Below are 144,179 nucleotides of genomic sequence, written 5' to 3'. Positions count from 1 at the left end.
TTTTTCAGCTTGTCCTAGAGTGTCGGGAATCCAAGGTTTTTATAGGTTTTATTTTTATTTATTTACAATCCTATTCGTTATGATTTATTTTAAACTTTTCATAAGATGAATTACTTACTTGGGCATAGCATGCCTTATTAAAATTCCATTTATATACAAGTTAACATACCTCACGGGAGATCACTCAACACTCGGCCGAAGGTGTATATTTTAGTGAATCACTCGAGAGCGGCACGGAACTTACGTCTTCCATAGGCTTGCCAAGCAATCAATCCTCCTCCTTTTTAACTTTTTACCTTTGTAAATATCAAGAGAACTTTTTGGGTGAAGGCTTGGGTTTAAAGGTGGGTGGTTGGTTAGTGGTTAGTAAAAAGGGCGAAAATCGTAACAAGCGTCGGTTTTCGTGAAGTACCTTGTTTTTAGTGACTTTTTATTTTGAAGTATTTCTCCAAACAAGCTTTTATAGCTTTTGTTTGTTTTTGACTTCATCATCATCATTTTTTTTTTGATCGTCACATAAAAAGGTGAGTTTACGAAAAAGCGAACTTGTTACTAAAATAAAAAAAATAAAAAGGTTTTTGGTGGGTAAAAAGGGTTTTGGGGTAATGAAATGAAAGGTTTAGGCTCAAAGGGGCTATCTAGGGGGATTTTGGGTAGGTAAAAAAAATGAAAAATAATGGTTTTGAAAGAAAAAATGGTTAGTCCTAATGTCTCCATCATTTACTTACTTGGGTTTAAGTTGGTAAGGACCGGGAATGTATCGTCGTGGCAAGTTCTAGATTTGTAAGGACCGAACGGCTATTCACACAAGAAACGAAAAATGAGCATTTAATCTAAATATGTGTATTTTTATGCTCAATAAAGGCTCAAAACTCACTTTTGTGGGAATGGGTTTTTAATGTGACCAAGCATATATAATCGAATTTTTAACTCGACTTGTTATACCGTTTCATAATTTTCTTATGTTGGTTCTTTTTTTATCACGACGCTGTCGGTTGTAAACTTGTAAAAATATAACATTTTTAGAACTTGTTATTCCCAACTTAAACTAAGACAAGTAAATAAAAAAATGAAAAAGTTTTTGAAAAAATTTGGGGTGTTTAGCGGTTCCAATAGAGTTTTGTGTAAGGCTTGTGTTTAGGATTTTGCAAAATTTCAAGGGTTTTAGCATCCCCCACACTTAAATTACACATTGTCCTCAATGTGTCCAAAAATAATGTTTTTTGGTTGATTAGAATGTATAAAAGTGGGTTAAAAAGCAAAGATTTATGTTACTGGCATTCTGGACACGGCCCCGTGTTGACCGGGCACGGCCCCGTGGTCAAGTGCCAGTAACAAAAATTACAGAATTGAAACAGAAGCCTGGACACGGGGGCGTGTCCGCTGAACACGGCCCGTGTCCAGTTACCTGAACTGGGTGATTTTCTGCAGGGGCTCAGCACGGGGCCGTGTTGGTTGGGCACGGCCCGTGTTGAGCCTTCTGTGATGGAGATTTTTGTCGGGTTGCTCTGTTCTTCATGCATGGTTCCATTTTCCTCGTTCCCTTTTTCATCCATTACCACCATGAGTGTGTTTTATACTCATGACAACCATCAATCATAAAAACCATCATAACATTGCAAATCATAGAGAGACATTACATTAAGCTAAATAACTAGGGGATACATAAGGTTATCATAAGGGTTCTACTTATTTAAGAAAATTTCGGGAATAGCTTCCCGATGTAGTAACTCTCTCTAGCCGATGGCTCCTCGGTTGTCATTCAAAGCCATTCTTCTATCTCCCTTGGGAGGTAAAAGGTAGCTTCATTCTCTTCGGTGTCTCGAGGAGGAATGCTCACCGGGACTCCTTGCACCACCCTTGGTTGAGGTACTTGGTGCATGGCGTGCCATTCTGCTGGAATGATGACCTCGGGTACTACATTCCACGCCCTTTGGGTTATCACCGGAACCAAAGGCGGGGAAGCGAGAAGGTTTAATCTCTGGTGCAGGAGATTTACTTCTCGTAGGCAGCCCTCCAAACCTACCGTCAGATGATTAATACGATCCACCAAAGCTTCTTCTACTCCCGTCATCTCGTCTATGGCTTCCCTCAAAGCGTAAACGTAGTTTACTAGGGAATCCTCTGCCGTGGACGACCTCCTTCCATTTCGGTTATTTCTCGAAGATGTTCCGCTGTTTCTGCTGGCCATTTTCTGCGAAATAATCCGAAGATAACTAAACTTTTGCAAAACAGTACCTCGAACACGGCCCCGTGCTCAGTAAGCACGGCCCCGTGTTCAGCTATCTGCAGGATTTTTGTCTAACGACTCCAGGTTTTTAAATTATTTTAATACACTTTTATTGTCTTTTAAGCTTAGATAATTTAAAACAAAGTTATAGAACTAACTTTAGACAAGAATCCGTAGCAAAAATTCCTACAAACCTTTCATAGAAGGTTGGAATCATGGGTTTCCAAGCTTCCATGGAGGTAAGGTTTGAAAAATTTTTGGAAGAAGGAGAAATGAACAAAAGTGGAAAAGACAAGATGGTCCTTAGGAACCTTCTTTTAGCACTTACCTAGGATGGTATATGTGAAGATCCCAGGAATCTCTGCTTGGTGAAGTGGTCAAAAATGAGCAGGATTCAGGCTGCATTTAAAGAAAACGACAGCACACTGGACACGTCCCCGTGTCCGCTGGACATGGCCCCGTGTGCAGAGAAAATCCTGACACATTTTGTCCGTATTCTGACAGAATCAGCAGAGAATCTTCTGAGTGAACACGGGGGCGTGTTGACCGGGCACGGCCCCGTGTCGGCAGGCTGTTTTATGGAGTTTTATTTCTTACTAAGGAGCTAATCTATATCGGGTGGCTCTTGACTTGTAGGAACAACCCCAAAGTGCCTAAGATACCTTAATTGTCCTATACTAAGGCGAGAACGCAAGAGGTTGTCGGTGAGGGTAATTCCTATTTTCATTCTAGGTGGACAAGTCCAACCCTTTCCCGGGCTCTCGTTAAAGAAGGTGTATGCCGAATCGCTCAGGTCTATGTATGCATCGAACGAAGTCGATGGGAGTCCTTCACGGCACAATCGGCACAGGGACGACTATCGTCCGCGTCTTTTCTAGGTAAGAAGGTATTTTCGGGAGCAACGAGGTTGTCGGAATGCGGTTCCAACATTTCCTCATGGTCATCATCTTGGGATGGATCTAAAAAATCCTTCCTAAGTTCTTTTGACCAATTGAGAAGTAGTTCTTCTAGTTGAAATAACTCGTCAAGGAGCATTTCTCCTAGAATATCTGGCTGGGCGCATTCGAGGGAGAAATAGTGCTTATTTTTACTTTCGCCCCTCTTAAGGTTACAAGGAATCGGTGGGTCTATATAGTGGGGCCTATAAGTGAGGAAAAAACATTTTAATTCCTCATGTTCGCCTCCACATATTCGACACCACAAACCATAAGAGTGCCGAAAGTAAAAAGAATTACTATCACTCATGTTTGTGTCAGAGATTACCAACCGCCGGGATCTAATGGTTCTGTTTTCAGCAACTGAATCTTGGGCACGGGGGCGTGTTGAGTAGACACGGCACCGTGTTCAGCCTACTGTCTGACTTAAAATAGGATTGCCAGTTCCAATGATTGAGCACGGGGCGTGTTCAGCGGGCACGGCCCCGTGTTGAGCTCTGCAGAAGCTGAAAATCTAAAAAAAAAATCCTAAAAAATTAAAGAAAAATAAAAATATGATTAGGCCGTTGATTCCTAACTTTCTTAAAATCCTTGTGTCCCCGGCAGCGGCGCCAAAAACTTGATGCGTGTGTAGTGTAATATATTTTAGATGTATATTTAAGCCCTTTTTACACTTTTAGCCAAGTTTTAAATTTATAAAACACGATATTCACTAACACTAAACACACATATGGGCAAGTGCACCCATCGTGGACGTAGTATAGTGTTGGTAAGATACCGAGGTCGTCCAAGGACACAAGAGCTTTTAATACCGGTTTATCCTCAACGTCTAATCAAATCAAAAAGGTTAGAAAATGTTTTAAACTAAGAAAATAAAAACTAACTAAATGCTGAAAATAAAAATAAAATAAAAACAGATAGACAAGATGAATCACTTGGATCCGACACGTGTATTAGTATAACCTTTGATTATTTTCGCACTTTTGCACTTGTTTAAGAGATTATCTTAGTTATTGTAGTAGGCCCCTCTTTTGAAGGCGACGTTACCCTCAACCCAGTAGTTTGAGTCAGCAAGGATACAATCCTAAAGGGTCGGATTATTGAAAGATAATGAATTAAGTTATTAATGCAAATTGTGGTAGGCCCCGCTTTTGGCGGCGACGTTATCCTCGGCTAAGTAGTCTGAGTCAGCAGGGATACAGTCCTAAATAGCCGGGTTATAGTATTAATAGTAGTTAACTTATGAGGGGGTCAAAGAGTTTGGATCCCCGCCATCCAATATCTATGGGCATTGAAGGAGATCCTACTAAATTTGACCCAGGTCCCAAGCAGGACCTCTAAACGCTGAACAAGGGCAAGACCTTTACCAAACCGTTCCCTTAACCCCCGACCAGGTAGCCAACATACCTCCATATAGACCGTGGAGATATGAATGGTGAAAATCTTTTATTTTATATAGACAGTAAAATAATGCCAAGACACCACGGACAAACGATAAGGAAAGATCACCTTCAACATAAGTAACTAGTTATTAAAGTCATTAATACAAAACCAAATAAAAAGTGCAAAAGATTAAAAATAAAAAGTATTATACTAAACACTTCCTTCACCAAGTGATGTAAGAGACTTAGGCAAACATGGCCTTGATTGTCAAGAACTCTTACGATCAATCTTGGATCCCGAGACGACTCACACACTCTACGATGGACAATGGATGATGGTGGTGGATGATGGTGTTATGGTGGTGGTGGGTGGTGGATGAAGTGTGAGAGAGGTGGTGTGCCAAGGGATGAGAGAGAATGAAGCCAAGCTCCTCTATTTATAGGCTGAACAGAAGGCTGGACACGGCCCCGTGTCCGCTGGACACGGCCCCGTGCCCGTTTGACATTCTCTCACTTCATTAATTGTAATTGCGAATTACAATTAATGCGCCTGCTGTACTTTCACCACGCCCCCGTGCTCGCTGGACACGGCCCCGTGGTGGGCAATGGAAGCTTCTACTGGTTTGTCTTTTCTGCTGCTTCCTGGGCACGCCCCCGTGTTCGCTGGACACGGGGCGTGTTCAGACTCTGTTTCTTCTCCTTTGCCTTGGGAGGTGCCGTTGAGGGTCCGGGCAATCCACTTTTGTTCCTTTTTCTTGTATTTATGGTAGAATTAGTTGTCTTTTTGCTTCTTTTGTGATTTTGAGCTCATTTCATCCTGAAAATACAAAAGGAAGACAAAAACACTCTTTTTCCAACATTAGTACTAAAAAAGGGTTAGTTTTATGCCTTAATTGATGTGATTTATATGTTGCATTTTACACACATCACAAGATTTCAAACAATAAAAAGATGAGCATATATATAAAAAACATCAAACACAATTCAAGATTCAGATTTTCCACAGAATAACAGTTGTTTAAAAACCCTAAAATATGAACATATATGAATGATAACTAAATTAAAGATTGAGAAAAGAACATACATTTTGGTCAGTTGCTTTAGATTGAAATCTAGGGTTTGTGAATGGATCAGAGGTAGATGAGAATCATGTGGAAATAACAACAACAATCGCGATCAACCGGATTGAAACACAATCGGTGATATTTATACCTGATTCAGGCTATCTTCAGCATCTTTGCATTCACCATGATTGGGACTCTGTTACTCGCAGAACAACGACATTTGAAAGATCCATCATTCCATTAGAATGAATTAGTAGTCCTTGAAGAACTGGTGTGAATTCCTTTAGGGTTTACATAGGATGATGAAGGAGGAAGAAAAGAAACTCCGTTGATAATGATATTACGATGATGAAGAGGGAAGAAAAGGAAACCCTGATTTGATAGTAAGGAGAGAAGAACAATAACGCTTGAATGAATGAGAAGCTTGTGAAGAAAGGCATAACATATGTGGTTTTAGCGCTCATTCTTTTTCATCCGGGAGTATTAGAATGCCACATGGCAAGTAGTGGTTTAAGCAAATGCCAAGTGGCCTAAGATTGTTTTGTTTTATTATAAGGTATAGATTCTATAACTCTTTTGAACATCCTCATCAAAGAAATTTGTATTTCAAAAAATAAATAAAAATAATAGTAAATTATAAAATCATATTTCTGCTTGTTTGAAAATCAAAATTACGGTCAGTTCTGTTTGTTGATTTTTTTATCAGTCTCACACAGGTCACACTTTGTCGAATTTTGATCAGTTTATGCACTTTGTCACTGCTGATGTTATGGAGTTCAGATGCTTGTGTCTTGTACGACGTTTGGTTTCCACAAATCTATTGTCGCACCCCTGCCCCATATTTAAAGGGTTATTATTTGTTTTAGGCTAAAATATTAGTTGGGTTGGGACTTGAGCTTACATTCAAAGGTTTATTATTTTTTTGGGCTAAAGTATCATTATTTTCTCAGATGTATCCTCGTAGTTGTTTAGAGGTATTTTTTGTATAAAACCGACAAAAAAAATACACTACCGATACGAAGTTGAGCCATAGCCCGTGCTACGGCTCGTTGAATGCTAGTTCCGCCCCTGAATGTTGAGTACCATTTTAGTCATTTTAGTAAGACTTAACAAAAAAGTTAACAAGGTTTGACCTTAGTACTCTACATTGTGACAAACTAGAACGTTAATTCCTGATTTTGCAACAAAAAACTATAAGTACCCGACGTTAAAATTTAATAGAAACTACAAGGACTAACGGTGTAGTTTTTTCTTGATGAAATAATAAATTAGGTCGTGTTTTGAGATGAAAGACAGTTCTTTGAATGTTTGTTTCATTATTCAGTCGATGTTGTTGACATTGTTGTCCTCGATGCATTTTGTTGTTGTGGTCATGTTTTGCCTTTCTGTCACTGATCACTTACATGCTATTATGTGCACCGACTTGCTATTATGCGCCCATATAATCCCTTTGTATCTTGATGTTTACTATGTTATTAAAGCTACGGGTCTATGACTTGAAATAATTCTTACCATTTTAGTCATTTTAGTAAGACTTAACAAAAAAGTTAACAAGGTTTGACCTTAGTACTCTACATTGTGACAAACTATAACGTTAATTCCTGATTTTGCAACAAAAAACTATAAGTACCCGACGTTGAAATTTAACAGAAACTACAAGGACTAACGGTGTAGTTTTTTCTTGATGAAATAATAAATTAGGTCGTGTTTTGAGATGAAAGACAGTTCTTTGAATGTTTGTTTCATTATTCAGTCGATGTTGTTGACATTGTTGTCCTCGATGCATTTTGTTGTTGTGGTCATGTTTTGCCTTTCTGTCACTGATCACTTACATGCTATTATGTGCACCGACTTGCTATTATGCGCCCATATAATCCCTTTGTATCTTGATGTTTACTATGTTATTAAAGCTACGGGTCTATGACTTGAAATAATTCTTACTCGGTAACCTGACCAAGATTCGGTTACTAGCACAATGGTCTAACCGGCTTTTTATGGGTCAAACGACTTGACTTCGGCCTAGTTCACTAACGCTCAAATTCTTTTTCACTTATATGCATGGTTGTAGAAATCGCCAATCGCTAGTCGGCTGGTGAGGTGGGACTTGCGATTAATCGCGATTAATCGGGATTAGTTGTAATTAATCGGAAATTAATCAAAGACTAATCGGCGATTAATCGACGCTAGTGATTTTTACAACCATGCTTGTATCATGTCTCTTCGCATACAACTAGACAAAACCATCTATGAACTTGCCCCACGTGTATTATTTGGGTCTTCTAGTCTAGCCACTGGCGAAGCTTTATTGGGGTTGGGGTCCCCACTGTTTTTTCGCTCGTAGTGTTAGTTTTACCAAAAATTTTCGAATTTTTTTAGTGTAAAATATTGAATTTTAAGAGTTCGGCCTCCAACAATTTGGATTTTGAGAGTTCGCCCCATTGAGTTTTCTTTCAAGCTATGCCACTGAGTCTAGCTTGAGTGATCGAGGATCTCACGCATTACGCAAATGTTAGATAATACAAATTAAATTTATTAATTGTATAGACGTGCTTTAGGTCCAATTGTATATGTGTGTGTTTTTAGATCCTTCTATACACTATTATATGACTCTTAAGTCCAATTGTCTAGTCGAGCAACGCAAAATAAAAAAAAAAGTCTAAACACATCCCATTAGAGATGAACCTGACCCAAGACCGAAGTGGTATCGTACAAACTGGTCTAGTTTGTATTCTAAACCGTAAGTTTGGCACAAGTTTGGGGTCTAAAATTTTTAAAAATGTTTCGCACCCCCATAAAAAATTCCTGGGTCCGCCACTGTTCAACACATACAAGACCAGAAGATCTTCAAGTGAATATCTAGAGGTGACAACCTGAGTAGCTCCTGTAGCCGTAAATAACAGAAAAAAAATAAGAAAAAACAGTACGTTTTACATGCCGGTTGATGTAACTATAAATAATAGAGGTGGCAACTTCAAACAATTACATATGAATGGATTGATTGACATTGTGGTTTATCTTTACAATCGAACAAACAGATTCTTTTTTAAAAAAAAAATAGCTTAAAAAGAAACGGGTCAAAAGCAGTACAAAATTCCAACTTTGAAGAAACATGATATTAAAGTTGATTTGTGTTCCCACATCGACTGGTGCAAAATGATGAAGAGATATTGAGAAGAATAAAAGTCAACTGAAGGTGAAGTGAAATGTTTAACCCGTCCTGTCAGGGTGAGAGGCGACCAATCAATGATTGTATAGAGACGGTTGGTCGTGCCGACACCTAAGACAAACGAACACACATTTAAGGCGAATGAGCCTGCTCTACTTTTGGTGGGCTTGTCCGTCAATTTTTGGATGCCCATTGGGCTCCACAAACAATATAATTACATTGAGCTGGCCCGTTGTAGTTTAAATGGTAATAAATTATACTTGATTGATTCCGTGAGGCCAGAATTACTAATATAATTTGTATTTGTATGTGTTCGGCAATGTTGCAGAAATCGGCCGAGGCGGCCGATTAATCGGCGCCTAGGCGCTAGTCGGAGTAGGCGCTAGTCGGAGGCGCCGATCGGTGGGTTACTGTCTAAATTTAAGCTAGTCGGTCAAAAAATCGGTTATGGTCAAAATCGGTCAAAGTCGGTAAAAATCGGACAAAATCGGCAAAAGTCGGTCAAAATCAGACTAATCGGGCCCACGTTTTTTGACCCAATAAACCCAATTTTTGAAACCTGGCTCATGGTTTAAAACCCAAATTTTAGTTATAAACTTATAAACCTATTTTAACATTTAACCCCCTCTATCTTTCACTGGTTCACATATGGTTCCTAAACTTTTAAATTTATTAATAAAAAGTATAAAGTTATCTCCTAAACTTGTAAATTTATTAATAAAAAGTATAAAGTTATCTATATATATATATATAAATTTTGTAAAATTATACTAAAAAGTCCAATCCGATTAATCCCTAGGCGGTACCTCACCGCCCGACTAGCGTCTAGCGCCTTCTATAACATTGGTGTTCGGTTATGAGGTACCTCCTAAATCGATCGACTTTGACCCGCTCTAGGTTAAAAATTTGTATGCTTATTAACATATTGTTGTTTTTTAAGAACCCAAATCGGTTTCGACTTTGACCGGTTCCAGGTTAAAAATAATAGGGTTTTTTTTTTATTTCTAGGTTAAAAATTTGTATGTGTATTAACAGATCATTGTTTTTAAAGAACCCAAATCGGTTTTGACTTGACCGGCTCCAGGTTAAAAATAACAGGTTTTTTTAATAAATTTTGGACTTCAGTCCGAAAGGAACAAGTGGAGGCGTTTAACAAGTGTTTTTTTTTTTCTCTTAGTATTTTCGGGTTCGGTTTTGCATTTTTGAGTGTCATGATCATTATCAACCCAAACTATCAAATATCTTTTTATACTAACTTTGAGGGGTAAAATGATGAATATGGGTGAAGAAAACGGTAAAAAGAATTGCTTGAAACGGTAACATGGTACAAAGCGGTTCCAAACCGGTTCGGGTTAGTTTTTTTGTGTGGGCATGTGTGGAACCGGTGCCAAACTTAAGGTTTAGAATACAAACCAGATCAGTTTGTACGATACCGGTTTGGTCTCGCGTCAGGTTCACCAAACCGGTTCAGTTAACCGGTTTCTTGTTCATCTATAATGGGGTGTGTCAAAAGACTTTTTTTTTAATTTTCGTTGCTCGACTAGACAATTGGATTTAAGAGTCATATAATAGTGTATAGAAGGGACTAAAACACACACAATTGCACCTAAAGCACGTCTTTACAGTTATAAATCTAATTTGTATTATCTAACATTTGCGTAACGCGTTAGATCCTCGATCACTCAAGCTAGACTCAGTGGCATAGCTTGAAAGAAAACTCAACGAGGCCGAACTCTTAAAAATCCAATATTTTATACCACAAAAAAAAATCGAATTTTTTTTGTAAAACTAGCACTACGAGCGAAAAAACAATGAGGACTCTGGCCCCAATAAAGCTTTGCCAGTGGCTAGACTAGAAGACCCAAATAATACACGTGGGGCAAGTTCGTAGATGGTTGTGTCTGGCTGTATGCGAAGAGATGTCATACAAGCATGGTTGTAAAAATCCCGACTAGGCGTCGATTAATCCCCGATTAATCGTAAGTCCCCATCTCACCAGCCGACTAGCGATTGGCGATTTCTACAACCATGCATACAAGTGAAAAACAATTTGAGCGTTAGACTATCCACATTCACAACCCAACTCAACCCAACCTTTAATAAAAAACTAATTTCTCTCTCTTCCACATACACAACCCAACCTAACTCAATTTTTAACACACATTCACAACTCAACCCAACCTAAATTTTTATGAAATAAATGTAAATAATAATTGAAACAGATTTTTTTTAAAACATATAAAAGTTACTTATTTTTAATATAAAAATTAAGAAGTTAAACAATCAATATATATAATATACTGGAAAATATATTTTTTCAAACGAACTCCGTTTTTAATAAAATTTATATCGTAATGTTCAGAAATTTATTTTAGGAAATACGGTGTATTTAGTTTCGTTATTCAGTTTAAATATTAAAAAGTATTTGAATAATAAAATTATTGGGGAATTGGTAGTTAGAAAATAAAATACAAAAAAGAAAATTAAGTGATGGAACCAATCCAATTGTGACAAGTGGCAAAAGAGCATGTACAACCTCTTGCAACCTTGGGTTGCTTGGGCAACCAGGTTGTGGAGAAAAATAGAATTTTTTTTTTCTTTAATTTATTTGGACAATCTAGGTTGAAAGAAAGTCACCAATGGTGATAGTCTTAGTGAACTAGGCCAAAGTCAAGTTGTTAGACCATTCTGCTAGTAACCGGATCATGGTCCGGTTACCGAGTAAAAATTATTTCAAGTCATAGACCCATAGTAGCTTTAATAACATGGTAAACATCAAGATATAAAGGGATTATATGGGCACATAATAGCAAGTCGGTGCACGTAAGTGATCAGTGACAGAAAGGCAAAACATGACCACAACAACAAAATGCATCGAGGACAACAATGTCAACAACATCGACTGAATAATGCAACAAACATTCAAAGAAATGTCTTTCATCTCAAAACACGACCTAATTTATTATTTCACTAGATTATTAGACCTGTGTACTACAGGGATTTAAGGATATAAATTTATAAATTATTTAAATTTATATTCTCTTTAAAAAATTTATATTATGAATTTTTTTACCATAAATAACGCAATAACTGGTCATGTGTAAAAACCGATTCTTTGAGAAACACACCAACTTTACTTAGAAATTGTTCTATACTTTTATTTATCATCATGACAAAACATAAAGCAAGAGAAAACTGTCTTCTTTTCAATTTAAATGGAATCCTTCTATTTCACGGTAGTAAACGAAATCTAGGGATAAACGTTCAAGTGCAAGTATTAGTTCCGGATAATATGAGTGTCTCAATAACCTGGTCACCCAGTGATAGAACCTGTAGTCGAGTTCCATTACATAAACCATTCTTTCGATCAATATTTCTTGATAACGTCACTGGAACACTGAACTTTGGTAATTATCAATGGTTTGGCAAGCCTAAAAATATAACTCCATTTAAGACATCCGGTGAGTATAGACTTGCTTCAAAATTATTATGAAGACTAGTCTAAGTACCCGTGTGTTACACGGGTGGACCAACAATAATTAATATTATTCAACACCATCTAAGTAAACATCTTAATTAAATAAACGTTGAACTACAAATCGATTACGTTTAAGACTGTAACTTGGAGATACCTCATTGTCTTTATCTGTTTCCAACGTGCGACTCATGCCGACAGAAGAAATTGGCGTTACATTATCACCGACGCAAGAGATGGAAACCTTTGAGAGATAATAATGTTAACAATAAACAATTGTAATTTCGCGGGTGGACTAACACACAAATATATAACTTAAAAATGTTAAAATATTCCTTTAAATGAAATAATCGTTGAAGTAACGAAATCCATCCCTCTACCCGCGGGTACGTAATGTATCAAACGCAGTTAACAATGATTGAAATATACAACAGAAATCGAGATTGTTCACCTGAGATCAAATTGAAATTCAACAAACAATGTGCTAAATCAACAATGAATCATCAACGAATTTAAAGTGTCGAACTTGATAAAGCGACAAATAAGCCGAGAGACCTGCAAAATTGTGACCTGTAAGCACTTTGTTTGTCCTCGCACCCAAGTTAAAAAGGTCAAAATTTTAGAAAATTTAGATCTATAGTCTAAGCATTGTATGCACCCGTTTTATTCAATGTTGAGTCTTGATCAATTTGAAAAACATCATTACTTTTAGTGACTTGTTAACTCCTATCCAGCCTTAGTATACATATTGGAACCATTTTAAAGGTTGTAACTTAACTCAAAATGTAACAGGATAAAGTATGAAAAAGCCATCCAATACACACCAAAACGCATAAAACCTTCCAAACGGTTTTAACATGAAAAAAGTTCAAATTATTATAGTAATCATCTAGATTTCATAATAACAATGAATTGTAATCATTTATACATTTTATAATTTTTTTAACAATATAGTGTTTATGAGTTAATATGCTCGATTTGTTTTGACTTGTTACCCAACCAACCTGCAACACCTTGTAGGCTTGTACAGTCATTCACACTCAGAAGAAAGAGAAAATATTACCAGAACCTCACTTGTTGCAGCAGAATAGACGTCCTAATCAGCCCTGATTTACCCGAAAACTAATAAATATAAGAGCATTATTGCATGGTGAAGATGTAATATTATATAATATGGGAATGGTTGACTTGAATAAGTGTATCAAAATGTGAGTAGGCCTTTGAATCCGCAACAGCTTCAATTGCACTTCTCTGAAAAAAAGATCAAGCATGACATGTACTGTTAGTGAAGTGTGTTAAGATGTCATGGAAAACAATATAGTCAACCAAAGTATGGTGGTAAGGTTTCTATAACTGCTTTGGATGTTATCTTATGTGTAATCTTTCACAACTTTATATGTGTTACAAAAGAAAGATGGCAAAAGGGCATGCATGCAATAATTTTGAATGTGTCAAGTAAAGAAGGAAAACACTACCCCTTTAGATTACCAACTAAACCTTATTTGAAATCAATATTTGTTGGTCATATAGAGTATTGGTCACTCTAATGATATAAGGTGCTTGCACACAATAATGGTGGCAACACTTAGTTAAGTTTGAGCTTCATCCATACTTTTTTGATAGCTTAGTTATCAATCCTATTTAGAAGTTCTTAGAAAAAAAATCAAAGAATATTAAATTCAGAAAACACTTGCATCCATTTTAAGACAGCTTGTTTGTTTACCTTTAACTTCAAGCCAATTTCTTGCCATTTTGTCAAGTAAAAGCCACATCCATCTTTGGGTTAGGCATTTGGTTTAAGAGCTTCCGAAATATTCAAGACGATCTCTGTAAATGCTACGAAGCCACATCCACCAAAGAATATCAGTCACAAATCAATAACTAATTGAGTATTAGAAGTCGATATCCAGATTTCGCAAGTTTGATAATTAGATTACGCAAGTTCAGTCACAAATCAATAACACAAGCCAAAAATGACCCGTTTATAATTAAAATCTCTATCTACATAAAAATGAATAGAAATAATATAACCTTTATCGCAACCTCAAGGTGTGCAAACAGCTTTTGCATAGGCTAAACACATTATCAACAAACTTATAAAAAAATAGAAAAATATCAATTAAAAACCAATTTAAATTACTCAAACTTCCCACAAAATGATACGGGGAAGTGGGTACCTCGAAAGAGAAGTTACTGTAATATTATCATAATCAAAATGCAAGATGTTAATTCACTTATGTTCCGTCTCTAAAACATGGAAGTTTCTATGATCAATAACTCTTATTTCATTGCTCATAATAGCACCAGCATGATGAAATATAATGATCCATTTGAGATTGAGCAAAGTTACATTCCAATTGTTTTTTATTGATGATGATACTTTCCCCGAACGAAAAGTTTTCAAGACTATTCCGTTAATGGTCTAGAGAACTTTCTGTTGAGAGAACATACCATCATATGCAACTCAAACTTATTTTTACACAGAACAACTGAATTATTATACTTTAAAAGTAATGTTCCAGCTCTCTGTTGGAGGCATAGAACTTGATTCTAACGGTTTCTTTGTTAATCTCATCTGCCATTGCACTAAAGGAGCAAAACAATGTGCAAATTTTAGTTTCAATATTGATATCCAGCCTTTTTTTTCCTTATAGATGCTTATTATTAGTAAAATGAAACTTTATAACATACTTAATATTAGTGCTAAATTATAAGTTGAAAATTTTGATTTAATCCTATTTGAGAGATTAAACACAACACGAATTGACCCGTTCTTAATTAAATGAAATTAGATTAAAAATGAAACAAATAAAATTTAACAAATATCCGATCAAACCAAGAAAAAATTACCGTATTTACCTGGAACTGATAGAGCATCTGATTTGATTCAGTGCAAGGGGAACAAATCCTGATTTAAAAACAAACATTAGGGATTTGGATTCAATATATACGAAATAAGAGTTTGGATTCACCGGAAAGGGACCAAACCCTAGATTGACCAGCAAACAAAAACTAAAAGAATTAACTAATTAACCTGTTTTGAAGAATGAATAATCAATGTCAGATTTAGGGTTTCAATATGAAAAAAAAATAAAAAGAAACACTATTAGCATCTGTAAATGAAAAATTCATAAACGAAAAATAGAAACACCATACCTATTATATAAATCACAGAGTGCATCTGATCGTTGGAGTTGCTGTAAATAGCAAAACCTGCAATTTTTATCTTCGTGAATCACAACCTGCAATTTCTTTCAAATTATGCAACCAAAATTGCTCTTGGCTCCATTCATCTTCAGCTTCATCAATTGCCAACAACAATAGAAACAGTGATGTGATATATGAATTGTAATTAACAACTATATTGTTCTCTTCTTCTTCGATGTAACAATAAAAACACCTGCAATTCAACACTTTCTACAAACTTGATATTCAAGATGTCAAAAATAGATCTAAAATCGATTCATAATCAACACAAATTTCGATCTCATGTTTTATTTCTGTTTTTGTGTGAATTAACAACTGAAAAAGATGAAGAAGAAATCGATGAACTTGTGACGACGGATGAATGCGACAAACAAAAATTGTCAAAGTGGAACGATCGCCTTAGATTATGGTTTGTGATGAGGAGATTATTGAAAGGAATGATCTTCAAGAATAAGAATATGGAATGTATTTATTTTTGGAAGATGATTTGAGAGAAGATGAGAGGATGATTGAGAGAGATTTGGGAATTCTTCTAGTGTAAGATTATGAAACCTAGAATAGGAAGAGTCTATTAAATTTGCCGCTCAAAGGGAAAAAAGAGGAAACAATAAAATGCCACGTGGCATCTAATAGCTTAAGTTCATGCCAAGTGGCCTAAGATTGTTTTGTTTTATTATAAGGTATAGATATAGATATTCTATCCTTAAACCCGTTTATTACACGAGTCTAATAACATTAAAAGTGTTTTCAAAGCACGGAAGTAAACCGGTTTTAAAATATCGGATTAACCCATTCTTTACCATTTTATTATTATAATATAAAATTATAATTTATTTAATAGATGTTTTAAACATATAGTAAAAAAATCATTTTAAAGAATAAGAAGATGTTATCACATTGACATTATTTGAAATTGTTTATTATAAGTAGAGTTAGTAATAATTAACTATATATTTTAGATAAATCAAAAGTAAATAATCATTATCTAAGTATTTGTTAGTATTAAGTTGTTAAGGATTTTTTTATTGTTTTATATTAATTAATTAATTAATAATAATAGTAGTAGTAAATTGAATGAAAGAATGTCATGTGACATTAAGTTGCTCTTGTTTTAGTATAAGAATGCCATGTGGCATTAATCATACTTTTTTATTAGTATTAGATAAAGAAAAAATTACACAGTTGGTCCTTGTATTTTCTATCAAATTTCAATGTCGGGTACTTATATTTGTTGCAAAATCAGGTATTAACGTTCTAATTTGTCACAATGTAGAGTAGTACTAAGACCAAACATTGTTAACTTTTTTGTTAAGTCTTACTAAAATGACTAAAATGGTACTCAACATTGTGTTGACAAGGTTGGCCTTAATACTTAACATTGTGGTAAATTAGAACGTTAATACCTGATTTTGCAACAAAAAACTATTAATACCCGACATTAAAATTTGACAGAAACCACAAGGACCAACGACGTACTGTTTTTCTTTCACAAATGAGATATATGATTTATGATTTTAGAATTCATAAGGTACAAGAATTCGCTCAGGTAATTCTCCTATATATTAAAAATACATTGTTTTGAACAGTAAAGTTCTAATAATATATATGGATTTTTTTAATAGTTTTATTATCCTTTTTACCTTTTAAGTTAGATAAGCTTTTGTCAACCGGTACTGCTATCGAAAATATCAGTACGGTTATCGGTACATAAAGGTAAAAACCGACACCAGCCTGATACAGAAAACACCAAAAGTCGGTATCGAATTGATTTTGCAACAAAAAACTATTAATACCCGACATTAAAATTTGACAGAAACCACAAGGACCAACGACGTACTGTTTTTCTTTCACAAATGAGATATATGATTTATGATTTTAGAATTCATAAGGTACAAGAATTCGCTCAGGTAATTTATTTTGATTACTAAACTGAAAATAAATAAAAATCATATTTTAAATTCATTAAAATTCAGTTTCCTCTTTGCTTTTATAATTTATTATTATTATTTTATTTATTTTTTGAAATACAAATTTCTTTGATGAGGTTGTTCAAAAGAGTTATAGAATCACCCATATAAAAGCATAAGTTTATAAGCATCATATCATTTTCTATTTTCTTTTTTTTCGGTGATGATTATAAGAAAAATACAAATTTCTTTATATAGGAGGAATTTGACTTGTGAATACACATTTATCTAATTATTTGTCGTCAACTTCCAATTTCAACTTTGGTTGGGGACCTCGGTGCCTTAATGATTGGCAAGCAATGGGCACCTATCTACAGTCTTGAAAAAAAAAATTAGTGTATATTTTAAGCAAAAAACCTGACTGCACCATTTAAAAATATGATTGAACGCCTCATCTGCATCACCAGCAAATGATTTAAGACTCTGTCACTATTGGCAAAGATCTTCAAGTGCGACTAATAGCATTTTATCTAATGTTCCTCTCTAGTCATTTTTTAACGTGTTGTTTTTTTATTTTTTTAAACGATGTTATATAACTATAATAAGTATTGAGATGTAATAACTTATTGTAATAATTCTTATTTTCTGTATTAAAATGATAGCCTCTTCTAATAAGATGTCGAATGATAATTTAGGTCTTCTAAGCTGGCCATGAGTGTAAGTTAACTGGCCAAACAGAACACGTACAAACCCGAATCCTTCACATGATCTTGTAAATCATGTCAGACAAATGAATCTAAACACGATACAAGTTTTCATAAGTTAACAAAAACACGTCTCGTTTAACTCGAATATTTTATTTATTTATTTTAGTTGTTTAGATATTAATACTATAACATTACAAATTACAACCGCAAACATACATCTATCTATGTAACGTATTTACGTTTAAACTATATAAACTTGACACTTGTTTTTCTTCTCTTTCCAATATTGTTATAAATGGTATGACTGTACATACACACAATAATTATTTTCAAAAACACAAGTATAAAACTAAACGGGTCAACTCGTTAAGTCGACCTGAACACGGTCCATTTAACTAAATGTTTTCACGGGTTCGACCCATAACCACTCACTCGTGCAAACTAAACCAAACTCGTGAAATTAATAATGTTAGATTTATGAATGTTTTGTCCTATCAGAAGAAGATCGAGTTACATGTTTTGACTTTGATGGTTTTCATTTCCGAATAGATCAAACACAGCATATATATCATACTATCAAGTTTTATAAGATAGCCCAAAAGGGTTGATCAAAAAACTACTTTACTGGGAGCTATAAAATTGGTCATAAAAATGATGAGAGATCCAAACATATCGATAAAGCTCTCAACGTCTTTTTTAAATCTACCTCAAGAAGAAAAACTCTTTTTAAGGTAACATTTCTTTTACAACTGGGGGCTGTTTGGCAACATCTGAATGGTTAAGTGCTGAACCAGTAAGAGGTCTGAACCATTAAGTGCTGAACCTGTAAGAGGTCTGAACCATTAAGAGCTTGTATAATGTTTAACCCATCGTTCAGAGGCAAATGTCTGACCGATTCAGATTAGAGGTCTTAACCATTCAGACTCTGTATAAATCTTAACCGTTCAGAGGCAAATGTCTGAACCATTCAGAAATCTGCTCGTGAAACAAACAGTCTGAACCATTAAATGTTGAACCAGTAAGAGGTCCGAACCATTAAGAGGCTCATTAAGAGGTAAACAAACAGCCACTGGGTCAGGTTCATTTGTGAAACCGAAAAAGGTAAAAAAAACTAATTTACACACCCTTGGCTTACAAAAGTGACAATATATATGAACAATACACGCACTAGTACACAATTGATCAAAAGATGCTATGAGTGTTTTCAAAAGATGCGGTTTCCCTCTTTAACCGCATCTTATGGGTGTTTTGAAAAAGATTTACATTTGTTTTGAAAAAAGCATGGGTCAAAAGATGTGGTTCTTATGTAACCGCATCTTATGGGTGTTTTGAAAAAAAAAATCAAGAGCCAAAAGATGTGGTTCTGAAACCACATCTTTTGATATAACAATATTAAATATAAACTAATTACAAAAATTAGTATTAACTAAATACTAATACTGATTAATAAATAAAAACTCATAACAAAGATAAGTATATGCCAATATGATTTTTTTTGATGATACTGTATAAAAAATATAGAAAAGGTTTTCATATATAGGAATAACAATAATAAATAAATATTTTTCTTAAGATAACCAAACTACCTTTTTCATGATTACAAATATTTATTTATTTGTTGTGTATACAGTTACGTACTTATATATTTATATGTGTTATGCATGTATATATCTATGTGTTAGTGTATGTATATGTGTACATATCGTTGTATCGAATGAAATAGTGTTTAATTATATAGATGATCACGTACATGTTGCTTAAAATTATAGCGACAATGGTTAACTAAGGTTGTTCATACTACATTTTAGTCAATGAAGGCCAATTAGGATGATTGATATGTCCATTGAGGACAATGGTGTTCAACTAAGGTTGTTGACGCTCCATTTTTTTCAGTGAAGGGCTTTAAGGATAATCAATGGTCTATTCGGATGATTGATTGACCAATTAGGCCAGTAATGGTCAACTAGGGTTATTCATGCTACATGTCAATGAAGCTTATTTAGGATAATTAATGGTCCACTAGGATGATTGATATATCAATTAGAACAGTGGTGGTCAACTAGGGTTGTTCGTGCTACATTTTGTTAATGAAGGACATTTAGGATGATTGGTAGTTTATTAGGATGATTGCTAAATTAATTACGGGCAATGGTGGTCAATAAGGGTTGTTTATGTTCCCATATTGTCAACGAAGGTCGTTTATAATGATTAATGGTCTATTAGGATGATTGATGGGCCAACTAGGGCCAATAATGGTCAACTAGAGTTGTTCATGCTACATCAGTGTCAATGAAGGTTGTTTAGGGTGATTAATGGTCCATTATAACGTCTAATAAATCAATTAGGGCAAATGGTGGTCAACTGGGGTTGTTCATGCTACATTTTTTCTTAATGAATGAAGTATATGATGATTAATGGTTCATTAGGATGATTAATAGGTCAATTAGGGCCAATGGTGGTCAACTAGGGTTGTTCATGTTCCATTATTATCAACGAAGGGCGTTTAGGATGACCAATGGTCCATTAGGATGGTTAATGGTCAATTAGGGCTAGTGATGGTTAACTAGGGTTATTCATGTTCCATTATTGTCAATGATGGTCGTTTAAGATAATAATAATTTATTAGGATGATTGATGGGCCAATTAGGGCTAGTGATGGTCAAATAGGGTTATTCATACTAATGGCGTTAAGAATGATCAATGGTCCATTAGGATGATTAATGGACCAATTAGGGCCAATACTAATCAACTAGGTTGTTTATGCTACATTAGTGTAACTGAAGCTTGTTTAGGATGATTAATGGTTCACTAGGATGATTGATAGATCAACTAAGGACAATGGCGGTCAACTAGGGTTGCTCATGCTACATTTTTATTAATGAACGACGTTTAGGATGATTAGTGGTCAATTAGGATGATTGATAGATCAATTAAGGATGGTGGTGGTCAACTAGGATTGCTCATGCTACATTTTTGTTTATAAACAAACTTTAGGATGATTAGTGGTCCATTAGGATGATTAATAGGTCAATTAAGGTCATTGGTGGTCAACTAGGGTTGTTAATGTTCCATTATTGTTAATTAATGGCGTTTAGGATGATCGAGGTCCATTAGGATGATTGATGGGCAAATTAGGGCTAAGGATGGTCAACTAGGGTGCATCCAATTTCTAAAAAAATCCCAATTGTTTCCATTTTTGGAATGGGATATTTAGGGAACATGTTCCAATATCGTATAAGAACGATACCGAACTGGGACCATCCAAGTGGCGGAGGATACGGTGGTGAGCCTCCGAACACGCCACCGTATCATGATAGGTCACCCGTACTTGGAGTTTCCACCTGACTCGCCAGCCACCCACCATTGCGGGACACTTAGAAGGATACACATCAGACGACATGATGCGGTCGACACGATGTTTTGGTTACACTACTAACCAAAACATTAGCGGGGGCAGATGTACCCCTTGCCCCTCAAAAGCTCCGCCCCTGACGATACGTAAAGGGCTTAAAAACATGGTTGTAAAACAAGGTCTCCAAGGCCGACTACTCTCCGAGTTAGCGCTACAAGGTGACTTTCTTCAACTCCACCTAATTACTCGGAATTGATCAAACATGGTCAACCTCGATCATAATCAAATCTAGTACGTCAACTCAGACCGAGTTTGACTTAAAAAAAATAAAACATAATTTCTATGTCTATCATATTAAAAATAAATATCATTTTCACGTATTTTGTTATAAATATTAGTAAATTTATGTTATTTCAAATATATTTAATTTCCAAAAAACTAATTTCTATATAATTTAACATGTCCGAGTATTCCCCTGTTACTCTCTGCCTAGGCCGAGTACTCTCAACTCACCAGTGGATCGCATAGGGAGCGTCTAGTGACTTTTTCAACCATGCTTAAAAGTGTACAAATAGACGATGTGGGTGTGTGTGGATAGTTTTATCTAGGGGTGTAAACAAGCCCAGAGGCTCGAGAGCTACTCGTGATCAGCTCGGTTAAAAGCTCGAATGAGTCGAGCCTTAACGAGCCCGAGCCCGAGCTCGAGCCTCAAATAAAGCTCGTTTAGTTATCGAGCCCGAGATCGAGCCTGAAATACAAAGCTCGTTTAGGCTCGCGAGCCCAAACGAGCCTGAAAAAAAATTTAGTTTTTTTATATATAATATAATAATGATGATGATAACATTGGTGCGCCGAGCTCGAGCCGAGCTTTGGCTTGCTTAATCGCTGTTGAAACGAGCTCGAGCCGAGCTTTTAGCTCAATTTGAGGTTGTTCTCGAAATAGCTCGATCCGAGCTTTTAGCTCATTTGAGGTTGTTCTCGAAATAGCTCGAGCCGAGCTCGAGCTTGGGTTTTACTCGCGAGCCAAGCTCGAGCTTCATAAAAACATAACGAGCTGAGCTCGAGCCTAGTCGGGCTCGGGCTCGGCTCGTTTACACCCCTAGTTTTATCCTTAAGAAATTGAATACCTTGGAAATATTTAAATTTACTTTAACGAAAAGTCCCTCTCAAAACTTCCCGCCCCTCCCAATACTCTGATTCCCGCCCACAGTTCAACACACCAAATTAACTCCTCTTCTCTAACCCTAATTTACTCACTCCTCTCAAACCCAATATTTCGTTTGCTCTCACCGTTCCCTTCCTATCAATTGATAATCGCAAAATCTAGCTCTGGTGGACATCGATCTTCACAGTTTTTTTGGGAACTGAACCAACATTTGTAGTGGTTGCGACTGGAACAAGGAGGTTTACCGTCTTCACAGTGTAATCGTTTTCTCTTTCGCTCGATATCATTTGGGCGTTTTACGATTACAATCGGTATCATCCCTCACTCTTCTTTATCTCGTCTATTGGGTTAGAAAATTGGGGATTTTCTTTCTTTTGTATTTATTTAGGAAAAGTTGTTTATTTTTTTAGGTTAGTTTTAATCATTCTTAAAATCAAACTGATATATAAAGGTGGATCTACAAGATTTATAATAGAGATTATGGTTTTGTGGGCTTGTTGAGGATCACGTATAATGGTTTCTTAACTATCAGATTTGGGTATGAACTTAATTGTTGTTAACATGTTATTTTACTCTAACTTAGACTTGTGAGGTAAATAACTTTTTGGTAGATTTGTAATGTCTATTGACAAAGCCAAAAGTATATGCTCACAAGGTGTTCGATGAAATTCCTTAAAGAGATTGCATATCATGGTATTCCATTATATATAATTTAGCTAGAAATGGGCATTGCCTGGTATTATTAGATACATTTAAAGAATTGCCTAAATATGTGTTTGTACCAAGACCAGAGTTGCTTGCTAGTATTAAAGATGGTAAAATGAGTAGGACTGTAGGCTTAGGCACAAGTCAAAATTGGTTGACTGTATTTTTGTACTGGTAGTTTAGGCTGAGGCATGTGCATTGTTTTCATGTAGTTATTAAGTCACTTGCTGGGTTGTTTGGTGTATAATAATATGGCCCATTTGTTGTTAAAAATAGTTTTTTTTTTAACCTTGTTTTACTGTTTTGAGGTGCAGTGAAACTTGCTTATGGCGTTCGTGGTAATTCATCTTTTAAAGACTATTATAACCGTCATAGTAGTGGTCTTGGTGATCAGGGTGGTGGAGTTTCTGGACGTTCTGAATACAGAGGTTTGATATCAGGTTGTTTGTTCTTTGTTACAACATTTCGATAACCATGAAGAGTAAAATTCTTAAGTATACTTGCTTTTTGTGATTGACACGGTTTTGGTAACTGGGTTACCTTCTTTTGCATCATGGCAGTACCTTAAAGATCAGTATGATTTTGATGTTTGTATATTTGAGTTTTTTTGGAAAATAAATAAACAAGCTTTATGGGTCCTTTTTTGCTTTATGGGATATTTTAACATGTATTTTCATCACCACTGAACTCTTAAATTATCAGTTACTTTGTTCTTTTCTAGTTTGTTAATTTGTCTGCTACCTAGTGATACTAGATTTTACTTTGTGGACACTAGTTGTATTATAGAATGTCTGGTATTCTGGAGTCTGGTCTAAGAACTTTGATACTTTCTGATGGTGACATTGTTCATTTTATATTAAGTTACTAGAAATCTAGAATTATATATTTATACGGTAATAGAGAGTTGTTTCATGATTTGGTTTATCAGCTAACGTGACATCTCGTCTGTGCTGGAGCTGTTTGTTTATTTCAAGTTTTTAGCAAGTGAAGTAATAAGATTGTTATTAAAAAGAGTGTTTTTAGGTTATACTCTATTTCATAGAAACGGATGTAAATGTTTTTTCTTTGTTAAAGTGTTTGTGGTTATATGTTAATATTTTACAGGTACCACAGGGTCGTGAAAACCACAAAATATGATGACAGGAGGAAATTGAAATTATGGTTATAGACTTAGTTAAGCGTTGGATTAAGGAGGCGTTTGAGGGCTGGGCATTAACTCCATAAAGGCGTCTCAAGGTTAGCTCATACTCTATCAAGCATGAATTGAAGACATCAGTTTGGGTTAAATGTACGAAGACATCGGTTCGGGAAGTTATTGTGTATCAATTTTATCTTTAGAGATGTATTTATGTTATTTTGAAACTTTTTTAAGTTTGTGTTACTTTGACACCTTTATAATTTGTATTTTTGGGTTATTTTATATTTGTTTTAATTTAGTTTTGTTTTTTGTATATTTTATTTCCATTGTTAGATAAGTTATTTATATTGGGAATTTTTAATAAAATTTCTCAAAAAAAAAAAGTTTTTGGCTTAAATACTAAGAGATGCGGTTTCATAACCGCATCTTTTGAATATATTGAAAAAAAATAGTTTTTGCTTAATATATTAAAAGATGCGGTTATAGAACCACATCTTTTGGACCCGCATCTTTTGACTTATAGCCATAAGATGCTATGCCATAAGATGCGGGTCTAGAACCGCATTTCATAGGCAATTTAACCGCATCATTTGATCATTTCTCTACTAGTGACGTTACAGAAAAAGAGAAACTACAAGATCTATGAAAAATCCGACTAAAGTATACTAAAGATCATCTTGTTAAAATTTACAAAGGTAAATAATATTTGATGAATAGTGATATAAAGTCCCTAGAGGCTTTATCATGTCACGCAGTTGACACGTAATCCGTAATCAAGGGGCGTTATTGTTAACATGCACGGTGTGGAATAATCAAGGGGCGTTATTGTTAACATGCACGGTGTGGAATAAAACCCCTCATTTACTATATATAAAAAAGAAAAAAAGAAGAAGAAATCTGATTGGTTGTGATAGGGGAGGCATGTCATATCGCCCGCTAACCCACTTTGGCTATAGCGAAGGCATGCCATGGCGCCCCCTTTAGCTATGGCAGGATGGGAGCGCCATGGGCGCCAAAATTGGTGAGATGGTAGGGACGCGAAACCACACCATGTGGTGTAGGCGTGGAGCCATATACCGTCTGCTTTTATTTATATACTTTTATTAATTGTTATAGTAATGATAATGATGATGATGATAATAATAATAATAATCATAATAATAATAATAATAATAATCTATCTACTATAATAAAAGAAACCAAGTTTTGTACACGTGTCATTCATAGAATGTATCCTCAAATTTATATCTATCTTATATTAACTAAATAAATAAATAATCAATTAATATTAAATCTTATCATACTTTAATAAAATATTATCCTCAAATCTAAATTGTTAATTTAATACATTTTTAAAACAAATACCTCTCTTTCCTACTTATCTTATATTAAACATATAAATAATAAATTAATATTAAATATTATCCTAATTTATAAAAAATATAACTTTTTTTATTAATTGGTATACAAAATTATATTTATTCAACTCGTGTAAAACGCGGGGTTTTTAAAAAAATATATATTTTTTTTTATTATTTACTATACAAAGTTACATTTATATAACACGTGATATAACTTTTTATCATTTGCTATGTAAAATTAGATTTATTCAACACGTGTAATACACGGGGTTTTTACGGAGAATTTTTTTTATTATTTGGTAGATTTTTCAACCCGACTATACACAGGTTTTTTTAAGATACGACGTTTTTAGTATTAAAAATACAAAAATACATTTATTTAATATGTATAATACACATGGTTTTTAAAAATATAACTCTTTTTAGATCTATTCAACACGTGTAACATACGGGGTTTTTAAGGATGTAATATTTTTATTATTTGGTAGACTTATTCAACCCGATTATACACGGGTTTTTTAAAGATACGACGTTCTTAGTATTCAGTATACAAAATTACTTTTATTTAATCTGTGTAATACACATGGTTTTTAAACATATAACTATTTTTATCATTTGATATATAAAATTACATTTATTTAACCCATACAATATACGGGGCTCATAAAGATATAACTTTTTATTCTTTAATCTATAAAATTACATTTATTCAACCCGTGTAATACACGGGGTTCTAACCTAGTTGTATTATAAAGTAGGTTTGAATCTCGTGTATACACGGCTTGAAACAAAACTTGGTTTTATTTTTGTAAATTTAAATATGTGTGATTATAGAAAACAAAAGCGGTCAACTAAAATTTTATTATAAAAAAAAGGTAAAGTTTAAATAATGAATACGTGGGAGGTTGATGAAAACAAAATACGGAACGTATTACACGTAATATTGAAACTTAAATTGGGTAAATTTGAAACGGGTAAAGATGCGCGTGTAAATTAAATGGGTATACATTTCAGGCGGAAAAAACTAAATTAAGGTTGCCTACAATTGTGTCATGTGTCTCCTAAGATTTTATTTATTAGATATAGAGATAGAAATAAAGATAAAGAAGAGATAGGGATAGAGATAGATATTATATTCCTATATAAAGACTTAACATGTATATACTATATTAGAGGAATAAAAATTAGTCTTTAAATTAAAGTTTGCCTTTTCTGTTCCTCATTGTGATGGAGGCGTTGGCGAATATGGTTACCAAAGCTTGTACACTGGGAGAGTTTGAAGGTGTTTATTTGACTAATGAGGGTCCTATTGTTAGTCATATGTTATACGCGGATGACGCCTTGATTATGGGGGGTTGGAGTAAGGAAAATGTGGTTAAAATTAATCGGCCTGAGGGTGTTTCATATGTGTTCGGGGATGCGGATCAATATTCATAAGTCTCTTTTGTTCGGGTTGGGGGTTGATAAGGAAGCCGTGGGTGACATGGCCGATTTATTGGGATGCAAAGTCGGGAAGTTTCCGTTTGATTATCTTGGGATTAAGGTGGGAGCCAATATGAAGAGGATTACAAATTGGGAGCCGGTTTTGGATACAGTCAGGAACCGGTTGCAATCTTGGAAATCTAAGGTGTTGTCTATAGGTGGGAGGCTTACATTAATTAAATCAGTTTTATCGAGTCTCCCGGTATATTACTTGTCGTTATATAGGGCCCCGGTGGCAGTGCTTGAGAGTATCGAAAGTATGATGAGAAAATTTCTTTGGGCGGGGGGTAAAGACGGTAGAAGTATGAGTTGGGTTTCGTGGGAAGTAGTTACTAGACCACAAAAGTTAGGAGGCTTGGGTATTTCGAAGCTTTCGGATGTAAATACGGCTCTTTTGGTAAAGTGGGCGTGGAGATTTACTAATGAAAAAATGGATTATGGCGGCGTGTTATAGAAAGTTGTTGATGCACTTCATCTGTCGACTTCGTCTTGGATCAAGTCAAACATTGCATTGTATAGATTAGGGCTCAATATACGAGAAAATATGAGATTGTATAGGTTTTAGGTCAAGGTTTCGCTTATAGGGTCTTTAGATAGAGGTTTCGCTTGATTGGTCTTGAGGTTCCGCTTCAGTGAACATTGTCACTTGAAGCGAAACCTGAACTCCTATAAATACCCCTGAAGCGAATCCATTTGTAACTTTCGTGATTTCCATACCGAGGTGCTGCCGGTGTGACGTTTGAGCTGTAAACGTTGATAAATCAATACAACAGTTGATTAAAGTGAAGAATAAGCTATTTCTACCTACGTTTCTTGTTATTCCGCACCTGAAACATAGAAGATTGCCTCTGAACGACTCGTTCGGGTCAGTACACGATCCTACAAGTGGTATCAGAGCTTGGAAGGAGGTTTTCTACAGAAATTAGCTGGATTTTGTGATTAGTTTCTACTTCTACACCTTTTCTATTCTCATTTCAGAAAGTTGTGACGGTCATAATTGGTTCAAAATTTCTCAGATTGTGTGCAATAGATCAAAGACAAATCCTGGAAAGTTTCATGCAAAAATTCGAACTAAAAATGGGTCAAAACATCTTCGAACTAGGTTTCGCTTGTTTGGACTCTTGGTAGTTCCGCTTCTAGGTCCCGCTTCAACTGACATTTTGGAGTTTCGCTTGACAGTTCCGCTTCAAATTGCATTATAATTTCGCTTATTCGATCAATTATCAGTGGTTCCGCTTATAATCACTTGATAGTTTCGCTTCAAAGTCACTTGGTTCCGCTTCTGTGTCATCTTGCTTGAACACTTCCGCTTGAAAGGTTCTGTTTCAAAGATTATCAACTGGTTCCGCTTCAAAGGACAATCAGGGTTTCGCTTATTCGGACAAACTCTAGGTTTCGCTTGTGTGAACATCAGTAATTCCGCTTATTTGTCATTTGTATTGAAAAACGTGCCAAGTCATCATGGATTCAGAGTTTTACAACGCGTTCGCAACACCGACTACTCCAACTGCGATTGCTCAGGCCATGAACTTAGAAAACGAGACGGGAACCACCCAAAAGCCCCCGAAATTGATGAGTATCGAAGAATATTACAGGTGGAAATATCGATTCGAGAACTGGGTTCAGGCAAACCATCTTAGATCATGGGAGTGTATATTGAAGAAGTATGTGGTGCCTCAAACAGAATTGCAGGTTATCAAACAGTTATCTGAATTCACGGATCAGGAACGGGTGATATACAAAGCCGAGAAGATGATGATCAATTTATTGCAGCAAGCGATCAAAGAAGATATATTCATTCTGCTACAGCACGACAAAACTGCAAAGTCGATATGGGATGCTCTTAAAGTTAAATTCGAGGGAAGCGAGAACATGATAAAGAGCAAGAAGGCGCTGCTTAAGAAAGAGTTTGATTTGTTCAGCAGCTTACCGGGAGAGGATACAAAGAAGCTGATTGAGAGATACTGTCACTTAGTGCGATCGTTGTCGATGTTGGGCATTGAAAAAAATCGTGAAGAATGGGTAGACAAGCTAGCCGATGCACTACCGCAGAAAGAGTGGGGAACATATTTGATGATATTAAAGAATACGGGTGTGTATGATAATCTAACAATTTCTCAGTTCATAGAGAAGATCGAAAGTCAGGATCTGGAACAGCAGAAGATCGCTAGAATGAATAGTCTGAGTGGTCAACAGGACGTGAAGATGTACTACAAAGGTAGCATTCCAGTTCCAGAATCTGAGAGAAGTCCGAAAATCCAAACTGCTTTCAATGCTGGTGATTCAACGGAAAAAGCTGATCAGAGTTCAACAAAAAGCAGCAGCGGATTCACATCATTTTCGAGTGTCAATCCTAAAGAATCAAACTCAAGCTTTCAGTATCAGGGTACAAAGACAGGAAATGGATACGTGATTCAGTGCAACATAGCTCTAAATCTTCCGGAAGGACAAAGCTTTTCAGAAGACACTGCTAAAGATCACATGGCTCTTCTTGGTTCTGTGTTGTTATCATATGAGGGTCTAGTAGCTGGTCGGATTGGAAATCCTATGCTCACCAAAGAGGATTACGACCAAATAGACGCCGAAGAAATGGAATTAATGGACATAAAATGGTGTCTTGCAAGTGTTCTTCGACGTGCTGAGAAGTTCAAAACAATTACCGGGAGAAATGACTTTCTTGATGCTCATGTATCTACTTTAGGTTTTGATAAATCTAAAGTTACTTGTTTTCGATGCAGGGAGAAAGGCCATTTCAAACGGGAGTGCAAGGGTAGAGAAGCTAGTGGTGCTCAGAATCCATTCGGAAAAGACGACTACTACCGGAAAGCCATTTATCAGCAGGTTGGTCAATCTCAAGACTCACAGACGGCTCATGGTAGAAAGATTGAAGATTCAAAGAGAGCATGCTTAGTGAACTTCAGCTGGGACAAATACATATCTTCTGACAGCAAAACCTGTATAGTTGATCAAGATGATGAGAGACTACCTGATGGCTTTAGTTGAGATATGTTTGTTGATGAAAAAGGAGAGTTCAAGGCTTTCATTGCCAAGATTGTCAAAGAGCCAGACATGTTTGCTACATGGATGAAGTCTATCGGTGTGAATGTGACTAGTGAGGATGAAAAGTCTGTTACCTCTGATGAAAATTCAGAAAGTATTGACGAACTTTCAGAAAGATCTAGGGAAATTTCAGAGGGTTCAGATGAGAGTGTTGAAAATGTTGCTAGTTCTGAAAAAGAAGTTGTATTTGATCAAACACCATCTGATTCTGGTCCATCAGATGTTGATTCTGAAAAATCTGTACAGTTTGATCAGTCACCAGTTGATAGTAGCAGTGATGATGAGGAAGAGAAACATATTAATGTTGCTAAAACTCATCTTTCTCCTGAAAGTTTTCATTTTTATTTTGCAGAACGAATGGAGAAACTGAAGGAGAAACGAGCTGCTAAAGAACAACAACAAGTGAAGATTGGAGAAGTTGTTCAGAATCAAAATGTTGAAAGTATTATTGAGAAGATTACTGAAGTCGAGAAAGTAATTGAAGCTGAGAAGGTGAAAGAAGAAGAAAAGGTGATTGAAGTTGTGAAAACAATCGAAGTTGAGAAGATTGTTGAAGTTGTCAAGCCTTGCACAAAGTGTTTGGAAGCTTGCAAGGATTGTGCAGAAAAAGACGACATCATTGCTGAGTATGAGAAGAAGAAGAAGCAGTTACTGTTTAACCTCAACTATGTGAAAGAATTGTATGATGTCTTGAACAAAACAGTAACTGGCCTCCAAAAGACAAACTCAGAGAGAGAACAAGCACTGACAATGATGAATGCTGTCATAATGTCAAAGCAAAAAGCCATAAACTTTTACATCAAAGAGAGTGCTAAGTGGAAGCAAGAGTTGGAGACCGAGAAGATCGAAAATGAGAGGATTAGACGTTTACTGCTTAGCTATTCTAGTTCTGATTATCTCATTGATCGTATTTACCCAACTGTTGCAGGAATGGAAGCTTTTCAAGACGAGAAGCCAAAGAAGAAGAAAGACTGTGGTAAGAAACCGACTGTTAGCTATAACAAGTGTCCGCCTCCAATTTGGGAAGGATAATCTCCTAGAAAACCAAACGAGGAGCAACTTGAAAAGGCAGTCAATATAAAGCTTAAAACCGACACAACTGACGTTTTACCAGATAACATTGATGTCACGTTTACCTCGTCCGATACTGATCATGAGTCTGAGTTAATCAAAAAGGTGGTCGATCAGGTGTTGGATACTGATGAGGAGTCCGAGTCAAAGTCTGAGTCTGGAAAGTCGAATTCGTCAGTCAACAGGGACAATTCATCGGTCAAACGGTCTTATAGTAAAGAGTTTTTATTATCAAAGGCAAATTTGAATGATGAAACATTCGAAGTTGTTTATACTTTGAATGGTTCTGACAAATTATATTACAATAAAGAGTTCCCAATAATGAGTATTAAAACGGAATTGATTAATAAAACTTTCAAACTAATAGAGATTAATATTCCTGAATTGAAAGTTTTGAAAAATCTAAAAAATACACTTCAAGAGTTCAACAACGGTTAAACAAGAAAAAAGGTTACAATTCTGGTTCCGGTTTTCAAAAGAAACCTAACCAAAATGGTAGCTACAAAAGAAAGGTTTAGGATTTGTTCCACCAGAAAATCAGAAAAATGATAAAAATTCTAAAACTAAAACAGAATTTGTGTCAGGTGGAAGCTCAGATGAGGAACAGAGGAAACCATTCTGGAGACAGTCAAATCAAGAGTTTCTGGCTGAAAAGAGAAAGAATGGAGATGAAGTGGTGTATCAAAGAGAGACTAGAACCTGTTACAAGTGCAATGAAGCTGGTCACATTGCATGGAATTGTTCAAAGAATGCAAAAACAAAACAGGGAGTTTCTCAGAAACTAAAAGAAAAAGTTGTTGATGTTGAACCACCAACCGAAAAACTTAAAGTTTTTGAAAATTCAACTTATGAGGTTAGTGAGTGTTCAAAGAAATATAGGTATGAAAAGAAAGGAAAAGACAACCAAATGTGGGTTGCTAAGAAGGTTGATGTGAATGTCGGCGATGAATCTGGTTCCACAAAGCCAGAAGAGCCACAGATTGAGGAGAAAATTTCAGTGAATGATGATGATTTTCCATCACTGAAATTTGAGGAGATTAAAAAGAAAGTTAGTAAAACAGAGATTTCAAACCAGTTTTACAATGAGAAAAAAGCTTTTGATGTCGAGAAAACATTCAACGGGAATGTTAAAAGGATTTTTGGGAAAATGTTGAGTGGGAAGGCAAAGGGGGTTAAAGACTTTTATGCAACTAAAAAGGCAACATACAACCCCACTGTGCAAGAATTGAAAGCCATCAAGTCTGAGAAGACTTGGATGGAAGTCTGCTTTCCATGATAGTCTTAGGACTACGCCGGAGATCCCAAGTTTATATGTGGATCATGAATCGGCATCATTCTAGTGTTTGAAAAGTTTGTTTGAAAGATTTTGAATAGTTTTGAATTTTACAGGTGAAAGGACTACGCCGGAGCTTCCAGGTTGGTAAGTGCGAAGCAGGAATCGGCACTTTGATGGGTAAAATGTAGACGTAATATTCCTACAAGTGGTTATTTTTACAAGTAGTACAGAGGTTTGTGAACTGTGAATGGTAAATCAGGGACATTAAGTTGTACTTGATTTACTAAATTTAGTTAAAATAGACAAAATGATGAACCACATCCCCAAATATGATGCTAACTTACAAGTGGTAAAAGCAAACTCATTTTCCGGAAAAATCATTTTGATTAAAACAAACTTAAGTGTTTTGAGATCTAAATGAGAAAATGGTTTGTGATAGCGGGAGTTCAGATTGTTTATGCCGAGTGAATGGCGATTTGATGTGATTCGATGTCAGTTGTCAAGTTTCTGTACAGTTTGTGTTGTTTTCTATGTTTTCTAGTGAGCCAAGAGTCTAGTAGTTTTCAAATTTCCTTTGAAATGTGTTTGCATTTTAGGGGGAGTAAGAAAATTTCAGAAAATCCAAAAACATTAGAAAATTTAAAAAAAACCAAAAACATGATAAAATTCAAAAATGAGTTTCGTTGTGAAAAGAGGAAATGATAGTACATCAGTAGGCTGTCACAACATGCTAAAGAAATGTAAAGATAAAATGTGATAAACAATCTCACTGAGGATGTGCCAGTAGGTTTTCGCACACTTAGTAAATTTTGACGAGATATAAACTAAATTTCAAACTTGCTTGTTCTGTGGGTTAACACAAACTTGGATATATAGGTAACCCCTGAAATCTTGTTTGAAAGGTCCCTTATTCTGAGATACTAGGTCTTTATGCTCAGTGATATCTGGGGTATTATCCCGGGACTTTTGCTGTATGGAAGTACTGACCTAGTCCTCGGATAATGCTTTCCGCAAAAGCTTGAAACATAGCTTCGCCCTCAGCATGCCGATGAAACAATAAAATTGATAGTCGCTGCTGTTGAAATCAAAAGATCCTCTAAAGGGGACACACCAAAAGTCGAAGCCGTCATCTCTCTGCGTATACGGAAGTATCGACCTGAGCTCTCACGGCCCTCGCATCTAACCTCTATACAGATATCAGCTGTGGTATACTCACCTGTAAGACTGAATATTGGGATCTGGATACAGGAGTATATTCAAGTAGTGAGACACACGAATAAGTCAGTATATAAGACAATTAACATCGTATCTCGGATTAATTGAACTTTGTGTGAAAATTTCAGTGGACTGATATACTGACAATCTAGGTGAATTGTTTAGAACTGAAAATGTAATCAAGCTTAACGGTGTTAGTGACATGTCTCATAAACTGGTATGATCTTCTTACACGAACTCACAAAAATAGTGTCTGTAAATATTTCTTTACTGCATTACATGTTTCGTTATTACAAAATACAAAAAGATTTTCAGTGTGTTTTAGCATAAGTTTAAAAAATAATTCAAAAAGATTTTCGACAACTGATATTGGAAAGCTGATTTTCAAAATTCCGAGTGCTAGACATGATGAAGTTGTTGTGAGGGGGAGTGCTTCAAATTATCAAAAAAATATCTGTCAAATCTTCAAGTGGTTCATCATGATCTGAGGAAGAGTGATTGTTGGTGCATATGAGAGGGAGTCAGTGTTGGTGCACTTAAGAGGTTAAATCTAGAAATCTTATTGCTGGGTTAAGAATGTGCAGGTATAGCCAGGTGATCTTGGATCAGAAGATAGAGTGCCAGGTTTCAATTCCTGAAGATCTTTGTTTGAGCCAGGTAAATTGTTCCTAAAAATCTATGAAAGCCAGACAACGATCCTGAAGATGTTGCTGAAGATCAAGTGAATGCCAGCAAATCGAGAGGGGGAGTCTGAAGATACCTGAGTTGATCCAGATTTCAATTATGATACTGATAAACTTAAGGAATCAAGAGATCTGATCAAGAGAATTGAAGAGAGAGAAGGAAGAAAAGCCCAGAGACTGGTCAAGACTGAAGATGTGAAGACACAGCATAGTCGTGACTCGATGGACGACTCCGTCAACATCTGAGGGGGAGTCTGTTGATGCACTTCATCTGTCGACTTCGTCTTGGATCGAGTCAAACATTGCATTGTATAGATTAGGGCTCAATATACGAGAAAATATGAGATTGTATAGGTTTTAGGTCAAGGTTTCGCTTATAGGGTCTTTAGATAGAGGTTTCGCTTGATTGGTCTTGAGGTTCCGCTTCAGTCAACATTGTCACTTGAAGCGAAACCTGAACTCCTATAAATACCCCTGAAGCGAATCCATTTGTAACTTTTGTGATTTCCATACTGAGGTGCTGCCGGTGTGACGTTTGAGCTGTAAACGTTGATAAATCAATACAACAGTTGATTAAAGTGAAGAATAAGCTATTTCTACCTACGTTTCTTGTTATTCCGCACCTGAAACATAGAAGATTGCCTCTGAACGACTCGTTCGGGTCAGTACACGATCCTACAAAAGTATTCATGGGAGACGAAAAAGATGGCAGTTTCTTCCAATTAAAAGAGCGATTCCAGGGTGTTGGAAGGCGATTGCTTGTTACTTGGATAATCTTCGGATTGATGGTACGTGCCTAAAATACTTATTTACATGTAAACTTGGGAATGGAAAGGATATTAGATTTTGGAAGGATATTTGGTATGGGTCTGTCCCATTAATGGAGAGATGGCCGCGGCTTTTTGCTGGGGGAAAACATAAAAATTGTGCAGTCCGGGACAGAATTAAAGAGGAAAATGGGTCGACTATTTTGGCTGACATTGGGGCGTTTAGTGCTGATTCTGTGGAGTCAATTTCTGAATTGCAAGAACTGCAATACATGTTGTCTCAGGTTAGTGTCTCTGGTAACAAGGATCGATGGTTGTGGGACTCGGATGAGAGCAAAAGTTTTTCGGTGGCTGCTGTAAAAGAGCGCTTGAGGAGGAATAGGTACGGTCCGATGCAGCAATTCATGAAGTGGGAGTCTTGGGTTCCTATAAAAGTTAATATGTTGATGTGGAGGATTGAAAAAGATCGAATTCCGACCCGTAAGGCTTTGGTTAGGAGGCAAGTAAATATACCGGACCCTGTGTGTCCGATGTGTGAAGTTTATGATGAGTCTATAACGCATCTTATGATCGAGTGTGGCTTTGCGGATGGCATGTGGGTTGCGGTGTTAAACTGGTGCAAGATCCGGTATTCTGGTTTGATGACAGTGGAAGAATTGCTGCAAATTCAGGATCATATGCAGGTTTCTAAGTGGGGAAAGAAGATCATTCGGGGCATTGTTATGATAGCGTGCTGGGCTCTGTGGAAGGAACGCAATAAGAAGGTGTTTGACGGTTCCTCGCCTAGAGTCGTAGAGGTGGTTGCTAGTGTTAAATGTATGTCGTTTCTTTGGTTTAAACACCGCTCTAGATACAAGAATTGTGGAATAGTTGGGTAAATTATCCGTTGTATATATTGTAAGGTTTTGTGGCGGCCTCTGTTGAGGCTTTGCCGTTTTTTAATGAAGTTTACCGTTCAAAGAAAATTACTACGCTTAACTAGTTATACGAATTTTTTTATTACTTTTTAAAAAAATGTTCTTTATTGACGCCCTCTCTACATAAATATATAGAACCATGGGTGGTTGTGCAAACTAAAAAGGAGACGAAAGAGTGGGTCAAACTGCCGAACCACTCTAAACAAACCACAATGGATGGGTGACCCATTAGATTACCTAAACACATCACCATTTTTATAAGATTACCTAAACACATCATCGGTTTTTTTATAATTGCAAATGGAAATAAATAAAAATTAAACCAGATGCGGACAAATGTAGAAGCTCCAAATTCCTACTAATGAAGTTCAAAACAGAATATCGACATGCATATACTGATAATATTTATTACAATTTAGTTTTTTATAAAACTATTTGAAAGTCAATGTAATATTTTAGTTTTACAATTAATATTACAAGTATTTTTATATTAGACAATAAGTTACGTTACAACGAAGGCGCTCATGGTGTATAAAAAATTTGAGGTGCTCATGGAAAAAAGTATAAAAAATTTGTGTGGATTGAAAATCAACGAATACCTAAAATCAAATTTCCTTAGTTCGTTCATGTTATAAGTGTTACCCGTTGAGATTTTTTTTTTAACGGTAAATTTGGATCACTGACAGACCACTAGAGTATCATCATGTCACCAGTGGAACCACCCGATTATATCCATCTTCACAGGGCAATATTATTTATATATCAATTCAAGAGGAAACCCAATAAATATGAGGAAACCCCCTTATGAGAATCAAACTCAGAAATCTAATGGTCTCAAAACCTTATATCACCCCTAAAATTTCGCTTGATTATCACTTGAGATTCTATAGTTGGATCTTTTTACATTGATAGCTTTTGACAAGTGTGCTCTCTTTGTAGTCTATATTGGAGTGCCGCGAGGCATTGATGGGTGAATATAATCAAATAATTTATAGCTTAATGATACCGGGATGTTGAAAAGATATTCATCATATGAGATTAAGGGTTCTACTCTCGTTACAAATAAAATTTAAAAATAGAATTAATGGGTGTGTATTACAAAACTAAAATAGAAGTTAAAGAGAATAAATAATTAACATATTGAAAGTATAAATAAAATTAAATAATAAGCCAGCAAATCACTAATTTAGCATTTGTTTTTTATTATTACTAGCAGGATGCCCGCGCGATGCGGCGGTGGCGACACTTTGCATTGTGACACTCGTTTCTGGTAGTTTTCTTATTCGTATAATATTTATGATAACATTATTGTGGTGGATATATATGTCATAAGTTTACACATATGTAAAAGTTTTGTTTTTTTATAAAAATTAATAATCAAAAGACAAAAAAAATAATGTTTTTTTTTACAAAACATAATAATCAAAAGACAAAAAATAAAAGATAAGTTGTTATAATTGTAAAGTTTGTTTATTTTATTGGTTAAATTATAAAGTATAATTTTATTCTTTGAAGTTCATAACTTTTTCTAAATATCCACATAGTACCCATCCAATAAACTTTAAGTTTAAAATTTTCGTTTTTATAAAAATAAAAAATAGTATTTGACTCGTAAGTACGTTTTAGGGCTTTAACTTAAATTGTTAAATTTCGGTTTTTTACAAATATAAAAAATTTATATTTTTATAAAATTTCAATAACTGTTTTTATAAAAAAAAATAGGATGATAAGAGTTTATATCTTTATTAACTTTATATCATATTAAGTTCAAATTTTTAGTTCCTAACTAATCTTATCTATATGAGTCTACTTTTAACTAATAATCCCTAAAAATATGCAACACAATCTACTACTATGTATCTAGTCAAGTTGGTAAATAATTCTTTTAGAACTGACTAATATTATCTATAACAATATAGTTGAACTTATAATTCCTAAAAATTTCCAACCCAGTTTAGAATTTATCTAGTAAAAATTGTAAATTTCTGGAGTATTTTATTTATATTACTTGTTATAAAAATGTTTATAAAATAATTAATTTTTTATTAACTTTATATCATAGTAAGTTAAGTTTTTTAGTTTAGCTTTAAAGTTTATTACTTTATTACTTTTTAATTAAGAAATGCAAATTATTAGATTAATATCCAAGAATAACTGCAATATTTTATAATTTCAGCTTTACTATATCTAACTGCAATATCTATTTACTGCAACTTTAAGATATTAACTTATATAAGTTCAGTTGACTTGTAAATTTAGGATATATTAACTTTTTATTTTGAACTTTATTAGTATGGTTAATAACTGCATTATATTAACACCAAAGATAAAGTTCAAATATAAAATAAACTTTATTCATACGTCTAGGTCAAACATAACAACTGAAAATGAAAAAATAATATAAAAACACTTGATAGATTTCATATTAGACTGCATGAAATCTGTTCCGCTTCTGAATTGACACTCGACGTATTTTTAATCGGGTTTTCTGGTTTGTGCTTGAATCGACAGTATCTTTTAATTTCTCTTCTTTGTCATTGTCCTCAGAATCGTCTAAATTAATAATCTCACTCCATTTCCATTAAGAGAGTCTCTTGGATCTCTTCATTTGAGTCTCAAACTTTTGATCCCTATGAATGACAAAATCAAATACAAAAGTTAAAAAAAAGATTAAATAAACCTTAAAATTACATCTTCACTAAATTCATATTGAAGATTAAACTTGTATGGACTAAACATTGCATCATAAGAAATAATATCAATACTTTTATCACCATCATCCTGCAATAAAACACACATATAATAACATAAAGAACATGTTAATATGAAAGATATACGCAAAAATAATACTTAAAACCGGCAAAATCAATACCTTAGAAGCTTGTTCGACAAATGTGTTGTTTAAATTGGCATGTTCATCATGCAACTGAATCTGAAAAATCAAATAAGTTAACATTCACATAAAAGTAAATAAAAGAAAAAAAATATTCACTTCTGCGATATAACAAAACTGACCTTTCGCAACAATTGAATTCAGATCTAGATCCATTTTTTTAACTTTGTTTAGCAATAGATATAGGAGTGTCCTGCTATATTTATAGTAGTAACTATAGAAGTACATTAGGGTTTAATTTTAGATTTTCCACCCCTTTATTTAGGAAGTTTGTTGTGGTTAGTTTTAAGTTTTTATAAGATATATCTAAGTACAGATATTAGGCAGTTTTAATAAAATAAAATGTGACAGAAAATATCTTCATTTTATGTTACGGTACTTTTAATTCCTTTTGTTTTTGTTTGCATAGATGGAGCCCTCTTTATAGATTAGGCACATTAGATCATAAGTATTAATTACTTGTACATTAACGCATAATCAACTTGTACCTTTTAATTTGTGCGTCGATATTGAACAAGACAACTACCGAAACGTCGACAAAAATGTGTAGGTCGTCATGCTATCTTTGGATTTTTTTTAAACAATATAGTTTATAAGATATGTCAAGAATACGTAAAAAAATGATAAGTTTGTTATGCAGGAGTGAATTGTAACTAATTATCTATAATTTTGTTAAAACCTTAGGGATTTAAGTGTAATAATTTTAGGGGCTAAAAAATAAATAATGTTTAAAAGACCAAACTACCCTCATTTTAGGGGTCTTTCTATAAATAAAGAGGGGGAAAAGTTCTTATTTTTTGGGTATCTTAAAATGCCCCTCTTTCATGCATTATAATATAGTATAGATTAAGAAACCATAAATTAACAACATAATTGTGCATATTGCTGTTATACTCAAATAGTCAAATACTTTGACTTTTTACTTTTAATCCAAAAAATTTTATCTTTTCAAATTTAACCTCACAACTTTTTTACGTTCAACTTTGGTCTTCTGTACTTTTCATACTTCGCAAATTTTTGGTTTTACGTTCCGTCTTAAATCTTGCGAGTTAACACGGCGTAATGCGCGTGTGAGTTTCAACGTTTTTACGCATCGTTTTACGCTTCATACCATATTTTGTGAGTTAACACAGCTCAACGTGCGTATGTGATTCAACACATCGTCTATTTTTTTTTTCCCATTTGATAGGTTCGTTACAACGTACAGGTCCTAAATCAACTTAATTATCATTATCTAGGATTTACGTTGTAGTCTAATTTCTTCGTATTAACACACCGTAACTTCAGCATTAGTCGTCATTAACGGTCGTGTGGCACTGATACTATTCGACACGGTTTTACATCTCCACCGCATGGTGACACGGGTGATAAAACTAGTTATTATTAAATATTAAACTAGATGATACCGCACTTCTATCCTCCTCATAAAACGCGTTCCATAAGACTCGCCTCATTGTCCCTCCCAAACCCATCTCTCTCCCCAACGAACTGTACTTAAATTGACCACTCACACAAACTAACAAAAAGAAGAAGCAACTCATCCAAATTCTCCACATCTTCACCTTCACCACACACTCATCTCTGATTCTTCTTCATCTACAATTTTATCTCAATTCTTGTCTCCTTCCCTCTCTAATTCCTCTTATTATCATTCACTACATTCATCAATTCATTCAAACCCTCATTTCTTCTTGAAATCCAAAAAAAAAAGTCGTGAAATGGACGAAACGACGTCGTCATCGGTCGGTTTAACCCTAGGCGGAATCCTATCGATCAAACAAACGCCGCCGTACCGGATTCATGCTCGGACGCTTCTAGATCTTATCCGTGATGATCAGACTTGCGGAAAGGAGTCCAAGAACACGTGGAAGAAGATGTTCAGAGAGAAACTCCGGTTCAAACACTCCGGCTCCGCCGTTTCATCCGCCGTTGCTCCTCATGCGCACGTTAGCACCGACCGATCGGTTTCAGTTTCAGATTCACCGCCGGTGAATGATAACATAATTAGCGTACCGGACACGCAACCTGTGGTTCAGGTTCAGGTTCTGCAAACTGAACCGCCGGTGGAGGTAACGGAGGTAGGTAGAGTTGCCGCCGGTGACGGAGGAGGAACGGCGGCGGTGAGGATGTCGTTAATGTCGTTGTTGGAAGTGGAGGCGTCTGCGTATATGAATGATGGCGGTGGAGAAGAAGAGGAGGAGGCGGTTGCGGTGGAAGAATCCGGTGGTGGTGGTGGTGGTGGCAGTTATAATAACTGCTGCGTGTGCATGGTAAGGCATAAGGGTGCAGCGTTTATCCCCTGTGGACACACGTTCTGTAGACTGTGTTCAAGAGAGCTTTTTGTTAAAAGAGCTAGTTGTCCGTTGTGTAATAATCTCATTTTGGAAATTCTTGATATTTTTTAGTTTTGATATAAATAAATGAATATAAAATCAAGTTTAATTTTCAGTTTTGTGTGTAAAAAAGGATTTTATTTTTGTTTATAAAAATGCATTTATTTTTTATTTTATTTTATTTTTTGGAGAAAGAAAAATGCATTTATTTGATGCACACCAAAATCATTTTTGGCTTTTCAATTTGCATTTATTATTCCTATTCTTCCATATTTGGGAAAACAATTTGCAAACCCCACCCAATCTCCCTAATCATATCACCATGTGCAATGAATACCGTTTAACCCTACAAAATAATAAAAATCAAATATATGTTTTTCAAAAAAAATACTATTTTCACACCCTAAAATCTTATTTTCACACCCCTATATGTATACAGCCCGACCTGTATAAAGTTTATACGGGCCGTATAACTGATTGTTGCACAAAAAATGGCAGAAAATGTTATTTTGTCTGCATGTATACGGGTCGTATAACATTATGCGGCCCGTATAGAATGCTATTCGACCCATATAATGTTATACGACTTAAAACTAATATCATGGTATACGGCTCGTATAATGTTATATGACCCGGATAAAATGTTATACGACCTAATATTTTCTCTATCTATACGAGCTGTATAACATTATACGACTCAATATTTGTCATGTCAGATTATTCTATATAGGTCGTATAACATTATACGGTCCATATTCAGGGTGTGAAATTAAGATTTTAGGGTGTCTTTATTAGGTTGTTTTTTTAAGTTTAACCATACGATGACATCAATCTCTCTTGCTAATGTCTCGTATTCGAATTCAGTTTCACGGGAAATGTTTGTTTAACAAAATGTAGACCGTTATTAGATTGATCTTAAACAGTTATATGTGTAAAACTCAATTTATATGTCAAAGCTCGTCTAACTACCTAATTTTTTTTATACATCTGTCACAAATTGATTTCTAAGAAAGTTATGCTATTATTTTTAGTAGTTGCTGTTTTGTATTTCTATTTTTTTTAATTAAATGCAAGTGTAAGAAGTATAAGTAAAAAAGATGTACTGAAACCTATAGGCTGTGATCGACAGTGATAGGTTGGTATTTGCAATTAGTGAAGTGCATGCCTGTTTCATGAGTTAAAAGCGAAAGAGTGAGAGTGGGCCTATGAGGACACCAGTTTTGTTCATTACTACCTTTTAAGAACTAAAATTCTGTATCAAAAGAATCCAAGAACTAGAATTATTGTTTCATAAATATATATTGTTCCATTAATATAATCTAATCTTATACTTTTTAAGTGAAGTCAGTGATTAAATCAGTGTTTTGAAAACCATATCGGTAAATGAACCGAAGGCTTTAGGGCAGTGGCGAATCCAAAATTTTTTTTCAGTGGGTTCGTTTTGATATATTTCCCTAATTTTTTTCAAATCATACAAGGGTTTCACTATTTTTTCTCATTTTTTCCTAATCAAGTGGGTTCATATGAACCCACAAAACAGGGTTGGATCCGCCACTACTTTAGGGGATCACTGGTTCAACCGTCAATTAGTTTGATCTCTTGTGACAAAACTAAGACCTTTTAGTCAGGGTTCATCACAAGTTTTTTTCCTATCGACAGAACTAGAGAGTCTAGCTTATGTTTTTATTATTAGAAAAAAAAAAAAAAAAAAACACTACCCATATCTTATATATAAAGATCCAACGAATTTTGATGCCCAAGGGTTAGCGAACCCTCTAAACCCTCGTGCTTCCATCGTTGGGTCTATAATTGGTCTACCGACAAAGGGGGTAGGATCAACGGTTTAGTTTATGTGTGCCTCGGTGATAGTTAAAAACAGGTAGTATCAACGATATTTGTTTCCCGTTTAACTTTTCAAATCACTAAGGGGTTGTTTAGCAACTTCTAAATGGGTAAGTGTTAAACCAGTAAGAGATCTGAACTATTAAGATCCAGTATAATGCTTAACCATTTAGAGACAAATGTCTGACCAGTTCAGATGATAGGCCTTAACCATAAAACCTCAGTATAATAGTTAACCAAAGTCAAATGTCAGAACTATTGAGACATTTGCTCGCAAAACAAACAGTCTTGAACTATTAAGTACTGAAGTGCTGAAGAAACAGTGATCTAATTAGGGAGTTAATTAGATTGGTCTATGTTCCTTTCATGATGGTTAATCTTCTTAAGGATATTTGAGCTCCGACTTGGTAATCAATCCTGCAAAACAGAACACCGTTACTCGTTAAGAGGGGAATGTGGGGGTTTCCCTCTTAACCAGGCTCCGGCGTGAGAATAAGCGACTGCTTTGAGAGTAGTTAAGAGTGAGAGTAGAGGGAATAGAATGTTTAACCTGTGGAATGAGGTCTCTATTTATAGCCGGAGAGGTGTAAGGGGTTATGGGCTGATGGGCCTTGGGCCGGAAGCGGACAACAAAACGGATATGCTCTTTGTCTCACTGGCGTCGACCGCTTAGTGGCTTCTAGACGTTCATCGGTGCTGGCGCACCTTGATTGGAGCCACGTGTCATTGTTGTCGGCCTTGTTGTCCTTCTGTCATCAGCAGACAAGTGGAGATCGTGGGACAGTTGTCTCCGTCCTCTGATTGGTGCCACGTAGGCGTCCTTGTGTACTTCTCGTCAGGCGATCGTGGCGCACGATTGTGCAGAGCCTGCTAGACGCTCATTGGCTCCTTTTACTGCCACTTGTACCTTATGTACCACTGTGGGTAGCTGTGCGCTTCCCTACTGAGTGGCTCTTGTTGGACAGCAATTTAATCCGCGCGGGGTTAGTATGCTCATTTGTTCCATTTTTATGCTAAGTGCTGATATCTGAGCCTCTTGTGGGCCTTGCCTCGCGCGGGATAACCTACAGCGTGTGTAGGTCGCGCGTGGAAAGCCCATCAATAAGTTTTCTGAAATAAGGAGTATGGTTCCGCGCGCAACCTGGGCGGAGGTTTGCGCGACTTTTTGGGACCATACCCCTTCAAGTCCCCCCAGTCCAGTGCTGCACCATGCGCAACGCAAGTGGTTGGAGCTCTGGACTTAATAAAATAAGAGAAATAAGTGTAATAAGGGAAATGTTCTTTTGATCCTGATTGGTGTGGCGCATGTGAAAAATGTTGTTTTCAATTGCGCAGGTACCAATGCAGGTCTTTAGGGATTGTCGTTTGTCTGATCAGGCGTGCGGGTTTATTGGAGGTGACCTGTAGCTTGCGCGGCTCATGTAACTTTTGCATGAAGTTACTTGTAATTATGGCGGGAAACTTCGAAATTTGAACTTCTGACAAGTTGGTGGGATAAGTCGTTGAGTGCGACGTTTGAGTTGACCTCTGGCACGGGTGTCATCATGCCGTCTGCGGCGGTTGCACTTCGTGTCAGGAGAGTGAGGCCCACGCGCGCGTGGTAACCGTCACCCCTAGTTTCCCGCTTGACGTGGCAGCCTCTCGTTGGTTAGCCTAGCGGCGAAAGCGGCACGGTTACCCATCGCATTAAATGCGATGGGTATATATATCCGAAGAGAGGTGAGAGATTCTCACTTCTCTTCGTTGCCTTCTTATTCTCTCTCAACTTCTCTTTGAATCTTCAAAGTTTGTTCTTCACATCTTCAAGATTTCTGCAAATCTTCAAGTTTTTCTTCGAGCTTTTTCCAGATTTCTTTTCTGATACGATGAGTGAAGAACATCAGGAAGTAGTTGCTGCCGAGGAAGGACCAGTTCCTGTCCTCAAGTGGGATCTAGGGCTCTTTGAACAGATCGTTCGGAGCTTTCGATTCCCACCGGAGTGGGATGCCCGGTATCCGGCTCAGGGCCAGACCGCGGCTGATGCACCACCTGGGTACATAACCCTATATGAAGATTTCTTTCTTCAAGGTAATTTCAGATTACCGGCTACAAATTTCTTGGGATCTATTCTCCATTACTACAACTTCCATCTATCGCAGATGAGCCCACCCGGCATGGTTAGGGTACGACACTTCGAGTTTTTGTGCCATTCTCATGGCATTGAGCCATCTGTAGAGAAATTCCGGGCCTTCTATCAGTTGCAAAGGACGATGGGGTTCTTCTCCTTCGTAAGCCGTGGTGCGGCTAAGAAGATTCTGTTAAACCCACCGAAGAGTTTCCATGATTGGAAACCCAAGTTCTTCTTTATCCGGGAAGAGGTTTTGCCAATTGCCATGCCCTTTAGGGATTGGACTGAGGCTATACCGAAGGAAGACCTTCCGATTCCTAAGAAGGCCCAGTGGTATCAACAGCTGACCCCAACCCCGAATCGGGTGTTTGGGGAAAACGTTTTGGTTGCGGCTAAGATGAGTGACCAGTGGTCACCCAACAGCAGGGAAGTTCCGGTGTTGAAGATCGGTGATCAAGGTTTGTTATCTCTTTGTTCTTTTTTGAAGTAGCTTGATTTAATTGTTACTTACTTATCTTCATGTTTAGAGGCGCGACTCTATCAGGCTGCCTTCTCCACCTTTGGTGGTTCTATGGGCGTGCGCCCCTTGCGCGATGATGAAGAAAGCTAGTATGACCAGATTAAGGGCAACCTCATGTTTCCAGTTGAAGGTGCCTTTGCTTCGCTGCCAACCGCTACTGAAGGTGCGCAATATCCTAAACCTCGTCCTTTGCGCTCTGTGACTTCTGCTGGGAAAGAGATTCTCTATCTTTCCAGCGAGGAGTCAGTAGGGTCTTCCAACGGCGAGCTAAGTTCGTGGTCTAAAATCTTTGCAGGTGTGTTGCGCGACCTGGGGATTGACCCAGAGGAGAAGAAGAAGAAACCTCTGAAGAAGAAGAAGACCAAGGGCGATCCGGAAGTGACCAGCAAGGGTACTGGCCCGAGTCGCGCAACTACTGCTGCTGTCAAAGGTACTCTTCGCCTTCGTCAAAGTGACTTAGATGATTATGTGATAATCAGCGATTCATTTGAAGGCTTGTCGCGTACAGCTAAGGCAAAAACTGGTGCAGGTGGCTCAAAAAGCTCTGGGAGCGCGGGTTCTCGTAACCCTGATGCTGGCGCGACCCCTGAGGATGATGAAGCGGAAGAAGAAGATGTTGCTGCCCAACTGATTGGCAGGAAGAGAGGTAGGAGCGAAACCACAGCTGGTGTGGCTTCCGCGCCTACTGCTGTTGTGCTTCCTGTGGTCGGGAAAACGAGCAACTTGCGCTCCTTGTATAAATTTTCTCCGGGTATGTTCTTTGCTTCCCTTCCTAATACCTTTCTCTTTGATTAAATGTACTTGCATTATTTTTGCAGAGATCAAGAAGAAGACCCCTGAGAAGGGTGTCACGTTCAGTGAGGCTGCGTCAAAGAGGCCGAAGATTACCATCAAATCTTCTGATGCTGCTGCTCAGGACGCCGCGAAGGCTGCTGAGGCTCAGCGAAAGGCGCAGGAGAATCAGAAGAGAGAGGAAGAAAGGATGAAGAAGATTGAGGAGGAGAAGAGGAGGAAGGATGAGGAAGAGAGAAAGAGGAAGGAGGAGGAGAGGAAAAGGAAGGAGGAGGAGGAGAGGAAAAGGAAGGCGGTGGAGGAGAGGGTGGCCGAAGCGGCGAGGAAGAGGGCCCTGGAGGAGGCAGAAAAGAAGAAGGCTATGGAGCAACCTATTAATGTTCAAGGGCCTGAGGCTACAAACCCTACCCACTCCGCGCATGTCGTTACTTCTAAGGGTGCGGGTCGATATGCTTCAAGCAGCGCGAGCTCTGGTCGTGCAGGGGGTTTTAACCCGAACGTGATCGGGGCGAAGGATACCGTCGGCGATATCTACTATAAAACTTATAATGAAGAAGAACGCGGCGATGCCCCTCACCAAGCCCCTTGGAGCTTAAAGCAAAAAGATACATTTCATGAATTTGCCCCTTGCCGCGAGTGGTTTTTGAATTCGTTTACCCCTTCAGAAGTTAACCGGCAAAGGGCGAAACCCCATGAAATGTTATATCGCACCTTTATACTTGGAGAGGCCAACGCTCGTGCTGTCAATCACCAGATAGTCCGTGAATGGCGAACAATGGTTAGAGAGCGCGCCGACTGTGAGGCTTATCGTGAGCGCTCGTTAAAACGTATCGCTGAGTTTGAAAAGTCTAAGGCTGCTCTTGGTGAGGAGAGAGCCAAATTTGAAGCCGATAAGAAGGCCGAAGAATGGGGCCGCGAGGGCTTGCAAAAGAAACTCCACAATGTTGAGGAGCAACTGGCCAAAGAGAAGGCCGAGTTTAAACGTATTTGTGCCCAAGACAACGAGCGCGCCTACGCGGCTCGACAGAAGATTGTTGATCTTGAGGCTAAAGTTGCTGACTTGACATCGAAGGTAGAGGAGGCGCAGGGAGAGAAGGCTGCCAAGCAGCAGATGGAGGTTAGTTTATTCGTTTTCCTTTATTCTCGCTATGTTGTTAACAAACTAGCCTAAGTTGTTTTGTCGGTCTCCAGGTTGAGTTGTCTGAGGTCAAGGTGCAGCTGTCTAGCAAGGACAGAGATCTCCACGCCAAGGACGTTGAGATTGCGGAGCTCAAACGTCGCTTGAACGAGCAAATCGACAGATGTGAGTCGTTGGAGATCGACCTGGAGGCCGAGATGGTTAAGGCTGCCACGGCTGAGGAGGCGCGTGCTGTCAGCACTGCTGCGCTTAACGTGGCTCAAACCAACTACTCCGAGGCCCAAGGAATCGTTGACACGCTTGTCTCGGAGGCTGAATGGATGCGCACGCGTGGAGTAGCGCTTGTAAGTTTGTACTTCTGTTTTTTATGACTCCATCTGGTTAAGGGTTGTTCTTAACGCTTCCCTTTTGTTGAAGGTTGCCAACTCCATCTTAAATGCTGGCGAGCTCGATCGCGCCGTTGCTGCTCTCACGGATGCGGCGCGTGCGGTGGGTCATCGAGGAGGTTACTTGGAATGTGCCAGTCACGTTGAGCAGATACTAGGGCAAGAATTTGATGTAAGCCATTGCTCGGTAACTGATCGTGCTGATGCTGCGCTTGCACATGCTGAAAACTCGTATGACAACCTTAGCTTGCCTATCATGGACCTGGTTGTGGAATCTTTGAAAAAAGACGACTGGTGCCAGCGTCTTAAAGCAGTCCTCGACCCACCAGTTACCGTCGAACTATCCGATGAAGAGCCAGCTGGTGATGACGGTGGAGATGGAGATGATGATGGCGACGATGACGATGGTGAGGATGACGGAGATGATGATGGTGATCGACGCGATGAATAGAATAGGTTGTTAAATAGGTTGTTGATAGGCGTTTGTGCCTTATAATTGTCTTTTGCAACTTGATTGTAAACGCTGCGCTGTTGCGCAAGTTTATTATATGAATCGTTTTCGTTTTTTCCGTTGCAATTATTGCATTGCTGTCAAAACTTAGGTTAAATTAGCTCGAATAAATGGAAGTGTTTTAAAAGGTGACCGCCCGGTCTCGCGCTTTGTTCGCGGAGGACCTTGGAGGCGGTTCTTGTCAAAAATTCTTTAAAATGCTGGAGTGTTTTCGCGCTAATCAAAAGTTTAGCGTGCATTTGTAACGAAAAAATGTCGTAGAAGAACATGTCGTATGTTTTCATTAAGTCTGGAATGGGCGCATAGGCCTTCATACATTAATTGTAATGGCGTTTAGCCGACATAGGAAAGTAAAAACGGGCGCAAGGCCGAAGTAAGTTACATATAACATTTGCGCAGTTGTTGCGCGTTCCAAGTTCGTGGTAAGATGTGGCCATCTAGGGTGCGTAACTTGTAGGCCCCTTTGCCCAGGACCTCGTGGATCAGGTACGGGCCTTCCCATTTAGGTGCCAACTTTCCTGGACGTTCCGCATTTGACGCTTCATTGTCGCGGAAGACGTATTCCCCTGGGGTGAAGGTACAGATACGGACCCTTGTGTTGTAGTACCTTTCTAGCTGGGTCTTGTACTTGGCCTCTTTGATTCGCGCGATTTCGCGTCTTTCTTCTAACAAGTCCAAGTCAAGGCGTCTTTCCGCCTCATTGTCAACTGTGTTGACCGCTGTCATGCGTGGTGAGGGTAGGCCAATCTCCGCCGGGATAACCGCCTCCGAGCCATAAACCAAACTAAAAGGGGTGTCGCCGGTACTTGTTTTTGGCATGGTTCGATGAGCCCATAAGATGCTTGGGAGCTCATCAACCCATCCTCGTCGCCTTGTCCCCAATCTGGCCTTTATCCCCTCGACAATGCATTTGTTCACGCTTTCCACTTGTCCGTTGCCTTGGGGGTGCGTAACAGATGTGAAAGTGTGTTCAATTTTCATCTCCTTCATCCACTTCTTGAGATCTTCCGATGCAAAGTTGGTGCCATTGTCTGTCACAATCTTGAGCGGGAGGCCAAATCTGCATATGATGTGCTCCCAGATAAACTTGCGCACAATCATAGCTGTGGTGGATGCAAGGGCTTTGGCCTCCACCCACTTTGTGAAGTAATCAACAGCCACAATGATGAATTTTACGGCGCCGGGAGCATACGGGAAGGGTCCCACCATGTCAATTCCCCACTGCTGGAAGGGCCATGCAGTGGATACGGGGATAAGATCGTTCTTTGGGCGCAGTGTTTTTGGAGAATGCCTCTGGCAAGAGTCACATTTGCGAATCTCCTTTAGCGCGTCTACATGCATACCAGGCCAGTAGTAACCGGCGCTCATGATCTTTGCGACAACCATCCGTGGCCCGGAGTGAATGCCGCAGATCCCCTCGTGGATCTCCCTTATCAGGTAGTTCGCATCCTGGGGGTCCACACAGCGCAGTAGTGGCCCCAGGAAGGACTTTCGGTACAAAATACCGCCGTTCATTTCATATTGTAGGGCTTTGTTTTGGATCTTCCTCGCTTCCGCTCTGTTTTCAGGGAGTACCCCTTCTTGCAAGTATTGGATTATCGGAGTCATCCATGAAGGTTGGCCCGTTTCGATCACATTCACTTGTCGCAGCAGCACCGATGGATTCTTGAGTACCTCTATCCTTACATCCTTGGCAAGATGTTGAAAGGAAGTCGAGGCAAGCTTGCTCAAGGCATCAGCTGGCTTGTTTTCGGAGCGATTGATGTGTATAACTTTGTGAGATTTGAATTGTTGGAGCAATTCTTTCGCTTGTTCCAGATACAAAGCCATGACTTCTCCCTTTGCGTCGTATATGCCATTTACTTGACTGGCTATTAGGAGTGAGTCAACATGTGCGCGCAAGCTTTTAGCTCCCATCTTGATGGCGAGGCGTAAGCCTGCCAGAAATGCTTCGTCCTCAGCCTCGTTGTTGGTGTTTTTGAAGTCCAACTTAATGGCGTAAGTAAACTCGTGATTCTCTGGGCTCACCAGGCGCAATCCTGCTCCCGCGCCATCTTCGTTTGATGCCCCGTCGGTGTAAAGCATCCAAGTTTCATCTGTTGCATCTTTTTCGGGAGTCTCTATCAGCTCGCACTCCTTGATTTTATCGGCCGTCACTTCTGTGATAAAGTCGGCTAGGACCTGACCCTTAATGGCCGGGCGCGGCCTGTACAAGATGTTATGGCCTCCCAGTTCAATGGCCCATTTTGCCAACCTTCCTGATGTCTCAGGCTTCTGTAGTATAGTGCCAATGTGGAAGTTTGTAAGCACGGTTATCACATGGCCTGTGAAGTATCGGCGCAGCCTTCGGGAGGCGTGTAGTAGCGCAAGAACCAGCTTTTCCATTGTGGAATATCTTGTTTTTGGGTCAGTGAGTACCCTGCTGACATAGTAGATCGGGGTTTGTACCCCGTTTCTGTCGACCAATAATACTGACCCTACTGCCTTATCCGAGGAGGACAAGTACAGTACGAGGGGCTCCTTCTCAAATGGTGCAGTCAGGGTAGGGAGTTCGATCAGACACGCTTTCATTTGTTGAAAAGCTGTTTCGGCTTCCGGGGTCCATTTGAACTCTTGTTTCTTCACACAATTGCGCAACGTGCTAATGAAGGGATACGACTTTGCGGCGTGATTGGAGAGAAAACGATTAAGCGCGGCCAGCCGGCCGGCTAGTCGTTGCATTTCCTTGATGTTTCGCGGTGAGGGCATTCGTTCTATAGCTTGTACTTTCTCTGGATTCACCTTGAAACCGCCGTTTGTGACAATGAAGCCTAGAAACTTCCCTTCTTCCATGCCAAAGGAACACTTGGCTGGATTTAGCTTCATATTTACGCTGCGCAATGAGTTGAACGTTTTTTCGATGTCTTTCAACATTTGGTCCTCCTCAGGACTTTTAACCACTAGATCATCGATATAAACCTCAATATGCTTTCCGATGTCACCTGCAAAGGTCTTGTCCATCAAGCGTTGATATGTCGCGCCTGCATTCTTCAGGCCAAAAGGCATCTTTGTGTAGCAGAAGATTCCAAGATCCGTTCTGAACGCTGTCTTGTCTTCATCTTCTAGCTTCATCTGCACTTGATGGTATCCTTTGTAGCAATCCAAAAAGCACTTCCATCGGTATGGCGCGAGAGAATCTATTTTTTTATCGATCTCAGGCAAGGAATAGCAATCCTTTGGGCACGCCTTGTTGAGATCAGTGTAGTCTACGCACATGCGCCATCCGCCGTTTGATTTTTTGACCATCACGGGGTTCGCCACCCAACTCTGATATCTTACCTCTCGCAAGATCCCGGCTTTGAGCAGCTCACATACCTGCTCGTTCATTGCTTTTGTCTTGTCTGCCCCTAGGCTGCGCCTTCTTTGGACCTTTGGCTCGACAGATGGGTACGTGTTTAAGCAATGCTCGGTGATGTTGCGCGGGACACCGGTCATGTCTGCCGGTGTCCAGGCAAATATATCCATGTTTCGAAACAGCAGTTGCTTTAGACGTGTTCTGATTTCTGACGAAATGGCGTGGCCAATTGTCACAGTCTGCTCGGGGTATTTTCGGTTTAAAACCCATTTGTCTGGCTCGGTCGTGGAGACCTTCGCCGCCTTTGTTGGGCGCAGCTCTTCAGTTGACATTACTTCTTTTTTGGCATATATGATTGCTACTCCTGTCTTGGTTGGGAAACCTATCGCAGAATGAGGCGTTGAAGTCACCATGTTTAGCTCGCCTTGTGTTTCCCTCCCAATAAGCACATCATGCCTCGATTTCACTGGCATTACCATGAAGTTCACATTTGTTGTTCTTGAGTGTTTCCCGTCAGAGAGCGTGACGGGGAAACTGATCTGTCCGAGTGGAAAAACCATCTCGTTGCAAAATCCGGACAAAGGATAATCGACTGGCTCGAGTCGCGCTTTATCCTCCTCATCCAACTGATTGAAACACTGTTCGTAAATGATGTCGGCAGTACTTCCCGGGTCTATGAATATGTAGTCAGTTTCATAATGCCCGATTATACCGGTAATGACCACGGGACGTGTGGCGCGAGGTCCGCCGCGCACTACCGGAAATATAACTTGCTGCTCTTGCCAAGAAGGTTCATAAGGGCGTTTGCCTTTCTCTTTCGCGCTATACCTGGGTCCGTTGACCATGTGGGTCTCTAGTCGTCGGACCATTTTGTTGTTCCCTTCATCGTGGCGCTGGAGTTGACGGGTTTCCTTGCGTACATTCTTCACTAAATGGCTTAGCTTACCGCTTTTGAGCGCTCTCTCGATTTCTTGGCGCAAGCTATAACAGTCGTCGGTCAGGTGCCCTGAATCTTTGTGAAAATCGCAGTACAAGTTGGGGTCTTGCCCTTTCTTGTTTGTCATTGGCCTGGGAGCCTTGAAATCGACATTCTCCGTCATCAATACTTCCTTTGGCGTTTTTGTGAGCGAAGTCCAGTGTTTGTCACGATTGTCGTCTCTGACCGCCTTCTTGTAACCGATTCGGTCAATCGTTTCTCGCGCATCTTCTCTGTAGCGTGGCCTGTCGTCACGGCCTCTTGGTCTCTCAGACTTCCAGTCATGACTCTTGTATTTGTTACGCTTGTTGTTGTTGTCGCGCGTACTTCCTCTTGAAAATCGATCTTCTGGGTAGTAGCCCTTTCCACCAGCAAGGGACTCCTCAGTTTGCGCGACGATTTTTGCGGCTTCCATTAGTTTATCCCACTCCTTTGGCATTCCATCTTTGCCTGTGATGGTTCTAATGAGACTATCGCAGCGTATAGCCTTTTTGAAGTGACAGCGCATGAGTTGCTCACTGACGCCGCCTATTTCCAGACACTCTTTGTTAAAACGCGTGATGAAGTCTTCCAGACCTTCACCATCTCTTCGCCAAATATCTTCTACTTCGGCTGTGTCACGTTGATAGCGACGTTGTTGGCTAAAGTAGCTTAAGAATTGCGTCTTGAAATCTGTCCATGATTTAATCTTCCCAGGCGGAAGGCTGTCAAACCAGGCGCGAGCCGCTCCGGTAAGAGTTTGAATGAACAGGTGGCACCACATGGGCATGTTCCAACCTCCCATGTAGCCCACACTCGTGAATGTTCTGACGTGATCGTCTGGGTCAGTCAACCCATTGAATTTCCCAACAGTTGGGGGTAGCTTCTCTCGTGAAAGCGGCGCGAGTGCAATTTTCGGGATAAACTTGGAGTGTTCCGCGGCTTCCGCTGGTCTGTATGCCAGGCGGAAATCTCTTTCAGCTTCTTCTGTGTAGCCAATGTGTTGTCTTGGCTTGTAGTACTCATGGTTTTTGGGTAAACGATTAAAGACTGACGATTCCTCGTCACCTTCCCATGTGGGATCATACGGGTCCGTTTCTTCCCATTCGTTGTTCATGTTGCGCGGCGTGAGCCGGCTGTGAACAGGGCCTCGCTGAAGGTTTGACGGATAGTCGTAGTAACTATCCGTTTCCCCTCTTGTATCGCGCGTGTCTTGTACGCTTAAACGTCTTGTAGGGGGAGGCCTGTTGATTCTGCCTTGTAGATTGGCTGGCGGGGGCATTTGGCGCACCCCCTGACTCTGAGGGGTGACCAAGGACGGTTCTGCCGTCAAAACTGCTTGCTGCGCGATCAGCAATTGGTATGCTGCATTGATGGTGGCGATGTTCTTGGCATACCACGAGGCTGGGGTTTCGCCTTCTGGTAAGCCAAGTAATGCAGATACATTTTGAGGTGGCGCTGTGTTCGACGGTCCTTCACCGTTGTTCCCTGGGGTGACCACTTGGGTGATGCGGTTAATGCTTCCGCGCGGACCCCCAGTATTGGTAATTTCAACTTCGCCGATTTCTTCGATTTGTTGGGCTTGGAAGTTTTGGATTCCTTCACCCAACGCCATGTTAGAGTTGGTTCCGAAACCGAACTCTGGAATGGTTCCTTGACCAGTCATAGTCGAAGGAAGAAAAAGATGTCAAAGGCTCAAATAAAAGAAGATGAGGGTGGTTATAGAAAAAATCGGTGGGCGCCAATGAAGAAACAGTGATCTAATTAGGGAGTTAATTAGATTGGTCTATGTTCCTTTCATGATGGTTAATCTTCTTAAGGATATTTGAGCTCCGACTTGGTAATCAATCCTGCAAAACAGAACACCGTTACTCGTTAAGAGGGGAATGTGGGGGTTTCCCTCTTAACCAGGCTCCGGCGTGAGAATAAGCGACTGCTTTGAGAGTAATTAAGAGTGAGAGTAGAGGGAATAGAATGTTTAACCTGTGGAATGAGGTCTCTATTTATAGCCGGAGAGGTGTAAGGGGTTATGGGCTGATGGGCCTTGGGCCGGAAGCGGACAACAAAACGGATATGCTCTTTGTCTCACTGGCGTCGACCGCTTAGTGGCTTCTAGACGTTCATCGGTGCTGGCGCACCTTGATTGGAGCCACGTGTCATTGTTGTCGGCCTTGTTGTCCTTCTGTCATCAGCAGACAAGTGGAGATCGTGGGACAGTTGTCTCCGTCCTCTGATTGGTGCCACGTAGGCGTCCTTGTGTACTTCTCGTCAGGCGATCGTGGCGCACGATTGTGCAGAGCCTGCTAGACGCTCATTGGCTCCTTTTACTGCCACTTGTACCTTATGTACCACTGTGGGTAGCTGTGCGCTTCCCTACTGAGTGGCTCTTGTTGGACAGCAATTTAATCCGCGCGGGGTTAGTATGCTCATTTGTTCCATTTTTATGCTAAGTGCTGATATCTGAGCCTCTTGTGGGCCTTGCCTCGCGCGGGATAACCTACAGCGTGTGTAGGTCGCGCGTGGAAAGCCCATCAATAAGTTTTCTGAAATAAGGAGTATGGTTCCGCGCGCAACCTGGGCGGAGGTTTGCGCGACTTTTTGGGACCATACCCCTTCAAGTGCTGAGCTAGTTTCAATTCTACGAGAAAAAAGAAAAAGAAATAAACTCAACCGGCATGGCGGCATGACAATTGAAAACAATCCACGGTCCAAATATTCCTTTTACTAACTCCTCCCATAATTCAACGTTTAATATTCTGTTATTTAAAGGCGTACTCGTCGTTATGATTATTAATTATTATTATTGGTCTTTTTGAAAGGTGATCGGATGTGTTCGAAATGATTTAGAAACCAAAATCAAACAATCATTTTACTAACGAAAGTGACAATTTCAGTTGATTTATATGATGACTACTCACCGTATATTATTATATTACTAACAAGTTAAAAAAAAAAAAGTAAATAAGAAAAAATATATAATAACATAAGTGATACAATTCAAACTAGTTAAATGTCATCTAACATATTATAAAGTGCTTAGAATGTCATATATCAATTTTTATACAAAAAAAAATCATTTTCTCTAATTCTTTTTAAAACGTTAGTTGATTACCATTCAAAAAAATTAAGAAAAATAAATGGGTCTTGATTGCTTGAATTGGATTAACAAAAATGAAATTTGAACCTAAATTCAAACCGAATTCTGAATTCGCTTTTCGAACAGAACCAATTCAAATAACCTAAATGACCCAAAAAATCAGCCTTGACGAAAACCTCTAGTTTTAACTTTTTTTTGAACGACAAATTAGGATCACTGACAGACCACTGGAGTATCATCATGCCACCAGCAGAACCACCTGATCATATCCATCTCCACTAGGTTATAATGCCTATACACCAATTCAGAAGGAAACCTAATAAATCTAGGAAAACCCCCCCTTTGTGAGGACCGAACTCATCCCACCATTAAGATGCCACTATGCTATAATATCACGCGCTCTAGTTTTAACATTTAGCCCACACATAAAAGTCACCCGTTTCATCCAAGACTCGTTATCAAACACGTCCATTTTGCTATTAATGTCATAAAAGTTGGGGTTTCATCACACCAACTGTTTGTACATACAATGTGGGGACTTGCCACATTAAACACCCATATCCATGAATTGCCATTATGAGCTTTTATGACAGCTTTGATCCATCAACAGACAAGTGCAGTAGCATCAAAATTACCTTTGCAGTATCATGCAACACAGAATACTAAAATAAATGATTTCAAAAGGATGGTCCTAAACTCCTAATATAACCATTCCCAACAAGGCTCGAGACTACTTGTGGTCCGGTCTAGATCTAGACCAGGTCCTAAGTCCTAACCATGATTTAGCTGTAATAAAAAAGAGTCTAGTTAAACGTTTTCTTAACCGGTCCCAACTAAGTGCGACTTATCTGGTCCAGACTTGGGGTCCCAACCGGTACGTACATCTAAGGGTGTAAACAAGCCCAGAGGTTTAAGAGTGGCTCGATTAAAAGCCGAGCCTTAATGAGCCCGAGCCTTAAATAGAGCTCGTTTAAACGAGCCCAAACAAAGTTTTAGTTTTTCTTATATATAATATAATAATAATGATGATAACATTGGCGAGCCGAGCTCGAGCTAAGCTTTGTATCATTTAAGCGATACTAAAGCGAGCTCGAGCTTTGGGTTTACTCGCAAGCCGAGCTCTAGCTCAAATAAGCAGGCTCGAACCGAGCCAAGCTCGAGCCTAGTCGGGCTCGGCCCCGCTCGTTTACACCCTTACATCTAGGGTGCTCATGAAATTAGTGAGGTTTGACAAAACCAAACTGATCTGGTCTGGTTCGTTTAGGTTCTCGGCTCAAAGAGTTTTAAAAACCGGTTCTCAATTTGTTGCGGTACATACATCCAAACCAAACACCCCCTAAACTAATCTCCTATGGCTGTAAAGTAAACAGCCAGACCCACCCCACCTGACATGAATATATGACAAAAATTAACATACAAATTACATAATAATTTCACTTGTATTTTCTAAATACAAAAGGATAAGACAAGAATCTGCCAAGTAAAACCATTTCATGAACATACAAACACTTAGCATAATTCGATAACTTAATAATGGCCACCAAATTCTTCTCATTACCCTTCTCTCATTGTTTTTTTCTTCTCATTTTTCGGGGACAAACTACTCACAAAAAAGATTAAGAGTTAACTGTCATTTTAGTCCTTGTGGTTTGGGTCATTTTGCTAGTTTAGTCCAAAGGTTTATTTTTCGCCTGTGGGCTATGCAGTTAATATCGGTGAGATATCAGTGATATATCGGTCATATCGGTCCCTTAGTAAAATATCGGTGTCAAATATCGGTCAAAATATCGGTACCGATATTATCGGCGATATTGACCGATATAACCGATATATCACCGATATTTGACCAATATAACCGATATTTGACCGATATAACCGATATATCACTGATATATCAATGAATTATTGGTGTTAAATTGCTGTATATATAAATTCTGCATTATATTAAAATTACCGATATCCCACCGATATCTCACCGAGATAACCTATATTTCAAATATCGGTCCTTTACCGATATCCGATATTTTACCGCATTAACTGCATAGCCTGTGGGTCCAAAAATGTTTCACCGTTGCCATTTTAGTCCACTGGGTTAACTTCATCCAGTTTTCTGTTAATGAGAAGGGCAATTCGGTCATTTTATATGTAATTCTGTTAACTAGAAGGACAAAATTCGGTCATATAAAATGACCAAATTGCCTTTCTTGTTAACTGAAAAAATGGATGAAGTTAACTCAACCCACAGGCGAGAAATGAAACCTTTGGACTAAACTGGCAAAATGACCCAAAACACAGGGACTAAAATGGCATTTAACTCAAAGATTAATTTAACGACCAAAACGCACTTACACTTGATCATCCTTTGGTTCTCATAATCGTAATTGTGACAACCTGAACTTTCCAAGTTTGTAACGTTTAAACTTGTGATCCTAACTCGTCGTTATTCCTTTTCTATGTGTCACACGTTTCGTTCTAGTGTAGATTTGTATGAGTATTTAAAACTTTGTTAAGCACACACACTATTATAATTGGGCCGCACTACCCTTGAAGCCCAAACCCAACCAATTGAATTGAGAACCCAAACCACCGTTTGTATGCTTGTATGCGGCAGCTCAAATTAAATGGGCTCCGGCCTATTTCGATTAAGATGGTAATTACCCTAAACTTTGACTACTTAGAACACATGTTACGTATTATATGATGGCTTGGTGATAAACTCAACACAAAAACCCTACCCTCTTTCATCTCCTACGTACGGCAGCCCCCTCCCCCTCTCTTTTACCATCAATGGAAGTTATCAACTATAACTCCTTCAAGTCTTTGGTTATGATTTCAACCTTGCACTCTCCCAGTTCATCTAAATAACAAACCTTGCCATGAATATCCTTCCGTTATCGGAATATCCTCGGAACTAGTGATGTGTCGGGGTACGCGGAGGATCACGACAGGAACCATTCCTCGACGCTTAGATGATTGATAGCATCTCCGGTCACGTCTGCAATACAACACGACTCGCCGGAGACACGAAGACGTCGCCAGAAGTACCCGAAGCTCTCCTTCTCTCGACTCGGCTCTCTCTCTCACATGAACGCTCGGTTAGTATAATCATCGGTGATTTGATTTTCACTTTGTATGCATATTCTGGTTGGTGATCCGATGTTGTGTATATATGTATGTGTGCGTGAAGTTATAGAATAGCGTAGGGTTTTGCTACAAACTAAAACATATTCACGAATTATTAGAATGACGGTTAATTAATAGTTAGCACTGCTCGATTCAAGAATGTTTGACAAGTTGATTATGTTAAACGGTCATTAGGATTCATGTTAGGGTTGATCGAGCATGATGAAACAATAAGTAATAAGAACTGACTTTTGTTTTGTGACTTGATCCTGACATCGATGATATAGTATTGTTCATACATAAAATACTGATGATTACCGTGTGCTTATTGTATTGCATGGATAAGTGTTATACTTTAAATTCGAATGATGGGAGGGAACTGTTTGTATATTGGAGGTAGGAGATGATAGTCTTGGGAATGTAATCTTTGTTGGTATGATATGATGACTACGTAATGCACATGTTTTCTGAATTCATGAAGGAACTTTATGCTAGATAGTGGGCCGGCCATGAGGGAAAATAAATAGTGAAACAAAGTTGATTGATGCTCCACCTCTTAATCACACCAATATTGGGTAAACATGTGTGTGGGCCGGATTGGACCTTTTGAGGGTCAAATAGATAGTGGGCGGTGTATAATGGGTTTGACATACACACCCACCAATCGAGTTACACTTGGGCCACATCACATTTAAATGGGGCCAGCAATGGTTGGGCAAATATTATCATGTAAGCTCACATTAGTTAACAGGTGATTAGGGTGTATGATGAACTAGAACATGTATGATACGAAAATTGTTATGTGAGTAGGATACGAGTATTTGCAATATGTTTAGTGGTGCTCGTAATTTAATATATCTAATAGTTTAAGTGACATGAATTGGTAAGTGTTGTTGTGAGACATGGGCACAGTTGATTAATTGATACAACTTGCACAACCTGTTTAATGCTAGTGCACTGTCTGATAAGTACATGTGAAACAATACGCACTAAGCTTGTATGCGAACTGACTGTTATGTGCAACTATCGTAGGACTCGATTGATCATTTCTATTAAACAAGTAACTAAGTCTTACCGAGCAAACCAAAGGTGAGTTCATCTCTCTTGAGCATGCGTCCCGGTGGTTGGGACAGTCAGTGGGTATTCCTGGGAGGGATAAGTCTTTTGGGTAAAAACGGGAATGTTGGATAATATACTCTTCCTATCACCTTTAAAGTCCCTCCGTGTTGTTTGGTTACCGGGAAGGTAACATGGTATTAGTTAGTAGCGCTACTTAGGTTTGGCAACCTCACCCCGTATCTGGGAGAACGGGTGTTGAACTAATGACCTAGTCATGACCAATGCTTTGATAGGAGCATTGGAGAAAGGGCAAAATAATCAGAAGCCGTCTTGTATTCGGGGTATTATCAACATTGTTATCAATATTACTTTCGGAATTAACTTCAATGGGTTAACTAAACACTTGGTAACCAACGTTTTCGTAAAACCATGAACTCACCAGCGTTGTCTGATACACTTGTTGCATGCTCGCAGGTCGTTAGGTATCTTGGAATTGGGGACTTGCTGTTTGGAGTAGCTGGAGTGGTCATGGGTCGACTGGAAGGATTTATGCGATTGATTACATAAAACTATGCTTGGGTTTTGAAACAGTTTAACTTGGTTTATTATTTGCTTCCGCTGAACTTATTGATTTTCGTTTAAACTTGTTGAAGATGTTTTTATTAATGATGGGGATTTTATTTATAACTTGTATGGGTTCAATGTAATTGGTGGCTCGTTATCGGTATGTCACACGCCTAACAGGGACACCCCCTATGTGGTAATTTGAGGGTGTGACAGTAATGCTGCCTTTTCCTCCTTCGGTACGAATCTTGGTTTTACCAACAACGGGTTTGCCTGAAAAGGCCGAAGTGGGATACGATTTTGGGGCATTTTCGTTATTTTTCTTTGATTTTGATGGCGGTGGAGTGTGTATTTTCTGGTTGATGTCTTTTATCGTAACGGCTCCTTGCATACCACATGGTTTTACAAAGGCAAATGGGCGCACAACCGATGAAGTCATTTTCGTTGGTGTCTTGATACAAGACCTTTTCCCTGAACATTACAAAATCAACTAAATATGTAAATAAATAGAATAACCAAAACGTCAATAAGTAATTAATGAGCTTGAAAAATTACTCACGAGCTAAAGCTTAAGACAAAGCTCTAATTTAAATTATCATAAATGGTTTCTACTAGTGTTTTTACCCTCCACGCTTTGCGACAGCGCTGTACGCGACGTGATAAATTATAGACTACAATCAACCCGACTCGTTTCTGAACTAAATTCCTTGAAACGTAGAGTAATCCGAATTCATACCGTCGAATGAAAATGTATTATATTTGACCCGACTTGTTTCCAAACAAAATTTACGTCGAAACATAGACCAACTCAAAACCTACATAAAATAAATGCGTGTGGTGGCGTTGTATGCGGCGTGATAAAGTATAGACTACAATCGACCTGACTCATTTCCGAACTAAATTTACGTTGAAACGTATAGTAACTCAAATCTTTACCGTCGAATGAAAACGTATGATATTTGACCGATTTGTTTCCAAACAAAATTTATGTCAAAACATAGCCCAACTCAAAACGTACATAAATACAAAACATTTTATAATTGTCCAGACTCGTTTCCAAACAAAAAAATATGTTAAAGCCTAGACGAACTCGAATTTATACCGACATGTACACAAAAATAGAACCATAAGAAATTAGTTTTAGGGTAAACTCAAAACTTGAGGGGGTCGAAGTGACATTTACAAAGTTAGAGGGTTACTTTTGATAGTATAGCAAAGTTTATAGAATGGGTAGGAGGCTTTGCCACCGACCTTTGTTTTTAAGGCTATATATAATATAATTTGAAGAGTTAAATGCCATTTTAGTCCCTGTGGTTTGGGCCATTTTGCCAGTTTAGTCCAAAGGTTTCATTTTTAACCTGTGGGTCCAAAAAGGTTTCACAGTTGCCATTTTAGTCCACTGGGTTAACTTCATCCATTTTTTCTGTTAACGGGAAGGCCAATTTGGTCATTTTGTATGTAATTCTGTTAACTAAAAGGGCAATTCAGCCATATAAAATGACCGAATTGGCCTTCTCGTTAACAGAAAAAACGAATGAAGTTAACCCAGTGGACTAAAATGGCAACTGTGAAACCTTTTTGGACCCACAGGTTAAAAATGAAACCTTTGGACTAAACTGGTAAAATGGCCCAAACCACAGGGACTAAAATGACATTTAACTCTAATTTGAAACGAACCATACAAATGAAAATTAAAAAAAAATAAAGAAAAACAAACTTTAGGAATGAAACAAACCTTTAAAGACGATATTTTTACTGGTAGGAGTCAGGAGCTTTTGACCAGTACCACATCCGTTTTCGGGTTCAGAATTGTTCGACTCTATATTAACGTTATGATTTAGTATGAGATATTATAAACAAATGGAAATTAATCAAATTATGAACTATTAGATAGTTTGTGTACCGGTAAGATCAATCTGAACAGCAGTGGATCCAGATGGATTCCTGTTTTGGACATATTGGTAATTAAGTTGATATATTTGGGTAGTTAAGTTAACGAACTACCATGAAGTTGAAAGAAACGTACATATCATCGACGTGTAAATGCATTTCTGTATCATTTATTAGACAATCGGCTAGCCATTCCTCTGAAGACGGATCTAGACCCCCGTTACCCGATCCAGATGTATCATCTGAGAAACAATGAATTAATTGCTTATAGTTAATACGCGGATTTTATTAAATATTTTAAATATGTACAAATTTCAAAAGAAACAATCATGGAGGTGTTTTGTATGTGTGTAGTTTGAAAGTGATTATGTTATACTGAGTAATTTTGGAAAGAGTTAAATGCCATTTTAGTCCTTGTAGTTTGGGCTATTTTGCCAGTTTAGTCCAAAGGTTTCATTTTTAACCTGTGGGTCCAAAAAGGTTTCACAGTTGCCATTTTAGTCCACTGGGTTAACTTCATCTATTTTTTCTGTTAACGAGAAGGCCAATTCGGTCATTTTATATGGCTAAATTGCCCTTTTAGTTAACAGAATTACATACAAAATGACCAAATTGGCCTTCTCGTTAACAGAAAAAATGGATGAAGTTAACTAAGTGGACTAAAATGGCAACTGTGAAACCTTTTTGGACCCACAGGTTAAAAGTGAAACCTTTGGACTAAACTGGAAAAATAGCCCAAACCACAGGGACTAAAATGGCATTTAACTCTTTTGGAAATAAAATAATCAGTTGTAATACGAATGGGCATAACAAATTAGTGTTTGGGTGTGCCTACCTTGTTTTAAAATTGTAATAGAGTAAAATGTCAGTTTCGTCCCTGAAATTTGGCCAGTATTGCGACTTTCGTTCAAAGGTTTGTTTTTCCGCATCTGGATTCAAAATGTTTGAAATCTTGTCGTTTTCATCCAGCTCGTTAACTCCATCCATCTTTCTCTGTTCAGTTAGGGGCATTTCCTTCTTTTTTGTTAACTTACCGAATTGCCCTTAAGTTATCAAAAAAGACAAAAATACCCCTGACTTAACGGAGAAAAATGGATGGAGTTAACGAGCCAGATGAAAATGGCAAGATTTCAAACCTTTTGGCTCCAGATGCGGAAAAACTGATTGTTGTGACTTTATTGTTAATAACGAATTAAAACACCCGTTCTCCTGGTAAAATGCCGTTTGTTAGGTTATTGTAAAAATCAAACCTGCGAATCCGGCAACCCATTGAGTCATATCGGACAAAGCTTCATCCATTGAAGCCTCCCATTCCTGCTCATTTAACACATAAGCATCATCACACACAGAATGCTTTTTACAATCAACGGGTCCCACAAAAATAAAAGAGTAAATTACAAAAATCGTCCTTTATGTATGTCACTTATTGCAAACAGTGTCCTTTGTCTTCAATAATTACAGGAAACGTACTCGATGTTTGCAAACCCTTGCAAGTTATGTCCTTTAGCCCTAACTCGGTTAATTTTTGTGGTTAAATCTGACCAAATGGACCCCGCATGAGGGTATTTTTGTGGTTAAATCTGACCAAATGACCAAAATACCCTCACGTGGGGTCCATTTGGTTATATTTAACCACAAAAAATTAACTGAGTTAGGGCTAAAGGACATAACTTGCAAGGGTTTGCAAACATCGAGTACGTTTTCTGTAATTATTGAAGACAAAGAACACAGTTTGCAATAAGTGACATACATAAAAGGACGATTTTTGTAATTTACTCAAAATAAAAAAATGAATATAAAAGAATTTAACCAACCTTGGATTTTATATATACAGATGAGAAGTCCTCTTCACAAAGTGGCATAATATCCGCATCCGAAATCTCACTATCAAAATGCAGCATTCGACGTCTTTTTGCTTGTGAGTAGGTTTCTGCACACGGATCCGTTTCCTTGTTTATATTTTCTGCATTTTTCTTCCTTATATTAATGTCACGAATTCATACGTATGTTACACAAATATGTTAAAGTGCCTGATGTTTCGTTTGGAGATACAAATTACGGAATTACCATTGTAGTTAACTTGATAATCCAAATCCTCAAAGGACTTTGCGGGGGTCGTTTCATCGAACACGCACGAAAGATCATCCTGATTCTCATTTACATTGTTCCATAGGCTAGTAGTACTATCTGCTTCTGTTAAAAAAAATCATAATAAATAATAGGGGAATTGGCCTGTAATAATCCCACCTAGACCTTATTGGCCATTAAGAATCCCACCTCAGAATATTCCCCCCACCAGTCTCACCTTTCACCTATTTTTCGTACAATGGTCCTCCGTTAAAAAAACTTAACGGAGTTAAGCTTTTTTCCAAATTACAAACAGATTTTTAGGGCTTTTGATCAGAACGATGATACGAGTCCATTGATGTAAAACTTACTTCGAAATGGTGCTCCAAGTGACTTGATTTTGGTTAATTGGAAATTTAAACACCCGAATTGAAGCGCCGTTTTCATCGTTTTGAGCACCGTTTCGAGGCAAGTTTTACATCAATGGACTCGTATCGTCGTTCTAATCAAAAGCCCTAAAAAATCTGTTTGTAATTTGGAAAAAAGCTTAACTCCGTTAAGTTTTTTTAACGGGGGACCATTATAGGAAAAATAGGTGAAAGGTGGGACTGGTGGGGGGAATATTCTGAGGTGGGATTCTTAATGGCCAATAAGGTCAAGATGGAATTATTACAGGCCAATTTCCCTAAATAATATAATTAGAGCCATAATACTAATTTTTTATATCGTTATCATGTTAACAAAAGATAAAATTTGTTCGTTGAATCTTACCCGTTTGCAAACCGTAATCTTCACCTTGCCAGTCCCACATTTCGGTGCTGAAATTCAGCAAGAAAGAAAGAAAACCATGAACAAACGTAGCGTTTTAATTTTTTAGAGTAAATTACAAAAATCGTCCTTTATGTATGTCACTTATTGCAAATTGTGTCCTTTATCTTTAATAATTACAGAAAACGTACTCGATGTTTGCAAACCCTTGCAAGTTATGTCCTTTAGCTCTAACTCCGTTAATTTTTTGTGGTTAAATCTGACCAAATGGACCCCACATGAAGGTTTTTTGGTCATTTTACTCTCATGTGAGGTTCATTTGGTCAGATTTAACCACAAAAATACCCTCATGTGGGGTCCATTTGGTCAGATTTAACCATAAAAATTAACTGAGTTAGGGCTAAAGGACATAACTTGCAAGGGTTTGCAAATATCGAGTACATTTTCTGTAATTATTGAAGATAAAGGACACAGTTTGCAATAAGTGACATACACAAAGGACGATTTTTGTAATTTACTCAATTTTTTAACATTGTTCAAACTTCAAACACACTCTATAAGCAACCAAAACAACTGTTTATCTAAATATCACATCTTCAAACAGCAAAAGCACAAGCAATCGCTATCTCATGCTGTCTGTTTGGTTACAGGCTTACAGCTGGTTATCTAATAATTTTTCTTACACGTCGTAATCACTTTCGAAAGTGTTGACAAACACCCGTAACTAAAAATTAGACTTGTCGAATACACACATCCATGCAGCAGTGAAACTATGGATTATTCATACCGACAATCTGATAGTGTTTTTGCTGTTGCTACTATTTATACACGTTCTAGTCACTAGCTTGCATCGTTGTGATTATGTAGAAACTTAATAAATGGCAACTAACTTAAGATCTAACTTGAGTAAAATTAAAATCTGAGTAAACTACCAAAATGGTCCCTGAGGTTTGGTCGCTTTTGCTACTTTAGTCCAAAACTCAAACCTTTTGAATCTGGGTCCCTGTGGTTTCAATTTTGTTGCCATTTTCATCCAAAAGCAAAATTTGTTCAGATTTTTCAGTTAACATCCAGCTTTTTTGTCTTTTTCCTCCCTTTTAATAAAGGGCAAAATGGTCAGATTTTTTTAATTTGTTATAATACAACGTTAAAAGACCAATTTTCCCTTCATTACAAGGGAGAAAAAAGACAAAAAACTGGATGTTAACTGAAAAACCTGACTAGATTTTGATTTTGGATGAAAATAGCAAAAAAAAAATTGAAACCACAGGGACCCAGATTCAAAAGGTTTAAGTTTTGGACTAAAGTGGCAAAAGTGAACAAACCTCAGAGACCATTTTGGCAGTTTACTCTTAAAATCTTTTAGTTAGCAAATTAAATTCATAAAAACAAGCAAAATCCAACTCTAAAATACTTCATTCCGATGCCCTAAACAGTAAACAACACAAGATGTCAAGATTTAAGAGCACCTACGAGTCACAACTAAAATTAGGCGATCCCTTTTGGTTGATTAATCAAGCATAATCCAAGTTCTAATCCTTCATTTCAATGCCCTAAATGCCACAAAATTGGCATAATACCCTCAAAATTTATAAGCTAGCAAGCAAAAGTCTCATACTCCCATATACTTCGTTTCGGTGCCCTAAACACCAAAAAATCAGCATAATATCTGGCATTTCTCTACTGCATTCTTCTCAAAACACATAAGAAATTATATAAACACACAAATATATGCATTTGAGAACAGAAACAAGCAATAAAACCACTCGAGTTAAATCCATAAGCTTGCAACCAAAACTCACGAAATAACCAAAATCAAAGTCTCATATACTTCATTTCATACACTAAACACCACAAAATCAGCATAATACCTGCATTTCTCTACTGCATTCTTCTCAAAACACATAACAACCCATACAAACACACAAACAAATGCTTTTGACAACATAAACAAACAATAAAAAACCACTAGAGTAAAAACCCTAAGGGGCTGTTTGGCAACTTCTGAATGATTAAGTGCTGAACCAGTAAGAGGTCTAAACCATTAAGTGCTGAACCAGTAAGAGGTACTATTAAGAGCCAGTATAATGCTTAACCCTTCAGAGGCAAATGTCTGACCAATTCAGATCAGAGGTCTTAACCATTCAGAGGCAAATGTCTGAACCATTCAGACATCTGCTCACGAAACAAACAGTCTGAACCATTAAGTACTGAACCAGTAAACACACAGTCTGAACCATTTAGACATCTGCTCACGAAACAAACAGGTAAACAAATTAAACAGCCCTAAGCTATCAAACAAATTTCACAAAATCAAGCAACATCGAAGCCATAAATCCTCCCTTTCAGCACCATAAATACCTAAAACTACCATAATCTACCCACATTTCTTCTCAAACACACAAAATAAAGAAGTTATAAACTCACAAACAACTGCACCTGCAAACAAAAATTAAAAAAAAAACAAACAATAAAATGATAAAATAAACCACAACAAACAAACAAACAAACAAACGTACGTTCGGTAACACTTACTTTTGGTTATGATCGGTGTAGTTCATTAGAGTAACAAGTGAAGTAATGAAATCTGGAAGCAGCAGCAACTGAATGAAATGAGATAAAAGTAAGGAGATGAGTGTGATGACGTGGATATTATGGAGACGGTTGAACTGTTGAAGGTGTCGGAATATGTGTGTGGAAAACCGCAGGCAATCGCACCACGCCCCCTCCTTTTCGGAGTATGTGTTGTGTGTGTTTGTGTGTTTTTATATATATGTAGCTACACGACACTAGACTTTTCCCGATATTTGTGACTTAAAAAAGTTAAAATATTTGAATATTTGTTCCCCTTCCTACCGAACAAGTGGTGTGATGTTTTTATTAAATTTAAATAATCACTAGTAATTAGGCATGTACGCGTTGCGATATGGGTACATTGCAAACATAGAATGAATTAGTGCAAACGCTTTATGATGTGTTAACTTTATGATATTTTTAAAGTTGATGAGGTGTAAAAATAGAGTAACACAATGCAAGGAGTAAAAACGCAAAGTTTGAAACTTAAGGGGGTGGTGGCAGTAAAAATGGAGTAATAGTGTAAGGAGTAAAAAGGCAACGTTTAAAACTTGAGAGGGTGATGGTGTAAGGGGTAAAGGCACAAAGTTTAAAACTTGAGGGCGTGGTGGCGTAAAAAATGAAGTAATAGTGCAAGGGGTAAAATATAAAGCTTAAAACTTGAAAGGGTGGGGGTGAAATTCAAGCTTGAGGATTAAAAAGCAAACTTTCAAAGTTTAAGGATTAAAAAGCAAAATGTCAAAATTGAGGGTTAAGGAGTTACAAAAGCAAAAGTTAACTTGATAGTGTTTTGTATTCTTTCAAAGCCACGTGTATTATTTCAAAGGCTTGAGGAACAAGGAAATTGACCAAGCAAAGGTCAAATGGGAGCATCGGAAGGGATCAGACACCACTTGGGAGTCTGAAGAGAATATGAGACGACTCTACCCTTCACTTTTTGGTATGTATATAAATGTATTTAAATATATATAATTGTTTCGGGGACGAAACCCTCTTTAAACGGGGTGGACTTGTAACACCCAAAATATTCAATAATTAAATATTTACCTAGGTGGTAAATATTATATGCATATAGTTAAAAAAAGAAATGTGTGTGTTATTACCAAGATAAGTATTTGAAGTCTTACAATCATAAAACCAAAGTATAGAGACTAAATTTGATTAGTGACCAAAGTTGAAAACTTAAATAAGACAATTTTAAAAACACATAGACGTGTGTGTGTATCGAAATAGAGAAGGCAGAGGGGAGAGCTTCTCTTTGAAAACCCTAGAACTAAAAATCTGAGAAATCAAGGATCAAATTAAGTGTTTTGAATTGCATGATTGAAGATCTTAAACACCCAAGATCCCTACAACATAATGTATGTTAAAATTTCATGATTTGTATGATTTCTAGTATTGAGGAAAATCATGGAAATATGAACTTGTAGATGAAACGTGTGGATTGAGTTATTTTATGACAATATAAGTGTTAATGTTTAATAAAATCACCGATTATATGAAGTAATTGCTGAATATTATATATAAGTGCTTGATCATACAATGGATGAAATGGGTTTTTGATTTTTAAGATGGAAAACCCCAAATTCTTATGCGAACTAGCTTCATATACTAAAGTTGAAGAACATAATAGCATAATTTGTTGAATTCTAGTGATGATATGTATATAATGTTGTAATTTGGGCATAGAAAGCTTATAAACTTAGTTAAAAGGAAAAGTTAGAAAAATCATGCATACTAGATGTATGACGAAATGCCTAAGTAAAAATTTATATGCTGAAATTGTATAAGAAAATGATGATGAGAAACACATGATTTGATTCATTTCAAATATGATGGCTATGGTCATCATAATAGTAATCTAATGAGTATAAATCGGGTTGTACACTATAGGCGACTCGAGGGATAAACCGGGAGACCAAGTCGGAGGTGATACTCGACTCAAGGGAAAACTTTAAGGTACGCGGCTAAACGCTTCGTTGTTAGCATTATTTAACTTATTGTAGTTAAAAATCATTAATATGCAAGAATTTGAGATTTGGTATTGTTTGGTTTATCCGAAATAAAGGACTTATAAGGCAAACCAAACGGGTAGAATAAGGTTAAGTACAAACCGGGTAATGGGAGTACTTAATCCGTAAACATTAAGCATGTGGCTACGGGTAGTAATATATTAAACACGCAAACCGGTAATGGAAGCGTGAGTTTAGAGATTATAAACCCGGAATTTGGTAGAATGGATGTGTATAATCCCACGATATATATATACATCTACAAGTGATTGAGTCTATGTACTTGAATCACTAACGGGCCGATTAAAAATAAAAGCGCAAACCGGAAATGGGAGCGCGTATGTGTAAATTAAAGAATCTAGGAACGGGACATCCTATTATGATTTAAATCCTAGTCGAAGGGATAATGGGTCAAGTAGATTTCAAAAGAATAATTGGTAATTATCTTAACGAACAATACGCATAATCGGGTTTCCGACATTGCATATCGAATGTAAATGTTTGTATGAAAGCATTTCAAGATTTAAAATAAGAAGTATATAGTTTTGTAAGTGTTTTCTGGAATTCTGAGTTATGATTTTCATGTTCGGAAGTCAATTTGGATCAAACGGGACAAATTCTAAACACAACAGCAAATCGGGAGAACGGAAGAGCGTCGCCGACGCGGCTGAAAGCCGTCGCCGATGCCACACCAATTTCTTCAACACCACCGACGCCCAACCTCGCTGTCTATGGCGGATTGGTGTCGACGGTGTTTGCACCCAGCGTCAACGACGCAAAGGGAGGGCGTCGCCGACGCCGTATCTGTGTTACGAATTCCTGATTTGTTTATTTAAGCATACAAATCTTGTTATTCGTTTTTATTCGAGTTATAATACTAATGTTTTACATAAATTCTCCGTTCTAGGTTGTTCACAAGCATTTTGGATGATGATCAAGCTATCAATAAAGAACCGAACACAATGAAGATCTTAGTTCCGCGTCTTTTGTTAATTACATGTTTATTAGTAAATACATTTGTAATCGAAGGAATACTTATGTATCCTAAATTTGTCATGAATGTTAATCCAAATTAGTAACTTCTTTACTAATCTTTAAATGAAAATCTTGTTTAAATTACTAATGTATAAAACCTTCATATAATATTATGGTAGAATAGATGTTAGTTTATATTTATCAAAAGAATGATAAATAAATAAGGGTCCTACAACCAACCGGGTCATCAACTAAGTTGATTGTGCTTGGTGAATCATACAATGAGATTAATCCTACCTCCATTCTTGACTTACATGACAATACATGATGATACATGACATACTATGCTATATAATATATATTTAACCGAATTCTTGATACTAACCGGATTATGGTTAGATTTCATGAACTTAGGTTATATTATCTTCGTTCTAGACTCCTCGTTTGTGATTCTAATGGGAAAATTAGGACCCATGAAAACACATACAAACTTAGTGTCCAAACGAGTATTTAACAATATATATTTTCGTGTACATATACTTTTTATACTTAATCCCGAATCCAAACTCTCCACAAACTCCGAATACCCATACACCTTCGTTTCCCCAATGTAGGGTAACTTCGGTACTCCACTCTCATCAACTCGTCAACTCGCGTTTAATCGGAAAGCTTAGCAAAACCGTGAGTGTATTACTTTTCGACACTTTTGGGTGCAATACTCATTCTTTTTTAAAAATGCAAACATACACTTACAAAAATGCTTGACATAAAGAAACAATCCATATACATGCTTAATATGTGATGCTAGAACTCATACATGCTAAAATACTTATTTGCTTTATACTTGTCATTAACTTCGTACAAGCCTCCCTTAATATGTATAGCGCTATAGGATTAACACACCGCCCGTATTCTTGAGGTCATGTTAAGTTAAACAAAACGGTCTTGTCATTGCTATGACAAGATTACGCTTGCGGGAACCTTTGGGTTGACAATTGCTTTTGAGGAAGAAAAAGAGAAAGAGACAAAAAAAGTTTGTGTATCTACGGTAAATGAAATAAATGCCCGTTTTAAAGGGTTTTGACCAACACATGTAAGGTGTTGTAGCTGAAAAGACTAGGATATAATGTGATATGTCGATAGGCTTGACGCTCAAAGTGATAAAAAGAACCAAGTGATACAAGCATAAAGAACTATGTATCATGTGGGTAACATACCATTGGCGTATGATCTTATGGTCTAAAATCTGAGGTTTCGAGTCTTTATGATGATGCGTCATCCTGGGATATCATTGTTGTCCTTCTGTTGCATCCAGACTATATGTAGACCTAGGCATAGTCAGGATATCTTAAAAGAGCCAAAGAGGCCAAAATCCTTAAAGGAAGATAAACTCAATTTTAGGGAATTCCATTGAGCTAAATAGCTAAATTTGTACCAAAAAGGTATTTGCCTAACCCTCGCCATACACAAATATTGGTCACTATGTTGTACGAAAGTATTGAGCTATTCACCAATAGTCTGACGTTGTAAATCAAAAGGATGAACTCAGTATACTCACCTGCTACGATGAATCGTTGTGCTTACCTTGATCGTGAGGGTATGTCATGGTGTGGGATACACGGGTATTATAGTATAATATTACCTTAAGCATATCACGAGGTTGAAAAATTGAAAGTTGAGCGCTAGGTCTGAGTAAGTTCGTACCGAAAAGTGTTCCTTGGTCAGGCTGAGAATGATTTTGATCCCATTGCAATTGTAATTGTATATTGTAACTATTGAGTTAGTTTCTTTGATTATTTGCGTTTCTGTTTATGTTCTCATTTATTTAAAAAAGTTAATTAATTATAAAATTCAAAAATCCAAAACTAGTGTCTTGTTTTTCATAAAACCAAAAATACAAAAATAGAGTGTTCTATTTGTTTTATTAAAAAATTTATTAACCGTTCTTGAAGATTTGAATTGTGAGATCCTAGTACAAGTACTTGGATGTACTAAGTGTTCATGTGGTACATTCCTCTATTGCATATAAATGTTTGTTTATGAATTTTTTAGCATGTGCGGAACTTGATTTAAATCAAGAAACAGGACTTGATGAAGATTGAGATGTTGTTAGTTGCTGACAAAGCATAAAGCATCACAACAACAAGATGTGCCTGAGTCTAGAAAAACTAGATATGAGTCATCATCTGACAGTGATAGTACATTTGAAGAAGTACCTGTGAACCTGCTTGAAAGAAAAGATTGAAAAAGAAAAAAGCTACTGAGAATTCTCCTCTCGCATTACTTTTAAGCGAGATGTTCAAGCAAAAGCTGATAACATTCAAGAAAAATAAAAGACCCAAGTTTGAGGTTGAAGAAATGAAGTATCTTCCCACAGAGACATGATAAAGACAGCATAAACCTCGGGGGATATTGTAAGGCCATAAAATTGAGTAGGTTTACGCTTGTTTTTATCAAACACACTAATAGGTTATTGGACTTAGTTTTCTAGTGGGCTTGGGTTAGGCCATGTGGGCCGATTTATATGTGGACCCTATATAATGTTATGATTAGTTCATTATTAGGGTTAAGAAAGAAGCATTGAACCATTAGAGTTGTTGATTGTATTCACTTTGCTCTTGAACGACATTGTACCAGACAAGCAAATAGCTTGTGTGCAATCTTAATATACAATCAATTTCTCTTGTTCTTATCCCTTTCAATTGTTTTCCGTACTCTTGAATATGTTTGTGATATCCTACAAATATCTATGGACTTACAAGTTGCATGCTAATATTGTTATATTAAGTCTTCGATTACGATTATGTCATGTGGATTTGTTTAAAACATTTATACTTATGATAATACTCAAACTTGTATGTTCGCTAATACTATATGTGTTGACATGTACTTTAATACGTATTGTAGGAAATTGGAGATGATGATGATGATGAATGGAATCTAGTTGGATGACTAGAAACCCACTTTTAAATTTCATACTTGTTATTGTATTTTGTTCTTATTCAAGTTGTGGTATTTGTTTCCAAACGATTACCTTTGTATAAAATGAAATTTTGATTATTAAATACTTGTCGCAATAGTCGTTATGAAGCCTCTTGCAATCTCGTTTTCGTCTCACTCCGATGTTTCCGCCATTGGTTGGGGTGTGACAGTTTCATTAAAAAACGTCTGCGCGAGCTCTTCTTGGTGCAGACTTAGCCCGACCACTTCTAAGATCTTCTAAGGTCTGCAGAAGGTTAAACACCACCACCATCCACCACCCACCACCTTCCATCACCACCACCACCACCATCCACCACCCACTGTCCATTGTCCACCACCCACCACCGTTGTCCACCACCACCGCCCATTGTTCGTACACTGCCACCAATTTATTTTAGAAGTCTACATACGTTAAAAAACAAACAATCATGTTCTTCGAGACTGCAGAGGTTTGGTCCACCTCTTCTTCTACAGATGTCTGCAGACATTTTTCCTCTTAAAAACAAACAACACCTTCATGTTTTCTTGCTGAAACCAGCTTATGGCAACGACTCACAGGTGATTCCGTTACCTACTAAACCTCTAATTTATGATGCAGCCTAAAGCTATTATAGACTGGAAGTTGACTAAAAAGAACAATCAGATGGCCACAAGTATTTTGGTTCATTAGAAAGATCTACCAATCATGAAAGCCACATGGGAAGACTTAGAGGAATTCCAATTGAGATTTCCTCATTTTAATTCAATTCTTGAGACAAGAATTTTGTTAGGGGGATGTATTGTTAAATAACAAAAGTATAGGGACCATTGTAATAATAGATGAAAGATAGTCCAGGGACTATTGTTGTAATAAGAAGGGACATTATTGTTATAATGGGGGGAGGGGGTTAGTTGTTAACAAGTTAGTTAAGGTTGGTTAGTCGTTGTATAAGTAACAGATTACCATTAATGAGAAATTAGCTTGATTGATTGTTATTCCTTTCTCTTAGTTTTGTTTCGAATCTATCAGGTAACAAGGATAATGCTCGGTAGTCCAAGAAAAAGAAATGAGGGATTGTAATTTTTAGATGTTAATTGGAACATAATATATTCACATTAGTTTTTATGTAAGATATTTTATTGTTACAAGTGACTTACTAAATGGTCATGCTAATTTATTATTTATTAATTTAGGCTTAGTAGTTGAAAGACTTTTGAGTTAAAATTTGATTTCCGATTTTTAGTGATTTACTTGGTGGTTATGCTAATTTTATAATAAACTTATGTTTATTTGAGATTTGGTTTCTACTAGTAGCTGATTTTTTGCTTATGAAGATAGTTTAGCAGTCCATAGTGTAAAATATTCTAAATGAGATTTCGTCATTTTTAAAGAATATACATGATGCAGAGCGGAAGCAAAAATAAACACATGGAATGATTCTCAAATAACTTTGAAGAAAACTAAATTAATAAAACAATATAGTAGGTGTCATTTTATAAGGCTTTTCTAAATATGGCAAATTTTTTAAATTACAAAATCGGAAAGGAAATAATGAAATTACACACTTAATTAAATGGGTAAATTGTTTAATCATAGATTCAAGAATTTTAGACTATAAAAGGAAGGTGCGAAGTATTAATGAATTTGAGGGAAAATCTTTATTGACGAAATGGAGGTCTTAAATCACGAAAAGTGGGTCTGACAGCTGGGTTTTGTCACATGATCCGGTTCATTGAGACTTTTCATCCACTGGTCTTGATCCCATAACTCCAGACGTAGCCTAATGATGTATGTTTACACGTTGGGCCTTTTCTACTTCGTTTCCCGTAGTCTAGTTTTTCTGTATAGAAGTTCGTTAACTCTTGGGTCAACTCCTCTCAATACAGTAAATTTATAAACGAGCAATTGATCTCTTTTAAATTAAACAGGCTGATAGTTTTTTTACTACATTGTAATTTCTTAAATATTAACACTATGGGTTTTGGTATAGTCAATAAAAGAGTGAAGGTATTGTTTTACATGTATTTATTCTCAATATGTTGTTATTGCAAGTCTTATTATCTTTTCATTTCTAAATTTTCGTATTCTATGTACATTGGTTTGGTTTGGTTTTGTTTTGTAGGAGGTTATCATTGGACAATGTATGTCCTTTTTGTATGATTTAATTTTATTAATGCAACTTGTTAAATTAAAATGTGTGTAACTTTTTTATTAACAATGTAGTTTGTAACATAAACTCACCCATACCTTATCCTATAATTTTGTTTCTATTTTACTTGTATGTTTCATACACATGTTGTTTGTATGTTAGTTTTTAGGTAAACTTGTGATATTTATGTATATGTATTTCTTATCAATGGATGTGTGGTCTAAAATTATCAAGTTTATACCACATGTACATTTGCATATTGAGAAAGTATAATGTACTTTAAGGCTTAACCTACATTAACATACATGACAAAAAATATAACGTGCGTTATTATCATAGAACGTGCGTGATTATAGTCCCATGCGTGATTATGTGGTCCCATGCTTGATTATGTGGTCCCATGCGTGATTATGTGGTCCCATGCGTGATTATACCCCTGATCCAACGGTTATCATTGTCTCCTACATGATGTATGATAAGGCTTTTTGTATGTTAACCTTACTCTTTGCATATTAATTGTGTTGTTTTTTTCTTATATGTTACATTTATTCTTTTGTCTAATACACTATACATACACCACATCATATGCATATTATTGTGTTTTACCTGCATTTATTTTCGATATGTTGTTGATGAAAGTCGTATTGATCCTTTCGTTTTTAATTTTTCATATTCTACGTACTTCAGTTTGGTTTCGTAGGAGGTTATCATTGGACAACGCATGTCCTTTTTGTATGATGTATTTCTATTAATGGAACTTGTTAAATTTAAAATTTGCATGACTAGTATTTTAGTAATGTAGTTTGTATCATAAACTTACCCATACATGTATCATAAACTTACCCATACCTAGTCCTATGCACATGTATGTATAACATGTAATTTTGTTTTTGTTTTACTTGTATGTTTTATGCACATGTTGTTTGTATTTTAGTTTTTAGATTCACAAGTGATATTTGTGCTTATGTATTTCTTATAAACTGATGTGTGGCATAAAACTAGTAAGTTTACACCACATGTACATTTGCAGATTAATTGTTTGTGATTTTTTTTAAATGTTACGTTTATTATTTTGTCTAATACACTATACAAACACCACATTTATATATGTATATTATTGTGTTTTCTAATAAACTAGTAACTTATATGTCTCATGTTGTGGCGGTGTAATGAATTTTAAGTAGCTCAAAGAAAACTATAGCATATTATACATGTAAACTCATACGTAATTTGTAACAACCTTAAAATGAAGAAAATGTTTTGGCGAAGTAATGTTTTTTTAATTAATTCAAAGAGGTGGTTAGGTGAATAGCATTGAATTATAACGTATTATATACGTAAACCCTTAATTTATAATGTATGTTTTATATCATCAAGGTCTACATAAATTGAAAGACAATCAAAAGATAAAGATATTAAAACATATGACAATGTCTATATGCATGTAAATCCTAGACCCTAAACACATTATGCGATGCAAAAAGTTAAATACATTTAAGTGTTCTATTACATAAAGTATAAAGGTATTGCGTTGTATGCTAATTGCCTCTGTTAATCATCCATGCAAGCCAGGTGTCAAATCCATTTCTTGGAGTTCCATTTGAAGTTGGAAAATAGGAATCTTGTATTGGGGTACCTCTTTAGTCTCTATATATGACGGTAGTGTATTTTCACATGACTCTGCATTGTGCATCAATGATGCTATCACGTTTCCTCGCATCACCAATGAAAGATAATTACCAGATCATCAAATGTTCACATCCATATACCAACAATTACTTTTAAAGAATCAAATTATCTAAGTAAACATTTAGGGAATAGAAGTCCTAAGAAACAGCCAAACTCATTTAGGTCAAAACATCCAATTACTCTTGTTAACTCAATCGTAAGAACAAATACCAAATCCATGCAAACATATCTTAGTAGCAAACACCAAAATCTTGGTATCCTCAAAGGCAAACAAATAACATTTATAAGATAATAGTACAACATATTTCAACGTCTCAAATCCTTACGGCCAACACTTAAGTGCGATGCAAAAACAACAACATGAAAAAAAAGCTTATGCTTAATCATAGAAGGTTTAGTTGCAACCCGGATTCATTGTTTATCATCAGTATTAGTGGCATAAATCATATAATGAGTCCAATATACTCGATTTTTGACATGATTTAGAGTGTATATAAATAATGGTATATTTTAGCCAGTTTTTTACAACGGTTCAAATTTTAAATTTTAAAACATGGTAAGATACGCCCATTCTGTACTTCACGTTAGGGCAAGTGCACCAATCGTAGGCGTCATATAGTGATGATAAGATACTGAAGTCATCCAATGATACAAGAGCTTTTAGTACGAGATGTTATCAACGTATAGTCAAGCCAATAGAAGAGTAATTTTTGTAGTTTTATAAAATAATCATAAAAATAAATAAATAAATAAACGAAGTTGGTTTTGAAATCAATTATAAGAAAATAGATGTTTGGGCTTGTACTGCCCCTTGATGCTTTGTTAACTAAGTTTTGCCATGAATTACAAGAGCTCGCTTTAAAGGACCACCATACGTCTTTGGATGGTTATTCCGAAAAATCTATGCGTGATATCTCGCATTTTCAGGTTATTACTAAACACTTTTACAAACTGTTACAAACCTTATACTTATGAATTGTAAATATTCATAATTGTACTTATTTAAAACATATAACTACTAACATACGATATGGTTTCGTACAAACATTAAAGTTAACGCGGATAACTTGCTACGCAAACTGAATAGTTTGGACACACAAGGAACTGAACTTGTAACAACACGAAGTTATCTAGGATAACTTGTTACCCAAGATAGTTGTGTAAAACTTGAGGGACTGGAACTTGAAATTATAACTGAGTTATTATATATAAAAGTTATTATATAAAAATATAATAATACATAAACTTGAAAGGTGGGCACACTTTCGTGTGTGCCACCCAACCACATGAACCACTTTTAAACCCCACCCCATCTTCGCCCCTTAACACCCCACGTCCAACTCACTCGAAGGCCTTGCCTTCGTGTCCCCTGCCCACCTTCGCCTATGATTAGGCCCAGTTTGTTACGGGTTGTTATATGACCGACGTATGTGTTATATAAATACAGGCTTAGCGTATAACCTAAACCCTAATCATAATTTTATCACAACATTCTGTCGTATCTCTTTGTCGACACATACCTGGAGCACAACCCATCTCTTTCGGTTCTTGATTTCTATCGCACTCGGTAACATACTATGATCTCGCTCATAATCTTTGTGCACATCAACATGATAGTAATCTGCATTTATCTACGTGATTTACGTGGAATATGATTTTTATATGCTAGGGTTATAGCGGTTAATTTGTTAACGATTGTTCCCATCTCTTTCGGTTCTTGATCTCTATCGCACTTGGTAATATACCATGATTTCATTCATAATATTTGTGCATAATCTTTGTGCACATGTACATGATACTAATCTGCATTTTATCTATGTTGTGACAACCAAGTTATCCGAGGTAAAATTCGCTCATATTTACGTTTTATTTTATTGCACCGCTTATATTATTTTAGCACACCTAGTTGTATTTTGTACAATAACATAATATGGATTCTTAGTTGATTTTTATATGAATAATTATATCAAAACTGTAATACGTAACACGTAACTAGAACTCGTAACCCGAAGCCAGCCCCACACTGTTTACGGCCCAATCAAGCACGACCCAAACACCCTTGTCTTCTAAACTTGTTTACGGCACAAGGCCTCAAGCCCGAACCATCACTTATCTTGTCTCACTTGCGACCCAAATTAGTAAAAGTAAACCGCCACCCCATCCCTTATTACGGCCCAAATGAACCCAACCCAAACCCTTTTAATTACGGCTCAAACTCATTCCCTAAACCGACCCCTCTAAAGTTTACGTATATGTGCATGTTTATTATCACAACACCTCAAAACAAACCCTGACCTACTTGAATTGGGATCAAACTCCACTGCCACATCCTTCCACTCTTCTGCCGATGCAAAATCAAGACCCAAGAAGTCCTTCAAGTCCTTCGGTTCAAGCTCTAACAACCTGCATCGCTTGTATAACTAGGTAACCTTAATAGCTAGTTTTGATTCTTGATAATTGTAAGTATATTGGCTGTGTTTTTTTTTTTTTTTTTTTTTTTTTTGCTGATTCATGATGACTGGTGATGTTATGATGATTTACTTGTGGTATAGGGTTCAAAAAAATCAAGTGATATGCTTAGAAATAGTTTTATGCATGTATAGATAGATATATCATGACTAGGGTTTGAGATGCTTGATGGTTTTGATGAATTGGTACAATGAATATGATATAAATAACCAATAACCTGTTGAGAATGATCTATTAGGTTCATATAATCGCGAAAACATGTGTAGGAAGCTTGGAATCTCGTCTTAGTAACGTATATGTGAAAACAATTGTTGTTTAGAACATTATAGCCGACTTTAAGTGGCTGTAACCGGGTCATAACATAACAAAAACTAGATTTTCTTGAGTCCAAAACGTAGTATTGTGAAATATGCTTCTAATGGCAATGGAATCACATTTTTTAGAGGTCGTTTGATATTTAAGAAAAAAATATTTCGTTTAAGTGGTCAAAGCTGCATTTTTCTGCAGAATTTGTGTGTTGTGTTTTACGTCATATCTCGGTGAATACTTGGTGTTAGGTCATGAATTTATACAGTAGATGGCCTTAGGTGTCAGTACGAATATCCAAGTAAAATCAGGTCAATCGGGTAATCGAGGATTTTTAAATAAGTTTCTCTGTAAGGTGCTGTTAGAAAGTGAAGAATCTGGCCACTGCATAGTAAAGGATTTTTCTAAATTTTTCGATAAAAATTTAGGCCACAAAAATTTAACACAACGACAAACCCACCAATGGGTAGGTCCCATAAAAAAGCTCATGATTTTTGAAACATTGTAAGTATGGTAAACGAGCTTCCTAAGACAACCTAATTTCAATGAATTTGCTATGCATGATTTATAAGCTTATAAGAGTCGAACTTGCTATTTTTAGTATCCACACTTGTTTGGTGATTGTATAAATATCATATATCAGGTCGTAGGTTATATTGTGAACACATGCATGAAACCACATGATAAAATATTATGTGACAACTTGTTTCCGTGCTATGTGTGCTAGATGAGTGTAGAACTTATGAACTTTTCATAAACACACTAATAACCCTATGAGTATCATAAGAGGTCGTGGTTGACCACATCAACTTATAGAGTATTTAACTCTTACCGAGCAAAACTAAGGCGAGTTCACAGCTCTTTACTAAAAGCATGCGTCCCTGGTTTGGGACAACACACTTATTTCCCTGGTTTGGGAAATACATACGATACCCTGGTTTGGGGCTACACGCGCGCTCCTTGTTGGAACCGCTGAAACATACTATCCACTGGAGGTGGAGTAGTACCCTTGGACTAAACGAAAAACTCTATCCTGAAAGTCTCTACACAATATACTGATTAGCTTGTCGGGTTGGCAAACGAGGTATTAGTTGATAACGCTATTAGGTTTGACAAACCTCACACCATGCTAGGAGCCGGGCGTGAACTATTGACCTTTCCTATTGCATCAATGCGGATAGAAATTGATGGAGGGAACAAAAACTTACTACGTCTATTTTCGGTATCTACACAATTTAGTCATATGACGAGGGTTAGCTACCCGAGTCATACTTAATTTAAAAACGTTGTGAACTTTACTTTTGCTAAACTCAAATTTGTGAATTCGCCAACTTTATTGTTTAACACGTAGTTGCATGCTTTGCAGGTCAGTTGGTACAACTATGGATGGGCGTAGCAATCGGCTGGAGTGGGTGGTTCGTTAAACTTTATGTTTTGAACATTTATTAAACTTGTGGTTTTAAGTTTTGAAGGGGTTTACTTTATTTTTCCGCTGCAACATAAATTGTGTTTTGGACAATTAAACTTTATCGCTAATCATGTCATTATGAAGTTTTATCATTTTAAATAGTAGGTTCAACATGATTAGTGACTAGATCTTGGCCAGTCACACGCCTCGCGGTAAAACTCCGCATGTGGAAATTGAGGGTGTGATAGATGTGACACCCCATGAAAACGCTCAACCTCACTAGCTTCTTCAGCGACCGTTTACTAAATTTCGGGATAAAATTTCTTTCAACTTAGGGATGATGTGATAACCCGGTTATCCGAGGTAAAAGCCGATCACGTTTACGTTTTATTTTATTACACGGCTTAAATTATTTTAGCACCCTAGTTGTATTATTGTACGATTACATAATATCGATTCTTAGTTGATTTATTATGCATAATTATATCGAGACTATAATCGTGACACGTAACTAGAACTCGTAACCCGAAGCCAGCCCCACAGTATTATGGCCTAATCAAGTCCGACCCAAACAACCTTGTCTTCACCTTGTTTACGGCACAAGGCCTCAATCCCGAACCATCACTTATCTTGTCTCACTTGCGGCCCAAATTAAGTAAACCCAAACCGTCACCCCATCCCTTACTACAACCCAAATGAACCCAACCAAAACCCTTTTTATTTACGGCCCAAACACATTCCCTAAACCGCCCCTCCAAAGTTTACGTATATGTGCATGTTCATTATCATAACACCTCAAAACAAATCCTAACCTACTTAAATTGGGATCGAAGTCCACTGCCACCTCCTTCCATTCTTCTGCTGACGCAAAATCAAGACCCAAGAAGTCCTTCAAGTCCTTCAGTACAATCTCTAACAACCTGCATCACTTGTATAACTTGGTAACCTTAATAGCTAGTTTTGATTCTTGATAATTGTAAGTATATTGGCTATGTTTTTTTTTTTTTTTTTTTTTTTTTTTTGCTGATTCGTGATGAATCTCCGAGTGAAATTAGGTCAATCGGGTAATCGAGGATTTTTAAATAAATTTCTCTGTCAGTTGCAGTCAGAAAGTGAAGATTCTGGCCACTACATAGTAAAGGATTTTTCTAAATTTTTCGGTAAAAATTAGGCCTAAAAAATTTAACACAAGGACAACACCACCGAGGGATAGGTCCCCTAAAAAGATCATAGTTTTTTGCAGCATTGTAAGTATGGTAAACGAGCTTCCTAAAACAACCCAATTTTAGTGAATTTGCCATGCATGATTTATAAGCTTATAAAAGTCGAACTTGCAATTTTTAGTATCCGCACTTGTTCAGTGATTGTATAAATATTATATATCAAGTCGTAAGTTATATTGTGAACACGTGCATGAAACTACATGATAAAATATTATGTGACAACTTGGTTTACGTGCTATGTGTGCTAAACGAGTGTAGAACTTATGAACTTTGCATAAACACACTAATAACCATATGGGTATCATAATAGGTCCTGGTTAACCACATCAACTTATAAAGCATTTAAGTCTTACCGAAAACACTAATATGAGTTCACAACTCTTTACTAAAAGTATGCATCCCTGGTTTGGGACAACACACTTATTTCCCTGGTTTGGGAAACACATGCGGTACCCCCTGGTTTAGGGCTACATGTGCATTCCTTGTTGGAACCACTGAAACATACCATCCATTGGAGGTGGAGTAGTACACTTGGACAAAACGAAAAACTCTATACTGAAAGTCTCTACACATTATACCGATTAACTTGTCGGATTCGCAGATGGGGTATTAGTTGATAGTTTATTTCTCATTGTGCTGCTTTGACTTATTCTAATCAATTGTTGTTTTTATCAAACTTGAAAGTTCAACCCCATCAAAATCAAATAACCAAAACCTTTTTGTTTCAAAACAAGTTCTATTAATCAAAAGTAAATAAAAAGTTACATTTTATAAAATATTTATAGAAACAAAAAGATACATTAAAGAACCAAAGAGTTAAAAATAGCCAAAATGGTCCCTGAGGTTTGCTCACTTTTGCCACTTTAGTCCAAAATCCAAAATCTTTAAATCTGGGTCCTTGAGGTTTGCATTTTGTTGCCATTTTAGTCCAAATTTCAAAAACTCCCTTTTTTACTGTTGCAACCAGCCTATTTTGTCCTTTTGTGCAGGGGTATTTTGGTCATTTTTATGAGTTATTATAACAAACTTAGATCAAGAACCCAGAATACCCCTGCGCAAAAGGACAAAATAGGCTGGTTGCAACAGTCAAAAAAGGGGATTTTTGAAATTTGGACTAAAATGGCAACAAAATGCAAACCTCAAGGACCCAGATTTAAAAATTTTGGATTTTGGACTAAAGTGAGCAAACCTCAAGGACCATTTTGGCTTTAAGAATTGGTGAACTGTTTTGGGCTACAAAAGAAAAATGAAGGGCTATGACTTATGATTATATATTTAAGGAATTAGGGTACCTTAATAAGACTAATGTAAGTTGGATAGGTTTATTGGGCTAGCTATTGGGGTTGAAATTCGGGATGGGCATTTGATACCGGGTATCGGTACGAAACCGGTACCAAATCGTACAGGGTATATTCGGTACCGGTACTGTACCAGGTATATTCGGTACCGGTACCACTTTTATCTGTTTTTCGGTACTGAACGGGTACCGTTCTCATCCCTAGTTAAAAGACAGATGAATAAAACAGTTTTTTAGAACCCAAACAAGTTGCAAAGCATTTTTGACTTTAAGCGGTTTTTAGTCAAACTCATTTTGGTATTAAACTGGTTCGGTTCCTCCCTAGTTTGGTTGGTTTAAAAGGCCGGTTTCGGTTCGTAAACCAGTTCTTTCGCACACATTTAAAAAAAATTAAGCCAAAAAGAAAAAATAAGAATTTTATTATTTTTATAGCTTTCAAACGTAAACACTTTAAAAATAATTGTTTTTTATAAATTTAAAAAAAATCAACAAAATAACATTTCTATAAATAAAACGTTTCTAACATTTAACTTAAATAAATATTACAATATTAATAAAAATTGATGTCGACTATAGGCTTTCAAATTTCTAACTTAACAAACGGTCTTCCATTAACTTGTGTATATTCGACACAAAATTCCTAAACAACAGTCTCATCGTTTTGAGCGTCTCCTAAATAGTTCATCCGTATATGTGAAATCTTTCAAGCACTGACGCCTTACTCGTCCACTTCGACAATATTTGATCACGTGTACACTCAGTTGTAAAACCCATTTCCGGCCTTGTCAAATTTATCCTTAACGCGATCCAAAAATTTAGAACCAAAACTATCCCTTGTACCGTTCTCGTGTAAGTCTAAGGTCCTAACGTGTACAAAAGTAAGGCGCACGACGTACTTTTCATATCCGGTCCCAACGGGACCACGTGGAGGCATTTTAGAAGTATGGTGAAGTGAACCATTTGCGGGACAGGTGCGTTTTCGTAAGCGCTTTTATGCGTTTTCAGGTTCCTTTTGCATTTTCGAGTGGTATGATCGACCCAAAACATCATATACATATTTATGCTAACTTAGGGGTAAAATGGTGAATTGGTGGTGAAGTAAACGGTAAAAAAAACAACCCTAAACCATCATACGGTCGTTTTTAATGGTAAAACGCCAAATTCGCATGCAACGGTCAGTGCCGGTCCGGTCCTGGAGCCTTTTTTGGGACCGGTTTCATTCTATTTGGCTCGACCAGTTTTGGTTCAAGTCGCGTTGGGTTGGGTTGGGGAATCAGTTCGTTTCTTCATCTATTGATTGAACTATTGAACACTTGAACCTAGGTTAGTTATTAGATGCAACTTGTTCAATTTTAAGCCCAATTTCAAGATTTTAACTTCTAATATATTGCCGAATGTTGCATAAGGGCATCCATAACAGGATTGGTATATGTACCATATTCTGAAATTAAAAAGTAAAAAATAAGGTTTGAATTAAAAGAATAATACACCATATTCCATAAACCTTATACTTAAAGTTATATGAAAGTGAAAATCAGAATCTTAAATATACCAATTCCAATAAAATTATAAGAGAAAAATGCTCGGATAATCCCTGTGGTTTGTCCATTTTCACCTTTAGTCTCTAACTTTCTAAAATTACACCTATAGTCCCCAACTTTTTGAATTTCGTTCCCGGATAGTCCTTGGCGTGGATGTGGGTTAGTTTTTGGTGTTAGGTGCGTGTGAAATGACAAAAATACCCTTATTGTGAAATTAATAACTAAAAAATTAAAGAAATAACAACTCATGTGGGACCCACCACCGACCATACCTACTTCATCTTCCCCACTCCACACCACAACCACCACCACCATCTACCCCCATCCCCGCCACGACTGCCGCCACAGCCATCATCACCTCTGCCTCAACCACACTCACCGTCGCACCTCTTCTGGGTTTTTTTATCTGTGCGGTTAGAATTGGAGGGGTAAAGTGTTGCGTTTGGGGTTTGCACGATCGTAAAATGTTTTGTGGTCAGATATGGGATTAGGGGTAGTTGTTTGTAGGAATTCGTTATTTTTATGCAAAAGTCCGGAAGCTCAACTGTTTCAAGTCGAAACCCTAGAAGAATTCCTGTTAGATTGTCAGGTGATGGTTCTAGAACTGTAATGGGTAGAACAGAAAAACTTCAGGCTAATCGATTAGGAACTCAATTTAAAGAAGATGTTATTTGGCCGGTGGAATCCAAATATGTTAGCTTGAGACAGTGGTTAGATAACTCCCACCTAGTTGTTGATGCCCTTGTTTGCTTCCATATTTTTATGCAAATAATAGAAATTGTGAATCTAGCTCATTCACAATGGTTAATTGTGCAGTGGAGATGGTGGTTACGGTGAAGTGTGTGTGGGGTAGATGGTGGAGGTGGTGGTGGGATGGAGTGAGGAAGATGAAGTGGGTATGATGGGTGGTGGGTCCCACATAAATTGTAAATATTAATTATATTTCTTTAATTTTTTAGTTATTAATTTGAAAGTAAGGGTATTTTTGTCATTTCACACGCACCTAACACCAAAAGCTAACCTACATCCACGCCAAGGACTATCCGAGAACGAAATTCAAAAGCTGGGGACTATAGGTGTAATTTTAGAAAGTTAGGGACTAAAGGTGAAAAATGGGCAAACCAGAGGGACTATCCGAGCATTTTTCTCAAATTATAAGGTTAAGGAATGAAATGTGGAAGCCTTTAGAAATTGAACATTTTTTTATGGAATGATGATACTTAGTTTAATTATACGGGCAATGAAAAGGAACCAACTATGAATGCTATAAATAACATGTATATTTATAACATGGGCAAGATGGATAGGTTCAAGTGAGAGGTACTTATTTGTTATGTGGATATTTATAAATAATATAGATAATTAGTTTTAATATAATACTAAAACAGAAATCATAGGTGTCTTGTTACGCAATTAACAAAATAAATCATTGTGGAAGAAACAACCTACCTTCAACCATCTTTATCAAACATGGCTTCAAAGAAACCATATCCAATTTATCATTCAATTTTGCTCCTTAAACCTGTTCAATGCTTCACCAATAATTTCAACCAATCTTAATAATAGCAGAACAATCCTTTTGCAGAACCAAAATTTTAAACTTTTGAGACAATAATCTTTCATTATTTCTTAAAACTTGAATTTATAAAAGCTCATCCCTAAGGATTGTATGGGGGAAGATAATGGATGGAAGGAGATGGACCAAACTTTGATACCGGAAAAGAAATGGTGGTTAGTGGTGTTCATAGTTTGGTTTAAAACCATGAAACCCACCAAACCGAACATCGGTCCAGTTTCACGGTCGGTTTTTTTCTTTAACTCCCGGTCGGTCGGTTTATGAAATTTCAAACCGTAGTGAACGGTTTGGTTTACTGTTTATACCAAAAACCGGTCGTATAAAACCGGACCGGACCATAAAAGTTTGAGTATATTTTTATAAAAAGTTACGTATTGTATTATGTTAAAAAGTAAAACAAAACTTGTTCAAGTAGCTTAATTTCAAGTAGCATAAACTATGAGTTTTAACTTTTAGTTATTTGATTTGTGTTGTGTTGATTTAATTTTCTTTCACTTCTGTCTAAAATACTTTGAAGTATAAGTTTTTTTCTCGTAAACTATATATGCAATTCAATATAAAATTTGTGGTGAACCAACTTTGTAAATGCTTGTTTGTTTCATGAGTCTTTATAATATAAGTGATTCAGCCTTAACTTCAACATAGTTTATTTTGTTTTGAAGTTTATGCTTTAAATTTAGTTTAGTTTAGTTTAGTTTGAACCACCTATGCTTGTTTGAACCATATCTATACAATTTTTGGACAATTAAACATAGTTACCTAGAAAAGAAATCGAATGATATAACCGTGTATGAAACATAACCCAACGTCTAAACCGTGAAACCAAACTGTTAGTTGTGGTTCGGTTCAGTTTAGTTTTAAATTTCAAAAGATTGGTTTCTGTTTTTAGAACTCAAAAATCGTTACTAAGGGTTTGATTCAGGTTTTGAACTAAAAACCGTCCAATCCGGGCCTTGAACACCCTTAATGGTGGTAACCATAATCAAACTCTAGTCACATCACTCTACATCTTGAACATGCCATGTGGTGTATTGAATTCCTTACTGTGGAAGGCGTTCCAATTTTGTGGGGTGGTGAAATATGAATACGCGATGAGGACACACGATGCTACGACTTCTTTGGGTTCATTCATTATGAAGGAGTGACAAATGTAGAGAAGGTGTTGTAATGGATGAACACTGTGACGATATTTAGCTAAATATGACAAGGATCATAAGAAATTCATGAATCACCAGCTACAAACTAAACTTATTCCTCAAAAGCCTAAACCTAGCTATCGGTCGGCTATTGAGCATGTCCCTATAAATATAACAAAGGGGGTTCATATAAGAATGCGGTTTCATGAACTCGGGCTCAGTCTTCATTATCGAAGAACTCTATTGTAGTCGTTGAGAATGTCGCATTATATCTGGAAAACTGCATGGTAAAGGCAATTATCGTGAAGGTTAAAGATGTTCAAATGTTGGGGAATACAAGGACAACGTTGAATGATGTTGGTACGTGGATATTTGGATATGTTATAAGGGAGGTCTAAAATGTATGATGGTGTTCAAGAATAAAAGATCAGCTACCGAGTTCATTGATAGAAATGAGGATATGTGGAAGGATGTTTGCTCGTCGGGTGTGCTCTAGAAAGGTCAGGACTTGGTGCCTAGTCGGTTGACTTGGATCAAAATCATGGGTGTCCAATCTACCTAAGAGATGATGAGTTGTATGACAAAAGGGAAGCTGTTCTAGAAAGTCATTTGGAAATCATAATTCTCATGGGCGTTATTAGACAATTTGTATGGCAAGTGTTGTGTTCTTACCACTTCAGGTAGAAGGATTGACGAAGAAGTTGAGGTGATACGTCAAGACAAACGTTTTGGGATATGGGTTTCCAAGGAGCATAACACACAATTTGATTCGATTATGGAGAAATTGTCGTCTTCAAACCCTGGTTCATCGTCAAACTCAATGGAATCGTCGACTGGGGCAGGGGATTATTTGGACTAAGGTAAATTCCGGTGCTAGGAACAGAAGTCTCAAATGAACAACAGTTGGAAGGGGCGGTGATGGTTGGTTTGTATAAGGAACACGAAAGGTCGAGGGGGTAATTAATAAGACACAATCCCTGAGCAATATCCATCGCACACCATTTTGTAATAAATAACATATTTTTTTGAACGACTAAAATCACACCACACCTGACCTTTGCAGGAGTTGAACCCACAACCAATTGGTTAAGGAGTTCACCACATTACCACCACAATATCCCTTTGTAACTGTGTTTACTAAAATTGGCCCATGTTTAAAGTTGGTGTTTACTCGGAGGTGGGATCGAGCCTAGCTAGGAGATCTTGTAAAAGACCATGGTGTGGGCAAAGCCCCAAAAAATGAGGCCCAATGGAGCTTTAGTTGGGAACTTTGTTGTTAACGAAGATCCATATGGTGACCTACTAGCGGGAAATAAGTAACTCGGTTACTTGTTACCAGCTTTCTCCTAGGGAAAATACGCACCATTCTGAACTAGAAGGCAAATCCGGGTTGGAGGAGACTCATCGTGAGGAGAGGATTTGGAGTATGAAGTAAATCATCAAATAGGGGTTGGGAAGGTTGACAGGGCAGATGGTATTGCACAGGAAGGGTTCAATGTTTCTTTGATAGGAACGACATGGGCCAGGAGGAAACGGGCCAAACAATTAAAATTGGAACTAGCCTCAGGTTTCAGCTTAATGGGATTAGAAATTAGACGAATGATTTTATTTTTGGTGAAGGTGTACATAATACTCATTGATGTGTGCTAAACAGACTATAAAAATTAACTAAATTAGACTCTCTAAGCTAGACACTAAAAAGCTTTAATTCTAGACTCGACCTAAACCACACAATCGGCAAGTGTACCGATCAATGTAGTATAACCCTAGGAAGTCCGGATATCGAACCACGGGACTCTATGTATCACGTAAATTAGACTCTAATAGACACTGACAGACACGACTTAACTTGTTTAATTGTTTTGGGGGGGGGGGTTACGGAAAATCTAGGAAATCTAAATTAAACTACTAAATTAACTAGAACTAGACTAAACACGAATTAAGACTGAGGACTTTTCTTATATGAGAACGAGACCACCTAGACAAGAATCCTGGATCAATTTTAAGAGATTACCGATTAAGTTAAATGCACGAATTATGGAACCGGGATCTTTAAGTACTAAACCAATTAAGAACCAACTAAGCCCCTTGACCCTTCTCAAGGAGAAACCTGTGGAACTACCTAGGCCGTTAATCCTACCGGTTATTAGACGCCTTTCCAGTTGTCTAATTATTGTGTAAGTACCCTAATGTTGTCCTACTCTTTCCCAATCATAGATCTAGGGTAGTTTGGAATAATTAATTTGACTTGATAGACTAATAAAACCGACAGGTAAACCAAGACATGACCTTTCCCAAGGACTATCTAAAGCAATTCGCCGGGTAAGACCTACCAATAGCCCCTCACTTCCCAGATATTAGGACTAGTAGAACACTAAGACTTAGTAAATTATTACCAATTTCTTCTAGGGGTTATTGCGCAATTCTCCCTAAAGAGTGAAGGTTTTCTAACGTGATATAGACACTCACCGAAACCCTAAACCCTAATATGACTCTATGTTGTGATATAGACCATCACTAAGAATCATACGAAGCAAATAATAACAATAAACCAACTCAAAGCATGCATATACATCAAATCATTAAATCAAACTTCTTACAAAACACAATTAATCCATAACAATCATGCAAATAACATAAACGGTAAAAACTTTAAATTAATCCATTCATCAAGTCTAGGCGGTTAATAAATCTAGCCGAGCATGTTCATAAACGAAAACAATGATGTTCAACAAAGAATTCATTGTAACAAGTTTCGTAAGAAAAATCAAGAACAAAGAACTAGAAAACCCGATTAGATCTTCAAGTCTTCTTCCCCGAACTCGTACCGATGATTCCTAGGCTTCAAAATCTCCGAAAAAGCTCCAAGAATGCTCAACAAGTCGCCCCAGAAGTCCTCCAATCGTAATAATTGCCAGCCACAGGCTTCTGGCTGGGCGCCACAAAATCAGGGACTGGGTGGTGGGGTGCCACCTTGTTTTTCAGCTCATGTACTACCTTCAGACTCTCACCGGGTGCCAGAAACTCCTCACGGGTTGCCAGAGGCTCTTTTTTCAGCTTTTTAACTCTATTTCAACTCCTCGACCTTTCCAATATGCTCCAAGACTTGACCCTTCAATATTTTAAATCGTTTTACTCGCTTTCTCGCATATTTAAACATCAAGACCTGCGAAACATGATTTAATCAATAGCATGCATATTCTAACGAAAAACAAAACTAAATATAACGAAAACTATACAAACTATACACGAATAAATGATGTATTTTGCAATACATCACTCATCAATGAATTTCTTGACTGTAAATTTGAGGGGAGTCGGGGAATTGAGAAAAGTCGATTGGATTAAGGGTCTAAAAATGTCTCACGAGGTTCATTTCTTAGCTGTTCAAGAAACTAAGCTCGGAGTAACTGTAAACTTTTTGTTTTGAAATTTTGGGTTCGGTCAATTTTCAAATTTTAGCTCCTTGGAGTTTAATAAGGTTAGGGAAATCAAGCACTGTAAGTTCAGGATCGGGCGGGTTTAGACGGAAATTTGGATAGAATAAAGCTAATTCGGTAGAAGTCTCGTAAGAATAGTCATAAGTAGAAAGCTTCCATTAATACTGAAAGAGCATACATTGTTGATCGGCTGGAGAGAGCATCAGCAATCTCTCCAGCCAAACTCCCAAAACTAAACGACTAACGAACACACGACACTATATATATACATGAGGTTGGGACGGATAAGCACTTCCGTGCGAATATGCTTGTCTGTGCGGAAGTAGTTACATCCGCATAAATGAGTTACATCCGTACGAACCTCTCTCGTCCTCTCCAAATTCGTGTTTGTATCTCAACTATACAATATTCAACACATGTTCTATCTGGTTTATTCGCACAGTGGTGGACATACATACTATGTATTAATAAATTCCCCCTTGGTCGTCACTGTCGAATCTTGATCTTTGAATATGAGAGCCGTGTTTGAATATTTGCAACTTCGATTAAGCATTTAATATCTTCAGATAATTCCCCCTTGATTGATGATTCTGGATTGCAATATCTTCAATACATTCCCCTGAAATGAATCTTCAGGTCTTAGTCTGCACGGTTCCCGTCCTCCTCTGATTTGCTTAACTATAATCTTCACAAATAATCATCAAATTGAAACTAATTGATGCAACATCTCTGTTTTAACGTTAATCACATCAGTGTTCAGTTTTTGATTTACCATTTCAGCTCAATCTCTCAATCTTCAAAAACCCAACCGACAATTGATTGAAACTTCGAATCACCACACCGGTAAACTTCAAGTCTATGAATACCCATAGAAACCTGAAATCTCATTTTCTGTAATCATCTTTAAGCACACTTCTGAATGATTGATCAGTGTAAACGGTAATTTCCACAATCAGCAAATTTTCATCAGATAACAAATCATCTGTTAACACATTCAGACCTGAGAAACATTCTTCTACGATTAGAATCACATTCTTCCTCTTTAGTCACGATAACAGATATACAGTCTTCTCCGTTAGACCCGACATCAAATTAATCAACAAACATCAACATTCCCTGGCAGTTAGTCTGAAAAACAATTCCTCTGCTCGAAGATTAACCAGTCTGACACTTTAGACTATCACAGAATTATCAGTTCCGAGATATCTTTTAAGTATTGACAATACCAATGCATCCTTTAACGTTAATCCTGCTGACCGGCTTGACGAAGACTCGGGACTCAAAGCCTAAGACATCAATCTGATCACGATCTGAAGAATCTGAACTTCCTACAATCACGAACTAACGAATCCATATTTTATGCATCCCCGGACAATCTGAAGTCGGAACTACCGTCGGAATTTCAATATATTCTAATGAAATTTTTGTTACCCCTCATTTTTGAAAATTCTGACATCTCTAAAACTTATCACTGAATTTCCCCCTCAAACTTGGCAAATTCAGTCCTTTCTGTTCAGAGAAAAACTCAACTATGTGGAAAATATGTCATTTTGGTCCAGAAAGTGTGTTTTTCATCATTGCGGATTTTTCTATTTGGCCCATTAATAGTCACTATACCAAATGGTAAACATTCTGCATAGGTATCAATGACTACCCCATTATCTTTAACATTCTGTGATCGCATCATCGTATCTATTCTCTGAAGCTCCCGACAGGGTCCCCGAATAGCCCATATATGTCGTTAAATCTCGAAAAAAAATTTAATCACCAAATTTTTTCTGGACACTCCTCTCGTCACTACGATCAAAAAACCTTTTTAGGCATTTTGGACACTTTCGCACGGGTGAGAACATTTCGTGCGAATGAAAGGTTTTCAAACGAATGAATATTACCTCCATGCGAACATAGTACTTTCATCCGGACGTAGTTCCTCCGTTCGAACACTACTGATTCAATTTTTCGATCCGAAATCTTTATTTTTGTGAATTTCATGACAATTCTTTCACATGCTAGGTCGAAATTCAATACTAATCAATCTTATGGTCTCAATTTTTGTCCATGAATTGACCATTTATTTGATGTTATACGTCTAAAATCCCCTAAAGGTCCATAATTCATGAGCATAGGTGATTCAATCAATTGTTAGATCGATTAAATTGGTACCGTTGCTCTGATACCAATTGTAAGTTCATGATCGCGCGGGTTTAGACGAAAGTCTGGATAGAATAAAGCTAATCCGGTAGAAGTCTCGTAAGAATAGTCATAAGTAGAAAGCTTCCAATAATACCGAAAGAGCATACATTGTTTACTAGCTGGAGAGAGCATCGACAATATCTCCAGCCAAACTCCCAAAACTTAACAACTAACGAACACACGACATGAGGTTGGGACGGACGAGCACTTCCGTGCGGATGTAAGAATGAGTTACATCCGCACGAATGTGTTACATCCGTACGAACCTCTCTCGTCCTCTCCAAATTCATGTGTTCGTATCTAAACTATACAATATTCAATACACGCTCTATCTACTCTATTCACATAGCGGCGGACATACATACTATGCACTAACAAGCACATGAATTTCTTGGTGGTGTCAGGGCATCTATGGGTAACGAGTAAGGTTAGAAATATTGTTAATGTATACACTCAAAATGATCCGATTGCGCTTAGGGCACTATGTGAGGAATTATTGGTAGGGGTGTTCAAAACTATCCGTATCCGAAAACCCGATCTAAAATATCCGATATCCGAATTTTTCGGATTCAGATACGGATAGTGATTTTAAAAATCTTCGGATATCCGAAAATCCGAAAAAAATTTTTTTTGGATATCCGAATATCTAAAAATATCTGAAGTACTTGAAAATATCCGAAGTATTCGAAAACTTATATTCGGATATCCGAAACTATCCGAAATACCGGCTCCGAATATGAAAAAATAATAAAAATAAAAATTAAATAAAAAGTTGGATTTCGGATATCCGATTCACTATCCGATCATCGGAAAATTCGGATATCCAAATTTCATATACGGATTCGGATAGTGAAATATGGTATCCGAAGATTTCGGATATCTCTGAATTTTCGGATATCCGGTTTTGAACACCCCTAGTTATTGGCGGTGACTGGTTCGTTATCGAGTCTTTGGGTGTTTTTGGGGGAGTTATATGGTTTCTACTTCAATCGTTTTATTAATGCGGCTGTTCTGTCGAAGTACCAAATGGTTAGCAGAAAATTTACAAACTGCTCAAAAATGGAATAAAGAAGAGTAAATTAAACGGTTCTTGGTATGTCGGGGGTTCTTGAATGCTTGGACACCGACATCCGTTATAACTTTGTCTAATGTGGTTTCGGCCATCGCAATGTATCCCTGTCTAATTTTATCTAGAATTTTTAATTCATGGCTGGAACTACCATGGCTAATTGGATATGTAGAACAACTATGTGGGGGTATTTAAATTCTCATAATCTACGAACTTGGAGCTAGCCACTAATTAAAGTGGTTAAAACTAAGGATTAAAAGTTGCATATCTAGTTATAAGGCATTCAAGATTGTCTCTACTAGGAGAAGTAGAATAGGCTGGAATGTTTGGAGGTTGAGGCCGAATCTAGGAGTCTCCTGGCTTAGAAATTAAAAGTGAGAACAGAGTGCAAGAGTTTTATAATGGAGGCCGATAGGTTAAAGGATATGGATTTTAAGCAAAAATACACGGCCAGGTGGGCGGTAGAAGGTGACAAAAATACATCCTATATTCATGGGGTGATTAATGCAAATACAAGCAATAACTGAATTAACGGCTTGATATTAATGGCAAATTGGTCACTTTCCCATTGTCTAGGAAGGCATTTGCACATTTTATGCGGAGAAATTCCTTGAACCTATGCCAGTGAGACCGACTTTAGCATGTCCAAACCTGGTTACTCTCATGGATTCAGAGGCGGATTCATAGACAGGTCAATTCTCTAGTGAAGAATTCAAGAGTGCGGAATGTAAAGGGGACAAGCCCCGGGCCTTGATAAGACTTATTATTGTTTTATCAAGGGGTGCTGGAATGCCTTGCAATTTGATTTTCTAAAGCTTTTTTTGGTTCTTTGATAATGAAACCATTAGCTACAGATGTACTTCTTCATTCCTAGCTATGATTCTGAAATGAAGTGATCCAGATGGGCCTTCGGAGTATAGGACAATAAGTCTCATCGGGTTTATAACTAAGGTTATATCGAAGGTCTTCATGAATTGGTTGAAGCTAGTTATTCACAAGCTTATATTCGAGGAACAAACCGCCTTCCTTTTAAACAGCATCCTAGAGGGACCTTTTATCCTAAACAAAGTCATTTCATCGATGAATCGAAAGAAGAAAGCGATGTTGATTTTCAAGGTTGAGATCAATAAGGCCTACGTATCTCTTTATTTGGATTTCCTGAACTTAGTTATGACTCAAATTAATTTTTCGTCTGCATGGCGCAAGCGGATTTGTCGATTGTGACCACCGCACGGGAAACGATATTGGTGAACGAGTCACCTATGTAGGATTTTTCTTGTCACAGGGGCCTTAGACAAGGGAACCCACTATCATCATTTCTTTTATTATCGACATGGAGGCCTTGATGTGAGTATTGAGACATGTTTGTTCATTTGGGCTTATATAGAGTGCGTGCTTGACTCACGACCTAGTACTCTCCCATTTTCTGTTCGTCGATGATGTGAAGTTTATTGGTGTATGGTATGTGGATAATTTCTTAAATTTAAACAGAAATCTTTAGTGTTTTTACCTCACTGCGGATTAACTTAGCAAAAAGTAGCCTTTTAAGGTGTTGGCGTGGAGGTTGGTCATTTACAACATATGGCGGGTATTATGAAATTTAAACCCGATGGATTCCCATGTAAGCACCTAGCTCTATATGTGGGGGAAAATATGAATTTTATCAAGAATTGGAATCCGGCTGTTAACACGTTTAGGAAGCGGTTGTCGTTAGGAAAGACGGGCACTTTATCTTTCGACAGTCAAATAACGTTGATTAAATTGGTCTTAAACTTCCTACCCATGTATTTTTTTATATAAGGCCTCGGTTCAGATTATTAGAGAGTTGGAGCGTCTTTGGAAGGACTTTCTTTGTGGGGAGCGAGGTCAGAGCTAGTCTAAAATAAGTTGGGTTTCTGGAACCTAAAGCCAAGTGAGGTTGGGTATTGGTTCGTCAGAGGAACTGAATGTCGCGAAGTTGGCGAAGTGGTGGTGGAGGTTCAAAGTGGAACCAAATATCTTATGGAGTAAGGTTTCTCCGAGATTTCACCATAGACATGTATTGAACTTCTATTCCCTATAGAATGACGTTATCTGGGACATGGAAACAAGTTTCCAGAGTCTCATGTGATTTAGGTTCTATGGGGATTGAGTTACTGAACCTCTACAGTGGTATTCCAGAACGTGGCAATCACATTGGCTTTTGGAAAGAATTTCAGCTTCTAGATATAGCTCTCTGGTCTCAGATTCCCTAATCTATTTAATAAGGAAAGACTAAAATGTAAAGCTTCGTATTTTTGTACTTTCTTTAATTAGAATGATGTAATCATATTTCTATTTTTGTAAACTTATAATCATATTGTATTCATATTTCTTTTCTAACTTTGTAATCCAAGGCTTTGATCAAAATGAAATTCATGCTTTATACATACATGTCATACTTACAATCAATCATAAAATACGTGTTTACTTGCAAACCGACACTTTTTATACATGCAAATACTCATACGTACCTTCACGATACTCGAATTATACTTAGATACGCGTTTCATGCTTGAAAACATGTGGAAAACTAAGTTTTAGCATAAAATGACAACAAAATGGAAGTTCAGGGACCAAAATGTAAATAAAACAAAGTTGCTGGACCAAGGAGGCACCGCATCACGTGACCCCCCCCCCCCCTTTAAGCATGGCGTGACGGCACATGGTATAATCCGTAGCGAGTTGTTTCAGCTCCAAGATTGGTCACCTTTATCCTTCCTCAAACATCTTCAAACCTTCTTTAACAAAAAACCCTACCTGAATATTATAAAAACAAGCCTCCATCACCCCATTTTCACTTTCCCAACTCCTCTACAATCTCAAAATACTCCCAAATCAGTTGCAAATACAAGAAAAGGCAGAATCATTCTAAGTTCTAAAGTGAGTCCAATCTCATTTTTCTTCATCTTTTCTTCCACTTCAAAGCTTGGAACACCTCTAGGAGTGTTTCCACAAGTTTATCATGGTAAACTAAGGTGGAACATCACCATTTTGAGGTCCAAATTTTCTGTTTTGGAAATTATATGTTGTAAACTTTTTATAAACTTAACTTTCTTGCATGAATCTTATGCCTAACATGCTCCTAAACTCATCTATGATTATGGGACTTGTTTAAGGTTAATTCTTATTAGTTTAAAGATGCAAACACCCTCTAAACTTTCTGTATTAACATGGTTTAGACAACCTACAAGTGTTGAGACCATCCAATTTTACCATAGTTTAAATGGCAAGACTTGTGTTTTGGTAAAGGTGTGAACCATGGAAGCGTTGGCTTTTCAAACTTGTTTCACCACCTCACTTGATGTTTTTATTCATGTTCAACTAAGTAGTTTCTTGGACCCAAAGTAAGTTAACCCCGACTCGCCTCCAACATTTGCCATGTTGCGTATGACACACCCAGATTGTTCTTATTTGGCTACTTAGTATCTTAATAGGTTAGTTGTATTTTACTTTCATTCATGACCAACCGGGTTTACCAACTATGTTGGTAAATTTTGCGCTTTGGTGAATCATACAATGAGGTAATCATACCTCCATGCTTGACTTATATGACACTACATGATAATACATGATTGACTTATAATATAATCTATATACTATATAACCAGATTATGGTTATGTGTCATGAACATAGGCTAACTTATCTTTGTTTTAAATTCCTCATTTATGATTCTAATGGGCAAGTTTGGATCCATGATATCACATAAAATCTTAGTGTCAAAACGAGTATTTAAGACACGATATATTTCGTGTACATACTTTTATATAACTTAAATTCTGATTTTGAATCCTTCAAACCTTCCGAATACTCACACACCTTCGTTTCCCCAATGTAGGATAACTTCGGTGTTCCACTCTCGACGTTCGTCAAACTCTCGGTTACTAGGAAAGCTTTGCAAAACCGTGAGTGTACATGACCCCTTTTAATTTTCGCCACTTTGTGTGTAATACGTATATGTTATCAAACTCACACAATCACATACTTTATGCTTAAAACACAAACAAACAATCCGATATACATGCTTAATACGTTATGCTAAGACTTCATACATGCTAGAACTTATTTGCAAAATACCTCCCTTAACATGTATAGCACTAGCGGAAAACTTTGGCTTGACAAGTAGGAGTTGCATGCTAGTATTGCCATGATATGTTCTAGACTACGTTTATACCATGTGGATTCGTTTAACCATTTTTTTTATACTTATGCTAGTAGAAAAACTTGTATGCTCGCCAATAGGGGTGAGCAGAAAACGAAAATAACCGAACCGTAACCGAAATAACTGACAAAATCGAACCGAAACAAAAACCGATGGTTCAGTTTCGGATAACCATTTTCAATAACCGAAAAGAACCGAACCGAACCGATAAGTTACAATCCATATATTTTTATTTTCAAGTTTAAGTGTTTAACCCAATGCTAGTAGAAATTATTAATTTTATTCTTGAATATTAAGTGTTTATAATAAAAACATTACATGTTTATTTATAATTGAAATGATTTATTTATCACCTAGAAGAAATAACAAAATTTAATATAAAATTTAAACGATCTTCAAATTACTATAAAAGAAAATGTCTTATTTAAACTTCGGAGAAATATAAAAATAAATTAGAAGGTTAAGTTTATGTAAAAATAGATTAGAAGGTTATGTTTATGTAAACATATAAGAAAATTTCTTATATTTTAAATTATACATTTTATATTTTGAATCTAACATAATTTTGTTCCAAATACCGAAATAACCGAAAAGCCGAACCGAACCGGTATAAAAACCGAAAAATCGAAGAAACAGAAACTGAACGGTTTTAAAAAAACCAAAAACCGACATTTCGGTTTCGGTTTTGATTTTACCCAAAAACCAAACCGAACTGTGCACACCCCTACTCGCCAATACTTTATGTGTTGACATGTACTGTAATATGTATTGAAGGAAATTGATGACGATGATGATGAACGAAATCTAGTAGGGAGACTAGAAACGCACCTTTAGATTTTAGTACTTGTTGTAATTTGATTTCTTGTTATATGTTTTCATAATTTGCTTACACTCGATGTACTTTGAACTTAGCAATGAAATGAAATCTTGATTTTATTAAATATTGTCACAAATAGTGTTACGAAGTCTCTTGCAATCTCGTTTTCGTCTCACTTCGATATTTTCACCATCGGTTGAGGTGTGACACAAAACATGTGGCGGTGGCGGATCGGATTAGTATGAGTGACGGTCTGGTGGTCTTAATTATCCAATGGTCTTGTTTGCTTCACTCCACTGCTAAATTGTCAGAATTAGAGGAGATGTCGACAATTCTCTCATTGGTGGTGGTGGGCTCGGGAGTGGATAAATGGGCTTGGAAACTAGAGCCCTCTTATTCATTTTTGGTTTTAAGTTAAAGGGTTTGGATGCAGAACAATACTACACGAATATGGATAGTAAGTTTTTTTGGAATAATTGGATTCCTATTAAGGCGAATCATTTGGCTTAGCGGGTGATGCTTGATTGGGTTCCTACGCCGGTGTCATTGGCCAGAAGAAATGTCTACCTTAGTTCTCTTTAGTGTAAATTTTTCGGCAATTATAATGCAACAACCGACCATCTATTGTATCGTGTGAGTTAGCTCCTTCGTTTTGGGATTATGTGGCCCATTCGTGCAAGATCCTTGGTCTATTTGGAGTTTAAGATTTGGAGGAGGTGCATTCATATGTTAGGGGTTTACAAAAATGGAAAAGGTGGTTAATGTGCTTATACATACTACGATTTGGTGTATATGGAAAAGTATTAACTATGTGGTTTTTATCCTAAAACAAGCTAATGTCACGGGGATTTTGGAGGAGATAAAGACACTTGAATTCTTATGACTTAAATACCGGTCTAAGGTGAATGCTTTAACTTGGGTGTGGTATTGTAACTTTGATTTAGTGTGTTGGGTGGGGGGTTTGATATTGTTTGTTTTTTGGTGGTTTTCTTGGTGGTGGTTATAAACTGATGAGCTAACCATTTGTTAGCCTTTGTTGTTTTTTAGTTTATAGATAGTTTTTTTGTGACCGTTAACAAAATAAAATAAAGAGTAAATTAGTATTTTAGCCTATGTGGTTTAATGAGTTTAACCCTTTTAGTTTAAAAAGGAATCTTTTGACATATCAAACTGAGGTTGCATTTTATAATGGTTTTGGCTTTTAACATTAACTCTGTTACTTTTTTTCCAGTTAAGTATAAGGATATTATGGTCCTTTTACACTTTAATGGGAGTGGGGGTTGATATTGTTTGGTTTTTTGGTGGTTTTCTTTGTGGTGTTTATAAACTGATGAGCTAGCCATTTGTTAGCCTTTGTTGTTTTTTAGTTTATAGATGGTTTTTTTTTTTTTTTGTGATCGTTAACAAAATGAAATAAAAAGTAAATTAGTATTTTGGTTTAACGAGGTTAACCCCTTTAGTTTAAAAAGAAATCTTTTGACATATCAAACCTTGAGTTTGCATCTTGTAAAGGTTTTGGCCTCTAATACTAACTCTATTACTTTTTTCCAGTTAAGTATAAGGGTATTATGGTCCTTTCACACTTTAATGAGTGTTTATGTAAATTATAAAGTTTTATTAATAAATAAAAGACTATCTATGTAATTACTTAAGTTTTTAGTATTTTTAAGATTAATATTTATTACAATACGTTTTAACTATACAACTTTTTTTTTTTATAAACGTTGTTATTATTTGTTTTTTAAACCTTTTTTTAAATTGTCTATCTTTTCCAATTTTTTACGATCGTTCAATTTTAAATTGTTTCTTTTTTAAAATCATTTTTTAAAGTTGTTCATATTTTTTAACATTCATTTTTTACCGTTCTTATTAAAATCGTTTGTTTATTAAACTTTTTTAAACAATTCATTTTATTTTAAACCGTGTATTTTTAAAACCGTTCTTAAAGTCGTTTGTTCTTTTATAATTCATTTTTTACCTTTCTTTTTTAAGAAGCGTTTGTTTATTAAACTTTTATTAAACAATTCGTTTTTAAACCGTGTATTTTAAAAATTGTTCTTAAAGTCGTTCGTTTTTTTCAATTCATTTTTTACATTTCGTTTTAAAATCGTTTGTTTATGTATTTATTTGTATATTTAAAACTTATTTTGTTAAATAATCTTGAAATAACGAAATAAACAGAATTGAGTAATTACACAAATAAAAATATTAAAAAAAAACTTTATAACTTACATAAACAACCCCTAAGGTATAAAAGGACCATAATACTTTTACACTTAACCAGATGTTAGTGGCCAAAACAATTATAAAATACAATTTCTGGGTTTGATATATCAAAAAAATTCTTTTTAAACTGAAACGGTTAAACTGTTTAAACTTAACCGTTTAAACCACATAGACCAAAATAGTAATTTACTCTTAAGTAATCATAAAACGTTAAGGTAAACTAGTAAACAGATTATCAATAATGGCTCTTTAACTATCTAAAAAAATTTCCTTTCAAAAAAAAAAAAACTATCTAAAATTATCAACATTTTTCCAAGTCATGTGTTTGAACTCTTACTTTAAAAATAGCACTAGACTACTAAAACAATGTAATTGCCATCACAAATTAGTCAAATTTGCTTTCACTTCTATGCCCATCATTGTTAGAAAGATACCACGGATTGTATTATATTTATGATAACCTTATTTAGATATGAAAATATATATTAAAATGACTCGAGATTAATGTGTATGTGATGAGGATGTATGAGATCGATACGTATTATATGACTACAAAAGAAGTTATATCGAAAAGGATACAATGTAACAACTTATGGAAATATGTGATAATGATCTCCTCCAACTTATATCCATATAGTCATCATCCCTAGTTTTAGCATATGATTTTACTATTTATTACAAAATATTTTCAAAAAATAGACAAGTAACATTAGTAGGCCTTAAATAGCATTGCATATAGCCACTACGGCGAACAAACTAAAAAAGGAGCCTCCAATCTTACATCACAACTACTCCTCAATCTTCATCTTCATTAATGTTAAAAGGTACCTTTCGGCTTTCCGAACCGTAAATAATCTCAACTTTCTCAATTTGGCCGATAATAATCCTAACTCAGTTATTTGCCGATAATAATCCGAACAGGTCCACTATTGGCCGATAATAGTCTACGTTAAAAATAGCTTAACGGAGTTAAGTTTTTTTTTTTGAATTACCAACCGATGTTTTAGGGCTTTTGATTTGAATGAGAATACAAGTTGATTGATGTAAAATTTACCTCGAAATACTGCCCTAAACGATGAAAACGGTGCTTCAATTCGGGTGTTTAAACTTACAATTAACAAAAATCAAGCCGTTTGGAGCAGCGTTTCGAGATAAGTTTTACATAAATCGACTCGTATCCTCGTTCTGGTCAAAATCCCTAAAACATCGGTTTGTAATTCGAAAAAAAAAAAAACTTAACTCCGTTAAGCTATTTTTAACGGTGGAATATTATCGGCCAAAAGTGGACCTGTTCGGATTATTATCGGCATATAACTAAGTTAGAATTATTATCGGCCAAATTGAGAAAGTTGGGTTATTTAAATCCAATTTGTCTAAAAAAATTGTTTTAGTTATCAGTATTGTGTGTTTAGTTATTCCACTACACTTAGTTATTGGATGTTTAGTTATTACTCAGATTCCTACGTAAGAGTGACGTGACGGTAATGTGACATTGGTTTTGTTATTCCAAAACACATAGTTTAAGATATATAGCATGTTATTTCTATTTACAAATTTGTGTGTGAGTATGTTTTACGTACTTTTTATATTAAAGTATTATCATAACGTATTAGAATGTGTGTATATAAGTCTCTTCTTAATAATAAGAATAAGATAAAGTGAATACGTGAAAATGTCACACAAAAACTCGAAATGTGTATATGCTAAAATAGTAGATGCCTTAAAAGGATGGTTATGTTTTTATATTCTAATATTTTTTATAATTTTTTATAATGGACACACATATATGATATATATATAGGGGCGGAGCTACCTTTATGCCGGGGGCAACGCCCGCTACGGCTTGGCGCGGAAAAAATTGGAAAAATTAGTGTAAATTTTGGAAAAATTTGAGGTTTTTTCGATTTCGTTACGGCTTATTTATAAAACGTTACGGCTTGGCGGATTTTCTAGATCCGCCACTGTATATATATATATATAGGGGAAGGTTCAAATGAAAACCACTAGTTATTGTGAAAACTCGAAAACTAATTAAAAAAAGCCAAAAAAACATACAAAATTTTTTTTTTTTAATTGTTTTTTTGCAATCAAAATTTCGCAGGTTTTTTAATATAAAAAAAAATTTTCAAAAAAAAAAAAAAATTTTTTTGTGTAGTGCACATGTGTAATACTGCACATATGTATGTGTACTACACAGGTGTATTATTACACATGTGCACTACACAAATTTTTTTTTTTTTTTTTGAAAAAAAGTTTTTTTTATATATAAAAACTAGCGATTTTTATAAAAAAAAATTGAAAAAAAAAAATTTTTTGTGTGTTTTTTAGGCTTTTTTTAGTTAGTTTTCGAGTTTTCATAATAAAAGTGGTTTTCATTTGAACCATCCCCTATATATATATATATATATATATATATATATAGAATTTCATGTAATTCACTCTAAAAAAGTAATATGAATACATGCATAAAAAACACCTAACAATCTCGTAGACTTAAATTGATATCAACAAATTAATAATAAAGATTAGAAATTTCAAAGTAAGTTATTTTAACTTTTGTATTCTTTTGACATAAAATATGTTAAAGGGAATGTTTATAAAAATAATATTTTTATTTATCATAAGAGAAAAAGGGTAATAACTATTTATTAATTGGAAAAATAAAATAAAATAAAATAAAATAAAATACACGTGGGTAAGCTCAAGTTCAAGTCAAGAAAATGACTTGGAAAAAAAATTGTTGCAATCATAAATATTTGATATTAACATTTTATTAATAGCAAAAATAAACAGAAAAAGTTGTTTGAGCCGCAAAGTAACATCCAAATCGGCCCTCATGATGTATTTGTGTTATGGGCATAGGGAAATTAATACCAAATAATTTGTAGAATTGATGGCTTATATAAGTCCCATTTATTTGTACAAAAATCCTACACACACTAGCAAGTTATATTTCTAGCTAGGTTATATTACCCTCTTGCAATGGGATTCCGTCCAAGGATGTCGATGCTCGTTCTCACTTTGTTCGAAATGTTTTTCTCGCTTGGTGCCACAACAAAAAACGCAACTTTTGATCAAAATTATTATGTAACTTGGGGACAAAATCGTATTTTGTTTTTTAAACATGAACAAGAAGTTCAGTTGTCGTTAGACCAATCTTCAGGTTTTGTTGTCATTCTAAATTGAATTAGAGTGTTTCACATTTGAACATGCATCTAGGCATGTATGTCTTCACTTTCTTAACATAATTATTTATTCGGTCTTTAATTTATAGGTGCTGGATTCGGATCTAGATCATATTATGAATCTGGATTCTTTCAAATGAGGATTAAACTACCAGATAAGGATTCGGGTGGCGTCGTTACTGCTTTTTATGTACAATAGAATACTTAAAACTAATTTATTTAATGCTATTTTATAACTTTTCTTAATTCATTATAAAAATGAGTGAAGGTGACAAAGATGGAAAACCACTCATTTGACTAAAAAAAAAATGCTTGTGAATCTTTAATTAAGTTTTTAGGAAAATTATATGTTTTTTTCACTTACAAGTCATGACGGTTTTTTTTTATAAAAAGATCGGAGCCATTTCTTCTATACATTTTTCTTTATCGTTCCCGTTATACAGCTTGGTTTAATCGTATATAAGATGTTATGTAGTTACATTCAAACGTGGGCATACACGATGAGTTGGACTTCGAGTTCTTGGGAAACAGGCCGGGCAAACCCATCGTTTTACAAACAAATGTATTCGCACACGGGCTTGGCGGTAGAGAGCAAAGAATCCGTCTCTGGTTTGATCCCTCGGAAGATTTTCATTACTACAAACTCCTTTGGAACCAACATCAAATTGTGTAAGCACTTATATACTTAAAATGCGTTAGGTCTACCCGTCAATCAGTGGTGAATCCACGAATTTTTTCTAGTGGGTTCATTGCTTGTAGAAGCTCCAATTTTATAGAAACCGGGCGTAATAAAATTTAGGGTCGGGTAAGGTTCATCACATAATAAAAATGATACCATAATAAAAAAAAAAAAAACATATGTTGATCATCTCAATACAACCACAATCGACTCGTTTTAACGGTTTTCTTGCCAGGTTTTTCGTGGATAACATGCCGATTAGGGTATACAAGAACCGCGTAGTACATGGTGTAGCCGGGTACCCCCATAGACCGATGCAAGTGCTTGTAAGCTTGTGGGATGGATCTAATTGGGCCACTGATGGAGGCAAAACCAAAGCTAATTGGACCCAAGCACCATTTCAGGCCCACTTTCAAGATTTTAACATTAATGGTTGCCGTTCAAACCCACATAGCCCAAATAAGGATTGTTATTCCACAAAGTACTGGTGGAATAATAGAAATTATTTGCAGTTAAACAGTCACCAAATGAGAGAATTAGCGGCTGTGAGAAGAAAGTATATGACTTATGACTATTGTACTGATAAAAATAGGTACCCTATAGCTCCAGTAGAGTGCCTTGAGGGTTGAGGAGTAAAATAGTAATTTTACTATTTTAGTATTAACTTATATTGGGCTGGGCTGGGTTGGGCTTAGCCTGTTATACATTTAACTGCCCGTATTTTATTTTACTAGCAATAAAATTGAAACCATATGTACTTGATTTCCTAAAAGTTTAGTATTGAAAGAGTAATGTTTTTTTTCCAGTTATTTTTCATGTTATGAATTTACATCGAGATAGTTGGTAAACGGTCAACAAGCTGTGCCGCTTACATGTTAAATTGAGTAATTGGTTAGGCTAAATGTGCAAATTCTTTTTATGAGCTAGATGACACACAATTGTAAATCGTAATACTATAATAGCATCAGCAATGCAGATGCCCCCCCCCCCCAAACACGGCAACGTCGCAAGGCAAGGGGGGGTTGTCACGCGCCTGGACGCCCCCTCTCGCAAAATCCGCTCGAGGATGTTCAATCCACATATGTCTCCCTTCGTCTATCCTCCATATTGGTCATGGACAACTCAAAAATGCCCTTTAGTGATTCTCTAACCTTAGGAGTGCTTCGCTCATATATATTTTAAAATGATTTCAAGTTTGTGAATTTATTACTTAGATGTTGAATCCTTAACAACATTGATGGTCCTTACTAGCTAACGTCGTTTAACGTTGTTAAATTTTTCAGTGTGGTTGTATAAAATGACCAAACAATATTGATGATGGGTGACGGTTGAAGATGAGGGTATTTGCTCATTTTACATGACTTAACCGGAAAATTTAACGATGTTAGCTAGAACGACCATCAATGTTATGAAAATTCAACCATAGGGAACACCTAAGACAATGTGTAATGGGCAATGAAGAGGCTTGATAACGTCCCTAACACCACCCCTCTAGGCGTTATAGGGGTCATGAAGAGGGAGGGACATTTCTAATATAATGCCAAATGAGACGAAAAAATTGGAAAGTCTTGATTGAAAGAGCATTAACCGTTACACATTTTTTGAATGAGCATTATAATGCTGATGTGGCGAAAAACTTCCCATTAGTGGGCATTAACCATTAAGGGTATACGGTGTGGTGCGGCAAAGGGAAGTGGCAAAGTGGTTTGCCGCGCGGCAACACCGCCGCCAACCCCTTTGCCGCGTCGATTTGTTTGTCGCTCGGTGACATATTGCCGATCGGGAACATGAGAGAGTGAGGGTAGTGAGAGAGAGGGGATATTATGGGTGGGGTCCATTCCCATCTCAACTAATCACAATTTTTTCCTTTTTTTTAAAAAAAATAGTTTACCACTTCACCAAGTGTTTAAACCATTGCCAACAATTTTCACCAAAGTTTAAATACTTTTGACTGATTGACATGGCGCGCTCTGATTGGTCGGTTTTTTGGTTTGCCACTTCAAAGTGTTTAACCACTCACCCTAAAGATGGTCTAAGTAATAAGTTTACAACCATTAAAATCAATTGTGTAATTATTAAACATTGAGGATGAATGGTGCAATATCTATAAAGCACGGAGACCAACCCCGTGGAGTTAACTCTATATAAAAATAAATAAATAAACAAACATCTTGATTTTTTAAACCCAAAGGTTTTTCATGCATAAACACTTGTAACTTGTGCTTTGGGGATTTTTCGAAAAATAAACTTGATTTTTTAGTTTAAACCCAAAGGTTTTTACCTTTTACAATTTTAACCCTACAAAATTTGTTTTTTTAAGTTTAACTCAAAACTTTTCATTATTTGCAATTTAACTTCACAACTTTTGTCAATTATACTTTTCGTCTTTGGTTTAACGTTTTTATGTTTCGTTACGTATAGTTCTAAATTTTTCGAGTTAATATGACGTAACGTACGAGTGTGGCTCAACTTTTTTATGTTTTGTTTCAAAATTTGCAAGTTAACACGGCGCAACGTGCATGTGTGGTTCAACGTTTTTACCTCTATTTTTTCATGTTTGACAGGTTCGCCGCAACACGCAGATCCTAGGTCGAGTCAGTGTTGGTGGTCGATCACGGTTGTGTGACATTAGTACTATCTGACACCGTTTACACCCCGCCGCAACGCGGGGTGTGCTTTGGGGGTTTTCCAAAGAAAAAATGGTTATGCATATGGTTGTCGTAACCTTGGCTTTAGAGGTTTTCCAAAAAAAATTTGATTTTTTTTACTTTTCACCCAAAAGTATTTCATAAATTACCTTTAACCTAAAACTATTTGTTTTTTTACTTTTAACCCAAAACTTTTTATCTTTTGCAATCTATCCTTACAACTTTTTTTACTTTCAACTTTGATCCTTTATAGTTTTCATTTTACGCAAATTTTCCGCTTTATGCTTGGTTCTAAATTTTGTGACTTAACACATCGCAACGTGCGTCTTTGGTTTAACGTTTTTACGTTTCGTTCTAAATTTTGCGAGTTAACACGACGCAACGTGCGTGCATGGGTGAACGTTTTTACATCGTCTATGTTTTCCTGTTTGACATGTTTAACATAACGTACAGGTCCTAGGTCGACTTAGTTATAACTAAAGAATCCCCGCCGCATTGCGGCGGGTCACAATTCTAGTTATTATTCATCATAAGAGAAAAAAGGGTAGTAAATATTTATTAACTAGACAAATAAAATAAAATACACGTGGGTAAGCTCAAGTTCAAGTCAAGAAAATGACTTGGAAAAAAATTTGTTGCAATCATAAATATTTGATATTAATATTTTATTAATAGCAAAAATAAACAGAAAAAGTTGTCTGAGCCGCAAAGTAACATCCAAATCGGCCCTCATGATGTATTTGTGTTATGGGCATAGGGAAATTAATACCAAATAATTTGTAGAATTGATGGCTTATATAAGTCCCATTTATTTGTACAAAAATCCTACACACACTAGCAAGTTATATTTCTAGCTAGGTTATATTACCCTCTTGCAATGGGATTCCGTCCAAGGATGTCGATGCTCGTTCTCACTTTGTTCGAAATGTTTTTCTCGCTTGGTGCCACAACAAAAAACGCAACTTTTGATCAAAATTATTATGTAACTTGGGGACAAAATCGTATTTTGTTTTTTAAACATGGACAAGAAGTTCAGTTGTCGCTGGACCAATCTTCAGGTTTTCTAGTCATTCTAAATTAGAGTGTTTCACATTTGAACATGCATCTAGGCATGTATGCCTTCACTTTCTTAACATATTTATTTGATCTTTAATTTATAGGTGCTGGATTCGGATCTAGATCATATTATGAATCTGGATTCTTTCAAATGAGGATTAAACTACCAGATAAGGATTCGGGTGGCGTTGTTACTGCTTTTTATGTACAATAGAATACTTTAAACTTAATTTATTTAATGCTATTTTATAACTTTGCTTAATTCATTATAAAAATGAGTGAAGGTGACAAAGATGGAAAACCACTCATTTGACTATTGTTTGTGCTTAAGTGGACCATTTCACACTATTTGCACCAATGAAAACTAGAAGCAATTAGTGTTTGTTGGTTTGTTTTATAGGACCATGTGTAGTGGTTAAACAATATAATGCCCTCACCATGGGGCGTTTTGCGCCATGTGGCAGCCTAGTCAGCAAGGGGCATTATTAGGCGTTTTTACAAAATGGGTGTAGTGGGGATGTGGGGTATTATGTTAAATGAGATGTAAAATAATTAAATAAAAAAAAACCTCAAAAAATTCTTATTGGATAACATATAAATGAGATGGAAGATGATTGGAGAAGAGGATTGGGGCAAGGCGTTTTAAACATAACGCTTAATCAAAAATTTTTCAAAAAAAACGCTCTAAAACGCCCCATGTAATGGGTTCCAGGCGTTTTGGGGCGTTATTTTGCAATTTTTTTTAAAAATCACGCCCCACTACGGGTAGTCTAAAGAAAGTAAAAAAAAAATGCTTGTGAATCTTTAATTAAGTTTTTAGGAAAATTATATGTTTTTTTTCACTTACAAGTCATGAAGTTTTTTTTATAAAAAGATCGGAGCCATTTCTTCTATACATTTTTCTTTATCGTTCTCGTTATAGCTTGGTTTAATCGTATATAAGATGTTATGTAGTTACATTCAAACGTGGGCATACACGATGAGTTGGACTTCGAGTTCTTGGGAAACAGGCCGGGCAAACCCATCGTTTTACAAACAAATGTATTCGCACACGGGCTTGGCGGTAGAGAGCAAAGAATCCGTCTCTGGTTTGATCCCTCGGAAGATTTTCATTACTACAAACTCCTTTGGAACCAACATCAAATTGTGTAAGCACTTATATACTTAAAATGCGTTAGGTCTACCCGTCAATCAGTGGTGAATCCACGAATTTTTTCTAGTGGGTTCATTGCTTGTAGAAGCTCCAATTTTATAGAAACCGGGCGTAATAAAATTTAGGGTCGGGTAAGGTTCATCACATAATAAAAATGATACCATAATAAAAAAAAAAAAAACATATGTTGATCATCTCAATACAACCACAATCGACTCGTTTTAACGGTTTTCTTGCCAGGTTTTTCGTGGATAACATGCCGATTAGGGTATACAAGAACCGCGTAGTACATGGTGTAGCCGGGTACCCCCATAGACCGATGCAAGTGCTTGTAAGCTTGTGGGATGGATCTAATTGGGCCACTGATGGAGGCAAAACCAAAGCTAATTGGACCCAAGCACCATTTCAGGCCCACTTTCAAGATTTTAACATTAATGGTTGCCGTTCAAACCCACATAGCCCAAATAAGGATTGTTATTCCACAAAGTATTGGTGGAATAATAGAAATTATTTGCAGTTAAACAGTCACCAAATGAGAGAATTAGCGGCTGTGAGAAGAAAGTATATGACTTATGACTATTGTACTGATAAAAATAGGTACCCTATTGCTCCTGTAGAGTGCCATGACCATGAGCCTTGAGTAAATTAGTAACTTTAGTATTAATTTGTATTGGGCTGGGCTAGGCTAGGCTCATGCTATTATACACTTAACAGCCCATATTTTACTAGCAATAAAATTGAAACCATATATATGTACTTGATTTCCCAAAACTTAGTATTAAAAAAGGAGTAAATTTCAAAGTTCATCCTTTATCTATGTCTAATATATCAAAGTATGTCCTTTATCTTTAATAACCTCAGAAAACATCCTTAATGTTTGAAAAACCAATCAGGTTATGTCCTTTACCCTAAACCTTGTTTGTTTTCCCAGTTAAGTTAGGTCACGTGAGAAGCACATGAGGACATTAATGTCATTCTACCTAACAATTAATGTGCCCTGTTATAAAAACCCTAACCCCCACATCTTCTTCTCCATCTTTCAATCCTGCGTAAAATCATTAAATTCAATAATGCAAAAGATCCACACACGCATACGATACAAAATCATTAAATTCAAGACCCACCTCCATCTCCCCCATTTCTGTAAATACAAAACAACTTTACTCTAACCCACACCCATCATCATCATCTCCAGTTTCAAATCTCAAAAATGCCTATATTGCCCTTCAAGCTTGGAAATCAGCTATTAAAAGTGATCCAAATGGGTTACTAAACTCATGGGTCGGGTTAAATGTGTGTGGTTACAAAGGTGTGTTTTGTGCAGATCCGAGTGATGAAATGGGTGATCCATCTGAACCGGTAGTTGCAGGTATAGATCTCAACCATGGTGAGAGGCGGTGGCGGAGGTGTTTAAAGGAAGGCAGTGGCAGAGGTGTTAAAGGGAGGCGGTGGCGTCGGTGCTTAAAGGGAGGCGGTGGCGTTGGTGCTTAAAGGGAGGCGGTGGCCGGGTGGTGGTGATGGTCCGATGGTGTCACAGAACTGAGATTTGAGAAGATTGGTGGTGGTGGCCGGGTGGTTGTGATGGTCGGGAGGCGACGACCGGGTTGTGATTGTGGAGAACAAAGATTGTTGTTTATGGTGATGGTGGTGGTAGAATGGTTGTAGCAGCAGGAAGTTTTTAGAGAGAGAACTTAGAGAGAGAAAGATAGTAAGATTTATGAGAGAGACATGTGTTTTGAAGATCTGGGTTTTGTTTGAAGTTTTGAAGATATAATGTGCAGATTATGAAGCTTATAAGATTTGAATTTTTTATAATTTTATTTTTCTAGTATTAAGGTAAAGACTAATATACCCTCATGTGCTTTTCACGTGACCTGACTTAACTGGGAAAACAAACAAGGTTTAGGGTAAAGGACATAACCTGATTGGTTTTTCAAACATTAAGGATGTTTTCTGAGTTTATTAAAGATAAAGGACATACTTTGATATATTAGACATACATAAAGGACGAACTTTGAAATTTACTCTTAAAAAAGTAATGTTTGATTTTGTTTTTCTTCTAATATTATAAATTGCAATTTGTTTATAGGTCAAATTGAGTAATGAGTTCGACTAAATGCGTAAATATTTTTTCTAAGTTACATGACACACACACTTGTAACATTATAAGTTTATAACAATATCACCAGCGGGGTTGCCCCACAAATACGGCCAAGTTACAATGCTAGGGTGGCCATAGATGGCTCCAAAAACCCCCGTTGGTGATTTGGTGATGCCTTGGACTTAAAGAATGTTTGGTTCATAAATATTTATAAACGATTTGAAGTTTGTTAAGAGAATTAAAATATGTCATGTATTCGTGTGTATGTTTGATAGAATATATTGAGATTATGACCTAATCCTATTTGGTTTGTACATTTTTTCGAATAAATTCAATATATAAAATAACGATAAATAACAAAATTATCCTTCATTATGTTTTTCGGCCTTTTATTTTTTATTTTATAATAGTACTGTAGAGGAATATATCCGAATTCTCCTAACGGGATGACCCAACCGTCTTGGACAAATGGATTAGAATCCCATAGGGAATTAGGGTAAACTCCACCTATGACTATCATGCACCCCGCACGCACCGTAACACTCCCTATTGACACACCTTGAGCATGGAATGTTTTTCACCAATGAGAGCAAGACTGGCATCGGCTAAACTATTATTCTAGTGGGGAACCAACATAGTTACTTAGTTAGTATATTTACTCTCACGCCGGAGAGTGGTCACAGGGAGGACTCCCTGCCTATGAGGAGACTAATGGCGTGTTTTGGTTTGTAGAATTTGCTTCAAACATATCCGTGGTTCTCGAAGATGTCTCCCCATGGATATAGATCCAAACTAACCCGGCTAGGATTTGTTTCTTCATTGGCGTCATACGTAGGATTCGAACCCATGCCCACATTGAAATATATTCTTATATTTTTTTTATTCTTAAAAAAAACTCTACAAAGATACATTTTATAAAGTTACTACTAAAAATATAATAAATTAATTATGTATGACTAAAAAAAAACCAACTCATTGGACGCCGTTGATCTTGAGGCTACTTGAAATATGGCAATTTGGGGATACGTATCATCATCATCATACTCAGTAAAATCACACCAATAACAAAGTAAAGGTAGGGTCTGAGAAGGATAAGATGTAGACAACCTTACATCTACGTTGCTTCCAGTGAGACCCACAACTCGATAGTAGTTTTGCATCAAGCTTTGAACATAACGCACATAACACTTAGCAATCGGGACAAAGACCGATTAATGCATGTAAGGATGAGCATTTGGTATCAAATACCGATCCCGTCCCGTACCGATCCCGATCTCGAAAATACCGTATCGAATTTTTTCGGTACCGGAAACGGTATCCACTTTTTGACATTTTCGGTATCGGTATTTTCGGGATCAGTATAGGTTCGGTACGGTACCGGTAAAATACCGACTTATACCTTCAAATACCACTACCGTACTGAAGAAACACTAGATAAATGACCGGAATCAAATAATCTAGTGGGTTAGGTTCTGCATAAAGGGTTGGTTCTCTCTCGTTTGATTCGAAGGAACAGATCTTCTTCTCCGGTGAACACTGCAAAACAGAACACCGTTAGTCTCGTCAAGGGGAGAAGGGGGGTTCTCTCCTTGACCCGACTCCAGCGTATCGACATATTTTGGGACCTTACCCCTTCAAATACCACTACCATACCGATACCGTACCGTATCGACATATTTTGGTATCGGTATCGGTACCCAGTTTTGGCGAAATTCGGGATCAGGATTTTCAGGATCGGGACGGGATCGGGATTTGCTCATCTCTAAGTGCATGTGCCATTTTGTCTTTTAGCTATCAACGTCACCACATGACGCATGATTAACCGTCCTAAGTTTTTAACGTTATTTTCACGAACTTAGTAAAATAATGTTAAAATTAGTGCACTTTCACTTTCCCCGTAACGCGCATACCGCAGGCGGGGCGTAAATTTGGGGATACGTATAAATACGAAAAAGAATCGAGCTGAACAACAACAACACGTGACGCACAAAGATTTGAGTTTGAGAGGACTAGATGAATCCGGAAACATAATCCGGTGAAGTAACGAATCAGCATCCCTATAATGGCGGTAATCATTTCAGCATTTGATCGATCATCAACAAACTTTAATCGGTGGTTGTCTTCTCATTTCCCAGAAAGAAAATAAGGTGAGAAATGGATGTTGAAGGAGTAAACAAGAAATTGGTTGATGAACTTGAGGAAATGGGGTTTCCATTGCCCCGAGCAATGAGAGCACTTTATTATTCAGGTTAGTCCATTTTTAGCAACATTTTGATTCAACAACGAGTCAACGAACGAAGATTAATTTCATATATATATAGTCTTACAAACTTGGAAAATTTCATATATGCACAACTAAAACTAAAATATCAGATGTCACCTTTTTATTAAAAATAATCGATCATTTTACCTTTATTTTTTTTAACTTCAACATTTCATTATATATGCTCATCTTTTAAATTAATATATTAGTATAACACATTTTTAGCTTAAATTTACTTTTACCTTTTTTTAATTTATTTTTTATTTTTACCCATGATCGATAGTATACTCCTTATATAATATTTATGCTAAATAAATTATGCTAGAAATGAGTAAATGTAATATTTGAAGTTAAAGGTCATGTATATGTATGAGATTTCAAAGTATTAGAAAAATAAGGGTAAAATTGTCATTTATTAATTTTTTTTCAATGAATTGGGTATATATATATATGTTATTTCAACTAATTTGCAAAGGTATGTATGATATTTATAATTTTGCATAGGTATATATGATATTTTGCGGAATTGCCCCACACAAATATTATTTTATTATAAAAGTATATGTTAAAACTCATTAATTTCAACCCGTTTACTTATTAACGGGTCCATTGAATTATATATCCAGCAGTAAAACAACTATAGCTAAAAAGGAAACGGATCAAAAGTGTAGGTTTTGTAGTTTGGAAATGTGATGGATATCTGTCTGAATCATGTATGTCATATGTAAGATTAAATATATTAAGTATTAATATTTAATCTATAGCCATCTTAATCATTTACATTATAGAGATCAAAATATATTAGAACCTATTATTTAATTAGTTGGTAATTGTTGATGGACCATATTACCCTTAGTAACTAATTAGGTTTCCTCCTGGGTGCTTATATAAGGAGAGTTATGTGGAGGTTTAAGGGTTACTCAGTTTCACAATTCACAGACCCCATAAGCCATAACATCAATCAACCTCTCTCTCCAAACCGATTACCCTTTATCGGTTTCTCTTATCACCATCATTAGATTGCACCCTAAGGAGGAACCAGATCAAGCTGACAATCATGTCGAACCTAATGCTGCGACTACATCTGGATTCTCTGCTGGCCTGTACTGATGCAATCAGGTATGTTTTCATGTTTTCCTTCATGTATAAACAGAACTGAACCAACATGTGGTATCAGAGCATATGTTGATTAGTCAGTTCTGTTTTCGTATCCATAATTCTGGGATTGAAACTTGGAAAACGGAATTTTTCTTTAAAAACCGTATGACCTTAACAGCCGGTTTCGAGTCATAAGAATCGACTCGAAATCATGATTTCGATGAAAAGATTAATTGTTTTGTTCACCGAATTAACTGGATTATAATTTTAGCCGAAATCTGTTTAGTAAAACTATTAAAATTCAGGTTTCGGGTTCCAGAATTTTATTTTTTATGATTAGGGTTCATCATGTTCATGTGAAAATTCGAAAATTCTGTTATGATTTGGAATGATTTAGGATTAATGGGTGTTTTTTCCATGTTTGATCTAATTTTATCTTTTAATTTTTATTCGAAACTGTTATTAGATAAACAGTTATTATTTTCGAAATATGTTGATAAAATTAGATCACTTTAAAACAGGAAATAATATCCCATAATCCCTTAGATTTCGAATTTTCAGTTATGTCATCACAATTAACAGCTGTAACAGGAAGTTTCGAGAACATGAGGTTGCTACTCGCAACCATGAGGTTGCTACTCGAGACCACGAGGTTGCTACTCGCAACCATGAGGTTGCTACTCGCAACCATGAGGTTGCTACTCGCAACCATAACGTCATTAGTCGAGACCATGAGGTTGCTACTCGCAACCATAACGTCATGACTCGCAACCATGAGGTTGCTACTCGCAACCATAACGTCATCACTCGCAACCATGAGGTTGCGACTCGCAACCATAACGTGAGTAGTCGAAACCGTAGTTGCGACTCGCAACCATAACGTGACTAGTCGAAACCGTAGTTGCGACTCGCAACCATAACGTCATTAGTCGAAATCGTGGTTGCGACTCGAAATCTCATTATTTTAAGCTGTTTAAATGTGAACTAAGGAAAAATTTTTTCGGGGCTCCGCCCCGAACCCCGGGCGGGGGCACGCTGTCCCCCGCACCCCCCAGCGAACTCACCGCGGAGTTCGATCCGCGCTAACGGGTGGTTTGCTATTAAATTATTGGTTTTTGTAATTATTTAGTTAATTAATGAGGATCAAATAATGTTTTACAGAAACCAAAATGGCTTTACTTGAATGAGCTTCTGATGCATCATTTCTGGCCAAAGCTGACTTGATGCATCTACTTATCATCCAAGTATTACGAAAAGCTATGTTGTGTGTGCATCATAAGCATGAATGTCTTTATTTCTGGCCAAAGCTGATCTAATTCATTCATAGATGGCATATTCAACAAGTGCATAACTAAAGTGTTTGTCTCAATTTCTGGCCAAAGCTGATTTGTTACAACCACTTTGCACATATGCTTAAATGATTACACTTCTGGCCAAAGCTGTTTTGTCTTCGTTTAAGTAGAATTTTAAGTAGTCTATTATTTTGATGTTAGTAATAGACGTATCACAACCTCTTCACATAATGATCCTTATATTAATGATCCTCAATTAATTTTTGTGATCATTTTGTCTGCCTTATTCTTAGTACCCATAATTTTACTCACTATAATTTTTCTTCTATAAATCTATATCTCATCCACTCTAATTCCTAAGCCTAAAATGTTTTGCTTTATTTAAAGTTTCTATAAGAATTAGCTCTTAAATTAAATCCTTGATTATCTCTTAAGACACGATAACCTTATTGCTCTCTTCTGATAAGGCACTACAGAAGAAAAGTAGAGCATGATGATTAGGATAAATCGAACATGATGTCTCTTATGATAATCAAGAACTCTCTAACATAATTGCTATCACTAAAGTTATTCCAGATTAAGTTTTTCCTAAGACTAATCTATCATTGTGGAACAATTACAAGAACTCCTAAGGTGCATGTCTTTATTTAACTAATTATAAATTATATGGTTAAGTGGTATATGTGAATATATTATAATGTACAATACCATGACCCATAAAGTTAAGGGCTTACGCATGGAAATAAGTAAATTTTCCAGTACATTACATACTAAGTTTTCATTTGTACAATTTGATGCATTATAAATCAGCTATAACACTCAAAAGTACCAAAGTATAACGAGTGTGTTGATAAGCAACATATGTACATAGAAATAAATGTTTGAAACTGGAAAATAAGATGTTATTCACCTTACAACCACTAAGAACTTTACAAGAGGATTGTTCTAAGGTCCATAGACAAATTACAAGTGCTAATCCCAACGTTAAGGTTCTTCAAGGGAAAATCTCACTGCATAATTATGTCATTAGACTAGGCATAAGCAACGAGACTATCCATTATTCTAAAGAACCGTTGGATAAATTAATTAGATAGTAACTTACTAATGATATTTAAGTCTGATAATTTTAATATTCCAATTAACACATGATTAGTTGACTCTAGTTCCATACGTTTCCTTACCAGAACTCGACAAATAACTAACATGAGAGTTAGTGACAAAATAAAATGTTAAGCCTATAAGAACCATAATGAACAGTCTTCCAACAACGCTTTTCGATACCTTATATATTCTGATTAATCAGAATATAGTATCATAATTAAGCAATGTTATGAAGGTTGTGAGGTTTGGATAGTCAACATAAAGTCACACTTATCTTAAACTCTCCTCTTATTTGTTCTAAATATCTGGATAGAAACATTACTAAGATGAAACTAGATGATACCTTATTTTTTTTTTTTTTTCACAACTTTTGTCATCATGCTAATGAGAATTTGACAAAAGGAAAATGAGACTTATAAATTTCATCCATTAGAACCAAAATTCATGAGAAATCATGACATGGTTAATGAGGATGATTATCCATCCAATCTCATTTTAAGTGATTTTAAATCATGACGTTAAAGCCCTAAAATATGACTTGGCTTAGGGAATAAGCATGGGTCCATCATAAGTCATTCATTGACATTTGTGGAACTTATTCCAAATGGAATATTCAGACATAATTCATTTATCATTTAACAGACTATCAACTTGTATCTAAATTTTGTCACATATGGCCCACGGTCTTAGAAGAAATTTATTCATACATATACTTTATAAGATTTCTATTAAATATGTTCCTAAAGTTTCTTATGATATCTGGACATTAAAGAAATCACATAAAGTCTAACATATATGTGATAGGTTCCCACGTCACGTAGCTCATTGAAACTTCTCTTGTAGCATTCTAGAGATATTAAAGATCAGTGGGAGCATTAAGTGTCTTAATAATAACTTGCAATAGTTGCAAGAGGTGGGGAAGAGTATCATTAAATTCACACCTCTTGTACAAGACATCGCTCCATCACGACACTGTTCAATCAAACCTTATCTCCTTAAATCTAATGCTACTCTTACAAAAGTTTCATTGTTGCTTAATTGTGGGCGCACTTAGATTTCTTACCTAAACTAACATAATCCTCAACAAGAGAAACTACAACGACTCATGTCATTAATTTGTTTTCTCTATTAGAATTTGTTGGTCGTTAAGTATTGACCCTAAGCATGCTGAGTTCCTAAAGATTTCTAAGGTTAGTGGGAGCAGTCAAAGTCCTTATTATGACTTGCAAGGAATACAAGAGGCGGGGGGAAGAGTGTCATTAAATTCACTCCGAATTTAACTCCGATTACACCTCTTGTACACTATACTGCACCAACTCTTACAAACTTAGAATGAAAATGATAGCAACCTAACCAAGGGCTAATCCAGATTAAGTAGAAACTTCTAATGAACCCAATAATCAACTCAGGAGGTCATCTAGGTTTAAAAGCCTACTAACTTTGATGATTACATAACCTCCCTAATTGAAGTTGAAAGGGATTTTGGAAATGTTTACTGATCCTATCTCTTCAAATTAAGCCATTAGTGTAAATCAATCATTTGAATGGAATATAACAGTTTTATAGTGAAACTGACTTTGTGTGTTCTTATAACGTTTGGGATTTGATTAAGTTACCTAAGAGTGTTCATGACTAAACCAAATCCTAATATAAGCGTTAAGACACTCAAAAGCATGATTGATTGTCAAAGGTTGTACTCAGGAAGAGATAAATTATTAAAGAATCTTTATTGCATATCTAACAAAAGATTTCTTTGAGGATCATCACTGTTCTAGTAGCTTATAATAGTTTTAAGCTACATTAGATGAACATTAAAACGATTTTCCCTAATAAATGACTGACACATTTACATGTTCATTAGATAACAACCTAAAGTTTCAAACTGAAGGTTAAAGAACACTTTGTTTGTAAGCCAATAATATCCATGTATGGGTTAATGCAAACATCATAATGTGATGAAAAGCTAACGTAATTATTTTCATCAAGAATCAAGTGGATTAATGTACCTACCTCAAGATGAGTGGGAGCAACTAAAATAAACTTGTCTATATAGATGACATTCTTTGACAAGCATATGTTACATAAGTCAAAGCATTGTTAACACAAACTTTGATATAATAAAACTCAGAGATATCTCTTACGTGATTGATATCATAACATACTGAGATAGACCCAATGGGATATTAGTTTCGTTCCATAAGTTTAACATTAAATGGGTCCTTACATATGTAACAATCAATATTGCTCTCCTTTAGAGGAAAATAGGATAAATGAGATTATTTATTTATGCTTCATTAATTAGAAGCCTTATGTAAGTTTAAGTCTATACTCGTTTAAATATTACTCATATTGCAACACACTAGATACGTCTAGATTAATGTGTAGCATCTAATGGAGTATTACAATATCTTTAAAAGAAACGAGAGACTACAATTTAAAGAAGAAGTGAGAATTAAAACCGGTTTATTACTCTAACTTTGAGATATTCAAAGATTATAAAATGCAGTTTCGGGTATATCTTTATGTCAGCAGACAAAACCTATTTCATGGAGGAGTCATAATGCACTGATATTAACAACCTAAGTTATAACGACATAACATGGTCACTAAATGTTGTTGGAAATTTAATCAGTGGACTCATAAGTTTATTAACTCCATATAATGTTTTGAAGAATTAGTGTGATAAAGTCAGCCACCATAACTCCTTGAACAGTAACAGTTCAAGAGGTGCTGCATTAAGTTTCGATACGCAATTAATTATTCGTTTATGAACGAATTGAGGAAACTAAGTTTTGTATCGAATACATTCATGATATGCTTAAGGATCCTATAACTGAAGGGCTATTACCCATAAGTCTTATTAAGAGAGCTCATAGACGGGTATTAATTAATGGCCATGCGCAACCGCATATCGTACTATGAATGACTAAGTATTAGTTAACTTTCCTCAAGTTTGATTTTGTATGTCTGTTAGAATATGTTCAACCGGTATAATGGCATATAGACAAATAAAAGTTACAAATCAAACAAAGGGCTTACGTGTATTTTGATCATGATGATTAGGTTTTAAATTAAGGCTATAGTATGATTAATGGGGGTCCTGAGTCGCATAATGATTCAACGGCTGTATTTCTCTGCTATAGTACTTGTTTAAGGCTAAAATGAGTGTTAACTCCTGATCAGGCTTATCTAATACTCATAGTAAATGATTACTCGGCTAAGTGGGAGAATGTAAGATTAAATATATTAAGTATTAATATTTAATCTATAGCCATCTTAATCATTTACATTATAGAGATCAAAATATATTAGAACCTATTATTTAATTAGTTGGTAATTGTTGATGGACCATATTACCCTTAGTAACTAATTAGGTTTCCTCCTGGGTGCTTATATAAGGAGAGTTATGTGGAGGTTTAAGGGTTACTCAGTTTCACAATTCACAGACCCCATAAGCCATAACATCAATCAACCTCTCTCTCCAAACCGATTACCCTTTATCGGTTTCTCTTATCACCATCATTAGATTGCACCCTAAGGAGGAACCAGATCAAGCTGACAATCATGTCGAACCTAATGCTGCGACTACATCTGGATTCTCTGCTGGCCTGTACTGATGCAATCAGGTATGTTTTCATGTTTTCCTTCATGTATAAACAGAACTGAACCAACATCATATAGTTAGATCAAAGTATTTCGATGGTATTTTTGAAATCTTGATCGGTTATTTAAAAAGATCAAGAACGAGTATATGTTTTCTGTTTTGAAAACGTATACCATAATTGACTAAATACTTGCGTTTATAGTTGGAGACCACCACAACGTTTAGTTGAAATGACACGATGTTTCGTGAAAGAGGGTTAAAACGGTTGGCAGTTATTTGGTTACCTTCAGCATAAACTCTGTCGCTCAAACTCGTCCTTTGGTCTTACGTAAATCCAATTAAACTAAAATGACTTGATGTCACTAACGTCACCAAAAATGTATTTTACTCGAACAATAAGATTATTGCACTTTATAGGTATTCTAATTTCTCATCATAATCTTTTTTTTTTCAAGGTAACTCTAGTTTGGAGGATGCTATTAACTGGATTGTTGATCATGAGGATGACCCTGACATTGATCAAATGCCCTCAGTATGATTCACTTGTTTTCATACTTATTTCAATTTATGACTTCATATGAAGTTTTTTACTTTTTAGCTTGTTATAGCTCATTAAAAATTACCGTAAATAACTCGCCAAACGAATACCATTTCATGAGTTCATATGACATGTTTATTTTTTTTTTCAACATTTTTGTTGTCCCGTTAGGTTCCGTTAAAAATCGAAATTGAGGATAGTGAGGTTTCTTTTGTATCAGAACAAGTGAAGCTAACAGCACAAAAGCTAAGGTTAGTTATTCATGAGTTTTACTGTATTCAATACTAATGATATTATTAATAATAACTAGTTAAATTTCTACCTGCGCGTTGCGGCGGGGACCCAATTCAGTAACGGCAAGCAAATACCGAATATCAAAACATAAATAAAAATGTCATGAAAAGGATACTCAATCCGTCCAAAAAAAGCGATTTTAAATAACCTAATATATAATGATAATAGGACCCACACGTCCTACACGTTGGAATTTCGGTTGTTTTCAGTTCAGTTATTACGGTGCTAACACGTTAAAATATGGATGAGCTCGGTACCAGTAACGGCACCGAAAGTACCGATCCGGAAAATCATCGAAATTAGGTACCGGCACCGAAAATGCTCGGTACAATACGGTATGGTATTTGAATGTAAAAATCAATAAATATAGGTATGGTGCTAGACCGGTGTCGAACCGAAAGTAACGATTCTGAAAACGCCAAAAGGTGGGTACCAAATTGGTACCGATACGATACCAGTTTGATTACAGGATTTGATACGATTTGCTCATCAATAATCTAAATATCCAAGTTTATTTTACATGCTACAATTCATTCGTTACGTAAAAGACAAAAAATAAAACAAAATAAGCTGTTGTGTATATAAAACCTCATTCAAACGAAACACAGTTTACTTACTGTGTGTATGAGAAGTAATCTAAACTGTGCAATGACTTGCATTGCTACGTTGCTACAGGATTTGATGAGCTCGGTACCAATCGGTACCGAAAATTCCGTTACCGAAATCCCCAAAAGTGGGTACCGGTACCGAATATACCTGGTACAGTATAGCTTGATACGGTCGATACTGGTACGGCACCGGTATTTGAGGGTAAAACCCGATGAATACCAGTGCCGAACGAATACCGAAAATACACTCAGTTTGGTAAATTTGATACCGGTACCGGTACCCGATACTATTCATTCATTTCTATTTTTATTACAGTTAATTCATTTCTCTCTTTTTAATATTTATTATTTATTACTGTTCATTTCGTTGGTTTTTTTCTATTTTTATTACTGTTAATTCATTTCTCTCTTTTTAATATTTATTATTTATTACTATTCATTTCGTTGGTTTTTTAATATAAGGATAATTATTTGTTTGGTTATTCACAAAACTCATGATTGCTTATTTTTTGTACCAAACACTTGTCTATGCACAATCACAGAGAAAAATCAAGAAAAACGAACAAGGAAGAAGATGTGAAAGCGGCGTCAAGTAGAGAGAAGGTATTGTAAACGACTAACACAGGTTGGGTCGGGTCGGGTTAGATTGACCCGGCCCACCAAAACTTTTATCTTCTTTTAAATTTAAAATTAATATGAAGGATTTTATGATTTTATCTCTTTCTTTCACATTTATAGGAAAGAATTCGGGCAGGAAAAGAACTGCAAGAAGCAAAGAAAATTGCAGAAGAAAACGAAAGAAAACGGTCTCTTGCTAGAAATCCTGTTGTTGCTTTTACTTCCATTTTGCTCCCTGTGATTTGGTCATTTTAACGGTTTTGCCCCAATAGTTTAAAAATAGTCATTTTCCTCCCTGATTTTTCTAACTTATCGTCATTTTGCTCCCCGCCTCTAACCCCATCCAAAAAATCCATTAACTAGAAGGGTATTTTGGTAGTTTTATAGATAAAAGCAAGGACATGTAAGTCTTTTTACCTAAATAAACCTATAACTTGTTTATTTACATGTATATAAGTAATTCTTTTCTGATCCCCCATCTTTCCAACCACTCTTTCTACCGGCCACCACCATCCACAACCATCCACCACCACCTGCCGACCATGACTGCCGCGACTTTTAACTAAATGTTTTAAATGAGTTAGAGCCATGGAGTAAATTACCGAAATACCCCTACTTTTAATTGAACGTTTTAACTGAGTAAGAGCCAGGGAGCAAACTGGCGACAAACTCAAAAGATCAGGGAGGAAAATGGCTATTTTTAAAATATTGGAGCAAAACCGTTAAAATGACCAAACCACAGGGAGCAAAACGAAAGTTAACTCTAATTTTTTTTTCTATACATTTTGCTTCAATCAATACATTATAATCAGTTATATAGCCTTGCGGAAAGCAGAGAAAGAAGAAGAAAATAGAGCACGAGAAAAAATTCGACAAAAATTACAACACGACAAGGTTACCGCTGAATTGCATTTTTCCCTCCATGCTGACACTATGCAGACTATCGGTTGTTGATTTTTTCGTAACGGGTCAAAATGGGTAAATTTTAGGAACGGGTCAAAGCAAAAAAAATCGTAAAGAGACATGGGTCAAACGTAGGGGTGCAAACGAGCCGAGCCGAGCCCGAGCTCGACCAGGCTCGAGCTCGAGCTCGTTTAACATATGAAAGCTCGGGCTCGAGCTCGGCTCGATTCGAGCTTTATTTCTGAAGCTCGAGCTCGGCTCGAATGTAATTTTTCAAGCTCGAGCTCGGCTCGGGCTCGACTCGTTTAGTATTTATTAATTAATTTATTTTAATTATAATTATTATTATACATATAGTTTAGTATTTATATTTATATAAATGGTAATTATTATTATATAAATATATGTTTAATATATTAATAAAAAAATATATAAACAAAAAGCTCGATTAAGCTCGCGAGCCGTCTCGAGTTCGATAAGCGAAACTCGGGCTCGGGCTCGTTTAGTAAACGAGCTTGTTTTTAGGCTCGGGCTCGAGCTTGTTTTTAGGCTCGGGCTCGAGCTCGTTTAAGCTCGGCTCATTCGAGCTTTTTTTCGAGCCGAGCTCTAGTAGCTCACGAGTAGCTCGGCTCGTTTGCACCCCTAACGGGTTGAACTCTATTTTCAGGTGTTTAATTTTCCAATTTTTTTTCTTAATCTGTGGTGTTCTTTATGCCTTAGGCAGAAAGAAGGGGGAGGCTTGGATTACCTCTGCAAAATCATGCATCACTTACGACCAGCACGCCTACGGTTCAAGAAAATAAGGCAAGCTTTAGTATCATGTTTTGATATCTAAGATTTTAAATATTATTTAATCTACAATGAAATTTTAAATTATTGAAAAACAGAAAATGTTGCCTGGTATGTCTACTGAGGTTCGTGTTAATTCGACAACTAAGGTAGATCTCATGAGAGAATGTTTAAGGTCGATCAGGCGACACAATAAGGTAAGTCTTCGCGTCACAAAATTTATAAATTAAAGTGTTAACTTATAAAATGACCAAAAAGGGGCATTCTTAATTTCTTATTATATGTTGTTGAAGTATTTAAATTTGAAATTTGAATTATATTTCTATTATCAACTATGCTAGTATCTATTTATAAATTATTAGTTAGTAAAGGCTGCTTCGGGTAAAGTGATCAAGCATGAGAAAGCGTGCCTTAACAACCAGCACGTGTTTATCCCATTTGCTTTTGATACTTTTGGTTTTCTGGCGCCAGAGGCGTGGAGCTACTTAGTCGAGTTCAAAGGGTCATGCATAGTAATGTTATGACCCCGAGATCTATGAACGTAGTTTTTAAAAGGCTTAGTTTTGCTATTCAAAAAGGGGTAGCGGCACAGCTTGTTGCCCGTTTACCAACTATCTCAATGTAAATTATTAGATTACTCCCCTAATATTAACTACCAAATCTTTGTTAGTAATCTTTTAGTTTTTATGCAATATATAGGATGATGGTTTCAAAGTGAAGAGAGCTTTTGAGACTCTTCTAATTTATGTCAGAAATGTTGCAAGAGATCCTGATGAGGATAAATTCAGGAAGATCCGAATGAGTAATCCCGCTTTTAAGGTATCATCTTTTATAAATAGTAATATTGGATTTTAATAATCACAATTATTCGTCATTTGCTGCCAACAGTCCAAACTTCAAAAATAACCACTGGCAATCCCAACTATTAACTGTGAATGTGTATATTGTTGTTATTGAAGAATGATACAACGTACAGAATATATAAAGATGTGCCTACCTAACTTTCCTCCTATATACAAGGCAACTACCTAACTTTCCTCCTATATACAAGGCAACTATAATCAATATAATAGCAATCTTTGAATGAGAATAATAACAGTCAGTGGCATATTCTTCGGCTGACTTTGATTGACAATATCTTCGGCTAATACTCCCCCTTAGCTGGACCGGGAGTGAAGACATACGGTCAAGCTAGAACGGAAATTTTCAAACAGTTGTCTTGAGAGGCCTTTAGTGAATATATCTGCGTATTGATAGGAGGCGGGCACATGAAGAACTCGAACTTGACCCATGCGAACCTTTTCACGGACAAAATGTATGTCAAGCTCCACGTGTTTAGTCCGTTGATGTTGAACTGGGTTGTCTGACAGATACACTGCTGAAATATTATCACAATAAACGATAGTAGCACGTGTTATGGGAATATGTAATTCTAATAATAAATTACGCAACCAGCTAGTTTCGGCAACAGCATTCGCAACACCTCTATATTCAGCCTCGGCACTTGATCGAGAGACAGTCTGTTGTCGTTTAGAGGACCAAGAAATCAGATTGTTACCGAGGAAGACACAAAAGCCGGATGTAGATCGGCGAGAATCTGGACAGCCGGCCCAGTCCGCGTCAGAGTAGGCAACAAGAGAAGATGGGGTGGATGGTGTTAGCCGTAAACCATAATCAAGTGTGCCTTTGATGTAACGTATGATGCGTTTCAAGAAAGCAAAGTGCGAGTCCCGTGGAGCATGCATGAATAGACAGACTTGTTGCACGGCGTAGGAGATGTCAGGGCGAGTAAATGTAAGATACTGGAGAGCCCCGGCTAGACTGCGATAGAGAGAACCATCGGGTAACAAATCGCCGTCTTCAGCACTTAATTTTGAAGCCGTGTCAACCGGTGTGTTACAGGGTTTACAATCGGTCATGTTCGCACGATGTAAAATATCCCGAGCATATTGTGACTGAGATAAAAATAGGCCTTGAGTGTCACGGCGTACGGATATTCCCAAAAAATGATGAAGTGCTCCGAGGTCGGACATTGCGAACTCTCGTGAGAGTTGTCCGATAATGTTTTTCAGCAGTGTATCGGAAGAAGCTGTTAAAATTATATCATCAACATAAAGTAACAAGTATGCGGTGTGACTTCCCTGTCGAAACACAAACAACGAACTGTCGCAAATGCTACCCTTGAACCCGCGAGAGGTGATAAAATTGTAGAACCGTTGGAACCATGCCCGAGGTGCCTGTTTGAGGCCATATAAAGATTTGCGTAACCGACAAACATGATTGGGTTTACTTGAGTCAGTAAAACCCGGTGGCTGGAACATGTAAACTGTCTCCTGTAGGTTACCATGTAAGAAAGCATTCTTGACGTCAAGTTGATGAATAGGCCAGTTGTTAGTAAGAGCAACAGATAGAACTGTGCGGATGGTAGCTGGTTTAACAACTGGGCTAAACGTGTCCTGACAGTCAATCCCAACAGTTTGTGATTTTCCATTAACAACAAGCCGGGCTTTGTACCGTTCTAAACTGCCATCCTGCTTAAATTTATGGCGGAATAGCCACATGCACCGAATAATGGGATGGTCAGCGGGCCGGGGAACCAAATCCCAAGTATCATTATCAATTAGTGCTTTATATTCAGTTAGCATAGCCTGTTGCCAATGAGGGTCAGTTAGAGCTTTAAGGTGGGAGGTGGGGACGGGAGAGATATGTTCGGCTTTTGGTGCGGTTAGGGTATATTTAGGATTTGGTTTAAGTGTGCCATCTTTCCCCCTAGTGGTCATGTGGTGTGAGTTTTGAGTTGGAGGTACCGGTGGTAGTGGAGGTGCGTGGGGAGTGGTGTCTGTGGGTTGGTTGGTTTGAGGTCCGGTTACGGGAGTGGAGTGGGTGATAGTGGATGGGCCAGGGTTTGCATGAGGGATCGTTGGTGGACTAGAGTGTTGGGGTGAGGTTATTGGGCCTGAATGAGTGGGTGGGCTGGTTGATTGGGTTGGGCCGGTGGTAGGAAAACGAAAGGTGGCAGTGGGTAATGTTTCATCATCTAAAAATGTGTAAGTGTTGGGTGAGGTGGTGTGAGGGAAGGGAAATGTGGACTCGTCAAAATCCACATGGCGGGAAATATGGACTTTACCAGTTGAAGGATCTAGGCAACGATAACCACGAAAATTAGGTGGGTAGCCCAAGAAGATGCACCGGACAGACCGTGGGTTTAGTTTATTTGATTCAGTGGCAGAAAAATTTGGGTAACAGGCACACCCGAAAACCCGAAGGTGATCGTATGTGGGGTGACAGAGGTACAAGGCAAAAGTGGGGGTGTTATAATTGAGGCGGGTGGTGGGGAGAATGTTGTGAAGGTAAGCGGCGGTGTGAAGAGCCTCAACCCAAAATGTAGGAGGGAGGTGAGCATGGGTGAGGAGGGCGCGTATGATATCGTTGATACGGCGAATCATACGTTCCGAGCGCCCGTTTTGTTGCGAGGTTTGAGGACATGAGAAACGAAAAGTAAAACCGTTGGAGGATGCAAAATTGTGAAAAGCGTGGTTATCAAATTCTCCCCCTAAGTCACATTGAAAAGCTTTGATATTTTTGTGAAATTGTGTTTGGATGAATTTATGAAATTTAACAAAAGTGGGAAAAGTTTCGGACTTGAATTTTAACGGGTACACCCAAACGTAATTAGAAAAATTATCAACTAAAACCATATAATATTTATAAGCAGCATTACTCAGGACGGGTGATGTCCATAAATCGCAATGAATTATATCAAATGGAGCATATGTAAAGGAATTTGAACCAACAAAAGAAAGCCGTTTACTGTTAGATAAATGGCAAGAGTCACAAAAACCAAACGATTGTTCATTACAAGGAATATGAAAAATGCTAGAAAGAAATTTTAAAACTTGTGTGCCAGGATGTCCAAGACGATCGTGCCACTTATTTGATTCAGCTACTAAAAGGACTTGACGAGGTGGGGTGAATGGGTAAAGGTCACCGGTGCTATCATGGCGTGAAAGAGGTTGTCCAGTCTTGAGATCCTTCAAAGTAAAACCATATGGGTCAAATTCAACAGATACAAGGTTATCCCGGGTAAATTTTCGGACAGAAATTAGGTCTTTTACAACTGAGGGGGCATAAAGGATATTATTTAAATGGTAAGTAGTGTTAGGTGTTTTGTGGTAGCCCTTACCCGATCCCAAAATTGGCAAAGATTGGCCATTACCAACTAAAATGTTAGCATTAACTGAATTTGATAAAAAGGATTCGATTTTACCTGGGTCCGCGGTGAGATGTGAAGAAGCACCCGTATCCATATTCCACATTGGCACTGGTGAGTTGATAGTTAAGGCGGATAAAGCGGTGCCAAGTTCGGTTGGTTGGAGAGGGTCCACTGGTGGATTTGTTTGGTACTCGGGTGGGGCAGGAAAGGTGTAGGGTATGGTTGGATGGGTGAGGCCGTAGCCAGAGTGGTTCGGGGGTGGGTTGGCAGTCGGTTGAGTGTGTGTGTTGTGGGCTGGACGGGTCCAGGTGGGAGCCCATGGAGCCTGGGCCGGATGTGGACAGGGTGGTGGAGCGGCCCACCAAGGATATGGGGCAGGTGATGGAGGGTAATTGGGTGGTGGGTTTTGGGTCTGGAAGTGTTGGTATGTTGGCTGAGTTTGAGAATAAAATTGGTAGCGACCACGACCTCGGCCCCGGTAGGAGCTTCGGCCACGGCCTCGGCCACGGTTTTGGGATTGAGTGTGGTTGCGGGTGTCATAGGTTTGAGCGGGGTGGTAAGGTGGAGGAGGGGTCGGGTTCGGTGATGGAGTGGGAGGTGTGTTTTGGTTTGGTGCAGCATTGGTAATTGAGAGAGCCGTGTGTATAGATTGCCTAGCGGCTTGGCGACGCTGTTCGCGTTCAATCATATCACGGGCATCATCCCAAGATTTTTCGGCTTGGGTGATAAAGGAGGCGACAGTGTCGTACTCTTGCGGTAAACCGGTAACCATCTGGAGGACTAAACGGGATTCGCTTACCGGGTGATCAACATCATTGAGTTGGTCAGCGAGGTCTTTCATGCGTTGGAAGTAGTCATTGAGAGACGAGCAGGAGGCCATGGTAGTTGTAGTGAAGGCATGCTCGAGAGTGGCGGCACGTGCATTTTTGTTGTTGAGGAAAACCGTGTGAAGCCTATCCCACGCTTGTTGTGCTGTACCTACATTATCAATAACACGTTTAACGTAAGTATCCGATAAAGTGCCAAGTATCCATTGTAGGACAATGGCGTCAATCTTCGACCACGACTCGTAAGTCGGATCAGTTGAGGACGGTGGTGCGGAGCCATCAATATGGGACAGAACATCGTAGGCAAGGGCGTGGAGTTTGAATAGTTTCACCCAATCGGAGTAGGTGACTTTGTCGCCGTCTAAGACACGAACTTTGTTTTGTATGTTAGTGACTGTGTATACTGGATGTAGAGGTTTTGTGGGGTTATCGGCTGAAGAGGGCTGCTTGTCAGCCATGGGTGCTTCGTAAAACACAGGAAGGAAGAAAAAAAAAATAAAAGGTGCGGCAGAAGTGTTCAGGAAAGGAATGGCTGTGATACCATGTGAATGTGTATATTGTTGTTATTGAAGAATGATACAACGTACAGAATATATAAAGATGTGCCTACCTAACTTTCCTTCTATATACAAGGCAACTACCTAACTTTCCTCCTATATACAAGGCAACTATAATCAATATAATAGCAATCTTTGAATGAGAATAATAACAGTCAGTGGCATATTCTTCGGCTGACTTTGATTGACAATATCTTCGGCTAATATTAACATATTGGCCTTCAATGGACCCTGACTAACAGAACCCTAATGTTGTTAGTCTCCGGTCACCGGAAAAACGTTTTTGGCCAGAAAAAAGGATCCTAAAGGTTCGATCTAAGGTTACAAAGAGGTTTGGGACGAACAGGTTGAGTTTTCCGGCCAAAAACACTTTTACGGCGACTGGAGACTAACGACGTTAGGGTTATATTAGTCAGGGTCCATTGGAGGCCAATATGTTAATAGTTCCATTGGAGGCCAATATGTTAATAGTTGGGACTGCCAATGATTATTTTTTAAGTTGGGACTGTTGGCGGCCAACGACGAATAATTGGGATTATTAAAATCCAATATTCCTTATAAGTATTTAGTAAGTCCAATTAATGAGTTATAATCTAGTTCAATAAATAAAATAATTATGAATAAAAGTTACACTTTGGTGACTTATGAACCATTTGATTGTCATGCTTGTGATTGAAAAAACAGGAAAGAGTGGGGATATATGAACAAGGTGTAAGGTTTCTCGAGCTTTGCGGGTTTAAAAGAGTCGAAGATGGCAAGTATCTGGTTCTTCCGAGAGAGATGTTTGACATTGCGGTTTTTAAATCAGCCGGGAACATATTGCAGTCTGCTATAACAAATCCCTTCTTTGGACTTCTATCAACACAAGATTGAATAGTCATGTAAATTCATACATATTTCTACAATAACAACTTTCATTGTTTTATATTTAAAGTATGTTGTCATTTTACATAACTAGATTATATTTGCCCGTTACGTTACTACGAGCATTCAATGGGTATCAGTTCGGTTCGTTACAGTACTGGTACGATACATACACTCGATATAGAAACCAACACGTGTTTTACATCGACCGAAAACGATAAAAACGAACACCGCTACCGGCACCGATGTTCGGTATCAATCGGTTCAGATCGTCACAGTACCAGTACCAGTACCGATATTTATTTATCGCCGCAAACGATAAAACCGAACCTTACCTCTATCCCCAGTCCTAGAGATAGAGAAGATGCTTCCAAAGAGACCCTCGACCAAGAAAACAAAAACATATGATGTAACTCTCTTAATTAACCAAAGGGACAATGCTCTAGTGGAGGTCGCCAATTGAAGTCTCGTTTGTGATGAATGCGCTAACCATTTGTTTTACTTTTATTATAGCAACAGTGGGCCTTCGGGTGGTGCGTTTGCTTTAAAACTAGTGTGAGACCAGTCACCAATACTGTTTGCGATCGCGGACGTGAGTGAACTTTTGCCAATAAATATACCGAGTTAATTGCCCGGATAGTCCCTGTGGTTTCACGTTTTTTCACGTTAAGTCCCCACCTTTTGAAAATAGCAGGTATGCTCCCTATGGTTTGCATTTTGTTACTCGGATAGTCCCCCGAGTAAATGTCAGTGGACTATCCGAGTAACAAAATGACAAACCATAGGGAGCATACCTGCTATTTCTGAAAGGTGGAGACTAAACGTGAAACCACAGGGACCATCCGGGCAATTAACTCTAAATATACCGGTTCAAAAGTATAAACACTAGTTAAACCGAAGGTTATATCATTCAAAAGTACAATATACATGTATGTTTTACCGAAAAAGTATTAAATCGCTTTTCCTCAATTGTAACGACACCTCATCGGTTGCAAAGATTCATGCATTGCTAATAATATCTGGGTACATAAACAATGGCAGTTACAATACCCAACTCATTGCGACATATGCTAGAACTGGTTCTATTGAACATGCCCACAAGGTGTTTGATAAAATTCCTGACAGAAGGATTGATGTTTGGAACGCTATGATAATTGCATACTCTCGTAAACATTGTCCTGGTGAAGTAATCAATCTTTACAATGAACTGAATTCGGAACGAATTCGACCCGATAGCTCCACTTTTACAATGGCACTCAAGGCCTGCACAAGTTTGATGAACTTGGAAATGGGCGAAGAGATTCGGAGGCACGCGATTGATAGCGGGTATGAAAACGACGTGTTTGTAGCTTCTTCGTTGTTGAATTTATACGCGAAATGCGGGAAAATGAATGAAGCGATGAAGGTGTTTGATAAAATGCCTAAAAGAGACGTAGTGTCATGGACGACGATGATCACAGGGTTTGCACAAAGTGGGAGAGGTAGTGAAGCCATAGACGTGTTTCGGCTTATGCAAAACGAATACATTGAAGGAGATAGAATTGCGATATTGGGTTTGATTCAAGCTTGTAGTTGTGATAATGTTAGAAACACAAAATTAGGTCTTTCGGTTCATGCGTATTTGATAAGAAGACATCTTCTTGCAATGGATATTGTAGTTCAAACCAGTCTCATAGATATGCACGCTAAAACCGGAAACATAGAGCTTGCGTATCGCGTATTTGAATCAATACAATGCAAGAACGCCGTTGCTTGTAGTGCGTTGATTTCCGGTTACGCTCAAAACGGGTTAGCTGGAAACGCGTTTGATTTATTAGTGGAAATGCAAATCTTCGGGTTCAAACCGGATTTGGCTTCCGTTGTCGGTGCGCTTTTAGCTTGTTCACAAACCGGGTCGTTGAAACTCGCTAGATCACTACACGGATACGCGATAAAAAATCTCGTTTTCGATCAAATTCTCGGCACGGCGTTAATCAATACGTATTCAAAATGCGGTTCGCTTTCTTACGCACGTAACCTGTTCGATAAAATGCCTCAGAAAGATTTAGTCATGTGGAACGCGATGATCGCGTGCTACGGGATACACGGGTACGGAAACGAAGCCCTTACAGTGTTCCACAACATGTTAGAAGCAAACACGAAACCAGACCATACGACTTTCGCTTCGCTAATGTCAGCATTAAGTCATGCGGGTTTGGTACACGAAGGTCGGTTATGGTTCAAGCGCATGGTTGATGTATACAACATTGAGCCGGTTGATAAACATTACGCGTGTATGGCTGATCTTTTGGCGCGTGGCGGGCACGTTGAAGAAGCGTACGATCTTATCCGTTCGATGAAAACCGAACCGGGGTTAGCGTTTTGGGTTGCGCTTTTGTCGGGATGTTATAACCATGGTAAGTTTTTGATTGGGGAAATGGTGGTTAAGAAGATCTTGGAGTTGAAACCGGATGTTGATACGGGGATTTACGCGTTGATTTCGAATTTTTATGCGAAATTAAGAAGGTGGGATGAAGTGGCTAATGTGAGAAATGTGATGAAGAAAAGTGGGATGAAGAAAATGGCTGGTAATAGTGTTGTGGAAGTGAATGGAAAGGTTCATGCATTTGTTATGGAAGATAAGAGTCATTTTGAGTATAGAGAAATCTTGAAAATTTTGAAAATGTTGGATCTTGAGATGACATCGTCGGAGGACTAGATGTAATGAAAACAAAGAATCGAATTTGTCGTGGTCAAAGTGGTAGTTTTGACCCGTTTACTTGTAATTCTCATGATTCAGGAGAACAATTTGGTTGAGTCAAACAGAGAAAAGTCAACGATGGGTCAAACAGATAATCTGAAATTAACCTCATACAAAATTTCTATGTTACAACAAATCCTCGAAACAACCATTATGGGGTGTGGAAGTAGCGGGTCGTGTTGGTTAGGTAATGGGTCAAAACAGTAACGTATAAATACCTTTATACTTGATTATATTAAACACTGTGTTGGGCCGCTCAAATGGGTTTTTTTTTTCTTTTGGGTTGGGGCCTCCTCGCATGACCATTCTCCGGTCTACTAGAGGGCCAAATAGGATAGAAGGGCTTCCCCGCTTATGTGGGTCAACCGGCAAACTCATGGGGGTGTTTTGATTGGGGTTGGGTTTTCTTTATTTGGGTCGTCCACATGGTCATCCTAGAGGTTATTCAAAGTATGGTGCATAGTCCAAATGGTGTCCACTGGACGCGCCTTGGGTCTTATGTTATGGGTTGGGGACTCCAAGGTTGCGACCAAAAAATGGTCGCCACTAGATACTTTGCGCTCAAGAGCAAGCTATTTGGGTATTTAAGATGGGTTGAGATCTTATTAGCCGTCTATGCATTTGGTGCGATTGGGATATGACATTTTGTAGGCCGCCCTAGTTGAGCAGGCTTGTAATTTTGTACTCATAGTTGGTTAGGTTATTATGTGGTTTCAACACGAATAGAGATAGGTTCTTTTGTACGCCGAGACAAGGTTGTATGATTTCTTACTTTTGGTCCCCGAAGCCTATTTGGGGATGACACGAGGGTATGCCTTTTTGATGATGTAATTGGTTTATTTATCCAACAAAAATCTTTCTGGAGGCACCCTTATTTCATATTGGTTAGTCCACGTGGCTTGGTAAGGGTGTAAACACCATTAGAAGAGTTATCAAATGTAAAAAGGGCGTGAAAGGTATAGGCGTCATCGATTGTGAAACATGAGTTTGCAAAAGTGTAAGGGAATTGATTTGAAATAGAATGAAAAAAAAAACATGTGTCACACTTCCTTTATACATCACTCAAAACTTTTTTTTTTTTTTTTGTTAATGGATATTGGACAGTGAAAACTTATGAAATCATAGTACACAAACATGAAAACAAAAAACCGAGTTTGAACTCACGCCTACGTGACAATGATATATAGTGGGAAAAATGTGAAACCATAACATTTGCCTTATGGAAAAAAAATGTTGTGTAAAAGGAAGTGTATTTTCAAATAGACTTTAACCCAAACTTTATAAGACCATGTGTAGTGGTTAAACAAAATAATGCCTCCACCATGGGGCGTTTTGCGATACGTGACAGTCCAGTCAGCATGGGGCATTATAGGGGGTTATTGCAAAAGTGGCGTAGTGGGAATAATGCCCAATAACACCCCTTCCAATTATTATTTTTTTAATTAAAAACTTAAATATTGATTGGTGGGGCCAGAGAGAAAGCTGCAGCTCCTCCAATATTATTTTTAATTTATTGCAAAAGTGGCCTCCATTAATTAAGTTGTCAGACCATGTGGGAGTTAGCTCCATAGTGATTGGTGGGTGCAAATGTCTTCCAGCGTTTTTAAAACAACGCCATTTAATTTTTTTTTCCAAAAAACCACGCCACACAACGCCCCATGTAATGGGGGTGCGGCGTTTTATAGCGTTTTTTTTTTCAATTTTCTTTAAAAATTCCGCCCCACTACGGGTGGTCTTAGTAACTTGTTTTAAATTTTGTGGACTTTAAATTTTGATTTTTATAGACTATAAAGCCCCTCCTCGTTCCGTGTATTTTTTCGTGGCTTTTGAAAGCGTTAGGGTGGACAGCGCGTAACGCTTGTGAATAGCACCACCCGAGTGCCACCTCAACAACAAACATCTACTCGTCGGGTTCCCGCTTCGCTGGCAGCGGTGTTCTCGCCTACCCGCAAACCCTCTCTCCTCTCCACACACAAACGCAACTCTCTCTCTCTCTCTCTCTCTCTCTCTTTCTCTCCCCCTCTCCTCTTCTTTCTTCGGTAAATCCTCCCTGCATCCCCCTACCCGTGGCACCGGCATCTATGTTGCCGCTCGGTAACCGCTATCCGGACAGGCTCCATCCACCATGATGTCTAAGCTAATTTTAGCATGTGAAATATTAGAGGATTGTTTTAATGTACTATTTTGTTTTCCCATATCTGTTTTAATTTGTTCAACTATCATTATGCATTTGAGTTAAGTACCATTCAGAACAGAAGTTGTAAAACAACCCCTAAGTCTGTAACATTTAGCAAGCGTTATGAAATAAGCTTAACTCGTAACACTTGCAAACCGTGTATCTGTTCTCTAACAACTTAAACAATGATAAATATTTTTATGCACATTGCATATATTATTTTCTGTTCATATGAAATGAGTCTAGTCGAAAATATACATTTTAGAATAATATATTATTAAAAAGCTCAAAAATATTTTTATTTAATAATTAGGAGTTGAAAGAAAAGGAAAACAAATGTCGTTCTCAAATGATGACGAAGTCTTCATCCACGTTATGTTTGCATTAACTATATGAGCGCCTACCACGTTGCCATAGTCATCGTCAAAATTTAAGGGATATAAGGGTTTCGAATCTTGAAATGCTAAATATTAAGAATTATTATTTTATATAGAGTAAACTGCTAAAATGGTCTCTAAGTTTTGGTCATTTTTTTTCATTTTAATTCAAAACTTAAACCTTTTGAATCTGGGTTCTTGTGATTTCAATTTTGTTATCATTCTCATCCAAAAGCAAAATCTGATCAGATTTTTCAATTAACATCCAGTTTTTTTGTCTTTTTCCTTCCTTTTAATAAAGGGCAAAATTGTCAGATTTTTTTAATTTGCTATAATAAAACGTTAAAAGACTATTTTGCCCTTATTAAAAAGGATGAAAAAGATTAAAAAAACTGGATGTTGACCGAAAAATCTGACCAGATTTTGATTTTAGATGAAAATGACAACAAAATTGAAACCAAATTGACCCAAATTTAAAATTTTTAAGTTTTGAACTAAAGTGTCAAAAGTGACAAAACCTCATGAACTATTTTGACAGTTTACTCTTTTAGATATTCTCCTCAGTGAAACTTTGTTTCAAAACTTTATTTACTTTGTTAAAAATAATAAAGTTTTTTTTTGTGTATTATTTTTCGTTTTATATTAAAAAAAAAAAGTTGAACATGTAATCGGCTTTTATTCAACTTAAATCGCACGTGGATCAATGAGTTGTTTTCTTGAAATATTTGTTTTATTTTTAAAATTTTTAAATAAAAATTAAACAGAAGTATGAAATTATACATACATATTATAAAACTATCAATGTACAAAGAAAACTAATGATAGAAAAGCAAGGTTGAAAATATGCATCATAACAGAAAATCGGTAGACGTTTGAAAACGAGGAGGGCTTTATAATTTGTTGAATATAAAATTACACAACATGGGTATAAACAATTATTTAAAATTTACGAAGTCGTGACATCTTTCCAAACCATAAAGTCGTAATGATGTATACAAACTAACTAATGAATTTATGATTAATAAACCCTTATATATAATCAAAGGCTTCTATTCTAACGGTATTATAATGCGTATAGTAAATGTCTCATTCTCAAACGATTGATAGTTCTAACCTCATAGTAAACATAATTGATGTAAATTTAGTAGTATGTATAGTTGTTATAAGAAAAAAAACAATTATTTGAAATCTAAATGTTATCATAACAAAATATATAAATACAACATTCAAGGGTGGTGGTGGCGGCAATGTTGTTAAGGTCACGAGACGAAAGCAAAGAGTGGGACATATGATGGCCGACAACGGACAACGGGTGTTGATACAATGATGATAAATTGACAATCATTGACTATTTACGACTGTGGAAATTTAATGACTGATGATAGGAAGTGGTGATTTATAGATGTGATCAAAACGTCAAACATGAGTAATTAAGACTTTGGGTTATATTATTTGTGTAATTACAATGCAAGAAAACCATGAAAATGATTATTTTTATGTATTATATTATATATTTATACTGATATTAGAGCTTGAGAACCTATTTTGACTTTGAGCAGTGTTGATTAGTTAAATAAAGTTCAAAAGATTCTCGAAAAAGAAATAAGAATTTATATATCTCGATGGACTACCATCTCACTCATATGAGGACAAATCCATACAAAAAAAACAAAAAAACGTATGAATTTGGGGAATAATTTAAGTTTAACTATTGTTCAATTAATATATAATTAATAATGTTTTTTTTTCATATGTCATCAAATGGCACTTTTGGGAGGATAGTTAGGGTATAGGGAGTGATTAGACATTTGAAAGTCGTAAACTTCAACATCAACTAATGAGAGTGTGTCATGTCAAAGTGGTAAACTATGCTCAAAAGTGTTGACAATTGTTAGACACTTTATAAATTGGTAAATTGGTTAGACACTTCATAAAAAAAAGGATAAAGTTGTGATTGGTTGAGATGTCATGGACCTCACCCCACACTACCCCCTCTCTAGGGGTGCAAACGAGCCGAGCGGCTCGCGAGCTACTCGAAACGAGCCAAGCCTTATCGAGCCCGAGCCGAGCTTGAGCCTAAAATAAAGCTCGTTTGTTTATCGAGCCCGAGCTTGAGCCTCGCATGTGAAGCTCGTTAGGCTCGTCGAGCCTTATCTAGCCTTAGTGTAAACGAGCCAAGTCGAGCTGGGCTTATTCAAACTTGTTTACAAGCTGACCTCGAACCTAAAAATAAGCTTATTTAGTAAACGAGCCCGAGCCCGAGCTTCACTTATCGAGCTCACGAGCCTAAAAAGTCTATTATTTATATTATTGTTATTTAATATATTAATTAATAGATAATAAACGAGCCGAGCCCGAGCTCGAGTTTGAGAAAATACAAACGAGCCGAGCTCGAGCCTTGAAAGCAAAGCTCGAATCGAGCCAAGCTCGAGCCTGAGCTCACATAAGTTAATCGAGCTCGAGCTCGAGCATGGTCAAGCTCGGGCTCGGCTCGGCTCATTTGCACCCCTACCCCTCTCTCTCTCATACCCTCCCTCCCCGCATTGGCAACCAGTCCCTGATCGACATTCACACCAAGCGGCAAAGGGGGTAGGCGGCGGTGTTCCGCGCGACAAACCCCTTTGCCGATCCCTTTTGCCGCACCACTCCGTATCCCCTTATAATGATACAACATTTCCATTTTTTAATATATATATTTATAATTTTTTAATGAACATTAAAGACAAACTACTTCCAGAACTTGATGCTTTAAAATAAAAAACTTCACAACTTGATAAATTTGTAGTTAGTACCTGACAGCTGGTAGAGCCAATAACAAATTAACAATACAAGCGGTTGGGAGGTGGTTGGTGGCTCTCCTTTGTATAACTTAATGAAAACGTTTATCCATAAAATAAAAAAATAATAATAATATACTTTCAACTATTCTAAAGACACCAATTTTTTAATCATTTTCCCCTCAAATGGGATTGACATTTTGTGCGATAACTAGTTTTTCTCTGTTCATGATGCGGTACGTCTATGTTTCGGTTACTTATACATACTACTCATAACATCTATACTATATAATAAAAGAAACCATGTTAGGGACACATGTCATTCATTTAAGTTATCTATTTTTTTATAGATAATTAATATCAATTAAAAGATAATTATAAAATATATAATTATAATTATATAATAATTATAGTCCATAATAACAATTGATAAGATAAAAGGATATGAGATACTTTATTTTATTTAATATGAAGAGTTTTATGTTTATAAATTAAATATTATATAGTAAAAATAAGTTTATAATTTCAAATTACGAAAATCACTTTAAATAGATAAACCACTATTAATTTATTTATATTATTATATCAAAAGTATTAAACATTTCTATTAGATGATATATTAACAATAATAATCTTTTTATTTTCATTATTAAAAAAAATTATTATTTATATGCATTATTTTAATATTTATTCAACCCGTGTAATAAACGGGGTTCTAATCTAGTGATCTTTAAAAAAAATTACATCGTTTTAATCAATTAAAACAGAACACTAAAATACTTTTGCTAAAAAAAACTAAGACGATGAAACAATATAATTTTGAATTTGGGGTAAAATTGTAACTTTTCAAGATAAATGAGTGTGTGTCAGACAGTCACCTGGCACGAATAAAGAACTACTCCGAGTAAACCAATCAAAACAAAACACTACCATAGTTTTACCAAAAAAAAACTAAAAAAAACTAAAACAATCGCAACACTGTAAATTTTCACCGGGGGCAAAATCGTAATTTGACATGGAAAAAAATAAACGATGTCAAAAATATAGTATATGAACTGAGGGTAAAATCGTAATTTAGCTAGAAGGAAAAAACAAAATCAATGATATAACTGTAAATTTAAACAAGACAAAATCGTAATTTAACTCGACCAATAGGGAAGTGGCACTATTCCCCATCTTGTATTTGTATATATAGGATAATATTAAGTTATATTAGATACATGCCTTCAAGTCACATTTACAAACCGGTTCAATTTTATACAGAAAAAACTATAGTTTTATTGGAGTTTGTTCAATTTATGTGGATCTATTTCAAAATGTGTTCAATTTATAGGTATTCTTAATTATGATAAACATATTAAGGTTTACTTTGACATGCGTATATGCCTGTTATTCAATATGAATTTTAACAAATCGTGCTTGCATTTTCCATCTATGTGTTCATATTATTCAAGTTGTGGTGTTTGGTTTGCATATATTATGTATTTTTATTTTTTTAGAGGATATGTAGATGTGATTTGTTAATTTGCAATGTTAGATGTTTTTTTTTGGTTCGTGGTGTGAGTTGGTATATGGTGGTATGAGGTAAGTGGTGGTTGTGAAGAATGTTTGAAAATTCATTTCGGTTGGTGGTGGATGGTGGTCGTGTGTGGTGGCATACGATGGTTGTACTTGTAGCCAACCAGATATGAAACCATAATTCGAACATAAAAACACACACATGTTTAGCGTAATTATATTTATCTAAGACTGTGCGTTGTGGCACCCATTAGTGCCCGGGTGAGCCACGTAGGCGGCCAGGTGGCTCGGAGCACCGCAACGGGATGTCGTGAACGGTCACGCGTGAGTGTCGGGTGAGCATGGTCGCTTAGGCGAGCGGCTGTTTTAGGAGTGTTTGGGGTGTGATAACTTGGGTGAGTAGATGTCTAGTTAACGTCATGTGTCGCAATATTAGAGGATGAATCCAGATTTTTAAGTGAGCCACAATGGATAGTCTAAGTGAATAAACACCTTCTAGGTTTGACCAGTAAACCCTGAAATTACAGTTATACCCTTAGTCCAACCTTGATATTACTCATACTACCCTTGGTCCAATATAACATATAGTGTGCTAAAATGAGGAAATCCCCAAAAGTGGGTACAAAAAGAAGATTGGTAATAGTTGTGGCTATTTATTGGCTGAAATGGTTGGTAATAGTTGTGGCCATTTATTGGCTAAAATGGGCGGTCAGGGTAATAGTGTCAGATCCTATAGAAACAAAGACAAAGCCCGAGGCCTTGTGGCTACATAGAAAAGGGGGGAATAGTGACACACAGCTGTGTGGCACTCTCCTATTGGACCATCAGTTTTATTATTTTATCTTCGTTTTAAAATTACGATTTCGTTCTTAATTTTATATAAAATTATCTTTTCGCCCCGACTTCAAAATAAAATTACGTTTTCGTCCTTCGCTCAAAATTACGATTTTGCCATCGGTTCAAAATTATAATTTTCCCCTTGGTTTAAGCGGATGTCCTAAGGCTCTCTTCGGAATGGATGGTGGTTAACTGTCTTGACTTGAGTTCTGATCTAAGAGTCCGATCGCTTCTTAGCCAACCGAGTGAATGAGAAAGAATGTAATTTCTAGCTATGATTCACACCAAGAAAGAAAAAATTGGCACTTTGAAATCTATACCCTCCATCGACCAAGACTCCTTCAATATGCACTTTTATGTAAAGTGGCTTTAGGTGCATGGTCATTGCCTCAGTAGGTCAATACTCGTGCTGAGCTTACTGGTCGTAGTATGTGTCCTTTTTCTTTTTGAAGATGGTGATCATCGGACTGCCTTTT

The 144,179-nt window shown here is 36.8% G+C and overlaps 9 protein-coding genes and 1 long non-coding RNA gene across 14 annotated transcripts; 8 read left to right on the top strand and 2 right to left on the bottom strand.

Moving 5' to 3' along the window:
* Nucleotides 1–22,618: 22,618 nt before the first annotated feature.
* Nucleotides 22,619–24,715, top strand: LOC110883883. The gene is made up of 3 exons (XR_002560784.2): nucleotides 22,619–22,901; nucleotides 23,610–23,735; nucleotides 24,400–24,715. It is a non-coding gene; the product is annotated as an uncharacterized LOC110883883 (long non-coding RNA).
* Nucleotides 24,716–35,461: 10,746 nt separating this feature from the next.
* On the top strand, nucleotides 35,462–36,226 carry LOC110880476. Its single transcript, XM_022128998.2, has one exon. The coding sequence runs from the start codon at nucleotides 35,462–35,464 to the stop codon at nucleotides 36,224–36,226; it is 765 nt and encodes a 254-aa protein (XP_021984690.2).
* Nucleotides 36,227–40,586: 4,360 nt separating this feature from the next.
* LOC110883884 lies at nucleotides 40,587–41,662 on the top strand. Its single transcript, XM_022131540.2, has one exon. It carries the CDS (start codon nucleotides 40,877–40,879, stop codon nucleotides 41,561–41,563), a length of 687 nt encoding a protein of 228 aa, XP_021987232.1. The 5' UTR covers nucleotides 40,587–40,876; the 3' UTR covers nucleotides 41,564–41,662.
* A 3,536-nt stretch (nucleotides 41,663–45,198) lies between these two features.
* On the top strand, nucleotides 45,199–48,727 carry LOC110880477. Its single transcript, XM_022128999.1, has 5 exons — nucleotides 45,199–45,898; nucleotides 46,454–46,711; nucleotides 46,779–47,869; nucleotides 47,944–48,234; nucleotides 48,308–48,727. The coding sequence occupies exons 1-5, from the start codon at nucleotides 45,199–45,201 to the stop codon at nucleotides 48,725–48,727; spliced, it is 2,760 nt and encodes a 919-aa protein (XP_021984691.1).
* Nucleotides 48,728–57,572: 8,845 nt separating this feature from the next.
* LOC110883885 (protein XRI1) lies at nucleotides 57,573–68,391 on the bottom strand. Of its 5 annotated transcripts, none has more exons than XM_022131542.2 (12): nucleotides 68,180–68,391; nucleotides 68,072–68,083; nucleotides 65,648–65,694; nucleotides 64,877–64,996; nucleotides 64,624–64,772; nucleotides 64,060–64,123; nucleotides 62,946–63,051; nucleotides 62,823–62,863; nucleotides 62,655–62,738; nucleotides 61,140–61,390; nucleotides 58,523–58,555; nucleotides 57,573–57,773 (listed from the first exon to the last, which is right to left on the bottom strand). In XM_022131542.2, the coding sequence occupies exons 1-11, from the start codon at nucleotides 68,203–68,205 to the stop codon at nucleotides 58,529–58,531; spliced, it is 927 nt and encodes a 308-aa protein (XP_021987234.1). In that variant the 5' UTR covers nucleotides 68,206–68,391; the 3' UTR covers nucleotides 57,573–57,773; nucleotides 58,523–58,528. The 5 variants fall into 5 exon arrangements, with proteins under 5 accessions (XP_021987234.1, XP_021987233.1, XP_021987236.1 ...); XM_022131541.2 differs by having other exon boundaries at nucleotides 64,877–65,002; nucleotides 68,180–68,390; XM_022131544.2 differs by having other exon boundaries at nucleotides 62,655–62,731; nucleotides 62,825–62,863; nucleotides 64,877–65,002; nucleotides 68,180–68,390.
* A 37,406-nt stretch (nucleotides 68,392–105,797) lies between these two features.
* LOC110880642 (xyloglucan endotransglucosylase/hydrolase protein 2-like) lies at nucleotides 105,798–107,560 on the top strand. Its single transcript, XM_022129123.2, has 4 exons — nucleotides 105,798–106,050; nucleotides 106,162–106,262; nucleotides 106,548–106,741; nucleotides 106,987–107,560. Exons 1-4 carry the CDS (start codon nucleotides 105,870–105,872, stop codon nucleotides 107,378–107,380), a joined length of 870 nt encoding a protein of 289 aa, XP_021984815.1. The 5' UTR covers nucleotides 105,798–105,869; the 3' UTR covers nucleotides 107,381–107,560.
* Nucleotides 107,561–110,205: 2,645 nt separating this feature from the next.
* On the top strand, nucleotides 110,206–113,379 carry LOC110880643 (xyloglucan endotransglucosylase/hydrolase protein 2-like). The gene is made up of 4 exons (XM_022129125.2): nucleotides 110,206–110,457; nucleotides 110,560–110,660; nucleotides 111,410–111,603; nucleotides 111,849–113,379. Exons 1-4 carry the CDS (start codon nucleotides 110,277–110,279, stop codon nucleotides 112,246–112,248), a joined length of 876 nt encoding a protein of 291 aa, XP_021984817.1. The 5' UTR covers nucleotides 110,206–110,276; the 3' UTR covers nucleotides 112,249–113,379.
* A 2,425-nt stretch (nucleotides 113,380–115,804) lies between these two features.
* Nucleotides 115,805–133,349, top strand: LOC110883887 (UBX domain-containing protein 1). Its single transcript, XM_022131548.2, has 10 exons — nucleotides 115,805–115,957; nucleotides 123,523–123,599; nucleotides 123,777–123,856; nucleotides 125,050–125,110; nucleotides 125,246–125,313; nucleotides 125,938–126,019; nucleotides 126,749–126,832; nucleotides 126,916–127,014; nucleotides 127,517–127,636; nucleotides 133,099–133,349. Exons 1-10 carry the CDS (start codon nucleotides 115,864–115,866, stop codon nucleotides 133,285–133,287), a joined length of 954 nt encoding a protein of 317 aa, XP_021987240.1. The 5' UTR covers nucleotides 115,805–115,863; the 3' UTR covers nucleotides 133,288–133,349.
* LOC110883886 (vacuolar protein-sorting protein BRO1) lies at nucleotides 130,572–132,455 on the bottom strand. Its single transcript, XM_022131547.2, has 2 exons — nucleotides 131,085–132,455; nucleotides 130,572–130,848 (listed from the first exon to the last, which is right to left on the bottom strand). Exons 1-2 carry the CDS (start codon nucleotides 132,313–132,315, stop codon nucleotides 130,814–130,816), a joined length of 1,266 nt encoding a protein of 421 aa, XP_021987239.2. The 5' UTR covers nucleotides 132,316–132,455; the 3' UTR covers nucleotides 130,572–130,813.
* An 815-nt stretch (nucleotides 133,350–134,164) lies between the features above and the next one.
* On the top strand, nucleotides 134,165–136,136 carry LOC110883888 (putative pentatricopeptide repeat-containing protein At3g25060, mitochondrial). The gene has a single exon (XM_022131549.2). It carries the CDS (start codon nucleotides 134,210–134,212, stop codon nucleotides 135,974–135,976), a length of 1,767 nt encoding a protein of 588 aa, XP_021987241.1. The 5' UTR covers nucleotides 134,165–134,209; the 3' UTR covers nucleotides 135,977–136,136.
* The last annotated feature ends 8,043 nt before the right edge of the window (nucleotides 136,137–144,179 follow it).

Source organism: Helianthus annuus, chromosome 10 (genome assembly GCF_002127325.2).
Source record: "Helianthus annuus cultivar XRQ/B chromosome 10, HanXRQr2.0-SUNRISE, whole genome shotgun sequence".
Lineage (NCBI taxonomy): Eukaryota > Viridiplantae > Streptophyta > Magnoliopsida > Asterales > Asteraceae > Helianthus > Helianthus annuus.
Note: the sequence above shows the minus strand (reverse complement) of the source record. Positions and strands in the feature narration are given on the sequence as shown.

Bases quoted from the DNA above. Each gene is read 5' to 3' on its own strand.
- LOC110880476 (XM_022128998.2), top strand. From the start codon at position 35,462: ATGGAGAGATGGCCGCGGCTTTTTGCTGGGGGAAAACATAAAAATTGT.
- LOC110883884 (XM_022131540.2), top strand. From the start codon at position 40,877: ATGGACGAAACGACGTCGTCATCGGTCGGTTTAACCCTAGGCGGAATC.
- LOC110880477 (XM_022128999.1), top strand. From the start codon at position 45,199: ATGAGTGAAGAACATCAGGAAGTAGTTGCTGCCGAGGAAGGACCAGTT. The intron at 45,899-46,453 runs GTTTGTTATCTC...ATTCATTTGAAG, and splicing joins GTTGAAGATCGGTGATCAAG to GCTTGTCGCGTACAGCTAAG. The intron at 47,870-47,943 runs GTTAGTTTATTC...GTCGGTCTCCAG, and splicing joins CTGCCAAGCAGCAGATGGAG to GTTGAGTTGTCTGAGGTCAA.
- LOC110883885 (XM_022131541.2), bottom strand. From the start codon at position 68,205: ATGAACTACACCGATCATAACCAAAA. The intron at 64,124-64,623 runs GTTGGTTAAATT...TTAAATGAGCAG, and splicing joins CTGTATATATAAAATCCAAG to GAATGGGAGGCTTCAATGGA. The intron at 62,739-62,822 runs GTACACAAACTA...ACGTTAATATAG, and splicing joins TGTTCAGATTGATCTTACCG to AGTCGAACAATTCTGAACCC.
- LOC110880642 (XM_022129123.2), top strand. From the start codon at position 105,870: ATGGGATTCCGTCCAAGGATGTCGATGCTCGTTCTCACTTTGTTCGAA. The intron at 106,263-106,547 runs GTACAATAGAAT...GATGTTATGTAG, and splicing joins GCGTCGTTACTGCTTTTTAT to TTACATTCAAACGTGGGCAT. The intron at 106,742-106,986 runs GTAAGCACTTAT...TTTTCTTGCCAG, and splicing joins TGGAACCAACATCAAATTGT to GTTTTTCGTGGATAACATGC.
- LOC110880643 (XM_022129125.2), top strand. From the start codon at position 110,277: ATGGGATTCCGTCCAAGGATGTCGATGCTCGTTCTCACTTTGTTCGAA. The intron at 110,661-111,409 runs GTACAATAGAAT...GATGTTATGTAG, and splicing joins GCGTTGTTACTGCTTTTTAT to TTACATTCAAACGTGGGCAT. The intron at 111,604-111,848 runs GTAAGCACTTAT...TTTTCTTGCCAG, and splicing joins TGGAACCAACATCAAATTGT to GTTTTTCGTGGATAACATGC.
- LOC110883887 (XM_022131548.2), top strand. From the start codon at position 115,864: ATGGATGTTGAAGGAGTAAACAAGAAATTGGTTGATGAACTTGAGGAA. The intron at 125,111-125,245 runs GTATTGTAAACG...TCACATTTATAG, and splicing joins CGGCGTCAAGTAGAGAGAAG to GAAAGAATTCGGGCAGGAAA. The intron at 126,020-126,748 runs GTTACCGCTGAA...TTTATGCCTTAG, and splicing joins AAAAATTACAACACGACAAG to GCAGAAAGAAGGGGGAGGCT.
- LOC110883886 (XM_022131547.2), bottom strand. From the start codon at position 132,315: ATGGCTGACAAGCAGCCCTCTTCAGCCGATAACCCCACAAAACCTCTA. The intron at 130,849-131,084 runs GTAAAATCGAAT...TTTACTTTGAAG, and splicing joins ACATCTCACCGCGGACCCAG to GATCTCAAGACTGGACAACC.
- LOC110883888 (XM_022131549.2), top strand. From the start codon at position 134,210: ATGTTTTACCGAAAAAGTATTAAATCGCTTTTCCTCAATTGTAACGAC.